The following is a 141722-nucleotide window of genomic DNA, read 5'->3' on the forward strand; positions in this document are numbered from 1 at the left end:
ACAGCACAACGGACTGACTTTTTCAGTGCAACTTCCATGACCCCGTGATCTCTTACAGTTGAATGCAGTCATTTCAAACCCCACTGGAATATATATGTGAAGTTGGAACTGTTCCCACTCCCCAATAGCCAATGTATGTTACTTTGCACTTATTATTTATGTTGAATCTCCTCTGCCATCTGTTGCTCAGTTACCCAGTTTGAAGAGACCCTTTTGGTGCTCTTCACAGTCTGTTTGATGTTATCATCCATAATAATTTGATGCCATCTGCAAACTTGGTTATCTTACTATCCAACCCCTGGTATGAGATCATTAAAAAATGAGTTTAAATAGCACCATTCATCTCTATGCAGATTCTGAAAGGACCTGGCTGGAATGGACTTGTCAACTAACAGGAAACGATGGGAATGTCTGTTCCGTTCTGATTCTTCAATGCTTGCACAAAACATGCTTCTAAACCACACTATCTCATCTGGAAGCCCTGCCCCTCACCAGAGATGGGAGCATAGGAAGCTGCATTGTACTGAATCAGACCGCTGATCCATCTAGCTCAGCAATGGCGACACTGACTTTTAATGGGTCTTCTGGGGTTCAGATGGGAGATACCCCAAAATCCTACCTGAAGATGCCTCGGATGGAACCTGGGACGTACTGCATTTGAAGCAGATGCTCTAGCACTCGGCTATGGCCCTTCTACTGCTAATCAATGATGCAGAGAGCCAGTGTGGTGTAGTGGTTAAGAGCGGTGGACTCATAATCTGGTGAACCGGGTTCGCTTCCCCACTCCTCCACATGTAGCTGCTGGGTGACCTTGGTCTAGTCACACTTCTTTGAAGTCTCTCAGCCCCACTCACCTCACAGAGTGTTTGTTGTGGGGGAGGAAGGGAAAGGAGAATGTTAGCCGCTTTGAGACTCCTTCGGGTAGTGATAAAGTGGGATATCAAATCCAAACTCTTCCTCCTCCTCCTCCTCTTCTTCTTCTTCTGAAAATGTACTCTTTATATGTTTCCAGGCTTTCTCTTCTCATACTACACATTTGATCATTAAAACCTGACTGTGAAGACATCGGGGGTCCATCTGAAACTACATCTTTCCTCTGTCCACAGAATCCAACATAGTCCTTCAATATGCCTCTGAATTGCTGCACTTTCCCATTTTTTAAAATTCTGATTCGTGTGCAACAAGTGCAATACAATAACTCTAAGCATGTTTACTCAAAGAAAGGCCAACTCATTTCAATGGGACTTCTGTCCATGTAATGGATTATCTGCATATTCTATTTAAATAATTTTATTAATTGTCCACCATCTGAAAACAACTGTGGTGGTGTACAATATTACAACACAGCATAAAAAGAAATAAAAGCTACAGACAAATGAATAACAAGTAGGCTTTCTGATACTGCGGGTATTTCTTTTTACATACAGCACATAGAGTATTTTGCACCAAACAGGTGGTTCTTTTTTTGGGCACCCACTATGCATCCAATGAGCCATCAATCCATCCCCAGCATTTTTTCCACCATCATTGTTGGATCTGCAAGGAGTTCCTCTGCTGCGCACCAGATCTCAGCTGAAGAACTATGATGTAAATCTTGCTAGTAACACCTCTCAAACTTACCTGTTTTAGACCTTTCAAGCCTCAAATACATGCTTGCACCCTTCTGCACTTTGCCTGATTATGCATAAGGCAGAAGACAGACTAGGTAAAGGGCATGTCAAATTGCAGTGATACATATACATGGGCCTAAAGCCCCCTCTGCTGGCTGCTGGTAAAATTTCAAAACTTGGCAACAACCTCCAGGGGGGTTAGCCAAGTCTATTGGAGAAAAGTCAACATAGTATCTTGTTTCATGTTAAAGGCAAACAGATTTATGATGATATAACATTTATTTGGTCCCTAAATACTTTTTCCATAATAAATCTTTCAGTCTTTAAGGTATCATAAGACTCTTCTTGTTTTCAATACTTGGTGTTCATTCTGGGGCTGCTTCATGCATAACTTCTTTTTCAATATGAAAAAACACCCACGCATCATGGAAAATATGTGCACATACACATACCCTCTTGAATGAGCTCAGTAGCAGTTTTGCTTCAGTTACAGGATTTTGCAAGCTGTAAGGATGCTTCACACATTGAATCAATGATTTTCATGTAGGAAATAGGATGTGCCAGCAGTACTTCTCTACTATCATGTAGGGAGGAACACATGTATGCCTTTTCATTGCAACCACAGTTCTGCTATGTGCTCATGAAGTGAAATAAACATGCATGAACTCTTCACACTTAATAGTGGATATATATCTCCTATATGAAAGGGAGATGTGTGAATCAGCTACAGTTACTTCCAAATATATAAATTCCTTCCCGTAGCACCTTAGAGACCAACTAAGTTTGTTATTGGTATGAGTTTTGGTGTGCATGCACGCTTCTTCAGATAACAAATATATGTCCCAAAGATATGTTATAATTGCAAAGCAGGCACATGTGCAATTTTCACCCATGATGGTGCAGGGGACTGCAGAGCATATGCTATTGTTGTATGTCTGGCTCACAGTAGCAAGACCAATGCACTTTGCTACCTTAAGGTGAAGCACAGGGCTGCCCCCACATCAACCCATGGCATGTACAGAAGCCTATTGGTTCAGGACTGGTAGCTGAATCTTATTTCTGCACTAGCAACAGGACAGTGTCCTCTACCACCCATGAGAGAATCAGGCTACCTAAGGGGGTGCAGAGTATTCTTGGCGACAAAGTTCTGCCCTCCAAGACTTCACTGCCACTTGCTCACTGCTCCAGCACATGCCCCAATGCAACCATAGAGGCCAGCATGCATCATAGGAGCATAGCAATGTAGGCACATGCAGAGTGGCTGCCAGAGTGCATGGGCTGGCCCGGCTCCCTGTCTGCCTGCTTCTGGGTTCAGTGGCTTTTCTGCAGTGATGTATTGGGAGAATGCGGCTTGGTGAGACAGATAGCCCAGCTCAGCAGTGGAAGCAGCTGTGGCTTTCAGTCAGAATCTGTCAGGTTTTCAGCACCAGAGCCAGTAAGGAGAGGTTTTTTGCCCATCCATGTTGCTACTGATAACTTAGTGAGTTCTTCTGAGAACCAAAGTGGATATGATGAGGGCATCTGTTTATAGATGTGTCTTTTCTGACCACACACACATATAAAGGGAGAGTGAATTCTGATTTTAACTTCAAGAAGCATGTGGGTGAGGGAAATTGGATCCTCCCAGGCAGTGCCTCTCCTATTGCTACAGACACTTTTCTCTTAGGCTGTGTTGTACACATTATGGTGTACTCTGACTGCACTGCACTCCCACTGCTGGTGCTTGAAGTTGAGCACACATGATGTTAGCCACAATGCATCTGAATCCTGCAGCTTCTTAAGGAATACTCCTCTTTGATGCACTTCCCTTTAAACCAGCTTCCATTTGATGAGAAAAAAAGAAAGCTGAGGTTAAGCAGAGGGGTGTGCATTGCATATATGCAGCAATGCAGTGTGGGGAATGAAACCAGTCATTGTTATCTGGGATGAAGAAACCTCTCCAGTGTACACAGCAATGTAAGAAAGTCAGTTGCAGTGAGGAGGGAAGCTACCTCACTGCTTTTCAAGGCACCAATGTGTACATAGCCATGAGTTGGGCTTCCTTCTGGTATTGGAGCTGGAGAGGGGGAGTGCTTAAGGATGGATCACAGCTCTCAACTATATAAAAAAATTAAAATAAGAAAAAATGAAGACTGCAGCAGTGATCACTTGTCCAGGTGAGCCCCAGCATGCTGGCTTAGCTGCTAACATGGGGCAGGTTTGCCACTGCCACCATAACCTGCCATGCCCTGAGTGGCAATTCCCCCTGCCCCCGGGTCCCTGGATTATGGCCCTGAAATCTAACCCTCACTGCAACACTAGGTCACATCGCATTCAGTCCTCAAAGTGGAGTAGTAAAATCCAAACCATACTGACATCAGTATACATTCTAGATCAGCTGGATTAATCCCTTTTATAAGCCTTGCCACATAACACCAACTGTTCTTTGTGTTAAAGGGAGTAGGACAACCCTACTTCTGGATCAGCTGAGAATTTATCCTTTTGTTACCTGTCCCCTCCGCCAGTATTCAAATAGTTCTGGAGGTTATTTACTTATTTATTGATTGCAGGTTTTTGCTTTTGTTTTAAAACCCACTGGATTAATTTATGCATTATGCACACTACTACTTCAACAGATGTAAAATTGTATATTTCTTTCAGGTTTCCTAACTATAAAAAACCTTGCAGCCTCCACAATTGACTAGTCAAATGGTTTGGCCTTCTCTCCCATAAGTGTGGTCCTCTTTTTGGTGAATTATTTAAAGGACACAGGTCTCATATTATATACAATAGCAAGGTCATTAGCTGCACTGAGGTAGGTAGAAATACAGATGTAACCCACTCTCCAACACACTATCACAGTTTAGTGTGAAACTGAACACAGGATGGGATTACACAGGTTAAGAATCAGGAATGTGAATATGAAAGGTGGAGATGTGAATATAAGAGCAGGCATAAGGTTTAGCCCCTACTTGATGGTATCCCCTTTTATACACACAGAGCCAGACCTACCATTAGGCAGAATGAGACAGCTGCCTCAGGTGGAAGATGTCAGGAGGTAGGTGCACTCCCACCTCCATTCCTGAGTTTCCTAAGCAAGTTAGTCCTGTACCTCCTAAGCTGTGTATGGTGGAAGATGTTGTCCCACCACCAATGTTGAAAGAAGATTCAGCTGGCAGTCCTGTCAGGTTTTTGTATGTGGAATGGGTGCATTACCATTTTGTTCTTTGCCTTAGGCAGCAAAATATTTTTGCCTAGCCCCACTTATATAAGTGAATGCTTGCTAGGCAAAGTGCTGTATTTGATACTATTGTGGTGAGAGCAAAACATACCCTTCACCTTGACATTGGGTGACCTGGCTCTCACTGAAAAGGGTTCCATTAAGGGTTGCGGTGCACTTTCCCAGAGGTCTCCAAATTATACTATCTACAATAGGGATAATGCTTTTGTGTTCATGTTTGGATGTGGTTTTCCAATAGGCTTCAGCTTGTTCAATATGGGAACAGGATATTGGACTTGACAGCCTTTGGTCTGATGCTGCTTGTCTCATCCTATCATCTATCATCTATCATCTATCATCTATCATCTATCATCTATCATCTATCATCTATCATCTATCATCTATCATCTATCTGTCTATCTATCTATCTATCTATCTATCTATCTATCTATCTATCTATCTTTCATTCATTCATTCATTCATTCATTCATTCACATATATTTATAGCCACCAATAACAATAGTTCTCTGGCTGGTTAACTCTTAGATTACCTGCCACACACTCTGCCCATCATAACCACTAGCATTTTCTTAGCAATTCAAAACATACTCAGCTTTGCTGCTCAACAAAAACTGCAAGCTCAAGAGGCTGGCTACACATTACACACACCATGCCAACAAACAGACATGTTGTCAGGGCTGCCGCCCAGTCCCAGCTCACATAGGACCAAGTCAGCCAGCGTTCAGTTTCAAAGAGTCTTTATTGGATTACAGGTTCCATTTCCAAACTGCAACGTGCAGCCCTACTTCTTCTAGGTCAGAACGACGAAGACCCGTCTGAGTCTCCGCCTCTAGCGCACCAGCTTAATACCCTAGCCTTGCTCCACCTCCTGCGCCTTTCCTTCTGTCTCTGGGTCCTCCTGCCCCCCTGGGTCTCTCCCTTCCTACTCTCTTCTGACGCGGACCCCCCTGACCCTTCCGCCTCCTTGCGGCGGGCTTTGGGACCCGGTTCACTCTCTGGGCTGCTGACTGCGCCAGCTTCCGTTACATTTGAACTTGGCGCGCGCGCCCAACTCTCCACTTTCCTCTTGATCGTTTCCTCGCTCCCCGAGGTGGGCATGACTACTCCTGACTCATGCCCTCCCTCCTTCTGAAAGTCTCCGGAGCCCGATATCTGGTCCCCTTTCTCCCCGCTGCTCCCGGCTGGGAACGTGGGTCCCGATCTCCAACTGCTGCTTTCTGATCCCTCTCTGGACCCTTCTTCCTGGGGTGTCCCCCTGCTCTCCCCCCTTGCTCTGGCTGCTGGCGCTCCCTTCTGGGAATCCTCGGACTCGCTAGACAGGCTCGGTGATCTCGGGTCGTCATCCCCACTCATCCTTCCTTCGTATTCCTCCCCCTCGCTCTCTGTCTCCTCCCTTCTCTGCGTCTCTGCTCCTGAACCCCTGACACATGTGTATACTGGGCTCTGATCATTGCACATTCTGGAGCCTCCCCAAAGAAAGACAGAGAAAATGTGGGCACGTTACAGGCAAACCTACAACAAATCAGGGGCCACTGGTCACTTTTATCTGGCTCTCTTTGGTTTGTCTCTCCTTATCTGCTTTCCTGTGTATTTTCCTGTACAATTACTTCCAACCTGGGAGAACTTCACAGAGTTCTCAGCAGTAGCCAGTTTATGTAAAAGCAGATGAATCACAAGGATAGCTCAGTCGGAAGAGCATGAGGCTCTTAATCTCAGCGTCATGGGTTCAAGCCCCACACTGGGCAAAAGAATCCTATATTGCAGGGGGTTGGACTAGATGACCCTCATGATCCCTTCTAATTGTACAATTCCATGAGTCTATGAATGGCGGTCCAAGTTTTTTCAGACTGTTCATGAAAAAGATTCAATTAACATGAAAAATGCAGAGTGCCAGGTTAGCAAGTTGTAACAGTATTTCAATACCATATTGACAATCCTGATTTGAGAGCACCCCTGAGGATAAACTGGATCTGAAATATGTTGGGCTCACTAAGAATTGTGCTCCTATCTCCCTTTACACAGCTGGATGCTCTTTCCCCTCCTTTCCCAGCAGTTGGTGGCCTGCCAGATTGCCTTTCAAGTGAATTAAAGGGAGGCTTTTTTGTAACAGTTATATGTACTGCAGTTATTGTATCATTGTTTTTTGTGTTGTGAGTCACTTTGGCACATGCGTGTAGGAAACTGGCACACAGTGTTATCAAAACAGCAAATCCTCACTTGCTTTTCCTGGGTGGGGTGATAGAAGTATGATCTCTAGATAGTACTGGGTCTTCAGCACACGCAGCAGAACTACATGGTAGGACATCAAACGCGGAGGTGGTAAAATACTCTGTACTACTTCTGGCAACAGGTATGGGACTCCACTTTTGAATAGTTCTCCCTGACCTCCAGTTTGAGCAAAATCCCTGAAAACAAGAAACTAGCACACAGGAAAAGCAGGACTGCAGGCAGAGTGAGGCAGCTGCCTCAGGTGGCGGATTTGGCAGGGAAGCAAAGTGTTATTTATTATTGTATTTTTACTAAGGAGGGGGAAATGGCCTCCTTTCTTTTTTTGTCTGATGTGCCCAAAATTACTTAGGGGAGAATTAAAGGGTTTGCCTTATGAGCTGAAGGCTTCAGGCTCAATCTCCACCATCTCCTGGTAGGGCTGAGAGAGATCCTGGTCTGAAATCCTGGAAAGCAGCTACCAGTCAGTGTAGACAATACTGAGCTAGATGGACCCGATGGTATGGCGCAGTAAAAAGCAGCTTCTTATGTCTGCCTCAGAGAGCAAAATGTACTGGATCAGGGTTTCCCAAATTTGGGTCTCCAGCTGGTTGGGGTTTTTTTTTGGGGGGGGCTACAATTTCCATCATTCCTGACCACTGGTTCTGCTAGCTAGGGATGATGTAGTCCAAAAACAGCTGGAGACCCAAGTTTGAGAAACCCTGTATTGGATCGAGGGCGTCACGAACAGTGGTTCAAAACCAGCACGGTTGTGTTGCTGCTCCGGTCTGTTGTTGTTGTTGTTGGCGATCATCTGAAGTGGCCCAGTTCATGTTGTCACTCCGGCACGCCGCCACTCCATTTCTGACACGTGTCTCCCCCCTGAGCTAAATCCCCGATAGGGCTGCGGCAGCCTATATATAGGGTTCCAGGAGGGCTAAGGGCGAAAAGCGCGGCCGTTTTGGCGCGCCGAAGGTGTCGAGGAGAACAATCCCTTTCATCTGGCGCGGCCCAGGGGGGCGGGGGCTGGTCCAATACGCGGCTCCTGAAGAGACGGCGAGCGGGAGAGGCGTGTCTCCGCGCTGACGTCAGAGCACCCCGCGCTGCCTATGGAGGACACCCGTGGCGTGCGGCCAGGGCTGCACGACCCACCGCTATGACAACAGTCGGCCGGCCGGATTGACGCGGGCAGGGTGAGTCCGCGGGAGCAAATGCGCGCGGCTTCCTTTCATGTGGGGCTGGGGCGGGCCTGTCTCCGGGAGCCTCCTGCGAGCAGGGGAGGGAGTAGGCAGGGAGAGGCGGCCACCCAATCGGCGAGGGGCCCCAGGGGGGGCAGGGCGGGGGCGGGGCCGGTGACTGACACCTCCGCGCGCGTGGGGAGGGAAGGGGAAAGTACCTGCAGCTGAGGGAGGTTGCCAGCGCGCATATTTGCAGGTGGGAGGAATAGTGGTCTCTTCCAAGCGGGGGGGGACGGGGACGGGACGGATAGTGGTCTCTTCCAGAGCAGCCTGTCCTTTGGCCACACGGGGCTAGTCGACGTCCCCCTCTTCGCACTGGACTGAGTGGAAGAGGGGCCCTGAGCCTTAGGAAGGAGGTATGTCTGGAGCGCCAGGTGCCCCCTAAAAGCGCCTATTTGTTAGAGGGATCTTGGAAGTTGGTTGCTCTCGAGCTTGCCTACCTTGAATGCATCGCCGGCGACTTCTGAATAAATGAGCCACGTGTCCGGCCGCTACTGCTGCCGTGAAAATGTGGGGAGGGAAGCAGCCTCGGCGCCTAACTTCATAGGAAGACATCAGAAAGTTTGACTTGTACAGGTGTGTGTGAGCAGGTTGCTCTCAAAGGTGGTCAAAGAATAGAAGGGAGGTGTTTCTTGCTTTTTGTATCAGAATCGTAGACTTGGGTCATCTAGTCCAAACCCCCTACAGTGCAGGAATCTTTTGCCCAAAGTGGGGCTCGAACTCATGGCCCCGAGGTTGCCTGAGGTTATATGGATACAGGTAGTGACTATTCAGAGATGAGAGGTGGGCTACCCAAATAAATTCTGAGCAGACGTGTCGTTGTGAGGAAGTGTTTGTATCCCACGTGCTGTGCATTTATTTAGGTTTCTTAATTGTCCTGTCTCCAGGGTAGGTGTCATTACTGAAAACAGATGAATAGGCCAAGATCTCGACCCAATATAAAATTCTACAGAAAATTAAAATAGCCCCCATATCTGTCTCTGCTCTGAAAGGAAAGCCAAACATGCACTACTTACAGCACACCTGGAAATTGTTCCGTGTTGTGGTTTTGGGATGCTGAAAGTCAACAGCCTTGACTAGCATAAGTAGATGTGGAATTCATGGCAGGCCTGGCTCTCTAGAGAAAAGCTGGCAGTACTAGCATGTATCCTTTGGAGCAGGTGAGTACCTGGTGGTGTTCTAGACCCCTGGGACAAGGAGGAAGAGTTTTTGTTGCGAAATATTGAGGTAGGAGGATTCTGGGTAAAGACAGGCCTTGCTCAGAAGTGGTCTCTGGAATCCCAAGAGAAGCTCTTTAGTGATTTGTTTTGCTTGCTTTTCAGAGTTGAAGCTAGAGTATGCCATTGAGTAGGGCATATGGACTCATCCCATTGTTATGTCTGACAAACAGGTTTTGCAGCATTTCGTATTGTTTCAACAACTGTTTGACCAGAGGCAACAGTGGGACAAAAGCAATATGTGAGTACAGTGGGACTTACTCCCTTGTAAGTGTGTGCAGCATTGCAGCCTTATTCCTCTTTTCAAAACCAAAAAAACACTGCCTCCAGCATTTATCCGAGGTCCTGTCCACTGTTTGTGGTCCTGAAATGGCAGGCAAGGAGATAATGAGAAGAATCAGTCTTTGTCTGATATCTGCAGACTTCTCTCTTGCCTCTTTTTCTTGCTCATAAGCAAGAACACATGATTTTGTGCCCTACTGAGGTCTGGTGAATCATATATTTCGCAAAGTCCTCATTTTATCTTCCACTTGCTCAATTATTACCTAAAAGTTTATACAGGCCCTGCAGTTTGTGCTGCTCAGGAAATGGACAGTGTCGTCTGTGTCTATGCCTCAGGTGGTCAGAAACTGCACAGAACCTTGTCTTTTTATCAGTTTAACCAAATATCCAAGCATCTCCCTTTTGTATCGGCAGGAGAACAATTTGCATCAATTACTACTTTCTCATCTGTTTGCTGGGAAGAAAATGGAATTAAATGGGAGTATGGTCTAGGAGTATTAGAGCAGTTGTCAATTCCCCTAGACTTGTGTTTCCTTTCGGTCCTGTCCACTGCTTGTGGACATTTCTGAATGGACCTTATGCTTCTGAGCATGAGCTAACTTCCCTCTTTGAAAAGGAGAAAGCTCTCTCATGGGATGACCAAGACCTTGAGGAAACCGCATGTATAATTAGGCGGTGTTTGTTTTTCCTTAGATCATATTTTTAAAAACATGTTTCACAGCTACTTGTACATTTATTTGCTTTAGGAAGCCAAAATGCTGTGAAATGTGCCTGGGCCTTCCCTTCACTCCCTCTTTGCAGAAACAAGGTGCGCTTGGATGTGCAGGCATGCATACACAAGAGTGTAGTGCATATTATTTAGGTGTGTGGCAGGCTGTGTAAATGTGTTTGACTGCTGGTGTAGAGAAAGATAGTTTTGCATGGAAAAACTCTTCTCCCAAATGAGTGGTCAGCAAGTGGAACCTGCAACAAAATGTTGCAATGTGGTGTGCTGGATGCCAGCAGCTAACCTTTGCTAGGATACTCTGTTCTATTCTCTCTCTCTTTAACAGTAAGTCAGCATCTTGTTTATGCTCAGTCCTCACTGAACATTCCCCCCCCCCCGTCCCCTGTGTGTGTGTGTGTTTACTCCTCATCCCTGTAGGGCTTTCCCTCTAAATATTTTTCTTGTACTGCTATAAACCTCAGGTTTTCCCCAAACCTGTTTGTGTGTGAATGTTGCCATTTTGACTATAAAATCAGTTTGCTATTAGTTTATAGGTTACACTGTAAAGACCCGGGAGTACAAAACAGTCACATTGACACTACTGAATTGCAACATATTTTTCCCCATTCTATAAACAGAATGCAAGTGTGGTGAGGCAGGGTTGCCATATTTCAAAAAGTAAAAACCAGGATACCCCAAAAGCATTTTTAAAGGAAATCTGCAAAATTGTTCTCCCCCGCCCACCCCCACCCCCTCAATTCCACCTTTGAAAGCCCTAGGTGAGATGTAAAAGAGGAGAGGGTTTCTGTTGAAAAAGGGGATTTCAGCAAGGGGTTAGAAAAGCTCTGCTGTGAGATAATTAAAGCTGTAGGCCTTCTTCTCTTTTCGATCTGATAGCCATGACAATATGTTGTGAAATCAGAGTTCCTGTGGAAAGTTTTATTCTTGTTGACCCAGGAGATGGGGGAGTCTGAAGCTTGGAAAATGTCCTTATCCCCACTCCACTGTTTGGAAAGTCAACATAGCAGCTGAAATTAGCAACAAGGATAAAATAAATGAGGCCTGGAGCTAGTCAAGAAGCAAATCCCTAGTGGATTTGACCTTGGCTATCACTGAAGATAAGAGCCATAATAAACTTTTAAGGAGGGTTAGTTTGTTTGTTTTGCTGTGTAGGTCTGACCCCACATTTCAGAATCTCTGAAGGGCAGCAGTAAGGCTATTGCCACCTCTTATTAATTTTGGGTGGATAAGATATCTAAATATTGTCACAGAAAAGGGACTTCCAAGAGTATCACACAACTACTAAAATGTAATTGGAATGAACAGTGCAATCCTATATATGTCTCCCTGGAAGCAAGTGCCACTGAGTTCAGTGCAGTTTGCTTCCATGTAAGTGGGTGTAGAATTGCTGTCTTTGTTAGATACTTTATACTTTGAATTGACCTTAAGTCAATATAGCCCTGTCTTTAGACTCCAATCCTAAGTGCATTTACTAGGAATTTAGGTTGTAATATACTCACATACCTGGAAGTAGGGCTCATTAAAATCAAGGGTTTACTTCTAGAGGTAGACATGCATAGGATTTTACTGCAAGTCTCCCTGAGCTCAACAGAATACACTTCCAAGTAGGCCTGCATAGGATCCCTCTCTGCAGATAATTTTGATTGTATTGCTGCCTCTATGAGGAGAATTGATATTCTTCAGAGGAAAAGGGTAAGGCTACTTGCTCAGCTGGTTTAAGACAAGATTCTCCCTAACCATAATTATGTCTCCTTAAGGAATTGCTATGTAAATAGAGGTTAGAGAATTCTAACTTTATTTGCAGCACTCTTGCCAAGCTGCAATTCCCAGGGCTATTTTTCAGCAGCCAGACTCGCCTCCCCTGGCCAGTTAAAAGGGTATCAAACATACAAGGAGCTGCCATCCCTGTTTGCTCTGTTTGCCGATATTGTCTACAACCATTCCCCAACACCTCTCTTTACACCTCAGCCAGCTGTCTCCCCACAGCCCACTTCAAGCCCCTCACCTCCTGCTCCACACCTGCTTTTTAAAGGAGAGGTGCTTCACAGTGTGGCTTGCTAAGTTTGCTGGATTTGAGTTAAATGCTTTGCTGAATCAGAGCCTTTGGTAGTTGCTTAGCAGCATACCTACTGACCAGCAAGGGCATTTTGTTCAATGCATTTCTGCTCATGACCTTCGTGTCTCTCTATTCTGTTTTATGTAGTTAATTATTCACAAATTGAAAGTGAATTCTTCCCAAACTCAAATCAATTAATGATCTCTTTTTATGTTACTCTGCATACATATTAATGGTTCTGTTCCTTATATTAGAATGCTTCAAGGCACCAATTTTTAAATTTTATTTTAGTCTTAACATGATCAGCAACTATTTTTGACAATCATGTTCTTCTGCCTCAAACACCTGGCAAGCAGACAGTCTGCCGGTGATTTTTTAAAAACAAACAAATAAGGAGATACAAGTGATGAGAAAAAACTTTACTTATTTGCAACATACCTTTTTACTGTACTGTACTGTACAAATATAGGGTCAGTAAAAAAAGAAAATGGAGACCTGGAAAGCCAGTGATATGGGCAGATGCATAAGAGGGATTGTACTTCATGAGGAGGAGGAGCAAGACTGATTTTGGACAGAGAGTCCGTCTCTGTAGCACAGAAGGGAGCTCTGTATGGAATGAGAAGACTATGAAGTGTTTCTGAGAGGGGGAGGTGTGCATTGTAGCACCATGAATAGGCTGTTTATAATCCAAGGAAACCAGTCCCTGGGGGTCATATGCTGGACAGTTTTGGTCTGTTCCAGCAGTGTCATGCTTGGCATTTAATGAGCTAGTCTTTTATATCCAAAAGAGATGTGAATTTGGACTGGCGAAGAGGCTGATGGTAGAGAGTTTGCCTTCAGCCCTGGTATCCACAAGCTGTACCTCATTTTCCCTAAAGAGACCATAAACTGTACTCTCCCAGGGTTGGTTTGTTCTGCTTACAGGTCCAAGATTCTTTTTGGGGGTAAATCTGGGTTGTCTTTTCTCTCTAAATGCAACTTACTATTGTTCTTGTATAAATGATTATCCCCTCATAAACAAACAAGCAAGAGCTTTGTTATGCATAGTATAGGAACATCTGAAGGGTTGCCAACATTCATACCAGCCCTGTTCCTGACCATTTAACTGCAGTCTAATGAGCAGAAATTTAACAACTTTTCCTAGCAAGGAGGCAAAAGTAATGAGGAAAGCTCCACTTAGTAACATAGCCTCCCCCCACACACACACCAGGCTGCCCCTGCCAAGAAGGGAACAGGGCCCTTAAAAAGTTGGCAACCCAGCATTTCAACATGTCTTACTTGCAATGTAGGTTATGAAATGAAATGAAATGAAATGAAATGAAATGTATGTCCCTACTACTATTTGATTTACACAATACAGTACTAACAAAACAGAGAAGTGGAAGAAAATGCTGAAATTATGGTTTGTGGGACACAGCCCAAAAGAAGCATCCCCTCCCCCAAAGGTGACTGAGGAACTGATTCTGCTTCCGTTGGGATTGCTGAAATGCAGTGCACCTGAGTCGGCATTCCTGAATGACTGTCTCAGGTGCATAAGTAGTGGCCTTAGGGCTTTGTGTGTGTGCGTGCCTGCGAACGTTTAAAATAGAAACAATCAATCTGTATAATGAGGAGCCTCTACTGTAGCTTTCCCAGATAATTCCAGATAATTTACCGCAAAAGTATTCTTGTTTTACAGCCCCACTGACTGTTCATGGTTTAAATGACAGAGTACTGTCATCAGCATGTTGCTCTTTATGTCAGACTTATTTGCTGCTGCTCCTATACCTTGCACACAGATTCTGTTTTACTTTGTGATTAGATTCCTTTCAGTCTTCCTTCCCAGCCGGGCAGCCTTATTACCTCTTCTCTCTTTGGCTTTTTCTGCAAGCAAAACAATCTGGGTGATTATGATGAAGGCATTTCAAACACCTTCCTTGTCTCCCTTCTTCCTCCGCCACCTCTCAAAACTAATGGGTGGATCTGGTTAGTTTTTCTTCACTGCTTTATAGCTACAGCCTTTTTGCAACTCAAGACAAAACAGACACCTGCCACATGTATTGGTTAAAATGGTTTGTACACTAGGATGTTTTCCTGTTCCTTTAGCCCAATTAAAATGGATGTGAGCAGTGATAAAACATAGTTGTGCTGCTATACAACTCCCATGCATTTTAAAGGGCCTTGCACAACAGAACCTCTCTATCTGTTGTGACATAATATGTTGGGAGACGGGGGAATCTGTGTATCTCCAGATTTTGTTGGACTCCAGTTTCCACCAGCTCCAGCTGACATGTTCAGGGATGATGCATGCTGTAGTCTAGGAACATCTGGATGGTCTCAGGTTTCCCACCCCTGCTCTAGAGATAGTCTCATGAGAAATTAGTGCTAGAAATTACTTGGTTAACAGCAGGCAGATCCATCAGGTTCCAAACAACTTAGGAAAAGTCATCATTAATGATTCTGTGATATGACATATGTAATTGCATTGGACCTCTCCAAGAGACCATTTTCTTAAGAATTTCTTTTCTGTGCACATTACCTGTTGATAATCCACACATATTGTTTAGCTATCTGTTAACCTGAAAATATATGCACCACAACTGAGATGTTACCCATTCTACAATTTGAACACAGTATACACACTACGTGAAAGTTTAGTTAGGGTTGTCATATGTCCAGATTTTCCTAGACATACCCAGAATACTGAAGTTGAAAGCAGTGTCTGGGCAGAAATTGGTGAAATGTCCTGGAAAATCCATATGGCAACCCATGGCGGCAGTGTCATTTTGCTGATTTTTCTTAAAAATAGTTTAAAAATGCAAAAAACACACAACAACTTTTGTGTTTGGATTTTCACCTTTTGAAATGTCGCAACCCTGGTTTAGTCATCTGGACAGTACAGGAAGGGTTTGCGGTGGAATAAAGAGCTCTCCTCTGAAAAATTAGTAAAAGAGACAGTACATTTCTAAAATACTGGGGCTCCATTATGCTTGAAAGTTATGTTTTCCACCTGGAGACATTGCCCTCTAAACGGGGAAATGTGGTGGTTAGGGTTGCCAACTTCTCTTTGGACCTCGGCTCCTCTGGACAGATTTCTAAAGGGCATATGTGCTGCTGCCCAAAAGGACCTGTTTCTTGTAGCTACCAGCTCTGCCTCTGAGAGTTGTGGCCAGGTTTCACCCGCCCATGAGTCCAGATGAGGTGACAGTATCCCTGGGGGCAGCAGATCCCGATGTCAATCTTTCTTGCCCCCTTGTTCCTCATGTATATCTTCACTCACTCCATCAGGTTAGCCTCAGGCTGGCCCTGGTTGTGGAGGCCAGGAAAGGGGTTTGAGAGACAAATCAAGCACACAAGGCAGTTTAGGTAGGGAAAAGTGCTACCAGAGGTATCCTTGTCCAGGACATTGAGGACTGTAAAAGAGCTACCACCTTGGATTGTGCCTGGAAACTAACCTGTAGTCCAGACCAGTGCAGTTCTTCTAGCACTGCACAAACTCTGCAGTCCATTCCTGACCACTAACCAAGAAGCTGTGATTCTGGACCAGCTGCTGTTTCCCATTTTCAAGGGAGGAACCAAACAGTCTGGCTGTAAGGCTGACCATGGATTTCATACACCCAACTGTTACAGACTTGTACAGTTACTTGTGACCCAGTGAGTTAAATGTAGCATTGTTGTTGTTTAGTCGTTTAATCATGTCCGACTCTTCGTGACCCCATGGACCAGAGCACTCCAGGCACTTATATGCCTGTTGTCTTTCTCCATGTCCATGGAGTTTTCTTGGCAGGGATACTGGAGTGGCTTGCTGGTTCCTGCTCCAGGTGGATCACGTTTGGTCAAAACTCTCCACTATGACCTGTCCATCTTGGGTGGCCCTGAACGGCATAGCTCATAGCTTCTCTGAGTTATTCAAGCCCCTTCGCCATGGCAAGGCAGTGATCCATGAAGGGGAAATGTACATACCACCTATTTTTTGTGACTACTAGGTGTTTGACAAGTTCTCTGTATTGTATTTCTGCCCCCCCCCCACTCCCAGTGAGTTTCTTACTCCCCCCAGTACCTAGATAACACTAAGTTATCAGCTAACATGGCAATATAAGGTCACCTATGAAGGAAGTGCACCTTTTTTGTCCTTCTCAGTGGGTTCTGGCAGGATTTACACTACCAAATTATAGAAAGACAATATACTTGAGGAAAAGGTATTTAATAAAAAAAAACACCTAATTTACTTCAAAACTTCAAATAATATATGCATATGGCCAGTGCTATTTTTCTAGAAAAAGAGGTGCCGGAACTAACCATGAACACATCCCTTGTTCTCTTAGAATGGCAATGGTGCCCACCTGAGAGGTGCTGGGACTGAGTTCCAGTTGAAAAAAGCCCTGCATATGGTATAAGTGCATAGAATAAAGACCAAAAACACAAAATTGTTATCATTGTAATTAACAAACACATTTTAAAAACTTTTTAAAGAGTCATAATTGAGCATTCCCCCCCTAAAAAGAGTCTTGCTCAAAATGATTTTATATAATTATGAAATCTACATAAATGTGTATGTAAAGAAATTGTATCACATCTTTTAGGACACGCTGTCCTTCCGAGGTGATAAACACTTGAAAATAACAGTGATTGCAGTTTAATCATTAATATTAACATAGTAACTGAAAACTATCAACAACTAAAAACCTTCAGGCATATCCCATTACGGTAATTAATCAAGTGCAGACTGGAATAAAAACATCTTCAGAGATTTCTTTTAAAACATAAATAATGAAGCAATAGTACGTGTTTTCAGGGAGAGGAAGTTCCAAAGGTGTGGGGACAAAAGGTCTTATATCTGTTACCCAGCAATCTAACAGCTCCAAGTGACAGGCTGGAGATCAGGGTGGTCCTTGGATAACCTGATCCCAAACTGTTTAGGGTTTAAAAAGCCAAAGCCAGCACTCTGAAACGACTTGGAAGCAGTGCAGAATAGGCAGGGCTGGTCCACCCATGAGGCAAGGGGAGGCAACTGCCTCAGGCAGCAGGATCCCACAGGGGCAGCAGATCTGACTTTCTATGCATAGTCTGCTGCTGCCACCGCCATCTCCGTGACAGCAAAAACTGTGGTGCACTCCTTGGAGGCTGAATCTGTCACCTCCTCAATAGCTCCTCCTATGCTGGCTCTAGAGTGGCCTCTTGGCGAATAGAAGGGGCTGCTGGTCTCCTTCCCCCATTGTTCCCAATGTAAATCCCCCCCCCGGATGTAGAGCTTCACTCACCCCTTCTTTCCTAGCAGAGCCCCCCACCATTTTGTGGTTTGCCTTGTGTACCTAAATGTCTTGGCCTGGTCCTCAGAATAGGTTGAATATGATCTGAATGCCTAGATTAATTTGATGCGTAGCAATAGAAAAGATTGAGTACAATGTTAAAATTGACTGAAAAATGTACTTGCACTATAGCAGTAGACATTATTCCATCCATGCCATCACATTTTTATGCTTCACCTTGATCACTGAGGTCTTCTGAGGGGGCATAGGAGGCCAATCCCAGTTCAGCTGGCCTTCACCACAAACTGAGACTATAGTGTGGCAGACCCTGACCTGCAGAACTCCTTGCCAGTAGAGGTTCAGCAGGAGTCATCTGCTCGCTTTTAGACATCTTCTGAAAAACAGGCTTTTTGAACCTGAGATATTTTTTTTTGCCAATCAGCTGGTATGCCCAGTGTTTTTCTTGTTTTTATTATAGTATTGTATTTTTAGTTTGTATGCTGCCTTGCAGTATTTTATATGAAAGTGTGCTTATACATATTTAAACAAAATAAATAAAAAGTGTATTCTTTTGTCTGTGTATTTTAATATTGTGCAAGGAGGCACTGTGTTCAGTGGACGAAGTGACTCAGGCTAGTCCTTATCTCTCAGTTTAACCTACCTCAAAGGATTAAATTAGAGTGAGGGATGGGGAAGATCTTGTATGCTGCTTTGAATTCTCTGGAGGAAAAGTGGGATATTATTTAATAAATAATATGCCTGCTCTATTTTCTCGGGTCAAACAGGTCTTGCCAGGTTTTGAAGCACTATACTAACCATTAAATAAGCATTGTGTTTGTCTGGAGATGCTAACAAGATGTGTGTGGGGGGGGATAGGGGGTAGGATTGTGTATCCCATGCATAGACAGTTTATTATGCCACAGGGGGAGTGTGTTTCCCATTGACACTTTAATCTCAGATATATGTGTTGTCTGTCCCTAAACTGTGGTAAATTAAACCAACCTGGACCAAAGTGCAGGCATCACTCTGCCATGCCAGCTGCATAGTTGTAAAAAATCCTGATGTGACGGAAAGGTTAACAGAAAAATTACTGAGGGAATCGTAATGATTTTAGAAAGTGTGACCTACAAATGCTGGCATAGTCGGTGTCAATAATGACACACAATCAATGCAGTGGGAAAGGGAAATCCAGGCATATGGAAAGAGTGATAGTTCTGGGCCAAAGTTAATCTTTAGTGCTGGAAAGCAACTCCTTTGGCATAATTAAGTGGACTTTTCACAAGCCCTTGCAATAATGTACCTCCATTAAGGGTCCATTAAGGAAGTTAAATAAACAAGTGTAAGGTGCAAAGTCTCGTTAGGAATTAAAAGGTCTTTCTAACTGTAAGCGGTAGCAGAAGGTGCTTGTCCCTGCTTCTTGCAGCTTGGAGTGGGAGCAGCACTAATGGCTTGGAAGACACACACATGCCCCCCCCCCATGAGATCTGCTTAATGGCACACATGCGGGAGTTCAGCTAAGACAGGGGGGGGGGCAAACATTTTTCAAAGAGGGCCAGATTTGATGAAGTGAACATATGTGAGGGCCGACCAAAGTAGTTGAGCTTTTTTAAGGATTTTACCCCAGGAAATAAATTGCCACAGGGTCTGGGGCTGGATTAAACTGACCGGCGGGCCAGATTAAGCCCCCAAACGGACTTTGGACATGCCTGAGCTAAGACATCCAGATGGTGGAACGTGCAGCGCAATGGAAGACACAAAGCAACGTAGGTACATCTCCAGCTTTGAAGAGAGGCTAGTCGTCTTTTGAGGTGCATGTAAGTTTTCCCCAGGTCAATTGGCATGTTACAACTGTAATTCTTACTGTGTGCTAGGACAGTGATGTGGTTTTGTACAGAAAAGCTCCAAGTGCAACCAAATTTGGGCTGTCTTCTGTCCCTCATTTCCATGACAAAACTGTTAAGCCTAAACATATTGTTGCTTGGTGAACTGATGCACGTGTACCGTTTTCTGTAGGGCTCTTAAGGCAGAAGGGATTGCACTGCCTGTGTAGTAATCAGGAAAATGCAAATATCCTGGAATTGTTGGTGTGGAGATATGGGTGGAGAAGTAGAGTGGGCATCTTGCTGCATATTTATTTAGTGGAAGATATACGCATTAAGTTCTAAGTTGCAGATATGAAGCAGCCTAACCCCTTGACTTTTTGTTATCTAGTTTGTGATGCTTGCAGTCTGGGTTATGTTGCGAGCCCACATGCTAAACCCTGTCCTTGGAGCCTACCTGCCAGGAATGAGACATGGCAACAATGTATGGGCTTAAATGAGGCCACAACTTTATCGAATTTCAGGTGTAGGAACCTTGGCTTAGGCCTTGGAAGGTATCCCTCTCATAGGCTGAGGATGTGCAGGGCAGTCATGTGTTGTGGGAGGGGCCTGTAAAGCGTGAACTTACACAGTGTGCCCTCCCACTTCGCCAAAGCTGGGAGTTTGACTGTATGCTGCCGCTCCAGCACCAGTGACTCCTGCAAGCAACCCTTTCACGAATCCTGCTGACGAATCCCGCATGGGGGTGCATGCAGATGCTACCCCCATCTCAAAGACTATAGAATACCGACCAAGGCCTAAAACCGCCAAAGTTGTGACAAATTGCTATGGAGAAGGCAAAACCTGCCAATGCAGGGAAATTCCTTCCCGGTTCTGAACACAGCAACCATCTTACAACTATAGCAGCACCCACTGACCTAGGAAGCAAGAGGTTAGCTTGCAAAAGAAGACCGTGCTATATTTTAGGGGGGGGTTGGGTGGGTGAACCTGGAAAGAAAACAAAGTGAGCTTGGGCCTAAGAGCATCGGTCTTTTTCCGACCCTCGCCCTGCCCCCAGCCTGCAGCCCATTGACCCGCTGAGATGGGGATGGGGAGATGGCAACCCTGTAGCCAAGGTGGGTGGCACCCTGGTCCCGGGAACCGCTGTCCGGTGTCGCAAACCCTGCCCCCCTCTTGGAGGGGGTGAGCAGTAATTGTTTTCTGTGAGGGCAAAAGAGAATATCTGGAGAATTTTCATGACTGGGTTGCAACATAGTGGCCTTGATGGTAGCTGTCACTCCTTTTAAGTAGGTCTGTGTGACAACGAAGAGCAGATCATGGAAAATAAATGGTGAGCTGGATCCACACTCACAGGCACAAAAGATTATTAACTGGCCCTTCACTATATAGCGTAGACGTGGTGAACCTTTAGTTGGCCAGCCGACGCAGTACAACTCCCATTATCCCTGTCCATTGGCCATGCTTGGGAGTTGTAGCTTAGCAATGTCTAGAGGGCCAAAGGTTACTCACACTTGCCTTACAGAGTGAAGGATTGCATTGTTCCCCTCCTCCACACATCCACACTATGTAGTCTCTGTTACGATAGTTCACAGTAAAGCACTAATGATTGTGTACACAAATTCAGTGTTTTTTAATTCATTACCTTGGTAGATTAACTTAAAACTTTATTTGGTCATCATTATGTCTCCTTTGGAAACTCCTCTGTAAGAGAGTTAGGATGCCCATCACACACCATGTTAATACAGTCCTACTTCTTGAAGTCCCAGTTCTGTGAACAGTCGAGATAGTATGTAGTTTCTGTGGAAAAGGCAGAGTTTGCAGATCTTCATCTCTGAGATACCTGGACCACTTTGGAATCCAAAATAGCTTGGATCCAAGGCAGTCTAGGGTGTAGCTGCCTAGCTCCAAAGCTCTGGAACAGTGTTAGAATCTTGGGAAGTCTCCTAAGGTGTTCTTAATATATATATATATTGTAACCTTGTCCTACTTCTTTATTAACTGAAAACACCAGACACAAAAGAGGCAGGAAGTAGGGGAGGGATTCTGTGACTTGCAGTTCTAGCTGCCAGTCAAGGTATGACTTTTACCAGGTCTCTCCTTTCACTTTCAATTGCACTGCTTTTGGGAGGAAATCATCCACCTAAATCCTAACCAATTTTTTGCTTTGTGACTTTAGGGCAAATTGAGCAGTAAAGAGTCTGGGACTTTGTAAAGCCTCAAAGACTTGTTTTGTTCATTCCTTCTGTTTTGATTTTACATTATATTTGAAAATCAATTAAAAATGCAAAAAATATACTGATTTTATTCAAAATTCCCTAACCTCTGTATCTATCCTTCTGCAAATGTTTCCTACAAAGTACCCACAAAACCATAGGGCAGGGCATCAAACCTTTTAAAATTATTTCAAACTTGTCATCTAATGGAGGTGAATTCATGTAGTATTGACTAGCAGATGTACAAGGGCACAGCTATAATTCTTTTGTCTATGGTAAAATATATGTATCTGTGCCCTTGTGCATCTGCTGTGTGGAGAGCTGAGCCCTCCAACCCATTTGAGCTTGACATCTCATTTTAATTTAAACAATCCCAAGAGAAATAGCAGGAAGCTAAAGGGGCGCATCCAGCAGTAATTCATTGGTGACCTCTAAGGCAAATGCTATTAAGATCATAGCCTTGTAAATGAAACTGGAGGAATTTCTGCAAGAGGTTCTCTTCTGCCTGTGGGATCTTTTGTGTCAGGCCAAGGCATTTTGCTGCCTGAGGCAGAGTGGCAAAACAGCACCCCTCTCCCAAGTCAAGGTGCCTAGTATTCAAGGTTGGTTGAGTTATTTTGGCACCTGCAGCAGAAAATCCCACAAGTACAATGGTACCTCAGGTTAAATACTGAATTCATTCCAGAGGTCCGTTCTTTAACCTGAAACTGTTCTTAACCTGAGGTACCACTTTAGCTAATGGGGCCTCCCACCGTCGCCGCACCGCCACCACGCGATTTCTGTTCTCATCCTGAAGCAATGTTCTTAACCGGTGGCATTATTTCTGGGTTAGCGGAGTCTGTAACCTGAAGCGTCTGTAACCTGAGGTACCACTGTACTTCTCCCTGCCCCACTCCCCGGCACTAAAAAAAATACCATAATAAATTAAGTATCTAATTTGTTGCCCATTTATGATTCTCTGTCAAGTGCTGGGGCTGGCCCAGCCCATCATTACATAACGGGTTGCTAGCCTAGTCAAGTGGCTGAGATAAGGAGCCAGAGGGATTGCAGACTTCTGGGTCTGGGTAGATAGGAACGGAGAATTTGTCTACTCCACATATTGTAGACCTAAGGGAAGGGTGTGGAGAAGCAGCAAAGCCAGGGGAAAGTTTTGGCAGTTGTTAGATTTGCGGGGCGTTAGCTCTGTTGAGCAGAAGGCATTCTGAGCCTGCTCAGAGCACCTCTGCACACATGCCGACTGCCCCTCCTTCTGTTCTAGCCCCTGGTAAGTGCCTATTTTTGTTTTGTTGGGGAAATGCCTTATTTGAACTTTGTTTGGGGGAGTTCCTAGATATGCCATCCTTTGGAGTTTCAGCTGCCTACTCCAGGCCTGCAGAAATGGGGGAGGAGGGGGGACGCATCTTGCCTCTAGCAGGCATCCATGTGAATTAGGGTGGTGAATCCTTTTAAAAAAAAAATCTGTTGAGGGTCCACATTCAGTGGGGGAGGCTCTGCAAACCAATGGTGGGTGGGTTAGTATTCAAATCTGTGTGAAGCTGGAGCTGCCCCTTTTCTTTCTTTCTGCCACTCCTTTCTCTCTTCCCCCTTTCCCCTCATTTTCCTTCTCCTTGCCACCTGCATGGTGCTTATGCCAAGAGCCACAAGTTGCCCTCCGTTGATGTCAAAGCATGCATGTGTGCACCAAGGTCCTGTGCTATTTTACATACACACACTGCAGCTGCTTAAGGTGCATTTTTGCACTGTTGATACCATATTGCAGGACATTTTTAACCAAACAATCCAACACCCTGCTGGTTTTTGGTAGAGTTGGTTGTATGTTGCTTTGGGTTGCCCTGGCCCAGTGGCGTAGTGTGGGTTGTCAGCACCCGGGGCAAGGCAAGTAATTTGCGCCCCCTAACCTGTGGATTTGCGCCCCCTAACCCCCAGATGTTGCGCCCGGTGCGGCCGGCCCCCCCTGCACCCCCCACGCTACGCCACTGCCCTGGCCAAGATAAAACAACTAAGAAATATAACAACAACAACAACAACAACAACAACAACAACAACAACCACCAAAAGCAGTAGATCTGGAGTAGAGCTTTCAGCAATGTGTAATTTCATCTGTAAAATGTTGCCCCTAGCAACTCTAGAGTTCCACAGTTGTGCCATATAATCGCCAACCATTGCAGAATCAAGCTTCTGTTCAAACTAAGCCTAGAGTTCAGGGTTTTTCAATTTTCTGAGAAAAAGGTCAGCATTTGGGGGAACAAGATATTGAGCCATAAGCTTTAAGGAAGGTGTTAACGTTTGTAAGCTAGAGGTTTTGGCACCCCTTTCACACAGTTTGAGCACCGAATGCTGGGTCACACTTAAGAAGACCTGCACTACAGGAAGGTCTTCTGGGGCCATTTTATGTGGTGAAATATTCTTCTTTTGCAGAGATAAATTCCAGCATAGATCAAAATGTGCATTTCATCACTTGTGAAGTGCTTCACATGTATTTAATTTATTTTATGGGTGAGGAAGTTGCCGTGTACCTCAGCTTCCCATGAAGTGCCCTGGTGAAAAAGCCAATGCTGTGTGAAATATCTGGGTAGAAACTGAGTAAAGGAGAGATCTGGGGCAGCAGTTTATGCATGAACGTGACAGTACTGGTGAATATGTGTCAGTGTACCCATCACAAGTGCCATTGTTTGTCTGACTGAGACTTCTTCCACCAGAGGATCTCCTCTTTCAACATTTGTTTCCTTCCTCTAGGGAAGGAGGGAGGAGACATAAGGGAGGAGAGAGACTCTGGGCATTCTCTTAAGTTGCATGTGGTCCCAGTCCAGTGTCTGCTTCCTGTTGTTCATTATTCTGCTGAGTGGACCTGCCTTCATTGGCAAAGGTCTCACTCTCTGGAGGCAGCGGTGTGTCTTTCGGGTCTTGTCTGAGAGTAGCTTGTGGAAAAGCATGTCACTTCTGAGACATGAGGCGCATATGCAGGTCAGCAGCATCTCTTGCCCCTCTTCACTCTCTGGCAGGTGTCCAGCCCATGAGAGCTTAGCCAAGGGTAAGATGTTTATGGGGAAAATATGAGGAAGTTTTGAAAATAGCTGAATGATTCTAAGGGGAACCAGATGCTGTGAGGCATGAAGGAACAGAGATACGTATTTGGGAGATTGAGAATGACTCAGGAAAGTGAGGGGAGGTGATCAAAGAGTAAAAAGACAAATTGAGTGGATAACAAATGTAACTGAGGGATACAGAGAGATATCGAGGTGTGTGGTGGCATGGTAGTGGAAGAAATGAGATTAAGCAAGAATCTGGAGGAAGCAATTTAGCAGGAGTGGGAGAAAGGCAGCAAGTCCAAATAAAAACATTACTTCCCACCCCCATCCTCAAAGAGTCTGTAGTGTGTCCACTCTTTAAAAAGCCAACCTTGGACCCAATGGAATGCAACAGCCATTGGCCAGTTGCTAACCCTGCATTTTTCTAGATGGTGGCGAGGGCAGTGGTGGAGCCGCTACAGCTGCTTCTGGAGGAGGCAAATGGTCTAGATTCATTTCAGTCTGGTTTCACATCTGAGTTTGGGACTGAACCAGCCTTTGTTGCCTTGATGGATGACCTTTATCAAGAAAAAGGTAGGGGACTGCAACCCCGCTTCTTTTGCTGCATCTCTCAGCAAGTGATTCTCCTGGCCTGGTTCTGCAGGCTGGTTATTGGGGGCACTGTTCTACAGTGGTTCTGTTCTTACTTGCAGGGTCATGTCCAGAAAGTAGCATGATGGGGAGACTGCTTCTCAGCCCCATGGCAGTATAGAGTCCTGGAGGGCACTCTGTTCTCCCCAGTGCTGTCCAACATCTATATGAAGCCATTGGGAATGGCGGTTTTGGGGCAAGGTCTCATCAGTATGCTGGGGATGCCAAGCTCTGTTTCTCCATTGCATCTGACTCAGGAGAGGCTGTGAAAGAGTGGTGGACTGAATGAGGCCAATAAGATGAGTCTGAACCTTGTGAAGACAGAGGCCTTGTGGGAGAACAGTTCTCACATCCAGGCAAAAGACTAGCTTCCTGTCATGGGTGGGGTTGCACCCCCTCTAAACAAACAGGTCCATACTTTGGGGGTACTCTTTGAGTCAGTATTGTCACTTGAGGCTCAGATTATGGTCATGCCTGAAGGAGCGTCTCCACCCCCACCGTTCAGCCCGGACACTGAGATCCAGCGCCGAGGGCCTTCTGGCGGTTCCCTCATTGCGAGAAGTGAGGCTACAGGGAACGAGACAGAGGGCCTTCTCGGTAGTGGCGCCCGCCCTGTGGAACGGCCTCCCATCAGGTGTCAAAGAGATAAATAATTACCTGACATTCAGAAGACATCTTAAGGCAGCCCTGTTCAGGGAAGTTTTTAATATGTAACGCTGTTCTGTTTTTAACACTGATTGGGAGCCGCCCAGAGTGGCTGGGGAAACTCAGCCAGATGGGTGGGGTATAAATAATAAATTATTATTATTATTATTATTATTATTATTATTATTATTATTATTATTATTTATTATTATTGGGATAACCTGATCTCTCTGGTTTATGCACTGGTAGCCTCAATACTTGATTATTGTAACATGCTGTATGCGGGGCTGCCTTAGTGTCTGGTCTGGAAGCTTCAGCTTGTGGAGAATGCTGCAGTCAACAGTAGTTTGGTGGCAGGAACAGACTACAGTGGTACTTCGGGTTACATACGCTTCAGGTTACAGACTCTGCTAACCCATAAATAGTACCTTGGGTTAAGAACTTTGCTTCAGGATGAGAACAGAAATTGTGCAGTGGCAGCGCAGCCACAGCAGGAGGCCCCATTAGCTAAAGTGGTGCTTCAGGTTAAGAACAGTTTCAGGTTAAGAACGAACCTCCGGAACAAATTAAGTACTTAACCCGAGGTACCACTGTACTGCCAACACATGGCGCTGCTGTTAAAAAGACCCGCCCAGTCTGCAACTGGGTCAAATTAAACAGGGTTTTTGTACTAGTGTACAAATAGCTGAATAACTTATGCCCAAGGTATATTAAGGCCCACCTTACCCTGCATACCCAAGTTGGTCACGAAGGTCATTGTGTGGGGGGAGCACTATTAGTGGTTCCCTATGGGCCAGAAGCATGACATGCCAATGAAGAGCCATGCCTTCAGTGTTGTGGGCCCAACTCTATGGCACTCCTTCCCATATCTGGGGCACTGCCCCTGCTGAGTTTGGACTCCTGGTCAAAAATCTTTAATTTTTGTTTATTGGAGGTTTAATTATGTTTTTAATGTTGTACATTGTATATTTTATTATAAGCCACTTTGAGACCCATGTGGTGAAAAGTGGCACATAGTTTTAACAATAAATGAATGAATAAATATTGCCCTACTTTGGCTTTTCGAGTCCAACTGCTGAGTGGTATGAGAAGAAAACAAGACAAATAAAGGGCAGGCATGTGTAAGATGTTTTGATTTGGGTTGATGAGCTGATAAGTGAAAGGAAGTGATGCTTACAAGCTCTCTACTAGTCTGTTTACTATATGTTTCCAGTAGAATAATTCATCCTTGGGTTTTTATTTAGCTTTTGACAATATCCTCCCGACTTGAGACACCCTATAGTGAGATCAGTATCCCAAAGGGAGTCTGTTGCTCTGGTACTCCTCCCTCACATCCTACTCAGCATGGTCCCAATGTTTATAGTAGAAGAAGCCTGAGTCTCTATTTGAGCAGAGAGTACCTGGATCAAACTAGGTCTAGCCCTGTGGAGCTGGGTCCCAGTTCTCTTCTAAGTGATTGAGATGTGATGTAGTTTATTTACCAGCCATTAAAGCTCAGCTTGGGTAGTTAATTTAGGTGGAACATGTTGATAGGGCTTGGATTGAACGGGCCCCAGAAATGTGGAACATTATTTTTAACATTTACCACCACCCACAGCTGAGAGGGAACAGGCTTTTATTAAAAGAATGTGTGATTAATGATTCACAGACAAAGCTGCAGCTATGAAGGTTATACAATGCAACATGCCCCACATCCACACACACACACACACACACACACACACACACACACACACACTTACTTTCTCTCTCCATATGCAACCCACCACAATAACCAAAGACCAAACCTATCTCTCTGCTTATTATACAGCACTGAAGAAATACCATGGTGATGAGCTTGCCAGCAAAAGATAGGAGGATGGTAGAAATATAGATAAGTGAGGGGATAACTGGTGGCATAGGCACATGTCAAGCAGGAGGATAGGTGATTGACAGAAAGTTGGGTGTCTTAAGTTAAACAGATGGCAGGATGTGAATCTGTGAATGTTGGAGGGAGTTTGAGAGGGTGCATTCCTGTTTAGCAATGATCATATGTGCAATCAATTATCACGTGTAACTGCACAAGCTCATCTTTCATGCCTTCTTACCCTTGTCACACTTTTCCATCTCTCTGTAATCTCTCCTGCTGCCAATAGTCTAAATGTAAACTGTAAGCTTCTCAGGGCAGGGGTCTCTCTCTGTGAAGTGAAGAATACCCTGATGGCACCATAAAAATGCATTATTATTATTTTGTTACAATGACTTGTCTTTGCTTGCTTGAACTGTACAGGGTGTGGATTCAAAACTCAAAAGCATATTCCATATCAGATACCATTAGAAAAGTGTGGCTGTGTTGTCCAATGTTGAATTCATTCTTTCGTATTAAGGACTTGTCTGTGTAGGGAAAAGTGTGAAGCTTGGGTGTACATCACTGCAGACAGTGATTGTATACATGTTTATTTTGCTTCATGTATAAGTACTGTGAAGCTGTGTGTGGACAGGCAGTGAAATGTGTTTGTGCAATAGCCGCATGTGATGTCAACACATGCTTTTTCTGACATGCAGGTTCTTACAGTGTAAGGGTAATGCACAAAGTGGCTTTTAGGGTGTGTGCCTGCTGCTGTTCTATCATGGAATTTAGCAAGGATATAATGCAACGTTTATTTATAATTGGAACCATGGTGTGGAGGGAGACTTGAAGCTTACCCCCCACACTGTGATCCTGATCTGATCAGTGCAGTGCCAGATTTAGGGTGCTGCAGGTGGTTTTCTCTACATGGGGTGCCAAGCTGGGGTGTGTGCAAACATTATGGGTACAGTCACCAAAAGAAATTATTGTGAAAATAAGGCATATTTGGGCAGGGTGGGGTGGGATCTTGTCCTTGCCCAGGGTGCCATATTACCAATGTCTGCCCTTGATCAGAAGCCCTTGGTGCTAACTTCTTTCCACTGTAAATATGTAAGGGGGAAGATTGTGATTACGATGAGGCAAAGGATCAAAACCCTGCCCCCTTGATACCTTGGTGCCAATTTCACTCAGCCCCCATGTGCTGGCCATTTTTCTTTTTTTTAAAAAAAATAATAATTCCATGGCAGGGCCCATCTTGTTTGACTCTGAAAAACAACGGGGTTGCCTAGGGCAAAGAAGTACCGTATTTTTCGCTCTATAAGACGCACCAGACCATAAGACGCACCTAGTTCTTGGAGGAGGAAAACAAGAAAAAAAATATTCTGAATCTCAGAACAGCAAGAGGGATCGCTGCGCAGTGAAAGCAGCAATCCCTCTTGCTGTTCTGGCTTCTGGGATAGCTGCGCAGCCTGCATTCACTCCATAAGACGCACACACATTTCCCCTTACTTTTCAGGAGGGAAAAAGTGAGTCTTATAGAGCAAAAAATACGGTACTTTCTTGGCCAGGGAGAGATTTGATCAAGGACTTCCCACCTCACCCTGTTAATCACTCACCAGCTTTCCTTTCTGTAGAAAAGTGTGTGAGAGACACATTTTGGTGGAATCTGTAGTAAAAGGAAAAAAAAAACACCAAGCAGATTCCACCCCACCCCTCCCAGATACAGCTTTGTTGACCTTTTCTATGAAAGCCAAGCTATCATATATATATATTTGTTTAAATGAAATGTAACATTTATTAAAACATTGTTGTTAACTAGTATACTTCAAGCCAATGTAGCAGCAGCAGCTCAGTCCTGTTGCAATAGCACAGAGGGCTTTCCCTACCACCACAAACCAGAGACCTGGAGAAATCCTGCAGCAAAGTCATTGCCGCAAGAGGGCTTGTATGGCATGGTGTGGTGTAGGGTTGCTTGAGTGTTTGATGTGGGAAGTAGGGTATAAACCCTACCCCCTTGAAGGTCAGTGGGTAGGCCACTGTCGGAGTGAATTGTCCCACTGCAAGGTAAAGGAGAACAAAGTTACGTAAAGGAGAACCCTATAATGTCATGGAGTACTCTCCAGAGATTTTACCCAACTCCATTGCAATATAGTTACACTGAAGAGAGGCAATGAGTTCAAAGGAACTGGGTGCACTCAACAACATGCACCAGTCCCAAGTCACCAGATTCTTCCAATATCAGTGCATGAAATCCTGTAAGTTTAGCTATCTTTCTCCTCTGACTTGCTAGGCGAGTTTGGTCTTGTTTCTGTGCTCCTGAGGTGCAGCTAGGGCTTTCTCACAACAGATCAATAGAGAATGGCAGTGCCAAGTTGTTCTGCATCTGCCCATAAGTTGGTTGCCCTTGAAAGCTTCATAACTGAACTTCCCAACTGTTTTTTGTAAGCAGCCTGAGCTTTAAATTCTCTTTATTATTGCAAGCACTCTATTTAAAAATAGGGTGCTTTGCCAAAACCCAAGTATCACTGTAGCTATTCACAAACCTATTCTGTGTCCATTTTACACATTCTTATGTTGTCTTTCTTTCTCTTCTTATGATTGTTTCCTTGTGTTGTAGATGTAGAGAGCTTGCTTGGTCCTTGCTCATGGTCTTATGATATTACCACTAATCTGCTTCCTCATTTCCCCCTTTGCCTCTCTATTAGGTCCAGCATCTTCAGCCAGCCTCCCCTTATAAACTCATGCATGCTGTTATACATTTCACTGCAGAAGCAGCTGCTTGCTACTGAGCAACTTGGATACTCCCTGCTTAGTTTTCCACATATTTCACTGACTACATTTTCTCTTTGGTTGCAGGATCAGAAAAGGAATTTCCTCAGGATCAACAGGGAAGTGCCATGGAGCTTCGGGGCTCAAGCACGGCCAAACGTCTGGCCACGCTACTCTCAGGTCTGGTGGAATGCATGTGCTTTGCGGGTGTCATTTTTGGATGGGCATCCCTGGTGTACGTCCTCAAGGATATGCACTACTTTGAGGATCTGTGTATGCCTGCAGCTGCCAATCAAACAAGCAATGTCACAGGTAAGATCAGATGGTGGGGGTCTGCTTCTAAAGGGAAGTTCTGAGTTTATACACATACTGGGCTAGTTGGGAGTCACAAACAGCTGTATGGGCAGGACTGCACAACTTGTAATCCCACCAAGCCAAATGCAGACGGTTGTTCATGTATTGTGAACTTCCAGATGCTTGATAACCCTGCTTTTGCAGGCAGCAGAAACCAAGGAGTTTTACCAAGCCTGCGGCAGATAACCATGCATAGCTGGTGGGCTACATTCAGCTTGGTGGGTCACATGTTGAGCAGGTCTGACAATAGGGAGTTAGTTTGGAACTGCACAGAGAGTGGGTGTGAGAGTGTATGAATTATGGCAGAGGTGAGGTGCTCCAGAAGTTGTTGGACTCCTCACTCCCATCAGTCCCAGACATCATGGCCAATGGAGAGGGATGATGGGAGCTGGAGTCCACAAAAGGTCACAGGTTCCCTGCCCCTGAACTCAGGAATGTGTTGAGACATTCATGATGGTTCAGAAGTACCATTGGAGACTGGCTGGTGTGGTCCATACATCATCCCGAGTTATGCCCCTGTTGAGTACAGCACTCATTTTATAGGTTTTCTCACTGTGATGTGAGCACCTCATTGCAGGGATACAAACTTTCCTACCATGCTCCTCTCATGTAGGCTTTGTGGCTTGGAATGGCAGGTTTGGTTCATCTGAAAAAAGGATTTCAGTCTAACATACTGAGTGGCAGCTGGAGCCCATTCTGCCTTAACAGATGTGCTCCTTAGCAAGCACTCCACACTGCAGGCTGGTACACTTGCTTGTAAATAATTCTTGCGTTACATTTTGTGAATGGGTAGACTGCAAAAAGTTCAAGGAACAGAACAGGGAACATTTCGGGATGTGGAGGGAAAGTTGCTGTTTCCATGTCCTGAACTGAAGGCTGGAAGGGGAGCACTGATGTAGGTTCAGTCTAATGCAACACCAAATACTCCCCAGGACATGCCAGGCTTTCAGTGCCAGGGCTCAACCATAGTAATAAAGTGAGTATTTTTAAATACCCACAGGGTGCCCTTTCAAAACATTTAAGTAACTGCAACCATTTCCAGCACTTAAGGAATCTGAGGTTAAGGGCTGTCAAATGAGAAGCTGTGAAACTTTCATCAGGAGGGTTTGATCCTGGCACCTCTCCTTTTGGAAACTGGGTACTGGCTATGAACAATATGGTGCTAGGGGTTTGCTTTGCATGTGGGACAGGGTGTGTTAGGCTGGGAGACATACAGTAGATAAAAATATAAAGTATGTTGAGTCTGAGCTCTGTACACAGTAAATATGTGCTTGGGGGGTTTATACATAGGACTGAATTGCATTAGGGACCATATCTGAATTGTCTGTCCCTTTGCAGACTGCAGGGCTCAGGATGAGCAGTTTTCCCTCATCTTCACCATTGGCTCCTTCATGAACAACTTCATGACCTTCCCAACAGGCTACATCTTTGACCGCTTTGGTACCACAGCAGCACGTCTGCTTGCCATGTAAGTGTTGGGGCACAACCTCTCCTCGTTTTCCCTGCTTGGAGCTCTCTGCCTTTTCTGTGGAACTGAAGCAGGATTGCTAGCGCCTGCCATTAAAGAGCTCCCCTGCCTTTGATAGTCATGTAGTGGGGAGAAACTGGGCAGCAGTGAACTCTTCCACCACCACAGCCCTAAGAAGATGTGAGAAGTAGAACCTGCTGAATTCCACCCTGCAATGCAACACTTAAAATCCTTTATAGATTAAGAGTGAGTAATCCTAGACTGAAGTAAGTTCACTCTCTGAAACTTGATTCAGGGACTGAAGTGTTCTGGAGGGTGGGTCCTAGGGTGACTACTCACATTGCATCACCAAAAGAGGAGCAAAGCAGACACAAATCTGCACAAAAATTCCCCAACATTTATTTATCATTTAAAATGTGATGCCTACCTGTAGTCTGAAGTGGTTCAGGCCACTCTTACTGTCTGTTCTTCCAGTCCCTTTTTTAGGTGGGATGGGTGGAGTCCCAAACACTTGACATATGCTGGGCAGAAAGGAACTGTGATGGTCAGAAATTCACTTCTATGCACATTTCTATCCATCCCTCCTGCCTGATTCTTTCCTTATCTTCCACCCATGCTCTTGTACATGCTGTCAGACAGCTAGAATGATAAAATGCCTGTTATCTTTAACAGCCCAGACTGCCTCCATATGAGTACTGAGAAGTTCCTCTTGACTTAATACTAATCTTCACATAACTCTAATAAACAGCTTGCTGCTCCTGTCAAGGGGGAGGTTATACCCAAGGGAGGAAGGTCAGAAACTTTTGCTAGTTTTTGCATGAGGCCTCTGCATACAAAACATCAGCCTCCCTCTTATGTAATAAATGAACAGGATATGTAACCGAGTACACATGCATGCACATTTTTAGTTTGCATTGACGTTTTCAGTTTCTGAAAGACAGTGTCTTCGTCTCCTCAAATTTAAAAAAGTTTGACTGAAGCAGTGAAGGGGAGAGCAGGCTGACTGGGGATAGATAGGGACTCACAGGATGAGCTGGAAGTATTAGAAAAGTAACTAGCAGCTGTCCATGGCTTGGAGGGCCTATTCGTAAGACTCCTTGAGACTGTGGCAGCTGCAGTTTTTCATCTGGCAGCTCTGACTTCTATTTGGGCTGTGTACAGAACTAGCTGCATAGCAAGTGTGCAGGCATGTGCTGGACACAGATTGGCTAGGCTGTGGGCAACAGGTATAACTGCTCCTGGTCTTTTTTTTAAGATGGAAATTGGAAACTTTTGACATTTTTTTACCTAGCTGCATTTGAATTTGTAGCAGTTTTCACACTGAAACCACTGAGCCTTCCACCACTCAGGGCTTCAAAACCCATCTAATTTCTCCACCTTGAGGGTGGGGAATAGAAGTGCTGTGCTTCTTGAGTCAATATTACCTGAAATAAAATCTGAAATGCCCGTATACTTCACTTGTGTGGGGAACTTGGTGCATCCATGAAATGCACACAGTTCACCCTTCACAAACAAGGGCCTGAGCCGATGTTTCAGGGAAGATGACAGGTTGTTCTAAACTCCCTGTCAGTTGACAGTGACAGGAGAACAGGGAGACAATGATGCTTCCCCCTCTCTTGCACCATAAAATAACTGGGTGTGGTGTAGTTATCAATGGAAATGACTGGCAAGTGATTTAGGGCAGACAAAATAAAATGATTCTTCGCACGGCACATAATTCATATATGAAACTCACTGCAGAACATGCTGATTATACACAGCACTTCTGCCCAAGTACATTTTAGCTTTGAATCGAACCAATCAAACCCCTGGTGATCATGCCAAATTGTGGGGAGGGCAGTTTCTGGGATGGGAGGTTAGTGAGCCTACAGCAGTGAGGTGTCAATATTCAATCTAGCCCTAGTTACAGATAGGTAGCCGTGTTGGTCTGCCATAGTCAAAACAAAAAAATTCCTTCCAGTAGCACCTTAAAGACCAACTAAGTTAGTTCTTGGTATGAGCTTTCGTGTGCAAGCACACTTCTTCAGATACACAGTGTATCAGTGTATCTGAAGAAGTGTGCTTGCACACGAAAGCTCATACCAAGAACTAACTTAGTTGGTCTTTAAGGTGCTACTGGAAGGAATTTTTTTGTTTCAATCTAGCCCTGTTATCTGATACAGATTTTATGTATGATCAGCTGCAAACAGGGAGCCCTTTGCAGTGCCTGTTCTTTGAGCTAGATACCCAAGTGAAGCAATGTTTATGCCAGCCTATGAGGCAGGAAGTCCAAGGGTTCCTATGACCACACGCAGGAAGCTAGTATTTGCTGTGGCTGCAGTTTGTGAGGTTCCTTAACTGGCTGGGCGTATTAATGGAGTGGGCAAAGTCATGCAGCTCATGTGAGTGAACTGATCAGCCATGTGGGCAGGAGAGTAGTGCTGAGGTGGCTCTTTTGGGTCCTTGCCCTCTTTCCTCGCAGGGCACGAGGCCAACTAAGCAGAGCTGTGGAAATGTTTTCCTAACCTGGTGTTATCTGCTTGGTGTTATCTAGTACAAAAAAAAATGTTAATGGGTGCAGCATTCCAAAAACATCAGAAGACTCCCCAAGGAATCAGCAGGGGAGGATATGGTTAAAATTGTTTCTCCACAGCTGCTCAAGTTCCAATAGTTATCACCCACCCAGTGCCATTTGCCTTTTTAAAAAGAAGAACCTGTATATTAGAGACAGAAGACAAACATAAACTTTCATGTAGATTGTCTATCAGTATCTGAACTAAAGCTAAACTAGAGTTAATGCTCATTCACATTCTCATGTGGGTGGGTATAAGTAATAAATCATCATCATCATCATCATCATTCTTTCTCTCATAACCCTAAACAAAAATGGAGGACAATTTTTAATGATCCAACCAGAGGCGGATCTTGGGGTCTCAAATTTCAGTGGCACCCTGTGTGACACCAAAATTCGGTGCCTCTTGCACTCCATTGTAAATCCTAGTTGTGGTGTCCTCGGCAGCGCCCCTAAAACTCCACACCCAGTACAACAGAACTAGTCACACTCCCCTAAATCTGCCCCTGGTCCAACTGCCTCCAGGCTGCGCCTTTGCCTGAGTCTCTCCTCTTTTCTAATTTCAGTTTCTATTCTGTTCCTCAGCATGGTTTCCTTCATCTTTTCCCCACCAATCTATTTCTATTTTCAAATGATCTCTCAATTCCAACCTCCATCTTACTGATTCATCTTTCTTCCTCCGATGCCCATGGCTCCCACAGCTGCCTGCCTGTCTACCAAAAGGATGGGAAGCTGATGGATGCTCACTGTGTCTGATGGGGGATGAAGGGAGGAAGTAGTTCACCTTGCTGCCCACGTGTCCGCAGCCCAGTGCCCATTTGGTAGCTTAGGGCATCTCTTTGTCTTCCAGATCTGCCTACACCACTGGTACTCTCCTCATTGCATTTTCCTCAGCAGGTGAGTGTTCCTGGATGAAGAGCTGGGCTTATTTAGGTAGATTTGTAGGGGTACAAATTATGGACACAATAGTTCCAGTGTTAGGCTTGAAACTGTTGGGAACTGTTGCTGTTGTCCTTCAGAACAATCAAAGACATGATACTATGTTATGTTGAAAGCTGGGTCAGCTTGATGCAGAGTTGTATATGTGAAAACACCCATCCAGTGCATCTGGTGGGGTAGAAATGGTTTTAACATATACCTAATTAAATACATTTTGTATGGCTTTGTGTGGAGGAGCAAAAGATGACTGGGTGGGTCTTCATATGGGGAAGGGGTGGGTGGGTGGGTGTCTGTCTGTAGTGCGGACATGAGTTTTAGAAGTGTGCCTTAGCAACACCTATAATCAAGGGATGGCTGTAAATGTGGAAGAGAAAGGGTGTGTGTGTGTTAAGTACACATGTATGATGTGATGTACAAGAGTTTCAATGTCTATATCAATGGCTGCAGGGAGAGATAAATCATGCTACTATAGCTCTCCATCTTGAGAGACGTTCAGTCTTTGTGTGTTGCTAGATAGCTGTCAGTCCAATATTATTATTATTATTGCTAGTGTAGGTCTCCCAAAATTATGCTGGATCCTCCAAATATTTCTAAAGATTGGAAAGGGGAATCATATGAGGTGGGATCTTAACTACAATCTATATTTGTAGTAAGTTCCTATTTTGCCTCTTTCCACACACTCCTGGCATGTTGTGCTAGTCTTTCTCAAATGCTGAACACGAAAAAGCAAGTGAACTGGATTCATCCTTCCCATTGCTGCATTCTGAGCCCCCTGAGCTGGCATAGAAATTTAGAATAGCACAGTGTGCTGCCCTGTATTAATATGTTGACTGGAGAATTGTAGGAAGAGATGGCTTGAGGAGTACGAGTTCCTTTTGTTGCACTGGAATGTCTTATTTTTCAGTACTGAGCTGCTTCTGTGTGCACACACCAGCAAGATTGTAAGGAGAAAAAAGAAATTTAGGATCAAAAGTAGAGGAGAATGCAGCACTAGGACTTCTGTTTCATTTGTCAGGATGACTAATATTCTCTCCTTACTCTGGCAAATTAACAAGGTGATAACAAGGCTTTCAGACATTTTGGGGCCAGATAAACAAAGAAGGAAAAAGAGGGAACCAGTAAAGCAGAGGCTGGGTACTTCTTTCCTTTCCTTGGATGGGGTTCCTACTTCATGCTAGATAATACTTAATTGCAAGTTTCTTTGTATTTCTAATTTAATCGCTAAAGGCTGATTGGGGATGTGAACCTAGGTCTTCACAGCCAAAGTTCAACATGCTAATTATTACAACTTTTCTGACTCACTTTTCTATTATTGCCAACTGGTCCTAATAATTTGGGCATTGTGCTATGTACTGCTGCACTGTGTGTGTGTGTGTGTGTGTGTGTGTGTGTGTGTGTGTGTGTAATATATCTAGGGGGATGTTGCTATAGGGCAGGGGTGGCCAACTCCCAAGGGACTGCAATCTACTCAGAGTTAAAAACTGGCAGTGATCTACCCCCTTTTTGGGGGTTCAGGTTGAAGTTGCTGAGCTTTTTTTAGGGAGGAGGAAGGTCCGTTTTCAGGGGTTGTTGATCTTCTTTGGGGGGAGCCAGTTATCTACCGGTGATCTACCACAGACATCCAGTGATCACCATCTACCTGTTGGACATGCCTGCTATAGGGATTGTTATGAGTTCCTGCAGTTCAAAGTTTGCAGTGGCACCACTGCTTAGAGTGATGTGATGCCCAGCTGTGTCTTGTTTTATGAGCATGGTAGGCCTCTGTTGCTGATATGCCCTTCCATCAATTTTTCTTCCGGTACAGCCACTGCGCTGATGCTGTTCCCAGCAGTGACGTTTCTCTCTGTCGGTGGGATCCTCTTTATCCTCACCAACATGCAGGTTTGATGCTCTTCCCTCACACATCCTAATGGGGAGGGAGCTGGGAGAGGAAATTCTTTACAGGAGAACCTTTGGGGCACCCTGTCCCTGCCTCCATACTCTAACATATTAAAGTTCACCGGCAACTAGGCCCTTTGGCTGTGATCTGCTGATCCCCTCCAGGAAAGTAGTCAATTTGCTTTGAGATCTTATTTGTCTCTCCAGGTTGGGAATCTGTTTGGAAAACACCGCTCAACCATCATTACCCTCTACAATGGGGCCTTTGACTCTTCCTCTGCAGTTTTTCTTGTCATCAAGGTTAGTGACTGTTTCCTAAAGAATTAAAAATTGCCACACTTAGGAAAAACAAGCACCAGAATCCTGTGTTGTGGGCTTTCCTCCTAAGAAATGATGTGTGTTATGACAGTGCTTCTTCTTCCTCTAAGATGTTGAGTCAGCAGCCTAGTCATAGAACCCTCAGAAATTTCACAGGAAAGGGAAGTTTGGACTCAAGCATCGCCACCTTTTTGTCCCACCTAACTTAATAGCATTGATTGAGCCACTGGCTAGCTCTTGAATAGCCTGAACTGGCAACTGGTTTGGACACTGAAAGAAAGAAAGAAACAGTCCAGGATGGGAGATGATGGGGGGAAGGGAGGAGGAAAGATAGTGATTTAAGTGGGTGGGGGGAGAAGAATGAGGAAAAATAGGAAGACAGGAAAACAGGTGGATGGAGAAAGATTTTGAGATTCCAAAAGGTCCCAACTCCAGTAGATACATTTTCAACCTCTCTGGTCAGAAAAATTCTACAACTCTCTGACATCATGTGATATGTCTTTCTTATTGAACATCTGGGTGTCTGCATGGATAGAATTGGCAAGTGCTAGGTATCTTATTCCTCTAATCTTTGGGGGCTTCTAAATTGGATTAACTCTCAACATTTAACAGCAAGAACATATGCAACACATTTGTCTCCTCATCCCCACCTGATTAATTTTCCACTTACATAATGATAAAAAACACTTCCTTTAGAAGCTGTTGTATTATGCTTGTACCGTAGATAAGCTAACCCATGCCTTTTCAAGAGCATTAGAGTAGCAAACTGCTGGTCACTTTGCTGCAGGACATTGAAGAATTAAGTAGGCTGCTTGTAGTGACCCTGAGACAATTCGAGACTATTAATCCGATAAGTAGCTAAATTGTATGTGAAGGGTCATCCTTGTGCTTTCAGCTAATTCCTGGTTAGGTCATAGCTGAAGGTCAAGGCCAAATAATAAGATATGGCACAGTCACCTGTCTTGTTATTCCAACACTCTTTGTCTTCCCTGTGAAAACCAGCACGGGGCAGCTGTGAGCTAGACTCAGTACACAACATACATTGAAAGCACAATCAAAGCAGATTTCCCCCCTCCTAAAGAACACTGGAGGCTGTAGTTTAACCCTCAAAGAGCTATAATTCGCAGCATCTTTAACAAACTACAGTTCTCAGGATTCTTGGGGAATCCACTTGGAGTGTTCTTGAACTGCAAGAAGATCAAACCTATCCATTCTGAAGGAAATCAGCCCTGAGTGCTCACTGGAAAGACAGATCCTGAAGCTGAGGATCCAATATTTTGGCCACCTCATGAGAAGAGAAGACTCCCTGGAAAAGACCCTGATGTTGGGAAAGATGGAGGGCACAAGGAGAAGGGGACCACAGAGGACAAGATGGTTGGATAGTGTTCTCAAAGCTACCAACATGAGTTTGACCAAACTCTGCAGGAGGCAGTGGAAGGCAGGAGGGCCTGGCGTGCTCTGGTCCATGGGGTCGGACACGACTAAACAACTAAACAACAACAACAACAACAACAACAACAACAATGCCGCCTTGATCATAATGGGAGAGAAGCTGTTCAACCTTTTTTTTTTCTTACTGGCATTTGTCTACTCCAAATATCCTCCAGCCGCTATTCTCCTGCAGAGGAACACTCTTTCCTTCATAGGTGGGAGGACTGCTGGATGGGGCAGCAATTTTGAGTGGGCAAGCAGGAAGAAGGGAAAAGGTTAAACACCCTCTTCCATTCATCCTCTTAAACTCATAATGCTCTGGACTATTTTTCAGTAAAGATAACAAATACACCATGGGGGGGGGGAATGCATCTGCTTGATGCATCTTGTTTGGCTCTGAGTCCTGTGTCTTCAGCTAGTCAGGGACTCAGCAACTCAATTTCAATGTGTGATCACAACATTTCACCCAGGGATAGCCAGTAGGCTTTTCAGAGGTCATTAGACTGCGGCTCCCATCAGCATCAAGCACCATGGCCCAATGCACAGGGATAGGGGGAGTTGTAGGGTAAATAAGGATATCCTAGATGTTTTTGCACCACGTGGATATCCTCATTTACCATTTGCCTTCGACTTATTGGCCAACTTTGATTTTCTCAATTGGGTCTTTCTGTAGAATCTCATATAGCCCAAAGCTTCCTGACTGGATTCCTGGAGATACTGTATGTGCAATACTTAACATCAACATCATAGGCCCCCTACACCGGTGGAAGACAGTCTCTGTGCTGTTAGTAATAACAGTTGCCTCTTTTCACCAGTTTCATTAAGACTGTTCAGATATGCATTGAGCTAAGGGATCACCATTTTCTGTAGAGAGAGCACATGAGCCACCACACAGAAAGCAGCAGGCAGCACTCCTGATGACACAAACCAAAATCCAGCCACATGAGGACAGAGAATATGGGGATGTAGTGAAAGCAGAGGAAGGGTGCAGTATCCTAAGCGTGATTTCAGCTAAGAGGAAGCAGGGCTATAGTTAGCGTGGAAGACGTCAGCTCACAAGGGTTCTATTTCCAGCTGTGGTTCAGCATTGTATATGCATGTGACCATGTTGCTTCTCAGGACACAGGTGGCGCTGTGGTCTAAACCACAGAGCCTAGGGCTTGCCGATCAGAAGGTTGGCGGTTCGAATCCCTGCGACGGGGTGAGCTCCCATTGCTCAGTCCCTGCTCTTGCCCACCTAGCAGTTCGAAAGCACGTCAAAGTGCAAGTAGATAAATAGGTACCACTCCAGCGGGAAGGTAAAGGGCATTTCCGTGCGCTGCTCTGGTTCACCAGAAGCGGCTTAGTCATGCTTGCCACATGACCTGGAAGCTGTATGCCGGCTCCCTTGGCCAATAAAGCGAGATGAGCGCTGCAACCCCAGAGTCGTCCACGACTGGACCTAATGGACAGGGGTCCCTTTACCTTTATGTTGCTACTCAAATCCATGTTTCTGAGAGCATGGTCATGGCAAAACTGTGCTCTAGGAAGGGAATGTGAGGCATGATTTGCTGATGGTGGTTTATTGTACTTAGGCACGGTGTCTGGAAGCACTGTGCTATCTATTGTTATGAGGAAGTAAGGTTTTTCAAGAAGTACATTTTTATTGTGTTTTCCCCCTATTAAACACTACACATTAAATGCAGACACATTTTGATATCGCATATAATTTGGCTCTATTGTGATGACATGCAGAAGCTGCTTAGAAACAGTAGCTGGGCCTGGGGAATTCTATAAAAAAGATCAAATCAAATTGAGTGACCAGATAAATCTGTTATGCAAATGAAAGAATGAGCCTGAGAGCTAGTGACTGGTCCAAGGCATTTTGGTGTCTCAGGTGGAGATTCATCATAATTAAAAATAGAGCACAGTCCACCAATACGTTTACCTGTTCAAATGAATGGGAATTGCAGAAGAGATGCAGTAGTGCTGCTTATGTTGAATTGTACCCTGTGGGTTGGATCTGTCTCCCACTCTTAAAAGACAGGCAGATAATCTGCTACATGAGCCCAAAGCCAAGCAAGCAAGCAATCTGTGCACTACACAGATTACAGTCAATGCAGAGCTTGGCTAACTCAAGTTTGTGCTATTTGTCTACAGCTGCTGTATGAACAAGGCCTCTCGCTGAGAACCATGTTCCTCTTCATGTCTGCTTGCAGTGCCTGGCACTTGATCCGTACGTTTTTTCTGATGCCCCGCAGCCATATTCCATATCCACTGCCCCCAGGATATACATATGGGTAAGCAGCACTTGCCTGTACTTCAGTCTGATACACAGCTCTCTCCCCTGTGTGCCCTCGCTAAGATCCTGAGCCCCTTTCTATCTCCTTCCCTTCCTTCCTTCCTTCCTTCCTTCCTTCCTTCCTTCCTTCCTTCCTTCCTTCCTTCTTCAAGCTCGCAAAGTGCTGCCTAAAACCCTGGTGGTGGTAGAAGAAAGAAGCTATCCCCAGTGGGTTCCATCCACTGTTATTTTTAAAAGACAGTTCCGCTTTCTGAATGCTTCTTCAGGCAGGCACAGTGCTCTGGGATTCGTATAGGGTTGCCAACTCTTCAGGGACCACTGTAACCATACTGCTTGATTGGCAGGTGATGTTTATATCCATGATGAGAAAAGCTTCATCTGTAGGCTTTCTTCACGTGCTGCTATTAAAGATAAAAGAGCTGTTTAACAGCTTCTTCTGCCCAATCGATAAAGATAGGATTCACACCCTGCACAGTTTTTACTGTGGCTGTCTCCCAACATCACCATCCCAAGCTCCATTGGGGGAAAAACACCAGTTTGGAGAACAGCTCAGGTGCCATTTTGTAGCATCTTCAGAAAAGCCTTAATTAAACAGCATCTGCATGGCCTTCATTGAAAGGATGCAGGAAATATAGTCCAAAGTGAACCCATTGTTTCAGGATGCCTGCAGTTGAGGCAGGTATCCCTAAGACCCCAGACCTCTGCATGCTTAGTTGGAAATTTACATTGACATAAGGGCCAAACTACACAGCAAGCAAATACATGTTGACTACAGCCCTTTTTGAAGCAGTAAAGCCTGGGGGGGGGGGGGTGATCCAGAGTAGAGAAGCCTCTGATGGGAAGATGCTCAGCCTTTTTCCCACCTGCCCTTTTTCTGCCCCAAATTACCCCCTGGAGCAAATTCCCTCCCCTGTAGGGTTTTAAACACATATTCCCTCCCTCCTACCATTTCTATGCTCCTGATTGTTCTCCCTGAAAGCAGCATTGCCTCTTCGAAAAGGTTCACTGGGCTATAGTTAAACCTGTTTGCGTGCAATATGTCATTTAGCCTTAAATCTCTATGGAACTCACTCCCAAGTAAGTTTGTAGAGGACTCCCATCCTAAACTGGTGAGCAGTGAACTGGTTTGGGATGAAACTTCCCATTTCTCACCACTATCAAATAAGAAAACTGAAGGAATGAAGAGAGAGAGGAATGTTGTTGGCTCAAACACATGGTGAAAGCATTTGCTGCAATAGAGAGAAACTAATCTGAGGCTGAGTTCTCAGTTTCCTGTACTCCTTTTCTCTTATATGTTGAATCATCCATTTATAGTTTATGCATTTAATGGCAATTTCTATTTACTTGTCGTTATGATCAATGCCATTGTGATTTTGTGCCTTTCTGTCATGGTGCATCATCTGAAAGAACAAATAAATTGTATTTGTACCGCCCTGTCTTTCTCACTTTGCACATGTGGAACTTGGGTTTTCATTCTTTGTATGGGAAATAAGTCCCCAGGATACCAGTCATATTAATTGTGTCTGCAGAGTGAGCTGTCACAAGAGGTCCCGTTCGTATCGCACCTATGAGGAGCAACGTAGCCCCAAAGTCCTGGATGAGAATGATGCAGAGGACTCGGATAATCTGCATGCTGACCCAGCACTCGAAGAAAATTCCACCAACAAAGGGCTTGTTGGCATAGGTAGGGGCTGAGACCGGTTCCAAGGTTGGTGGTTAGAGATTCTAGCTGGGCCTTAATATTGGATGGGAATGTTGCATTTGGGAAAATATGTTTAAAAATAGAGTAAATCTGCTGCAAAGTAAGTGCAGTTTATGGGGGCTTGAGGGTGTCAGATATACCTTTCACTTGGCATTTGTTCCAAGAAGAGGTTCTGTGTGCATTTATGTGTTTCTGTAGTCAGGCTCATATACCTCATTTCTGACCCTCAAATGTCTGAAAGTGCTGTGTTTAGCAGAGCCAGTGAGCAAGCGGGGATTCAATACCAGGGACCTCAAGAGTCAAGTCAGTTCCTTTAACCCTTCTTAATCCTACCCAGTGCCGGATTTACTAAACAAGCTATAGTTTAGGGCCCCACCCTCTTGGGGCCCCCCAAAAAATTAAAGAAAAAAAACCTGGATGTACATTTCCAAAATATAATATAAAAAACAAATAAAATAAAACCTACATATAGCAACAGTGTTTTGTGTTGTGTAGGCTCCTATGATGTAAATAATGGGCCCCGCCTGCTATATAAAGGGCCCCATTACCTTCAGTAGCTTAGGGCCTTATCAAACCTATATCCGGCCCTGATCCTACGCACCCACCCCTGCACTACTAGTAATTCACAGGCAGTCATCTATGCTCATCATTCCTGCTAGAGAATAAGACCTCAAGTCTTCTGAAGCATCACAGTCAGCTATTCCTTTTTGGGTGGGCAGGCAAGCAAGCAAGCAGGAAGAGTTAACTAATTTGTTTGCTCTTAGTGGTTTTCCCCAGGGCATGTGAATTAATGACTGGAAGATTTCAGCCATACTTAATCATGTTTATCCATAGCATCACTACTGACAAAATGTAAGTCCTATACCAGAACCAGCTTCGCATGCCCATTTTTTACCCCTGGGTGAGAGATTCTCTAGGCCTCTGCATGGGGAGATAATTGCTTAGAAGCCCTCATGAAAACCAATGGATGTGCATTTGATTTGTGCCTCGAAAGGGCTCTCACTTTGGTATGACTGTCAGCAGTGAAATAGTAGCAAGGTAATGTGTGACATAAAGATCATTTCGGATTTTACACATGCCTCCTGTCCCCTCTTTTTGATTTATTTAGGAGATGCTGAGACTGCAGCAAACCTCAAGGCTCCAGCTGTTGTTTCCTTCTGGAGCTGTGTCTTCTCCAGACTGTTTTTTTGGCATCTGGTGTGGCTGTCGGTGATGCAGCTGCGCCACTATCTCTTCATTGGCACCCTCAACCCCATGCTGACACAGCTGGCTAAGGGAGACGCCACCCTTGGTAAGGAGAGTATTGGGAAAGGGGCAGGGAACCATCGGGTGGGGATTAAGAGGTTCTCTTGTTTGCAGAATAATCTCCCTCCCTTTGCTGTCACCCGCAGTATAAACATTCAGGAGGAATTTTAAAACATTTCTGTCCACCCACACATTTGATAGCTGAAAAATACTCTTCTTGGGAAACTTTATTTTAATTTTTGACATTTTATTATGTTTTTATATGTGTTGGAAGCTGTCCAGAGTGGCTGGGGCAACCCAGCCAGATGGACGGGGTATAAATAATAAAATTATTGTTGTTGTTATTGAAATTATTATCTATGAGGCTATGTGTCTGTTTTTAAGTGTTTTTATTACTTTATTTTAAACTATGTTGTATTGATGCTGTTTCTTGCCCCCCTGGGCTCTTTTGGGATAATTTAGCCCCAAATTTATGATATGTAAGAAACAAACAAAAATATGTGTGTGGAGATGGATAAGAGTTATTGGGTGAGATCCAACTAAGCCATAGCCATAGTAGACCCAGGGAAATCAGTGGACCTAAATCTATTGTTTGCAATGGGTTTATTCTAATTATGGCTAACATTGGGTCTTGCCCTTTGTCTTGGGGCAGGTAGACTAGAAGAGTGTAGAAGGGGAAAAACACACTATGAGAGATGTTTTGTAATTGGGATTAATAAATTGAATTATTGTGCACCTAAGGAAGGTTTCCATCGAAACCTGTTGGGCTTTTCTCTGTTCCATCAAAGTTCCATATACAGTATAGCCAACTTAAGTTCTGTCAGACCCTCCAAATATCCATATTTTCCAGGGACGTCACTGATTTAGAGAAGACGTCCCAGTTCCTGATTTGATCCCAGAATGCCCCACTTTTCCTTGGGATGTTCCTCTATTCATTGGAGAAATGTTGGAGAGTATGGAGTTACCTGACCCCCACAAGTTATCTGAAGGCAATCCTGTACGGAGAAGTTTTTTTAATGTTTATTTTTTATATGTTGGAAGCTGCCCAGAGTGGCTGGGGCAACCCAGTAAGAAGTGTGGGGTATAAATATTAAAATTACCAGTATGGAATGGGATGTCCCTATTTTCATCGGAGAAATGTTGGAGGGTATGTTATGTTTAAAGTAGAGCTCTTGAAATGAATGGACCTAAATTAGTTGTACTCATTCATTGCAATGAGTCTACGCTAAATATGACTTAATGGTGGATACAGCCCACAGAATTTCAGTACAATTTTGAGGCATGCCTCCATTTTCAGTCTCTTGTGTTTGGTGCTGCTGACTCCCTTTTCTCTCACCATGAGAGGAAGGCCATCTTGTCTCAGCAGGTCTCTTGACTTCAGGAAAAAGCTGCTGAAATAGAATTAAAATGGTGTTGTAATGACTTAGCTAAATAGCTGTGCCAGGAGACTGCCCTGGCTAGGAGTTGAGGGGAAGCCCCTCCTGATGGTGATAGTCTTCCTATTGAGAAAGAAGAGGTAGTTCTTGAAATTTTTTTGCTTGGAACTACTGGAGAACTAGGGACATGGGTGGTGCTGTGGGTTAAACAACAGAGCCTAGGACTTGCTGATCAGAAGGTCAGCGGTTTGAATCCCCGCGACAGGGTGAGTTCCCGTTGATCGGTCCCTGCTCCTGCCAACCTAGCAGTTCGAAAGCACGTCAAAGTGCAAGTAGATAAATAGGTACTGCTCTGGCGGGAAGGTAAACGGCGTTTCCGTGCGCTGCTCTGGTTTGCCAGAAGCGGCTTAGTCATGCTGGCACATGACCCGGAAGCTGTATGTCTGCTCCCTCGGCCAATAAAGCGAGATGAGCGCCGCAACCCCAGAGTCGTCCACGACTGGACCTAATGGTCAGGGGTCCCTTTACCTTTACCTTTACTGGAGAACTAAGGGCTCCTGGCCTTTGATTCCTCCTACTCTCTTGCCGTCATCTAATAATGGGTTACGTGTATGAAAATCTTGGCACATATTTGTGCTGACGGGAAGAGGGTTTTGTCATCCTTTTGTCTTAATTCTTTCTGTCAACAGTGAGCAGCTACACCAATGCTTTTGCCTTCACCCAGTTCTGTGGAGTCATCTGTGCTCCCTGGAATGGGCTTATCCTGGACCGTCACAAACGTGGACATAAAAAGGAAGGGAGTTCGCAAGGTACGTCCCATTGTGTGTGTTTTGCTTTCCTCATGAGATTGCCCATCAATGATATTTGATGCCCCGATGTCTCCTTTGGTCCTGCTCACCTCTGTCTGTATTCTCTGTTTCTAGGGGTGCCAGATTCCCTTGCGGACCTGCGCTCCTGTGTGCTGTCACTGGTCATCACAGTGCTGCAGTGCGTGGCCTTCTCAATTTGTGCCTCTATTCCGGTGCTGCCTGTGCAATACGCCACGTTTATCCTGCAGGTTCTGAGCCGCTCCTTCCTCTACGGGGGCAATGCTGCCTTCTTAGCCATTGCGTAAGTAACTGGCCTCTCCGTGAAAAGGGGAAAGTGTGGTTTGGGAGGGATGGATTAGGGGCGGGGGAAAGAGAAAGGGAAGGATGAAAGCAGAAGGAAGTTTTGATACTCAGTGAATGGTACTTGGAGCCTCTGAGAGGAACTGGTAGTAGTGCAGAATAACAATCAATTACAGAAAATTGTTCACTGAAATCCTTTTCCCCTCTCTACCGACTCCTCTGGTTTTGAATTTTTTAGCAGAAACAGAGGCTGTTCAAGATTCTCCCCACACGCAAGAGGGCTAAAAATATCAATTTATACTAATAATAAATGGCTGCAGTTCTCAGAATCTTGCTTTAGGAGCAGCTTCCACAGTTCATAGCACAATTTATGTCTTCTGGGTTTGTAGAACCCTGCTGAGATACCTTTCTAGAGCTTGTTTCTGTCAGACGCAAGAGACTGGACAAGATGAACTATTTATCTGGCATTTTAATGTTTTGCAGTTATGCTATGATGGCAGTGTATGAGAAGTGACTGTTGCACTTGGCTTAAAATACTAAAGAAAGCAGATATGAGGAAAGGGCTTAGTATGAGTGCTAAATCTGCTGGTTGTTTTCATTTTAAGCTAGTCATTGAGGAGGCAAGCCACATGTTAGCATGGAATTTTCCTTCAATGGATTTAATGAAAAGCCCTTTGTTGCAGTGTGGGTGCAGACGCTCCAAGTGTCCCTATTTTCCTGGGATGTCCCTGATTTAGAGAAGCCATCCCAGTTTCTGATTTGAAACTGGAATGTCCCACTTTTCCTTACGATTTCCCTTTTTTAATTGGAGAAATGTTGGAGGGTATGGTGTTATCTGCCCCCTGAGACATCTGAAGCCAATCCTGTATAGGGACACTTTTTAAATGTTTAATGTTTTATTATGTCTTTACATATGTTGGAAGCAGGGGCATAGGAAGGGGGTGGGTGGGAGCGGACCACCCAGGGTGCCCTCACTGGGGGGGGGTGGCATTCGGTGCGCTGCCCGCAACTCCCAAGCCTACCTTGAGCCATCGGGGTAAGCAGGGGGAGCTGCGCCGCTTTGCCAGCGGCATTCCCCCCTTCCCCCTTTGTTTTGACAGCTTGGGGGAGGCTTGGGAGTCGCAGACGGGTGGCGCGCCAAATGTCCGTCATGAGTGGCTCACTCCACCCCCTTTGAGGGCACCATCCGCACCATGCGCCCCTCGGGAGCATGCTCTGCCGCTGGTTGGAAGCTGCCTAGAGTGGCTGGGGCAACCCAGTTAGATGTGTGGGGTATAAAATTATCATTATGGAATGGGACATCCCTATTTTCATTGGAGAAATGTTGGAGGGTATGTGGGTGCCATGAAATAGTGATGCAGATGCTGTAAACAAATGTCCTGCCCTGTTCCTTGACCATATGAGGGATGCAGGTCTGCTGTCCTTCCTCCTGATGAGGAAGGAAAGGAACACGGAAGTAAAAAAGGAAAGAAATTAAAATATAGAAGGATGGGAGGTGGAGAAGCAGCACATAGTGACAAGTCACTGTGAGGAGGATAGTCCGCTTAGACATGCCGTGTCACAATTTCCATGTCCTTCTTCCTCCCACTCCCCCACTCTGTGTCTTGGCAGCTTTCCCTCGGAACACTTTGGGAAACTCTACGGCCTGGTGATGGGGCTCTCAGCCGTGGTGTCTCTCCTGCAATACCCCTGCTTCTCGCTCATCAGGGGCCCACTCGACAACAATCCCTTTTATGTGAGTGTTTTGTGCCCTAATGAGTCTGTTTCACCACGTGACAGTCAGTACTCCAAATGTGGATCTCTACCTCTTTGAGAAACAGACGGTAGTGAACATGGAGCTAGGAGACCTGACATACTACTCTGTTGACCAGCCAAAAGGCCAGGCCCCATGTATTGTAATATATCGGTATATCTGGGCCTGAGTGTGTCCTTCAGGGCAAAGTCTATTAGTCCAAGTCGAGTTTAAATGGGCAGGGGACCTGGACAGCAAATTCAGCATACAGGGCACCTGGTCTGTTGTCCCAAGTAGGACTAGATATATTGCGTTTTTTATTTGAAATAGTCATTTTTTGAACTTGCACATATAGTTATAAATTAGCATATGGAAATATGCAAGTCTCTGTCCTCATTTGTCCTTTGGGCGGGGAGTGGTGCTGATGCATTTCCTCTCTTTTTTGGTGCTGCCTAAGTGGCTGCCATAGGCCTGGCTGATTCAAAGCCTTCATTCTGCCTGCCAGGTGCATACACCTATTCCCTTCTGCCTCTATGCAGAGCAGGCATAGAGACCCAGATAGCTCTCTGGGCTAGGTGCCAGCCCCAGACACTTCACATTTCCCAGAGCCCCCCAGAAAGGAACATTTTTAGAAGCAGCCGCCTGCGTATTAATAGTGCATCTCTTTTTTCCAGGTGAATATTGGTCTTGTAGTCCTAATGTTTCTGGCTTTGGTCAACCCAGTGATGGTGTGGTTGGAGTGCAAGCGGCGACAGAATGAACATAACATCGCAGGCTCCCCAGCCTTAACTGCAGGCAAGAAGGAAGGCCTGGAGTCTTCTATCTGAGCCCTTCGCTGTGTAGACTTTGCGAACCTCTCCTTTCAAAAGGGAACCTTAAGAAGATTTGAAAAGGGAACTGAGGAAGAAGCCTCTTCTCTCTCTGAGCTTCATTCCCAGCAAAATCTGGTCACTGTCCAACACAGTCAGGTGTGCTTAAGTCCCTTGAAACGAATGGACTTAAACATATCTGTGTTGCCAAACCACAGTTTATTGCTCCCTCTCTCTAGAGTGTTATTTTTCTAGGAATCAAACCTATATTGTATCCTCCTAGTGTGGGAATTTAGGTTGTATTTCACTTACATTTATTTTGTTTAATAACAGAGCTATATTTTTGTGAATCATACAAACAAGCCAGTATTAGAGCAGGTACCAAGTTAGGATGTTTAATATGTCAGAAAATGCAACTCTTTAAAGTGGAAGTCTTAGCATTGTTGTCTCCCATTAAGTTTTTGAATTAGTTGAAAAACAGTCTACCCTCATTGTTTTGAATTATTAAATAGATATATTTGATATTGGTTTTTAAGAACCAAAGTCCATTACACAGCTTGGGAGATATTCCTTTAAAAAAAGTCATGGAATGAAAAAAAAACCCACCACCCTATGCCATTTGAATACTTCAATAAAGCTTGTCTTTTTTATATATATATAAAAATCAATTGTGGAAAGATGCACTAGTTTCAGGCATTGTGTGGCAGTCAAGAAGTCCAATATTAAATTAAATTCAGAAGGGAACCCAACTGTAATGAAAGTTCATAAATACTGTAGAATAGCAGAAGAATAAGAAACCTGATGCTCAGCATCAATTTCTCTCTCTCTCTCTCTCTCTCTCTCTCTCTCTCTCTCTCTCTCTCATATTCACACACACACACACACACACACACACACACACACACACACACACAAACAACTGGTGCACAGCTCTTCCCATCACAGAGAAACTCTCCTTTCAAGGTACAGCAAGAAAGTGTAGTAACTTGTTGGATACTATAATGGTATCAATTATAGCATTGACTACAACAGCAGGTTTTGTTGTGTTGCCAGACCATCCCTTGGGGGTGGGGTCATTTCACCAGCCAACCTTAGAAGGGGCTCTAGTCTCCTCCTTTCCTTGTGGTTCCGCATGTTCCTTGCTTTGGGTTCCATGGCAGGAAAAAAGATGAGATGCAAATTTAAAGAACTAAACAGATCACCAGTGCTGTCTAAAAATAAGTAAGACACCTGTTTAGGGAGGCTTGTGGCAGGAGGGGGAATCTGAATCCAAGACAGGGCAGGAGATGGATGGGGCTGATGGACCTGTAGGATTATGGATCTGGAAGCTTATTCACACTGTGTTCTTCTGACTTGAATAGCTTCAATAAGACATAAAGCCAATGGTTTGTTGTTGTTTTTTAAAAAGTTAAGCTTGTTGAGACGGCTTATATGCTGCTGGTTCTTTCTGTCAAACACATACTGACGTCTATGTTTATATTCAAAGTTTACTTAAGTTGAAGGCTGCATGAAATAGTGATGCTCTTACTCCCTGCTGAAGAGAGATTTCCAAAGTAGTCTTTCATGCAGCAGTTTTAACACTTCTAGAAGCTTTTGCAAAACAAGAACATTTCCTCAAAAGCCCAGGACTTATCAATTCTGCCAGTCATAGATGCTGGATGGGGGGGGGGGGCTGGGTGCTCAAGCCCCCACAACATTCCCCATGAAGGGGCCGGGCACCCACAAATTTCTGCACTGGAGCCACGCACCACAGGGGAGCACGTGTCTGATGTTAGCATGCCCACTGCAGCGCAGGCCCCCTTGGGCCTACCCGCAGCCGTGCCGGGTCCCGTCAGGCCCTCCAGAGGCTGCAACGGGCCCTGTCAGGCCTCCTCCTGCTGCATGGCATCTTCCACATGTGCCAGACACCCACAAATTGGGGCAGAATCCGGGGCACCTGTTGCCAATAGCAGTTTCTTATGACTGCCCGGAAAGAGATTTCTGTTAACTGTAGAACTGTGGCTTTGCTGCTACAGGCAGGTTTGTGTTTCTGGCTCAAGCACCAGCTAACTATTCACGAATATTCTTAGTCATTATTCTTTGAGCTGATGCTTCTCTTCTGCAAGCTCATCTACGTATAAGCTTGCACCAGCAGCATGGGAAAGTATGCATCATCTCCTGTGTCATCGTGTTGTGCCCTAAGTTAAGGGGACCATTTTTGCCATCTGAAGTCTCTGCCTGTGTTCCTGCCTCTCATAAAGACAGAAGCTAGTGCCTGTGAGTCAGGCAGCCTGAAGGATTCTAGAATACAAAAGAAAGTGCTGATTCCAGCAGGGCCTACCCCTCTCAAATAGGTGATTAGCAGAGTCAAAGGAGACAGCACCCCACCGACCATTTTTCCATCGCTCTATGTGACAGTCCAATCTGGTACTGAGAGTTGCATGCACAGCCTTGATTATGACATTCAGTGATCAAATGCGAACGACTGTGCATGCATGACAGTTTCCAATCCAGCAGAAGGACACGCATATTGCTCTCACTTGATCAAGCTATGAACCTTCCAAAAGAATTTACATCATAAATCCATGTTACACCTGCCGGATGACCATCCTTTCCTGGGCGGAGTGTTTGCTACCAGTATGAGAAGATGAGCGGATGTTTCCTGGGGGAGGCAAACAGTTGGGGGATGTTCTTCCTGAAAGGGTAGATCACCTGTGATTGGGGTCAGTGCTTGGCAACAGCGATGCTGGAGTGGTGGGGAAGCACTTGCCAGTTTTGAATGTGGGGTAGATCGAGCTACAAGTTTAGTGGGCTGAAAGCAGCAGGAGAGGCTCCAGTGGTCCAAGCTGCTGCTTTGGGGAAGTGTCTTAGCTCTATCATAGAGCATCTGATTTGCACGTCGAAGGTTCAAGTTCCAGGTAGGGCGGGGAGAGATTCACATCTGAAAAAATTCAGAAAGCTACTGCAAAACAATGAAGACAGTAGTGGACTAGATGGACCAGTGATCTAGCTTTTAATGTTCCTTTGGGGAACCTGATGTAGGTTTAGGAGCTGTGGTGTCTGCTGCAGGGGCCGACTTTCTTCCACTGGACCCTGCTTCTACATTTGAAAATGGAACCAATATTAGACATCGTCAGTCTCTGGTTCTCTCTCATCCAAAGGCTGTATTGTCTCCACTGTTCTTAGGTACTCCCTACTCCATCAGTGTTGTCACAGAATGAAAAACAAACAAACCCACCACTATTTACAGCACATCCATTTTTCTTGCCTCATAGATTACGCATGCATTTTTATTTTTATTCAGAAACTTCCATCACTTTGCCCAAAAGGCCTGGCCATTTGGTAGGCGAAGGAGTGGTCAAAGCTCCCTAACCACCACCCTCTCACGGGACCTTTGTGTTGATCCATGTGACAGTTTTTGAAACTTCTCCATCTCTGCATAAAATACTGTCACATGGATCAACACAAAGGTCACGTGAGAAAACTTCTCCATCTCTCATAATACTAGAACTCGGCCATCCAGTAAGTTAAATATTGGGAGAAACAAAAGGAAGAACTTCTCCATTCTGCACAGTTAAAGTATAACATTTGGTCTCATTAGATGTAATGATGGTACCAAGTTGAATGGCTTTAAAAGAGGGTGAGTGTTATCAATGGCTGCTAGCCATCATGGCTCTGTCCAAACTTCACTGGCTGCCCCTGTATTCCTGTTGGCGGAATTCTCAAGTGGGGAGAGGACTGCTGCACACAAGTCCTGCATGTGTGCTTCCCACAGGCATTTGTGTGGCCACTGTGAGGCAAGGATGCTGGTCTAGTTGTGACTTTTAGGTGTTCTTATGTAATGTCACCACATGGTACAGCTCAGCTCACGAGGTGGAGATTTGATGCTGCTGTCATGCCATCCCATAGTGAATCTGAGATTCATGGGTTCAGTGTGAAAAGCAGTTTTCCACTGATACATTTTCCCGTTCTACTGGAATTCTTAAGAGTTTTTTTGGGTGATCATCCCACACCCACTTTTAATGCACTGGTGTTGGTGACCCAGGAATCTCCTTTTCTTTAACACTTTTTGTTGTGGCTATTTTCTCAAGGAAGAGGTGAGAGGGGATATGAGTCTTTGACAAGTTAAGACTCACACGCTTCCCTGGGAGAGGTGGGCGATGATGTGAAACTGAGAAAAAAACAGAGAGGGGGAGAGAGAGAAATGGGAAGCACACAGTAAACTGGAACCAACCAACCAGTTCCCTCAACCCCAGTGGTGTGATGTGACAGAAGGCTCCAAATTGAAGGGCTGTTATGTGGGGCAGCACCCATGATAGCAGAGCAATGTAGGAAATTTGTTAATGTCCTCTTCACATGTCTGTCTGTTAGAGTCCAATTGAGAAGGTGCCTGAATCAGTTGACTGTTTCTCCTCACAACGACGTCCCAGGGTCTGGTTGTTCTGGTAAATGGGGCTTCCAGAAGTGTCTGGATGCAACACTTTCTCTGACACCTGGGTGCGGAGAGAGACAGAAAGCTGTTACCTTTGTAGAGGAATCATTATTATTCCTATTTATTACCTCTATGTCATACTTTTCCTCTAAGGAGCTCAAGGTGGCATACATGGTTCTCCCCACAACAACACAGAGAGGTTAAGTTAGGCCAAGACACAGTAACTTGCCCAAAGTTACCTAATGAGCTTCATTGCCAAGTGGGGATTTGATCCTGCGTCTTCTAAGGCCTAGCCCAACACTCTAACCCCTGCCCCACACTAGCTTGCACAATTCTGAACATTTCTTCTCAAGCTCTACTCTGCAGACTGTGACTTAGCTCCTTGTGACAGGGCAAGAGCAGGGAAGAAGTGAAGAGGCTGCAGTGTTCTAACTGTGCACCAGCACACTTGCTCATTTACACTGAGTCATGGTTTGGTTCAGTGTTACGTGTGAACAAGGCTGGGGGGCGGAGGTAAAAAGGGGAGTAGAGGGGAGTTTTCCCCATAGCGAGCAGAGTCTACTATAATTGATCTTTAGCTGGTGGGCCAAGATGCACTGCTAGGTCATCATTTGACATAAGATGGGTTACAACAGCAGCACTACAACCATAATATGGTCCTTGTCTGAAAAGGTTGAGGTCTACTGGCTGAGGTCTACTTTTGCTGTCAATGAACTTAACTGTGTACTGTAGAGACCCACCTCTTCAAATTTCTTGGCCTTGTACTGATCTGCTCCCTTCAGGAAGTTGAGGAGAATAATGTCACACAAGACTGTCCCCTGAAGTGAGAAGAGAACAGGTGAGATGGCCTCTCACAGGAGAAGTGGCCAGGCAAAAGGGTACAGCAGAAGAAGCAACTCTGGGCATAACTGACTGACTAGTGCATTAATCAACATTTTCAGATTAGAAAGAGCTTCCTGTCCAAAAGGAAGCTCAAATCCTTGATCCTCCGGAGCTTCCTAAAACCCAGCACTTTCCACTCTCCTCCCCAGTCGGAGAATCCATACGGACATAAAGAGAGGCTGGTGGATCAGGCCAATGGCCCATCTAGTCCAACATCCTGCTCTCCCAGTGGCCAGCCAAATGCCTGTGGGAAGTTTGCAAGCAGGGAGGAAGGACAAGAGCACTCTGGCTGTCCAGAAGGAAATGTAGCTCTTGGGCTGAAAAAGTGTCCACACTGCTCTAGAGAACCTTGTCCTAACCAGGTGTGTGAAGTTCTGAGAACTGAAACCCATGAACAGTGAAATCCAATCAGTTCTTAGGACTAAGCAATGAAAGGAGAGAAGACATGACAAAACCTTGGGCAATCCAAAATGCTTACCACCCCAACAGATGTGAAGGCTGCCACTGTGTTGATGAGGGTTGGGATGATGTTGAATTTCCCAGCCTGAGGGAACACAAGGCAAAGTTAGCATACCAAAAGCGGTTCTCCTTGAAGAATCAGAGGATTGGAATAAATGTCAGCGAACTATGATACCACCAAAATGGCTCCGCCTCCAGTTGTGAAAGGCGTTCTTGGGCTATTCATGAAAGCAGCTCTACCTTAGCTTGCAGCTCTCTGTAGAAGGGCCGCAGTCATGGATGCCACTGTCATCTTAATCATTCCAGGTTACCATCTTGGCCATGGCCACTGGTGTCACTTTGATGGTCAAGAATCCACAGTTCCACAATAATAATTCAATATGGAATTATTGATTAATTAACATACTACAGATGAATGGGTAACCAGCAGCATCTGAACACATTTGTGAAAAGGTGGGTTTTATTTGTGATGTTTTGAAGGAATAATTTTTGAATGTATGCATATCCTTCGAGATCCTAACATTATCACTTCTTATTTACTTTAGAGATTCTTTTCTGTTAGCACTGTTTTAGTTTAGTTTATGTTTTGTTGATATAGAATTCATTAAAAAAGCCCCCCCGCCCCAAAGCTGCTCTTCTGATTTCAACTAACTTGGGCTGTGATCCTAACTCCACTTAAGGTAAAGGGACCCCTTACCATTAGGTCCAGGACGACTCTGGGGTTGCGGAGCTCATCTCGCTTTATTGGCCGAGAGAGCCAGCATACAGCTTCTGGGTCATGTGGCCAGCATGCCTAAGCCACTTCTGGTGAAACCAGAGCAGCACACGGAAACACCGTTTACCTTTCTGCAGGAGCAGTACCTATTTATCTGCTTGCACTTCGACTTGCTTTCGAACTGCTAGTAAATCCCACTGAATTCAATAGTGTTTACTTCTGAATAGACATGGTCAGGACTGCAGCTTCAGTCTGGATCAACCTGATTCCTTTCATTAAAATACTGTAGCTGAAATCTTACAATTGGACACCTGGAAGTACGTTCCCTTGAATTTTATGAGGCTCATCAGGATAGACATGTATAGGATTGTGCTAAAAGTACCCCTTGCAAGACATATTGCCTTTGTAAATGCATAAGGACCTGGGCTTTTAACTCCCTGGGCATTAGTTAAGATTTAACTCTCTCCCACCATATCCCATCAGGCCTCTGCCTAGCCATTGCTTTCTGTTCGCGCAGTTGCCCTGTTCCACTCACATTCCCGTATACCAGAACATCAAAGCGAATGCCAAAGGCTTTCATGAGGGTGCGGAACTCTGTGCCGTTCTCTTGCTTGTAGTATTTGGCATATCTGTGGGCGAGGGAAAGGGACACACACAGGTCCATGGGTCTGTTTAGGCTGACAGCAAACACATAATTGCATGTACATACACATCCATGCAAGGTAAACATAACAGTGAGGTGCCATTGGATGGTTGTAACAGTAGAAGAGGAGAGTCGGAAGACTGTGAACCTGCAATAGAATGCTTGTCAGCTAGCAGCTAGAAGGCAGTAAGGCTGTTACTTGCATACTGTGGGTTGTGTCCAACAGAGCCATCCTGTTCACACAAGGACTTCCCTTCCCTCTCCACTTCCCATGTGCTCTAGAAGGTTAAGGGGACAGAATGGGTGGGTGTACAGGGAGAGGGAGGAGAAGTTCTGTTGCACAAGCAAAAGTCCTTGGGGAAATGGGCAACTTCGTTGGATAGAACCCTGAGTGCCTCAACACACCAGTACATAGTTACAAAACTTCCTATCACACCATAAGAAATAAATGAAACAGTTAAAGGTGCTGGGACCCCAAAATACACAGGAAGCTGTTTCAAAATGAGCTACACTAATAATTCGCTAGCTCAGTACCTTCTACTCCATTGGTCTGCTGTGGGTGTGTCAGGAAACACTGCTATCTCACAGCCTGATCTGAGATGGGCTGCAACAGTGGCACAACTATCATACAAAATATGGGGTAAAAAGGATAAGAAATGGGTGTCAAATGCAAGACTGGGTTAAAGGTGGGTCCCAGGTCTCAAAATATTGATGACTGTTGGTCTATTCTGACTGACAGAAGCACTTCAATTTCTCAAACAGATTTTTCTTTCTTTCACCTATCTGATAATTCACCTAGAAATAGCAAGCATTGAACCAGGCATCTTCTGCATGCAAATTGTGCCCTCTGCTACTAAACTGCCATTCTTCCCCTTTGTTCTCTGTGTGTGGCTGGCAGAGTAAGGACACCTGCATTTATGTACAGAGCAGATGTGTCTTATGTGCGAGACGAGTTCTGCAGCTGAAAAGTCATATATAATGAGGGCTGCCTCTGGTGTATCTGCACAGGGGGGGAAGCAGGTGGAAGATGTGTGGGTGGGCGCGAAAGTGCACAGGACAGCATGTACACAAGCCACAGCAAGGGTGAGAATGTGGGGAGGAATCTTAAGTTACAAAGTCATTGCAACAGGGGAAGGGATTCCGAGTATTGGTTTTGATTGAGGACTGAAAAGCTCCGCACTTACCTGAAATTGTATCCATTAGAGACTTTGTTCTTTTCAGAGACACCATCAAGCCGGTTGAATGAATAGCTGGGGACGCAGCGATCCCAAGAATGGTCCAGGTCACACACCCATCCGATCTTGATCCCTATTATCCCACCCTGTGCGGAAAAACACACCCTCAGGCAAAATCTCCCTACAAGCGAGCAGGGAGTTTCTGGCCACTAAGCAGGAACAAGGAACTTCACAGACACAGAGCCAGTTCTAAAGGCATGCAGCCCAAGATCACGTCATACTAATTAAATTATGCTTTTGTGGTCTTTAATTATTTTATTGTGCAAATTAGGGTCACTAAAATACAGTGGTACATCGGTTTCTGAATGTCTTTGTTGACAAACATTTCGGTTTTTGAATGCCCCTTGGAAGTCGAACATGCCACGCGGCTTCCGTACTGAGTTTTCCATATTGTGTTTACTGTATTAAGGCTTCCATATTGAGTTTTGGGTTTTCGAACGTTTCAGAATTCGAATGGTCTTCCGGAACGTATTAAGTTCGAAAACCAAGGTACCACTGTATAGTACAAGGATGGGTTCCCCCCCCCACCATCTTTTTAATTCATGCTTACACATGGTGTGAGGGGTTCTAATCCTGGCTACCAATGGATTGTGAATAATAATAATAATAATAATAATAATAATAATAATAATAATAATTTATTATTTGTACCCCGCCCATCTGGCTGGGTTTCCCCAGCCACTCTGGGCGGCTTCCACAGAAACCAAGAAACACTAAAATATCATACATTAAAAGCTTCCCTGAATAGGGCCGCCTTAAGATGTTTTCTGAATGTCAGGTAGTTGTCCATCACCTTGACATCCGATGGGAGGGCATTCCACAGGGCGGGCGCCACCACCGAAAAGGCCCTCTGTCTGGTTCCCTGTAGCTTCGCTTCTCGCAATGAGGGAACCGCCAGAAGGCCCTCGGCGCTGGACCTCAGTGTCCGGGCAGAACGATGGGGGTGGAGACGCTCCTTCAGGTATACTGGGCCGAAGCAGTTTAGGGCTTTAAAGGTTAACACCAACACTTTGAATTGTGCTCGGAAACGTACTGGGAGCCAATGTAGGTCTTTCAAGACCGGTGTTATGTGGTCTCGGCGGCCGCCCCCAGTCACCAGTCTAGCTGCCGCATTCTGGATTAGTTGTAGTTTCCGAGTCACCTTCAAAGGTAGCCCCACGTAGAGCGCATTGCAGTAGTCCAAGCGGGAGATAACTAGAGCATGCACCACTCTGGCCAGACAGTCAGCGGGCAGGTAGGGTCTCAGCCTGCGTACCAGGTGGAGTTGGTAGACAGCTGCCCTGGATACAGAATTGACCTGTGCCTCCATGGACAGCTGTGAGTCCAAAATGACTCCCAGGCTACGCACCTGGTCCTTCAGGGGCACAGTTACCCCATTCAGGACCAGGGAGTCCTCCACACCAGCCCGCCCCCTGTCCCCCAAAAACAGTACTTCTGTCTTGTCAGGATTCAACTTCAATCCATTAGCCGCCATCCATCCTCCAACCGCCTCCAGGCACTCACACAGGACCTTCACCGCCTTCACTGGTTCTGATTTGAAAGAAAGGTAGAGCTGGGTATCATCTGCATATTGATGGACACCCAGTCCAAACCCCCTGATGATCTCTCCCAGCGGCTTCATATAGATGTTAAAAAGCATGGGGGAGAGGACGGAACCCTGAGGCACCCCACAAGTGAGGGCCCAAGGGTCTGAACACTCATCCCCCACCACCACTTTCTGAACACGGCCCAGGAGAAAGGAGCGAAACCACTGTATAACAGTGCCCCCAGCTCCCAACCCCTCTAGACGGTCCAGAAGGATGTTATGGTCGATTGTATCAAAGGCCGCTGAGAGATCCAGCAGAACTAGGAAACAACTCTCACCTTTGTCCCTAGCTCGCCGGAGATCATCAACCAGTGCGACCAAGGCAGTTTCAGTCCCATGATGAGGCCTGAACCCTGATTGGAAGGGATCCAAATGGTCCGCATCCTCCAGGCGTGCCTGGAGTTGTTCAGCAACCACACGCTCAATCACCTTGCCCAAGAATGGAAGATTTGAGACTGGGCGATAGTTGGCCATACTGGCCGGGTCTAAAGATGGTTTTTTAAGAAGCGGTTTAATGACCGCCTCTTTCAGCGGATCTGGGAATGTTCCCTCACAGAGGGAAGCATTCACCACCCCGCAGAGCCCATCGCCCAGCCCTTCCCGGCTAGCTTTTATAAGCCAGGATGGGCAAGGATCAAGGAGACAGGTGGTTGGTTTCACTCGTCCAAGCAGCCTGTCCACATCCTCGGGGGTAACGGATTGAAATTGATTCCATGCAACTTGACCAGACAGGGCTCTAGCACTCTCCCGCCCCAGCCCTGCTCCCACGGTGGTGTCTAGCTCCTTCCGAATATGAGTGATTTTATCTGCAAAAAACTTTGCAAAATCGTTGCAGGAGATCTTGGGGTCTTTACAAGGCCCCGATGGTAAAGGTGGTTCCGTTAAATTGCGGACCACCTGAAAGAGTCTCCTGCTACTATTTTCTGCAGATGCAATAGAGGCGGTGAAGAAATGAGTGATAGCTATTCTGGATCCATTAGGATGATAGGAATCTGCTTTACACAGAGACAGAGACCATCAGTAATGGAATTGAGACAGCTTGTAACTGTCTCAATCAAAGGTACAGAGCTAGAGTAAGCAACCTCCAGATTCCTACACTATCTGTTCTAACTCCCTCTTTCTGTAAGCTGAGTTGCACCCAAGCTTCCAGAAAGTGGTCCATCAAGTTCAATATTGTCCACACTGAGTGGCAGCAGCTCTCCAGGATTTCAGAGCTGTATTTGGAGGGGCTGAGGAGTGGCATCTCCAAAGTACAGGGGTGTAATCTTACAAGCTTGTAACTATAAGTGTGAAGGTTTGCCTGTTATGGTCACACACAGACCCTTGTTGAGGAAAAGTAGCAAATGATTTTATTATGGGAAGCACATAACTTGGGTAGGGTAGAGGTTCTAGTTTTAAGCTAACTAGGCTGGAGAAATAATATGCTTGCTTCTTTTGTTGACCTCTCATCTCAAGGTCCAAAAGAGGAGAGGGAGAGGGAGGCGAAAGTTAGAGAGGATGCAGCTTAAGGATATCAGTCTTAATACCAAAAGATACAGAAGTCAGCGTAGAGATCAAAGGTACAGAGCTAGAGTAAGCAACCTCCAGATTCCTACACTATCTGTTCTAACTCCCTCTTTCTGTAAGCTGAGTTGCACCCAAGCTTCCAGAAAGTGGTCCATCAAGTTCAATATTGTCCACACTGAGTGGCAGCAGCTCTCCAGGATTTCAGAGCTGTATTTGGAGGGGCTGAGGAGTGGCATCTCCAAAGTACAGGGGTGTAATCTTATGAACATCACCATAAAGTTATCCACCCTAACCCCATGCCTGTGGTCCCTGCTATCTCTGTTTGCAAATGCTTTCATCCTGGTACCCCTGTTGCACCATTTATTTCAATGGTTGTGATGTACATTTATATCCCTGCTCTGATCTCTAAGGAGATCAGAGCTGTACTTTAGAATTTCAGCAACCTTGCAAGGTAGGACAGACTGTGTATCAGTGAGTTTGCAAGGCCACTGAGAAAGCATCGTAGCTGAGGGGGAGATTCAGGTCAGAATCTAGGCTTCCAATGCTCAAAACTGCAATCCTGGCCATTACCCCACAGCAGCCACAGAGCACCCATCTTAGTGTTTCGTATTGGCAGCAGTAATACTCACTGTGTCAGCCAATTGGGCAAAGTCTTGCCCAGCAAATTTCACTATATCCCCAAGGCGCAGGATGGGGCAGAATGGTTGCTCCACTGGGTTGAAGCGGCATCTCTTGATATCTTCAGCTGTGAGGTTGGGTAGGAGGTTTCCCCTGGGAAAGAGGCAAAGCAAGTCAGACTGAGACGAGAACTGCTGAGCCCCAAATGAAGAGAGTGAGGAAAGTCAGAGGCAAGAAAAGTCTGGGTTTGGTGGTGCAATGCAACTCGGTCTGAGGAGCCTGCCCTACTGCTCCCTTCACCTAGAAGTAATTGGAGGTGACACTAGAGCCACAGCCATCACAGGGTGAAGGAGACTGGCCAGAAGAACTGCAACGTTTGCTAGCTGGATGTGTGAGCTGCTCTCTGAACCTTCCCAGTCTACTTCTGCGGCACAACTTGCTTGACAATGAAACAGCGAGCCCTGACTCTCCCCAGTGGCCAAGGGGAATGCAGAGTCAATATGGACTGCTTTGAGGTTTCACCTTACAATCAATAAATGCTAAATATATACATTTTATGAAATAAAATAAATAAAAATAACTTGCTTGGAGACATTATGAGGGAGAGAGGTCATTATAGGGGTCTCTCTCTCTCTCTCTCTCTCTCTCTCTCTCTCTCTCTCTTTCTCCACAGATGCTTGCTGGCACAATTCACATTCTTACTGTTCGCAAAAAACCCCCCCCAAACCTGAATCTCTAGAGAGGAAAGAATAATATTGGTGTGGAAGAGCCTGCTTTGCTGACATGCAACCTGCACCCACTACACTGCACATTAGCCATGCCCTCCAGGTGTTCCAGACTACAATTCCCATCACCTGGTGGCCACCAGATTTGGGAATCTGCATCAGACTGTGCTTGACAGAGATGACATACTCCATCAAATGCCATCCAGTGGCTATGCCTATGCTGCAGATGGGGAACTGGTGTTGTTGGGATACAGTTCCCATCATTTCTGACTACTGGGCATGCTGACTGGGGCTGATGGGAGCTGGAGTCCAAGAGTATTGGTGGGGGTGGGGGGAGAGCCGCACAGTTCCCTGTCCCTGCCCTATGCTGCAGACTGGTTTGATGGCCCAGGAGGCCTGTTGCAGCCCAGCCACTGTCAGTCTGTGCCACCACTTCCCACCCTTTGCACAGAGCCCTCCTGCAACTGCCAGAGAACACAATTCCAGCGGGATGAGGAAAACCTCTGGCCAAGGGAAATTTCCAGAGGGCAGCTTTCAGACCAAGTGTATCGGGAGCCACATTCCTGAATGCCATCCCCACTCCGGTTTATAGGCTGGAGCCCATTTACTCACTTTTCAAAATTGAACAGGGGGAAACGGATGCTGTTCTTAATGAAGAGGGTGAAGTTTTCTGCTTCTAGCATGACAGGTCTGCAGGGAGAAAAGTAAAGGAAATTGATTATTTGGAACAGTGCGGAGTACTGCAGGGCTGGCCCAGCCATTAGGCAAAGTGAGGGGACTGCCTCAAGTGGCAAATGTCTCCTGGCTATTCCTCCTAAGCCCTGCTAGCCATTTCCCTCTGTTGGAGGACAAGGGCTGTCTGTGCTTTCGGTGGGGCATGTCCTGACCTCCTGAAGAAGATTGCTGACTCAGATGTGGTGAAGGATATGACCACATCACCACCTTTTAATCAAATGAAATAACCAGGTGAAATAAGATGAAATAGCTCCTTCCTTGGAGGTTTTTAAAGAGAGATTGGGTGGCCATCTGTAACGGATGCTTGAGCTGAGTTTCCCCGCATTGCAGGGGGTTGGACTAGATGACCCTTGGGACTCCTTCCAAATCTACAATTCTATGATTCCATGATCTCTGATAGTGGCAATATAGTTCATGTTGAGGTTTCAGGTTTCTGTGCAATTTTTTTTTTTTAAATTGCCGTATATGGGGGATTTCCTCATTTTAAATCAGGAACAAGCCTATACTTGTCTGTGAGGCACTAAGACATTTCATGCATCCACCAGTTGGGGCCTGGTTATGATGCTCACGTCACCTGAAGCTGGAAGTCTTAAGAAGGCACTGGATCAGTACTGGGATAACTGTCAAAGAACCACCCTGTCCTTCCATGTCAGATTAAAACGAATGGAAAAGCTAAGCCACCACCTACGCAAGGACATTTTTGGCCTCAAGAAATATTTGACTACAGGCAAGAGTTGGCGGGTCTGCTGGGCATTATTTGACTAGTCAGTTGACTAGGGTGCCAGCTCTGATTGAAGGTTCACAGTGGGGTCAATGTTCCTTCTCTTTGAAATAATCATGGTCCAAGCACTTACACGTTTACATTGTCCACCTCTGCTGGGCACCAACCCTGGATCTGACAGGTCTGGAAAGTGGAATTGTAATTAACACATCGGCCCGTCAGGATCCCTGCAGAAGGAAACACTCCATCAGGGAAATGTCATGGTAAAAAAAAGCAAAGCTCAGCATGTCAGGAAGCCATGCCTTCATTCAAAGATTACTTGAGAATTTGTAGTTCACCTCAAATAGCAAAACTGGATGGAACTCTCCAGCTCATTATAAGGGGCCCATTGCAGTCTCCACACTCTCCTCAGCCGCCACCCAACCACCTGCCTTTTAATCAAGCACATCCAATCCACTGTGGGGCAATCCATGACTGCCTCAACCTGGCTGAACCCCAGGTCAACCTGAATTGGCCTGATTTGGTTTGGGAGCTGATTCAGCTGGAGCCTGTGGACAGTCTTAATCAAAATAATCTCTAAAGCCACATTATTCTTTTTAAACCACAGTTTTTCCTGTGCTGGATGCCTGTCCACCAGCCTTGTTTCAACACAACTCAAGAACGTATGGTGGGGAAAATAAGTTCCACACATTCCAACTATTTATCCTTCCCGTCATCCCAGAAATTGTTCTAAAAATAAAATTCTGTACAGAGCAATCCAAGTACCAACCAGCCCCTGCTTGGCTCCCCCCCCCTACTGTCACAGCATCATTCATGTGCCCTCAGACCATTCAGTATGAAAAAAGTAGGTCAATGGTGTATAGATCATTCTGCCAACGATGAGCCAAAGTCATTACATTTCACAGTGACAATGAAAGGTAAAAACAAGCCTTTCATTTGTACATCGCTCCTTCCTTGTCTGTTGTCTGTTGCTTACCTGCTCCTGTGGCGGTGGGGACGGGCTTCTTGCAGTCTTTGTCCCCCTTGCACTTGTACCCCGGCTATTTATGAAACAGGAAAGAGAAGAGATGGGCAGAGAGAAGAAACCTCTAATGTTTCCAATATTAGTTCCCAGTTACCTTGTCCTCCTGTTCTGAGATGCTCAGACTCCAGAGGGAGCTAAGAATATCTTAGCTCCCGATCCCTGTCTCATTCACCATCAGTCCTTAAATTTCTTTTTTGGAGGGAAGGAGCCCATTAATAAAATCCATGAACTCCACCCCGCCCCTTTCTCTGCCACCAATGTAGCCAATTAGTGTGAGCAGTTCTGAGCTAGACGGTGAAGGCAGCTTTTTATACTCCAAAATGAACAGGCCAGTGCGGAACGTCAGAGCTGCCACCAGCAAGAACACCGGATTGGCTGTGCCCACGTTGCTGCCACTGTGCCCCAGCACATCCGCTTCAAGCAAGCTACATGGCGTCATGCAGCTCTGCCCCAGCACACTGACAGCTTCTGCTGCAAAGCTTCCTCTGCCACCAGGATAGTCTTCTCAAAGGAATAGCTAAGGAGGGAAGCACCAAAGGCTAAGCCCCTTTTTGTCTAGAGCCCGGAAGACATGGCAGGAGAAACCACAGCCCCAGGCCACCTCCCTTCACCCTCTCTTGCCTGACCTGCTTACATCAGGGCAGACGCCTTGGAACTGGTTCTTCGTCACAATGAGTTTGGTGATGATCACAAAGACCGATGTTCCCTAGGAGCAGGTGGGAGCAGGGAGGGAAAGGAGGGAAAAGTTCACGTTGTCGCAAGGAAGGGCACAAAGACAGAAGAATGGTGAACAAATGAGTTACCGCGGTCACAGACCAAGAAAATAAAATGCAAAATTAAACCCAAATGACAAGTTGAAGAGTATGCCAAGTGAAGCAATGGGTGGGAAAGAATCAGAGAACACCCAGGCAAGGATCAAAGCACAGACTAAGAGACTGGGACAAGCAAACATTTTTTTATGAGCCTGCCTGTCCACATCGACCAATGTTAGTCAGCTGCAACCAACTCTCAATAAGTTTGCAAAAATTCACCATACCAGACCTGTGACTATTTTTGCAATGGATTAGAATTTTAAAAATAAGACCCTGAGGCAACGAATTGGAAAGGAGATGCAATTGTGCATATATTTTTTAAAAACAACAACACTTTTCTTTTTCTTTGTAAAACCCCCTCCCTCTCCCTCCCTTGAGCACTCACTCAAGCTTTTCCACCACTGGGGAGGAAAAGGTTTGGGGGGTACCCTTCCTTCCCAGGGAGAAAAGTTGCTGGGGAGGATTTTTTTCATCAGAAAGGGTTAAGCTTTAATGCTGTATTGTTTTTAACACTTGATTGGAAGCCACCCAGTGTGGCTGGGGAAGCTCAGCCAGATGGGCGGGATATAAATAAATTATTATTATTAATTATTATTATTATTATTATTATTATATAGCTACTCAGCCATATGCACAGTCACTTTTGCATTTAACATTTGAAAGGGAACTTGTGCAGAGAACCTGCATCCTGTACACCAGTGGTTTTCAACCAGTGTGCCGTGGCACTGTTCTGACTTTTCTTCCCTCCCTCCTCTGATGCCTTCTGAAGTCTCTGCTTCTCAAAGGCTTGCACAGCTGTTTATTGCACCAGCCCTGGCCACAAGTTCCCCAGGCGAATGGTGCCTCTGGGGCTGGCCAGGGGGTACTGGTTGCCAGGAGCTGAAGTGGCCTTGGAGTAAGCAAGTGGGCGAGGGAGTCCAGCCAGCCAGTCCACCAGCCCTTGTTACTGGGAATAGACAAACAAGTACAAATCTAGACTTGCCAAGGACAAAATTAACAATATTTAGAAATCATCTGTACAAACACAGTATTAGGTTAAGTTTAGGATAAGTACAATCTTTTTTTCACAGGTATATTTTAAAAATTGTTAAAATAAAAAAATTCCTTCCAGTAGCACCTTAAAGACCAACTAAGTTAGTTCTTGGTATGAGCTTTCGTGTGCATGCACACTTCTTCAGATACACTAGCAGTGTATCTGAAGAAGTGTGCATGCACACGAAAGCTCATACCAAGAACTAACTTAGTTGGTCTTTAAGGTGCTACTGGAAGGAATTTTTTTATTTTGACTATGGCAGACCAACACGGCTACCTATCTACTACTTTAAAAATTGTTATTCTTTTCACTTGTAACTTTATACTGGGTACAAAAATCCTTTTAATTTTTCAATAAAGAATAACTTTTTTAAAGCTGTGTAATTTCAATATAATCTAAGGATTTGTATGGCACACTTGTAAAATGTTCCACACCTAGGGGCGCCTAAATACCTAAAGGTGTTCACACGATTAAAAAAACTAAATGCTTGCAGATGCATTTTTCACACAGGCAATAGGAATTGAGCTTGATCCTGGCTCCTCACAATGCATACATAGATGGACAAACAAAAGTAAGAGAGGCAATGTGGTGTAGTGGTTAGAGTATTGGCATGAAACTGGGGAGACGCAAGTTCGAATCTCCCCCTCTCCCACACAGCTTACCTGGAATCCCTGGTTCATAAAATGGAGTAACTAAATTTCCACGTAAAGTGATCCTGAAACAAGGTCCCACCTTGAAACAAACAGCACAGAGCAGCCCTTATGTTCTGGAATGTCAAGTCTGGAAATAAGAAGCCGCAACTCTTAGGAGAAAATGAGTTTCCCTTTTTCAAGCATCTGCCTCGGGACTGGGCAGGAAAACAAAAACAGAGCTGGTTTCTGTGCTTGGAATTACTCTGAATTTTCCAATAAGTTAAGAAGGAAAGTTCTCTTCTGCACCACAACTTTCCCACGTCTGCCAATGAAAAAAGGTTACTCAGAGTTTCCAAAACATTTTATGGCAGTTCGTCTCCCCTGTTGCAGTTTTCGGCAAGCAAAATTGAAACATGTGGCTTAGAACTTGAGCTCCTATGAGCACAGTTCCACTGTTGGGGTGTTTCTGCTGAAGGAAGGGGGAAAGCATTTTTTGCCGATTCTTCCTCCCCCTTGCAGCTCTCTGAAAAGATGCTCGGCACTGGCTGATGCTGGAGTTTGGAGGTGTCCCCTCCATGTCTAAGCCTTCACTGACCCGCACATTCCCTTTACTCCGTTTAGAGTGCACTCCCACTGCTGGTTTGAAAAGCAGGATACACACATTAGCCACAATCCATATTTATCTTGTATCAGTCCTGCCGTTCCTTACAAAATCTTGAGTTTTGATGTATTTTACCCAAACCAGCTTCGATCCAAAATGAGAAAAGAACCGTGTACATGTTACCAGCTTAAAAAGCAGCAAGGTTGTCCTTTTTGTTGAATCGATATTGGATCGAATTTGGTTTGGGAGGAAACACATTAAAACACACTATTTAGGGGGGGGGAGAGATAGGGTGCAGGAAAGATATGGATTGCGGCTAATGTTGTGTGCACACTGTGTTCTGAACACCAGTGGGAGTGCAGTGGATGTTTCCACAGCCAAAAAGTGATGTTGTGTACACCATCTCCGTCCTTTATTTTAATACAGTGGTACCTTTATGAATACAGTGCTACCTTGGTTCTCAAATGGTTTAGTTGTCGAGCAAATTGGCTCCTGAACTCTGAAAACCCATAAGTAAGTGTTCCGATTCACAAATGCTTTTCGGAAGCCAAACGTCCAGTGCGGCTTCCGCTCGAGTGCAGGAAGCTCCTGCAGCCAATTGGAAGCTGCGCCTTGGTTTTCAAACAGTTTTGGGAGTCAAATGGACTCCTGGAACAGATTAAGTTCGAGAACCAAGGTACCACTGTAGCTGTAAAGACATTAGCAGATTATTATGCTTATCTCCAGGACATAAAAGGTTTCATTTGCTGATCTCTGCTGATTAAGATGCTGTTAAAAGGCACAGCAGCAAGCCAGAATGATTTTCTACCCTGTTCAGGTGCCGTCTTTTTTTATTATTTAAAAACAAAAACAAAATTAACTTAATGTATCAAATATATGTGTTACCCATTTTTGTGGGGGGCGGGGTGCAGGAAAACTGAACCATAAGACAAACAGCAAAGCATACTATAATCCATTAATGATGTTCAAATACAACAACTTGCATGCTGCTGTATTTCACCTTAACCCCCCCATCTTTACCTTGGTGACAGATGCTGGGGGTGTAACATGACACAGTGCTCTAGCTGGCAAGCACTGCCTGTGGCTGGGAGCCGCCATTTAAATCCCCCCCCTAATTCCCCAATAGAAACTGGGCAGGGAGTTGAAATGTTGGCTGCAGCTCCTTCAGCATCAGGAGCACTGGGCCCAGGAGATGGGCGGCCCCGTCACAGCCACCCAACATTCCTGACCCATGACCTGCCATGCAGAACAGGAAATGCCTTCAGATAATTTTCTAAAAATGCTTAAGGATGAAGGAATGCAAACTGCTCAGTCTAGCACATGGGCAAGCAAACTAAGGCCCAGGGGCTGGATCCACCTCAATCGCCTTCTAAGTCCAGCCCGTGTATGGTCCGGGAATCAGCGTGTTTTCACATGAGTAGAATGTGTGCTTTTATTTAAAATGCATCTCTGGGTTATTTGTGGGGCATAGGAATTTGTTCATTTCCCTCCAAAAATATAGTCTGGCCCCCCCAAGGTCTGAGGGACAGTGGACCGGCCCCCTGCTGAAAAAGTTTGCTGACCCCTGGTCTAGAACCAAGCAAAGGGGGGAGGGAGACAGTTGATCCTCACCCCTCATGGAGGAAGGTGTGTGCTAGGAGATTACACATTTGCTGTTTCCCTGAGTGGTAAAGAGCTTCAGGTGCTGTGCTGCCGGGATGAGTTCTCCCTGTGTACAAAAGCAACTGAGTTCTGGTTTTCTTTGCAATATTTGTCCCCCTCCCCCTTCAAATAGGCAAGCAGACTGGAGGCAAACAGACATCCCACACGTAGGTAGCAGCTGCTGAACACCCCAGTTCCAGTTCCAGCTAACTCCAGCCAACCACAAGAGCCTGACTTTCTCCCCATCCTGCCAGTCTGTTTTTGTTGCCTATTTAAATTGCCAGTGCTGTTTCTCATGTACACAACTGCAGAGAACCGTCCCATATTCCAGCCCTGCTGACAAACTGCCCATTCAGGAGACCATAAAAAGTCATTAAGAAATACGGATGGGTCCTGGTGCATACTTTTAAGGCCATAAACAGCACAGGACCCATTTGACATGGCAATCCCCCCCTCCCCCCAAAAAAGGTTGACTTCACAATTTATTTGATGCCAGTTTAAGACTGTGGTATTTACATATATTTGTTGAAATTGGATTGTATTTATGTCAAAATACTATTGGGGAAAAATTGGAAAATAAAATTTATTTTTTAAAAAAGAGTATGTGGTATTTGCAGGGAGTTGAGTGGGGTGTAACAGGGAATGGGTGTGTGTATCTTTATTATGATGAATTCTGTTTTGATTCTACTGTATTGTTATGAGTTGGCTGGTGGTGGGAGGGCGGGGAGTAGGCTGTATGCTGAAACTCTTCTATCCCCTGTCCAGCAAGTGTAATATAAGCAGGGATTAAAATTCCTAGAAGAGTCAGGCTAGCTTCCTGGTGAGGTGATAGCCTAGGTGATGGAGACATTAAGAGAACAAAGGAAGTGGATCTGTGCCAGATGCCAAACTTGCTGGTAGTTAGAAAGACAAAGGTGAGAGTGAAGAATTGCAGGGTCTGAGCTAGAAGCTGGAAAAATGCTGCATGCTGGGAAGCCAGAAAGTCAGAGTGATGCTTGATTTGTGTGTGAATGCAAGGCTGTGGCTATGGGATAAACAAGGCCCTCTTGGAGTGTTAATGCTGTGAAAACCTCCATCGTAGGCTCAGGTTGTATATATGTGTAAATAAGCCATATATCATAACAACACCACAATCTCCGCTGTCCCTCTTTCCAAAGGAAGCACAAACCTTGGGTAAGCGCCTGGAACCCCCGAAATCTCACACCGATTGGATATTGGGGTGGCACACAACAGTGTATTATTCTTATTCTACACTACCCAGGGATTTGTCTGGACAAAGGGCAGTTTAAAGATTTTAAAATCAAATAAATGAACATGAATGCTCTTTTATTACGTCCCATGAAAACTCAGTTTGTGTTGACTAAGTCAAACGAATTGACAATCCTATCCTGTTGCCCCCAACTCCCCGGCAGAGGTCCACATTCAGCTGCCCGGGTTCAGTCCACTTGCAAAAGCTGGCAGGGACCTCAGGACGCCATATCCTTGACTAAGCCTTACTCTTGGATTCCACCCCATCCAACAGTTTCACTGCAACATGCAGCAAAAATCAGAAACAACTGGGACAAAGTTGGTGGCTCCAGAATTCGGAGCAGTTGCTCCTATCATCTTTGGGGGGTGGGGAGTGGGAACAGCTCATGTTCTTACCCGCAATGTTTTCTGTTCATGGAACTCTTCTTCTGCATTCTTTGTATTCCTAATAGGCCTGAGCATGTTTTGGGAATTTCCTGCTCAGTTGGGGAACATGAGAGCAACGTTAGAACTCTGTTACAGTTCCAATGGGGTTGGGGGGGAACAGCATAGAAGGGTTATCTGCGGTCCTGAGAAGTACAGGGTGTATATATTTAGAACACAAATTGCTTGTGCTCACTGACCTGTCTCAGATTTGATGCTGAAGGTACAATGAAATCTGAACGCATATCCATAGAATATTCCGACTCAAGACTCCAATAAACTTTTATCTACAGTTCTGCTGATGCCAGTTACTTGCTGCCTTAGAGCCACAAGAAAGGCTCTTCATACCTTCATCTGTACTGTATTGCTACCAACAATCATAGAATCATAGAATCATAGAATCATAGAGTTGGAAGAGACCACAAGGGCCATCGAGTCCAACCCCCTGCCAAGCAGGAAACACCATCAGAGCACTCCTGACATATGGTTGTCAAGCCTCTGCTTAAAGACCTCCAAAGTAGGAGACTCCACCACACTCCTTGGCAGCAAATTCCACTGTCGAACAGCTCTTACTGTCAGGAAGTTCTTCCTAATGTTTAGGTGGAATCTTCTTTCTTGTAGTTTGGATCCATTGCTCCGTGTACGCTTGTCTGGAGCAGCAGAAAACAACCTTTCTCCCTCCTCTATGTGACATCCTTTTATATATTTGAACATGGCTATCATATCACCCCTTAACCTCCTCTTCTCCAGGCTAAACATGCCCAGCTCCCTTAGCCGTTCCTCATAAGGCATTGTTTCCAGGCCTTTGACCATTTTGGTTGCCCTCCTCTGGACACGTTCCAGTTTGTCAGTGTCCTTCTTGAATTGTGGTGCCCAGAACTGGACACAGTACTCCAGGTGAGGTCTGACCAGAGCAGAATACAGTGGCACTATTACTTCCCTTGATCTAGATGCTATGCTCCTATTGATGCAGCCCAGAATTGCATTGGCTTTTTTAGCTGCCGCGTCACACTGTTGGCTCATGTCAAGTTTGTGGTCAACCAAGACTCCTAGATCCTTTTCACATGTACTGCTCTCAAGCCAGGTGTCACCCATCTTGTATTTGTGCCTCTCATTTTTTTTGCCCCATTCTTCTTTTGCCTCTCATTTTTTTTGCCCCACAATCTTCCTTTATGGCACCGTTTGCCGTGGCAAGTGAGCAAGCATGAAATCATTAAGACACTTATTTTCCAAGAAGGCATTTAGAAGTGCTTTAAACAAGGTTTGCACTCAGGTGTGAATCCCCAGGGCAAGAAATACTCACAACTGAAAATGTGAAATTGTGCAGCCATGTTTGTTCTTTTAAAATACAGACACCGTAGGCCCTGATCCTTTTCCATTTACTATTTATGTGCAAACACAAATGGCTCATTTGCACCATTAAAATATTAAGTATGTATATCTGGTTCATGCCTGCACATTTAGCACTTGATGGCTGCAACCTCAAGGGGTGATTCGTATGACTGAATGGCAGGGGCAGTGCGTCCTGTTTTGCCTCCTGAGATGAAATGGGAACGTGTCACCCATACCTGGGAAGCTGAAGGACAGCCACTGGTAGAGAAGCGATGCTGCTGCTATTGCTACTTCTCCACTGGTGGCACGGCCGGGGGCACCCATGGGGTACTGTCTTTTCAACTTCCACCACCTGAGGCAGCTACTTCAACCAGCCTCATGGGCAGGCCGACCATGCTGAATGGGTCATTCTAGAACAGTGGTTCCCAACCTGTTTTTGGCCATGCCCCACCTAAGCATCTCTAAAATCCTGACCCCCCCCCGTTACATATAATTATTATTATTCAAAAAGTGAACTCATATTCACGTGGAGGAAGCCTAAAAGGCCATTCACTGTTAATAACTCATTCTCGAATTGCCCCCCTTAAAAATCAAATTGCCCCCCTGTGGGGCGTGTGCCCCATTTTGGGAACCACGGTTCTAGGACATTCTAGGACTTCACAAACAATGTTATTACATGGAATCAGTCAGCATATGCATTCCCTTGCTAGTAATCAGGTATATAGTAATCTCTCTTACAGAAAGTGATGCACAGTCATGCACAAACTATACCAGGGAATATTTTTCTGAGAGGGGAGCCACATTACCCCCCCCACCCCAAGTTATTGTTGAAGCCATACTCTGCTGCTGAAGGGTTTTGCTGCTGCTTTATTGGGTCTGTGCTATGGGTTATTGTATAGCTTGTATTGCTTTTTTCTGATTTTATATTATACTTTATGCTCTCAAGTAACTTAGAGACTCCTTACATAGCAAGCGACTATTAAATTGAAATCATGATGACAAAAATAAAAATGATCAATTTATCCAGACATCAACAAACCAAATGGCCTACCCATCTTTCAGCCTCAGGAGAGCTCCATACCCTTTCAACCCAACTCCCTCCCCGAGAACTTTGTGAAGGCTTACCTGTGGAGGCGTAACATAATCAGCCGTGTCCATGACCTGGTTACTGTACTTGCCAAAGCCTTTCACCTTGGTCACCACAGAGGACTCAATGGAGGTGTCTCTTATTTGGTAGGCCTTCTCGTGCAAGAACACCCACCTGTGGAACGGGGGCGGGGGGGGAGGGAGGGGATAAACCAGTTAGCAAGCCCTCTAGGGCTAGGAATGCCTTGTATGAAATGACAAGACACAGAAAATAATGGTGGACTAATTTACATGAGCAAAAACCACCCTGATCTTTTACTGCAAGGTTAGCTAACTTAGTGTGCTCCCACTGCTGTTGGGCTCCAGCTGCATTCAGCATGGCCAATGGTCAGAGATAATGGGAGCTGGAGTCCAGCACATGGCTTACCCCTGTTTTGGTGTCCTAAGCATTAGCATTGTTGATGGAATAGCTTCCTATGACTACTAGATCTTGGGGCCAAGTAGTTTCTCCTCATGCTTCTGCATAGCCCTGTGGTAGCGAGGTCACATCTTCCACATTCTCCCAGCTGTTGCCAGCCGGTTATCTCATTTTGGGGTCTCCAGCTCCCTCCCTGTGGGCGTAATCCATTTCTATTGCAGTCAGTACAGATGTTATGAATTTGTTTGGCATTTCAAAAGCCTCTTCTGGTTGCCTTGTTATGAGAATTGGGGGGTTGGGGGCTTTCTTCAGAGAAGGAGTGATGAGGTGATCTGCTGGAGCGCAGGGGTAATTGACAGCTTCTGCTTGCTCTGGCAAGCAAAGGAAGTGATGATGTGAGGCTTTCAGGTCCTTTTAAAATGAAGTTTGAACCATAAACATACTATTTTCCAGTTCAGACGTTGTCCTATCTATACCATTAGCCCCCTGCCCCATAATAGTAGATCCCTCCCAGTTTTTGCTTCCAAAAAAAATGCTGTTTCCCACAACAGGCCTCCCTGCTAGGCAATAAATGACGATAAGCCCTGTAGGAGGGCGTTTAAAAGAATGTTTTTGTCCAAACCAAATTGTAAGGCAATTTTTACTTCGCATCTCATTTTTTGTTGGGTGCTGCCCTCTAGCGCTCAGACTTATATTGATTTATCACAGCGATATATAGAAATGCCATCCATGTATGCAGCTGATGGCTCTGACAACGGTGACTTTACCAAGAAGGAAGCCAGGGAGCATATCAGCACTGGCCAAATGGAAAAATGTCACCTGAACACATTTACTCAACAGCACATCCCACTGATTTCAATTAAGCCTGCTCCCCAATAAGAGCATGTGCTTAAGAATGCAATCTGTAATGCAATTTGTCTAATTTGGGTTTCAGTGAATCACAGATTGTAAAGGGCCTTTCTATCATCAGTCTGATTCCCGGCATACAGCAGGGTGCATATATTATTCCTCCAGTAATTCTTAGATAGTGTCTGTACCTTTTATGGGATATCAGACATCTAGCGCTGAATCAAGCACATCCATTGGCAAACTGTTCCAACTGCCAATTATCTTCCCGGCTAAATGTTTGCAGCTAATTTCCAGCCTGAGGGATTCAGTCTCCCTGCTGGATCCCTCTTTGGTTGCCTAGAGATTAAAAAATGGCCTCCGCTATGAGACATCACTTCCTTGTTCATCCTTTCCCTTGCTCAAGAAGACCATGTGAGCCAAGCACAGCTGATGCCATCCCATCCATGCCAGAATGACAGCCTTTGAACATCACAAAGGAGAGGGGAAAAAAACCCTCATGAAGTATCAGATGCCAACATTCAAGGTTGGAAGCCACTAATGGATCAAATTAAATTAGATATCTCCCCCCTTCCATACCCACTTAGAACTTGGTAAAATGCTAACAACATTAAGCACACGGTCATTTTGAAATGAAGCTGGCAGTTCAGTTAAATGGTCCATTTATTTCCCTCTGTTTGATCAACTCAGAAGAAGTAGAAGGGTTTATCCTATCTTACATCACTCCTTTCCTACTGCCTTGGTCAAAGACTGGAGTTTTGCTGTTGTAGGCAACATACGCACAGGATCCAGTCCCCTCCTTTTGAGGAAGAGCTTTTATTGAAGGGATGTCACACATTTCCCCAGCACTCAGGCCACCCCAGTTTTGTCACTGGGGAAAATGCCCTGTCCGTCTAGCAAAGATGCTGATATTTGCAACTGTTGTGTGGAATAGACTTTGCCAGCAAGAGGCTCAGAAATGGTGACAACAACTTCTTTGCTGGGTCAACACCGTTTTATATTGACTACTTGGTAGTTACAAACTAGGGAGGCTAAAAACAACCCCAGCACATTACTCCAGTGCGGCAGCAGGCAAGAGAAAGTCAGACACTAGATGGGTTATACCAGCCTGGCCCCCATTCAAAGTTCTGGGCTACAACTACCATCAGCCTATGCTTGCTAGAGCTCATGGGAGTTGTAGTCCAAAACATTTGGGGGCCAGATTGGTAAAAGCTGGGTATATACTATCACCCTGCAATAATAATCTTGCCATTTTATGAACCTTTCATTTTAGGAAGGCCATGTACTTTCCCTCACCCTGGCATCTGAACCATACCATACCCATCCAGCGAATGTAGCCAATTCTATCCCTTCTATGGCAATGCATCCTGTCTCCATTAGGGGGGTGATGGGATATCCTCCTACTGCTGTAAGATGATGGCTAACATGAGCATAGTGCTTTCAAGTGCGTGCGTACCTAAACTCTCTGTTTGGGGGGGTGTCTCCTGATTTATGCCACGGTGCATCTGCAGCAGCACAACCAACCAGACGCCTTCATCTGCCTCAGCTGCAACAAAACATGTCTCTCCCACATCATTCTCCACAGCCACAGCAGGCATTGCAACCTTCTATCAGTTTGACTTCACCCCCAAAGGCACACTCCTCCATTGTCTCCCGAGACAGACGGACACCAACAAGGTGTGAGATGAGGGCTAACAAGAGCATAGCGCTTTCAAGTGTCTACCTACTTAAACTCTCCATTTGGCGGGGGTCTCCTGATTTAAATATTTAGTGGGGGGAATGATTTGATCCCCTTTCCTTGGGATGGGATTGATCTGTTTGCGTAGGGAAAAGTTCAGTAGCTGGATCTCAGAAGTCCCCTTCCCCAAATACTTACCCAGCCCCCCTTTTCTTTTTCTTGCCCTAATTTAGAACATAAGCATGGAGTTTCCCCCACAATCACGAGTTACAAACCTGCCTTTTAGTAAAATGGAAGTTCCTGAAGGTTCCTCAGAAGCTAATGGAATCCATGACCACGAACATATTTCATGCTTTGTGGTACAATCAATGTCATGCCAATTCCTAGACTCCATGCACCAGCTTTGAGCAGCATGTCCATTACACAGACTACAAATGCTTTGCTAGGCTGTGAGCCAAATGAAACCCTGCGAAGGGGGGGTTAGCAGTACCTGCAACGTGTGACTCAAGAGCCTTTTCAATCCATGTTTACTATGTAAGAACATAAGACGGTAAGAAGAGACACCTTTCTGGGTCAGGTCAAAGGTACGTCTTGTCCTGCATCCTGCTTTCTCAGTGACCAACCAGATGCCCATGGGAAGCCCCCCAAAGCAGGACCAGAATGAAAATAGCACTCTCCCCACTTGTAATTCTCCCCACTTGGTATTCAGAGAAATGCTGTCTCCGATGGTGGAGGAAGTGCACAGCCAACAACACAGCTGCTGCTCACGGACAGCCTTATCCTCCATGAATATGTCCAATTCTCTTTGAAAGGCCTTCCATGCTAAGTGAGTAAAGAATTGCTGTGACATGCAGCATCCCCAATCTACATGTGTTAACTTGAGAGCCTGCATAGAGCCGGCAACTAATTGTGGTTTGTACAGGAGTATCATGTATCCTTTTGAGCTGTGCAGAATCTAATAAGGCATCACAGGCACCTAAAGGCTGGAGTGTGGGAGCTTGTCATGATGGCTCACGCAGCAATACCTGCAGGAAGTTCACAACCAAACCCTTAAGTGGAGCCCAAAAATGTAGGCACAAACTCAGCAGAGGAACGTTTAATCCAATAGGTCCAGTGCTATTTTTCTAGGAAAAGAGGTGCTAGAACTCACAATGAACTCCTCCCTTGTTCTCTTAGAATGGCAATGGCACTCACCTGACAGGTGCCGGAACTGAGTTCTGGCCACTGTTTTTTTCCTAAAAAAATGTTTAGGGCTACTCTCATTTTCCTACTCATATTGAAATACTGCCCCTCAATGAGGCCAAACTTAGATTCACAAAATGTTTAGGGGTATGCGTCCCCCCAGGAAAAAAATCACTGGTTCCAGCTGGAAAAAAACACCCTGAATAGGTCATCATCCAGCTGTCAGATGCCTGGCAGAAGAGATATGATTTAACCAGGGGGAAAAGAAAAGAAATGCAAACATTATTGCAAAGAAGTTCAAACCACTAGCATGAAGTTGGCATCCTTTAGAGAAAAGGAAAGGAGTATCTGTTCTTTGCTTATTTCCCTAATTCTCTGACTTCTGTTATTCTGCCACACGCAAACTGGAAAACCTCACTGTCATCTCAGTCACTTGCCAAAACAAGGAAAGTCTGTCAATTACTCTGGCACCTGATAGCCCTCATCCTACTTGGAATAAATATCATGGAACTGTGCTCCCCTGAGTTGCGCTTCTACTGTGCTGCTGATCCTGGGGCCTGATGGAGAACTACACATAGCCAGACGTGCACATTCTCCTTCCACAGAGGTAAGATATATTACCTACTGGTTAGAGTGTTGGAATAGGACCTGGAAGACCAGGGTTCAAATCCCTTCACAGTCAGGAAGTTCACTGAGTGACCTTGGGCCAGTTGTGATCTTTCGGCCTAACCTACCCCACAAGATTGTTGTGAGGAGAAAATGTGACTGTAGAGAACCATGTATACCACTCTTAAGTTCCTTGGAGGATAGATGAGATTTAAATGCAATCAATCAATTGATCAATCAATCAATCAATCAATCAATCATAAACACACATTCTATTTATTATTTTTGGATAGCAAGGCAGCAATTACCTATTGCCAAACATCCCAAGTAGGCTAGTGAGATGGCTAACCTTTGATTTTGCATGGGATGCAACAGAATTCTGAGACAGCGCTAAGTGAGACTGCTACCAAACGGCACTTTATTCTTGTGGCCAAGGGTATATCCGTTCTGTACATTCATTAGGCAAAAGATTAGCCAAAGGCAGTATCACTTTTGAGTTTGTGTTGCTGATGCGTTCTTCTTCCAGTAAGGAAGCAATCCTCTTGAGCTTTCTGGCTCAGAAGGCAGCACAAAGTGGATAAGCTGAACACCCGTTTAAAAGGGCAGGCCAGCTACAGGTGTAGTGAGAAGCCTCAAAGAAGGGGGTGTCAGGAAGCAGATCAGGCAAATCAAAGTGTCAAGATCAAGGAACTTTGCAGTACTATACAAAACCCTCCCAAACCCATTTCTAGCTGTGAAAGTGTGATGAGAATCTCATCACAAGCAGCAACTTATCTTTCAGGCTACCCACAACTCTCTGGGAAACACCACTGCAAATCGTCCCTGCTCATAGCATCACACAGAAATGAATCAGGATGGTTATTTTGCTTGCCGGTTGAGAGATTTCAAGTGCTATCTAACAAGTCCCACAATTGTGCTGTGTGTGCACAGGTGTGGGGAATTTTTACCAGTGACAACACACTGCAGTTTAAGTATCTGAAATATGGACTACCTTAAGGACCCCACACATCAGATGGGTAAAACACTGTAGTCCTGATCTAGCTACAGTGTGTGGTGACTAATAGCCCATTCCTATGCATGTTTATTGGAAGTAAATCCTAGTAAGTTCAAGGGGGCTTACTCCCAAGGAAGTCTCCATAGCATTGTAGCATGGGTCCCATTGAAACTACTATAAGAAACAACTTGTGACTGAGGTCACATTGCATTCAATAAGATGGATGGCTCAATCTTATGCATATTTATGCAGAAGTACCATGCTTTTCCATTTATAAGATGAGGATTTTTTACGGATGGCTGCGTTGAAGTTAAATCCTTTGAAGACAGAGGTCCTCTGGCTGGGTTGGGACAACATGGGGTTGGGGGGCCAACTCCCATCTTTTGCGGAAGCTCAATTAGTGCCATGCCTTCCGTCAAACGCTTGGGTGTAACCTTCGGCGCCTCCCTTTCCAGGGAGGCGCAGGTTTCAGCCACAGCAAAGGTGGCATTTTTCCATCTCCACCGTATCAAGCAGTTGGTCCCTTACCTTTCTCGCCTTGATCTGGCCACAGTGATCCATGTGACAGTCATATCCAGGCTTGATTATTGTAACTCGCTCTACGCGGGGCTGCCCTTGAAGCTGACCCAGAAACTCCAGGTGGAATACAGGGTCAGGTTTAAGGTGCTGGTTTTGACCTTTAAAGCCCTATGTGGCCTAGGACCCTCATACCTATGGGACCACCTCTCCTGGTATGCCCCGCGGAGGACCTTAAGGTCCACAAATAACAATACTTTGGAGGTCCCGAGCCGCAAGGTGGTTGGATTGGTCTCAACTAGGGCTAGGGACTTTTCAGTACTGGCCCCGACTTGGTGGAATGCTCTGTCACAAGAGACCAGGGCCCTGCAGGATTTGACATCTTTCCGCAGGGCCTGCAAGATGGAGCTGTTCCACCTGGCCTTTGGTTTGGACTCAGTCTGACCCTTATGTTTCCCTCCCCTTATGGTTTTGATTTATGGGCTACTACTAAGATGAGGCTGCATTTTAAATTGTATTTTAACCCGTATTTTACTTAACTGTTTTTTCTTTAACATTTTATTGTAATTTTATTGGTGTTAGCTGCCCTGAGCCCGGTTCTGGCTGGGGAGGACAGGGTATAAATAAAAAATTATTATTATTATTTATTATTATGTTAATGTTGAAAAATTGGGTTCTTCTTATACATGGGTAGTACAGAGGGGTGATCGGGGATTGGTTGCTGCTGGGAGCTGAAGATTGTCTGCGGTGGTATTGCGGGTGATTGTTGGCTGCGGCAAGGGCTTTTTAAAATTGGCTGCTGCAGCGACAATTCAATTGGGCAGGCGATAGGCAGCTGCTGGCGGCTTGCGGTCAGATGTTTGGTGGCTTTTGTGTCATGTGCAATAGGAAGCGTTGCTCAGGTGGCAAGTGATTTTCAGCAATCCCCCCACAAAAGCTGAACGACCCTGGGCAATCCCCCCTCGAAAAAGCTCAAGAACTCCAGGCAATCTCCGCCTATTTTCTTTATTTTGGGTCCCCCAAAATAGGGGGTGTCTTATTCACGGGTGCGTGTTATACACGGAAAAATACGGTAAGTTGCACTATGCTTTGTCGAAACAAAATAAAAAAATTCCTTCCAGTAGCACCTTAGAGACCAACTAAGTTTGTTATTGGTATGAGCTTTCGTGTGCATGCACACTTCTTCAGATACTTCAGATTCTTCAGGTATCTGAAGACGTGAGCATGCACACAAAAGCTCATACCAATAACAAACTTAGTTGGTCTCTAAGGTGCTACTGGAAGGAATTTTTTTATTTTGTTTTGACTACAGCAGACCAACACAGCTCCCTGCCTGTAACTATATTTTGACGGTTTTCACTCCCTAGTAAATGTGCTTAGGACTGCAGCCTTAGTCATAGGGAACTAAGGCTGGATTAGAGCCTGTGCATTTATTGCACTGCTAAATAATTGTCTCAAGAAGAACAATGTTCTTTAGTCTGTTAGACCCCTGGGAGTGGAGAGGGAAGACAGGATTTACAGCCGAGTTTCCCCCAGCAATGCAGTAGCGGATAAGAAATTGTGTTGCCCCCGGAAGAGGGGAGTATGCATAGGGGAGAGAGAAAGTAATGGGCAAGGCCCAAGTGGCTATCCATGCTAATGGAACTCTGGTTAACAACATCAGGGTTGGGGTGGGGAACAATTCAGTCCAAGCACTCAAGCTGATATGGCAGAGGGTGGGGTGGGGGGGCTTGGCCTCCACCTATTTCCTGCCATCAGCCCCTCCGTTCATATTCCTCTGGAAGGATGCCCAGGAAACAAGTCTGTGCCTCATCAAGCAAATGAACTCCCACCATTCTTCTGGCACTGAGCGCTTGCAGGCTATCTATTTTCAGGTGGGATTCCATCACACACCAGCAAATTCAGGTTGTGCAATTAAAGTGGATTTGGTGTCCTGCATGACAAATCCACTCCCAACCCCCAAAGTTTGGACTTTTTGAGATAAGGAAAGTGATCGGGAAAATGCACGTGATGCAATGGTCGTCTTAAGGTCCTGATAAACAAATCAAAGTGAATACCCAATGAACAGACATCACCTAATCGTCCTACAAACAATTCAGGTTCAATGCTCATCTGGAAGAGTCCACTGTTGCAACGCCCATATATTACTACCACCTCTGCATATAACTTGCTAATATAGCTGCCCTCTCTCACCATCCCTTTCACAACCCAGAATAAAGCTCATAATTATTATTTCATATTGTACTTTTATAGCCTCTTCCCAACACTGTTTATACAGGGATAGTCCCACTTACCGTATCTCCATGGGACTTCCTGGAAATTAGACAACACTAATCTGCTTTGCAGACTTTGTAGAGTTTACCCTCACAAGCAACCCATCATTCCATTTAACAGATCAGGGACTGAGGCCTGCAGTCAGGGACCTATGTGGGGCCAGACTAGAAGTCTTGAACCCCAAAGCTCCAAATTCAAGGCCCTCCATTTCATTGCTTGACTCATAGCAGTGGTGTTTTGTTTTTGTTGTTAGCTTAATCCTGCCCCTCTTACCTGCAAATATTTATTTTACAAAAATATTATGTACTGCTTGATTGTAACGAAACTAAGGGGTTGACAATATATGTTCATTCTCAGTAAAAAATAAACAAGTAGTTAAAAACGTTAAAAAAATTAGAATCAGGAGTAAGCTAAAAAGAGATTAAAACATATTGACATCTACCTGTTTGGGTCAGCTTGCTTACAGAAAAAATACAGTGAAGGTGCCTGCCTGATGTGAATTGGCGGGAAGCTCCAGAGCATAGGTGCTGCCTATTCACAACAATATCAGTTTCAAAAGTGCTTATTCTGTTATACACAGGCACACATCTCACACCAGTCCCCACCCCTTGCCTGGGGAAACTGAGGATTTATGGTCTTCCCCTCATTCCGCTGGCTTTCCCGTTCTACTCATTCCAGAAAGCTCTCTGTTAACTAGAAGAAACCATCTCCTAACAATTATCTCCCATAAAGAGACCTTCACGGGCCATTAGGAGACATTAACATTCTTTCGCATGTAAGGCAAAACCATATCATGAACCTATTTAACTGTAATCAATAAGAGTAAGCCCAGGGCACTAGGATACCCAGCAGTGATTCCCCCCCCCCGCCCCCGCCGCCCCCACATCTCTCTGTGTGCAGCAAAAGCTGTTTCCATATTACTTCTTTTTTTTGCCACCAGATGGCCTTCACAGTCACTGTTCCCCAGGTAGCTGCTGGCTTCCATAATTTCCAACTACTCATAACCTCTGCCCCTATATAGTAGTTGTCTCCTGTAGCTATGATCTCCATGTGCACAATCTCTCTCTCTCTCTCTCTCTCTCTCTCTCTCTCTCTCTCTCTCTCACACACACACACACACACACACACACACCTTTCCTGCTGAAGTAGTAGTTTAAAGTTGGTCAGCCTGCTCACAATCTACTAATGTACCTTCTTATAGAGTTACCATACCATGCAGTCATCCCCCAAAAGGCTTCCCTCCTTTACCCCACCCCCCAATATATATTTTTCTCCCAGAAACAACTTTAAGATGTCAGTGAGACTACTCCGGTATAAACAGTCTCAGGAAAAACAGAACACAGAACCACCCATCCCAAAGCAGCTAAGTGAACTGTTAATCGCCTCCTTCCCAAACCGTCCTAGCTCCCCTGAGAACTGTGGGAAGATGTCTTCTACCAGGTCAGACCTTCTCGCTATCAAGCCCAGCACTGCCCACTCTGACTAACAGTGGCTCTCCAGCGTCTCAAGCTGAACTCTTTCACATCACCTGCTCCCTAATCTTTTTCCCTGAAGATGTGGAGAGAAGGAGCAGGGGGCTTTCTGCAGTCAAATCATGTGCTGTCTGCCACTAACCTATGAATCACGTCCTTGATTCAGTTATTCATACAGATCTCCCACATTCAGCACACTGATAGATTTACTTTTCCAGGAACGACACGCAGCTACCCCATCTCTTGTCTGTTCAAACGTGCACGTGTCCCTCTTCTTTGCTCACATTCAAATGAACACCCAACCCATAAAAGCCACAAGTAGAATGAATTAAAACAACTACCAGGAGCCTCTTGCCATCTGGTAAAGCAAATTTTAGCCTCTCTGTGGGGCTGGATGCTCTGGCTCGGGGAGCAAGTTTGCAATGGCACAACATAGTGCAAAGGGTTAGCAAAATCCTCCTTTTGCTGGAAGAAACGACTATACAGTATGTGTGGACAAGCTTGCCTACATAATCACACGTCCAAACAAAGTCTCTGAAGGGACAACATGAATTCAGCTACTTGGTCTCAGGTAAACACATGGCACAATAGGCAAATAATTGTGAAGCACTTCTTCAGTTAAAAAGCAGCAGCAACAGCAGCTCCTTTTTGTCTATGATTTCCTTGGGGCTATCAAAGGGCAGAAGCCCATGAATTTGTACAACAACCCCTTAGGATGATGAAACAGGGTTTTCACAAATAAAATTTGCTGTGGCCCTGAATCCAAGTCTCCTGGCTCTCCAAACAGCTCCTCAACTCCAGACTTGTGAGAGATGGTAATCATTTTCTATCCGCTACCCAAACCCCACAAGCCAGAGACAACACTGTCTGCAGCCTCGTGGAACCACATAAGCCTTCCTGCCACCTGCAACTGCACATTCCTTTTCCAGAGCTGACAGGCATGCCTATGTGAGTTATTATTTCCTTAGAGATCTTTGCAAGTTTGGAGAATCCAAGTGAAAATCTCTGTGTATTTCAAGTCTCCCTTACAGGAACAAGTTACATTTAGAACCATTCACTTGGCACAGTGCTATTTTTCTAGAAAAAGAAATACCAGAATTCACCATGAACACCTTTCTTGTTTTCTCTTACAGTGGCAATGGTACCCACCTGAGAGGTGCTGGAACTGAGTTTTGGTGTTTCTGACTGAAAAAAAGCCCTGACTTAGCAGCCTTGTCTACCTGGTTTCTCACACCCATCAAAAATAAGGCAAGATTTTTAAGGTAGCCAAGCTGTTCTCGGTTACTTCCCCAACACTTTCCTTGTTCTACTGTCCTCTACCAATACCTTTGTGTAAAAAGTTGTCACCTCTTGAGCGATGATGATTTGTGGGGTGTAAGCCCTTACCTTGCTTCTCCCACAGCCACCCCCCAAGTGAGAATATATCTTCCCCATTCACATGCCATCCCTCACCCAATGAAGTAGGAAATGATCAGCAGCTGGACGGCCCGGTTGATCACGCCGATGGTCCAACTTTTTACCACCACCGATTTGGTGGTTTCATAGGTGAAGAAGTTTGCCACACAGTTCATGCCGAAGGAAAGCCTGGGCGCAGAGGAGCAAATCCAAGATGTTCTGCAGACAGGACTGGAATGTCAAGGATGTTGTGATGGGTCTATGAGTGGTAGACACGGAGGTGTAATCTGCGCAGGGAGAACATTCAGAAGCTTTTTGAAAGGAAGAAGTTCTGCTGGCTCCCTCCTGCTGTTGTCTCCTGCTACTCTGGGCATGCTTGAGACGCTGGGACCCCTTTTTATAAGATCTCTTTCCCCACCCCCACCCCTACCCAACACCCGGTGATGCAGTCAGAGAAAGGTGGGGCTTTCCAGCTCATCAATTACAAATTGGATTCTAGCGAGTGCCTAGATGGAAGAGATCTGAGCATTAAATAATGAATCTGCAATTGCTGCATTTCCTCTGAGTGGTGTTCCAGCTCTACAGATAGTGCCCCTGCTGTGTCAGACCTTCGCAACATCAGTCAAAGGGGAAGGAAGGAGAGGGGGAGGGGAAAGCTGAATAATATTCCCCTCCGGAGACGACATTGGAAAATGGGAAATCATTCTGACAAGATGCTGCCTGCATTGAAAACAGTGGGATCCTAGTCCCAAATCCATGACAGTGTGAGCAACAGCAAAAGAAAGTTCCTGGTTATTCCTTTGGGCTATCTGTCTCAAGACGCACAATTCAAGTTCACTTACCAAAGCTCAGTAGCCGAATAAAAGAAGCATATCAGGCTGGGTCGAGGGGTCCAGTTTACGGCATTTGTTTTGTGGGACAGTAGGGACAGTAGGAGAATTTGCCTGAGATAGTGTGAAGCAGTTTGAAGAAGAAAAATTGGAACTGGTCTCAGCTAGGACCAGGGACTTTTCAGTACTGGCCCCGACTTGGTGGAACACTCTGTCACAAGAGACTAGGGCCCTGCGGGATTTGACATCTTTCCACAGGGCCTGCAAGATAGAGCTGTTCCGTCTGGCCTTTGGTTTGGACTCAGTCTGACCTTTATGTTTCCCTCCCCTTATGGTTTTGATCTATGGGCTACTTTTAAAATGAGGCGACATTTTAAATTGTATTTTAACCTGTATTTTAAATTGTCCCCCCCTTATGTTTTTATTGTAATTTTACTGGTGTTAGCAGCCCTGAGCCCGGCTCTGGCCGGGGAGGGTGGGGTATAAATACATTTATTATTATTATTACTATTAACAGTTTTTGAAAGACTGTAGAACTTTGAAAGCAACTGGACTAAGGACTTGGCTGTGGACTTTAACACAGCAAGGACTTTGAAGCAAAGACCCCTCTCTGGGCTCAGAGAGACAGAGCGAAGACTACTTGTAACGTCTGTAAATTGTGTGTGTGTGTGTTGGCGTTGGACCGGTAAAGACAAGTCTGCTAAAGAGCTGTTTTCTGTGGTGAGCTTAACTGCTTGACTGAGCTTCCATGGCATATATGCCCAACACTCCCATCATCCCTTACCATTGGCCAAACTGGCTGCGGCAGATGGGAGTTGGCCTCCAACAACATCACTTGACTATTGTGCCTGAGAAGATTTGTTCTTAAGAGTGAACAAAATAACCATGGCACCCCCTGCCCCCCGGGTTTCTACACAAGTTAGTGTTCTGGGTGTTACCTCCCCAGTAGGAAGATAGCAAGTCCAGAGCACTGACTTGTACAGCCTTCAATTGTCTGTTTCTCACAGCACACTCCCATTTCTCTTGTGGCACACAGTATGGGAATTTTGCCTGAGAGGAAAGAGGAAAGGTGATATATACAGTTTTTAAAAACTAAAACCAGAACTCAAGTTGCAGGCTGAGATTAAAAGGTAGGTTCAGGGTCAGAAAAGATTAAAAGCAACTATTACTGAGCTACAGAAAGATTTTGAATGGAGCCTTATATGCAAAAAGCCTTGTAGTGTCAGCTCTTCAAATTATTTATTGTCCGTTACATTGCTTAAGTGATATTCTGCAATTCTATGATTCTATGAATCTAGAGTTGGAAGGGTTCCCAAGGGTCATCTATTCTAGTCCACCCCCCTGCAATGCAGGATTCTTAACTAAACCATCCATGACAAATGGCCATCCAACCTCATCTTAAAAATCTCCAAGGAAGAAGACTCCATCACCTTCACAGGGGGTCCATTCCACTGTCAAACAGCTCTTACTGTCACAAAATTCTTCCTGGTGTTTAATAGGAATTTCCTTTCTTGTAACTTGAAACCAGTGCTTTTTTTCTGGGATGAAGGTGTATGCATACCCCTAAACATTTTGTGAATCTAAATTTGGCCCCATGGAGGGGCAGTATTTCAAATATGAGTAGGAAAATGAGAGTACCCCTCAACATTTTTTAAGAAAAAAAGCACTGCTTGAAACCATTGGTTCGCCTTCGGAGGAGAAAACAAGCTTGCACCATTGTCCATTTTTCTCATCCCCAGAGTTACACTTTGTGAGTTCCAGGTGTGTGCGATATAAGACCAGAGACAGGACAGGCCCTCCAGTGAGGCAAGGTGAGACAGTTGTCCCTCTCTGGCCTCCTTTTACCCCCCCCACCCCACCCCTGGACAGTGGCATGTGTGAGTGGTGTGTGGCAGGTGCGCAGCAGAGGGTGGGCTGTGGATGAGGGATGGGATTTTGCTTTGTCTCTAGCAGCAAAATGTCCTTGGCCCACTGTGGCCAAAGGGGTATAGCCCCATGTGGCACACCCTTTCATCTGAGTGATGGGACTCAGCTAGACAGGTAAAGAAAAAGTGATTTATATGTTAAAGAAAGTGTTCAATGGGTTAATTGCACATGAGTTGGAAATGCTGAGTCATTCCCCACAATACAAGTGTTTGGTGACCGTCTTATCTTTGTTGCTGGGAGGAATTTGTAGGTAGCTCCTGTGTGGATAAAGAGCAAAAGCTATAGCGTTCAGTGCTGGCCAGAAAAGTGTGGGAGATCTAAGCAGCAGAGACTGATTAGAATTGTGTAGAATTGTGTAAGGAAGTGGAACACTTTGTGAAGAGCTGCAAGGACTTTAGAAGCTGCTGGACTCAGGACTTGCTGTGAACTTTGGAACAGCAATAATTTTTGAAGCAAATAACTCTTACTGGGATCAGAGAGAGATGCCTACTTTGCCTCTGTCTTCACCCAAAAAGGAAAGCAGTGCCCAACCTGGTGCTAACAGAATAAATAATGCAAGGAAGGAGCTGCAGCCCAAGACAGGAAAACAGGTGGTAAGGGAACACCTAGCTACTTTAAATGAATTCAAATCTCCAGGGCCCGATGAGCTGCACCCAAGGGTACTAAAGCAGCTTGTGGATGTAATCTCAGAGCCTGAGTCTATGTTTGGGAATTCTTGGAGAACAGGTGAGGTTCCTGCAGACTGGAGGCAGGGAAATGTTGCCCCCCTCTTCAGAAAATGGAAAAAAAGAAGACCCAGGTCAGCTTGAAGTCAATACTGTACAGTGGTACCCCTGGTTGCGAACGGGATCCGTTCCGGAGCCCCGTTTGCAAAATGAGCAGAACGCAACCCGCAGCTGCACATCTGAGCATGTGTGGGTTGCGATTCGCAGCTTATGCACATGTGCGTGACATCATTTTGTGCATCTGCGGGACGCAACCTGAAAAAAGTATCATGAAGCAAACATAACACGAGGTATGACTGTACCAGGAAAACTCCTAGAACAGATAATTTAACAGTCTGTGAGCACTTGGAAAATGATGCTGTGAATACTAACACCCAGCATGGGTTTCTCAAAAACAAATCATGCAATCTCATTTCTTTTTGGATAGAGTTACAAGCATGGTGGATCAGGGAAGGCTATGGATGTAGTGTACCTTGATTTCAGCGAGGCTTTTGACAAAGTCGCGCCCCCCCCCCCCCATTTTTGTGGAGACTCTGGTAAAATGTGGGCTGGACGAGGTAACTGTTAGGTGGGTATGTAGCTGGTTGCCTGACTGAACCCAGAGTGGCCACTAATGGTTCCTCATCACCCTGGAAAAAAAGCGAGGTGCCACAGGGTTCTGTCCTAGCCCTGCTGTTCAATGCCTTTATAAACGACTTGGATTTAGGAATCAAGAGGAGGCAAAAGCAATACTGAACAGGCAGCCCCACACACCCGATCTAGAGTCCCATCCTAGTCCCGCGTTAACCAATCAAGAGAGTCACACTGCCGCTCCTCACAGGAGCCGCGCCTCGCTCCCAGGATGGGAAGCCCATAGAGACGGGGTTGTCTCCATGCCGACAAAAAACCCCCCACTACTCCAGGCTGAAAGGCAAACGTCTCCTCAAACAAGACTCCCCCGTGAGCACTTCCGGTCTACAACGGAGCGCGCTTCCGGCACTCTCTTCCGAGCAGTCCCACCATAGAGGCGCTGCGCGATAGAGCGGCGTCCCACGGCCTCCGTAGAGAGTCGTGCCGCCTTCTTCCATTTTCTTTCCTTTTTCAAACCGGAGAGGCAAGAGAACACTAAGCGACTGTGGGACCGAAAGCCAACGGCCCCGGAAGGAGGAAGTGAGGTGAGCTTTCTAGAGAGGAGGGGAGAGGATGTGACTCGTGTTGCGCAGGCGGGAAAGTGCGTCTGGTGAGGTGGGGGGGATTCAAAGCCGGGCGAGGGCTGGGGGCAATTGTCTTCGGTTTAAACGCGGTTGGTATGGGAAACTGCGGTAGTAGTAGTAGTGGTAGCAGCAGGAGTAGGCGGCTGGTGTGCGCTGTTGCTGCTCCGTAAGGAGGCGAGTTTTGGCTCCCGCAAATAGACAACGTGCGTGTTGCGCTGTGGCGGCGCTGAGCATCTTGTGGGTCGGGGGCTCCTGGGTGCGGGGTTTGGTGTGTGTACTTCCTAGTAGGCATTGTGAGGCAGGGGTGGTTTTTAGCCGAGTTGGCCAAAGGCAGCTTGCTAGAAGTCGTCGTCTTCTTCCCGTCTCCCATGTATAAACAAAACATTTTCTGCTTTCTCCCCAGGTTTCGCCTCCCCACAAGTGTTTTCTATTCCCCTGTGCCTTCGTGTTCCCTTTGCTTCTGTTAGAACTAGATGGAGAAGATCCCACGTTCCAGGAAGGACTAAGGCGTCTTGTCTTCTCCCTGCTTGGTTCCCTTTGCAAAACTTTCCCCCAAGAACATCTCGGCACGTTTTGCTGGTGTGGCCTCAACCCCTGCCATAGTGGGGTGAGGGGGTTGGAGGTGCTGTCAACATGGCGGATACATTGGAATTCAATGAAATATACCAAGAAGTGAAGGGATCGATGGTGAGTTAATGGGGTGGTGGTGGTAGCCTGAAAGGAGGAAAGTAACATATGGTGCTATGTGAGGAACAAGCAGTATGCTTGGAGGAAGGTTGACCTGTTGAATGGGATGCCACCTTGCCACTTTAGAAACCTAGTGCTTTGCCACAAGTTTGTTGTATGATCTGTGGTGTTCTGGTATGCCATCTTTTAAAGGGGAGTAAGAAATAATATTGCTCTGTCCCTTAAGGGTTCGGTGAGGTTAATTCTTTAAACATAATGGCAGGAGGGCCTATGAGAATACATTATTTAGGACAGTGAACAAATGTTTCAAGAGTGATGAAGCCCACATTTTTGCTTTGGGCTCCTGAGGATTGTGGAGAAATAACTTTTTTGGGTGGCAAATTCTTTACTCACTAAAATGCATCTTGAGACTTCAGCTGGGTATGAAACGTGCCTTAAAGCCTTTTTATTATTCAGCATTGTTAATGCCACTGGGGGGATTACTTGGCAGGCTGGTTGTATATCACTTGGGATTATTTCTGGATGCAAAACAACAAAGACTCTTGTGGCAAACTGAAAGACTAACAAATATATTATGGTGTAAGATTTTGTGAGCTAGAGTCTATAGATCTATATAAATGTTATTCCTAGCCACAAATATTTGCTTAATTTAAAACTGAATATGAAGCAAGGTTCTGAGGCTGACTTCTAAGGAAGTAACACCTACTTAAATAAATAGGGCTTTACTTCTTAGCAAATATGGTTAGGTTTGTGCTGTAGACATTGTCTTTTTTAAGAAAACAGATGTCTGGACACTTTACTGTAGAAGCAGAAAACTAGATCTGGCCACTAGGTTGGCTCCATATTCCTCTCGCTGCCAAAGCAAAGTTTGACAGATGGGGGGGGGGATATCCACCTGTCAGTCACTTGACATCACAGCAACATCAAGTCACTGGTGTTTCCCTATATGGTTAGAAATCAACTGTGGGCCAAGGCAAATCACTTAGCAAAGTGCTTAGAAAGCACACTGCAACCCCACTTTTGGACCAGCCACATTTTGACCTTCTCTATCCTTGATAGCATATAGCACATCAGGTGTAAGACAGGTGGGTGTGGCTTGCAGACAAAATGGGGAGGTCTGGTAACCTAATTAGGTCTGTGGGTTGGAGGTTCCCCACTGCTGCTTTACTGAGTGGTTTGAGTCCCATTCCAAATGTTTGGGGAGAAAACAATTATAGTGGAAGGAATTATTGTAGTTGTTGGATAGTTGCCATAAACACCACATCATATGTCTTGTCCAACTTGTTCTAAATAGTATTTTAAAGGGGGATTTGGTGGCAGTTTGAGGAATAAATGGAGTTGTTTTAGGAGAAGAGCCTATCAAGTTTTCGAGAGGCCACGGAGCTAAAGCACCTGCTAACCTTCTGTCTCTTGTGGGTCAGAATGATGGCCGCCTGCGACTGAACCGTCAAGGTGTGATTTTCAAGAACAGTAAAACAGGAAAAGTGGACAATATTCAGGCATCAGAGTTGGCAGAGGGCATCTGGCGACGAGTGGCACTGGGACATGGTCTCAAACTCCTGACAAAGAACGGTCACGTCTACAAATATGATGGGTTCAGAGAGACGGTAAGGTTCTTTTTGGAATGAGTTTGCTTCTGAGCATGATACAGTACAGCCCTCAGCAGGTCTTCAGGACTTGGTGGGGTGAGCGGTTTTTTGTATTATGGATCAAGACAGGTTGATATTGTGCAGCATCTGCCATTGGGTGTTTATTTTTGCCTGAAATTCCACCAGTTTGCATATCCAGTTTGGTCTTGCAAAAGTGCCTTTTCCCTCTAGCCTTATGGTTGTGTGTTGCCTTAGTTGCAGGCTGTTATAAAGATGTCGGTTCTACAATGGGATTTCTAGTTTCATGCATCTCTTGTAGCATGCAATTCTTAACTCTTAGCTTATATAAAAAATACTTGTTAGCATTGACATAATTTTGCTCTGGCCTCTGATATGTAGCTTATTTTAATTTCCAAGGTGCAGAAAGCTATTCACAGCAAATGGCTACTCTATACCGCTGCCTTACTAGTGCATTAACTGACTGTTCCCTGATTATGCATTTTCCTTCCATAGGAATTTGACAAACTCTCAGATTTCTTCAAGACACACTTTCACTTAGACCTTGCTGAAAAAGACTTGTGTGTGAAGGGGTGGAACTGGGGGACAGTGAAGTTTGGAGGTATGTTTGGGTGTGGTGGGTGGTACCCCGACCCCAAGGGAAATTGGCACACTGTGTCTCGAAGACAGAGCTAAGAGAAAAGAATGGAGAAGGTTGTTTTTGTTTTACTTTGGGTTGGAGAGTGACTGAAAATGTATTATTATTTTCTCTTGGAAGATACCTTGTTGGTCTTTTGCAGGGCAGCTTCTCTCTTTTGACATTGGTGAGCAGCCAGTTTTTGAGATCCCACTCAGTAATGTCTCCCAGTGTACAACTGGCAAGAATGAAGTGACGTTGGAATTCCACCAGAATGACGACACTGAAGTGTCGCTTATGGAGGTGCGCTTCTACGTGCCACCCACTCAGGAGGATGGCGTGGATCCCGTGGAGGTGAGTGAGAACTGAGTAGAGATGATTTTGGGGTGGGAGAGAGAGCATTAGTTGATAAAAACTTCATTCCACTCTTTACTGCAGGCATTTGCCCAGAATGTATTATCCAAGGCAGACGTCATCCAGGCCACCGGAGATGCCATCTGCATCTTCCGAGAGCTGCAGTGCTTGACACCTCGTGGTCGATATGACATCCGCATCTACCCTACCTTCCTGCACCTCCATGGCAAGACATTTGACTACAAGATCCCCTACACCACGGTTCTGCGGCTTTTTCTGCTGCCCCATAAAGACCAACGCCAGATGTTCTTCGTGGTGAGCAGCAGTGGAATTGGGGGGAAGGGGTTGCCTGTCAGGAGTAAGAATGATGGTTACTTCATGCAGTAGGCTCCAATCATAGGTTCTCTTCCTTCTCCCCTTTGTGCTTTACGAGAGAGGCCAGGGCCTTTCATCCCTTGAAAACTTGGGACCAGTTAACGTAAGAGATTTCTTTACTCCCACATGCACCCACTCAACTGCTTTGATCGGTGGAATTGGCACTACTGCGGGGGCCACATAATACCTGTTCCAGATTTGTAAGAACTTGATTGTTTAGTGTGGCAGCACCTGCGCTTCTGAACTTCATGCCTATTGAGATCAAACAGGCACCTTCTTTTTTGGGCGCCTGCTAAAAACATTCTTGCTTACACAAACCTATCCTGGTGCTTTGAAAGTTAGTATTTTAAGTTTTAAAAAAATATGGTTGTGATTTTTTTTCTTGATTTTCTTGTTTTATCTTTTTGTAAATCACTTGGAGGTATTTTGCAATCAAATGATGTATACCTTTTATGAAATAAAAATGAATAAGTTCTTGTTACTAATTAAAAAACCAGAAACAAAGCAAATTATCAGTCTTATGTTGCACTCTGGGAAGAAGAATCCAGGTGTCTTTCTACTCAGTACACAGTCAGTGTCTCAGATAAAATTTCAGGGATTGTTATGTATCCTTCCTATTCTTCTGCTCTGCCTTGGTTCCCTCCCTGCAAGCGTTCCGGGCATAAGGGGAGCTTGCCTGTTGTTTCAGCACTGTGTTAAGGTGTCGGGCCTTAGGGCTCTCTCGTTCCTTCTAACTGCAGCAGGTGTGGATAGAGATGCAAGAGCTAATCCCTCAGCGTTGCATAGCTAACTTGCACATAATAATCTCTTCCTATCAGATGGAGATAAAGCACATAATTTTTTCTTAGAAAGCAGCAAGGTGGTCTTGTGCCACCTGCTATGCCAGACTGCACATCCGGCCAAGTTATTTGTTGCTTAGAAGGCCATTGGCCTTAATGTCTCAACAAATGAAACTGATTTGTAAAAATGTTACATGGGGAAAAAATACGATAGAGAGGCAGTGCACACACTTTTGTAAATCAACAAAATATTTAATAAACAAATAAAAGTACAAAAAAGAGAAGGCCATTGGCCTTTAAGGCAGAAGGAAGTCAGAGCTTGCATGTCCAGTCTGGCATGGCATTGCCAATGTCTGACATGTTATTGCAAGCAGAGCAACTGCATATACAGCCTGGGGAGGTTCGGCCCTTGTCTGCTTACCTGTGAGCATCTGCAGTTCTAAGGGAGTGGTCATATCTAAAGCTAGACCATGCTATTTTGGAGAAGGCTACATAGTGACATTCTGCATGGTTGTGTTTTTTTTTTTAATAAAAAAGACTATAATGTCTCTTAACATTTCTGAAAGGGTGTGTGAGAGAAATATACTCAGTTTGATGCAGCAGTCTGAACCTGAAGATTCCTGAAAAGAAGTGCAAATTTTTATTCTCCTAGTTGAGTCTGTAGAGACTGCTGCTGTCTAGGATTAAATTTGGATTTCTGTTGCTGTCTTAAATCAAGGGGAAAGGGCTTTGTAATGGGTAGGTTGTCTCTATGAAAGGGAGATGCATGTGATATCAGCGTGGTGTGTGGGGGTTAGGCTGCATGGGAATGGTGCTTTTGGATCAGGGCTCCTGCTGAAGGTGAAGATTATCTCTGCTTCCTTCCAGATCAGCTTAGATCCTCCTATAAAGCAAGGCCAAACACGTTACCACTTTCTTATCCTACTCTTCTCAAAGGATGAGGACATCTCCTTGACCCTCAACATGAATGAGTGCGTACCATTCACAATATTGTATTCCTTACAGTCTATCTGTGTTTGCTTCCCCTAGATGCTTTCTAAGCTTGGCTCTACCTGTCATGCCCAAGTGTTTTTTTGTCCCAGTTGCACAGACTGCTGCAATTAATTGGTGTTGTAGTAATCTTTGGAGTCTCTTGCATTTCCATTTCTGTCAAACTTGTTCTGTGTGTTTGTATGGAGAGGGAGAGAACGAGAACGAGACTGGCTTGCACAAGGAGACCTTGGAGTTTCCAGTGCAACATTCTAACTTTAAGACTGCTAGTTCTAGTCTCCACCTGCTCCCTATTATTACCTTTCTCAACCCCGACCCCCATGTGTACATATATGCCTGTGCACACCCACACACAGGCGACTCTCTGCTTATGTGGGAGCTATGTCCAGGGAAGGTAGAAACTATAAAAGGCACAGTGCAGCATTTACTGCAGACTGTCCCTGGACGTCAGAATGCTCTCCCAGAGTGAATGCAATGGCAGGTGGAATTGCTGACTGTGCTTTTTCAGCATAAAGCTGTGATCCCTCAAGTTAAATGTGCATAGTTTGTGAGTCAACTGTACATACATAAGCATGCACACTTAGTATTTAAAACATCTTTCAACAGCTCCTTGAGTCTGGCACTTTCTTAACTTCTATTCTGTCTCTCTCTCTAACAGGGATGAGGTAGAGAAGCGCTTTGAGGGTCGGCTCACCAAGAATATGTCTGGCTCCCTGTATGAGATGGTCAGTCGTGTCATGAAAGCTCTTGTCAACCGGAAGATCACCGTGCCTGGCAACTTCCAGGGGTGAGAAATGCCTCCATGCTGGGTTAGAGGAATTGTGAACCATTCATTGGCTGTCATTGATTTGACCGGGGTATGAATGAGAAAGGTATGGCCAAAATTGAGCATGGCTCTTATTTCCCTATTACAGGCATTCCGGGGCACAGTGCATCACTTGTTCCTATAAGGCTAGTTCGGGCCTCCTGTACCCTTTAGAGCGTGGCTTCATCTACGTGCACAAGCCACCCGTTCATGTTCGCTTTGACGAGATTTCTTTTGTGAACTTTGCCCGTGGGACCACAACCACACGCTCCTTCGACTTCGAAATAGAAACCAAGCAGGGAATGCAATACACTTTCAGCAGCATAGAGAGGTGAGTGAATGGATTGTAGCAGAACCATAGAGACACAAGTGTGCTCACCAGCTTTTGATCTCAGCCACCTCTATAGCTGTATAATATTTTCTATTGTGGTGCAAAGGTGCAGAATTGCCACTGCCCTTGAGCTCTTCCAATTCTGAAAGACAGTTCTTTATGCTGCTTGCATATGTGTGACCTATAAATTCCAGATGTTTTCATTTTAATAGCTGCATCATGCATATATTCTTATTTATTAATTTGTTACCTGCCTTTCACTCTTAAGGTCCCAGGGCAGGTTACAGCGTTAAAAACAATATTCAAAACAATTTAAAACCATAAAACTAGGTCCTAAAAACACAATATTCCGTTCTCCAGTTCCCCTCTGTGCCCTCACAATATAGGATCTATTTTCCCTGGCAGCAACTGATTCACTGCTGTTCTGTGAAGTTTTGTCACAGGCAAGTGAGTATTAGTCTTGTGCGAGATGATTGTATCTATGGCTTCTCTTCCTTGCAGAGAAGAATATGGCAAACTATTTGACTTTGTGAATACCAAGAAGCTGAATATCAAGAACCGAGGACTGAAGGAGGTACCTGTTACAAGAGGGTGGGCAAGAGAGAGGACAGGGAAAGGCAACTACTGTCTGGTCCTGATCCTGATCTACTGGGGAAGGGTGGGGGTTCTCTGTCTCTCCGGAGCTTTCTCCCTTCTCAATTTCTGTTCTCTCCTTGTAGAAGAAAAAGGTCTGTGCGATTGTCCCCTCCTCTTCCTCCTCCTCTTGGTTCAGGTCTCCTCTGCATGGCTGTGGTGAACATTCCTAATCACCATAGTATAAGCTTGCATGAACCACAGGCAAGGGGCAGCAGCCTGCTCAAGAAGTGGCTTCCACCTAATCCACCTTACTAGCATGGTTCTTCCCTTCCTCTGAGGAGAGAAGGTGTGTTCTAGCAGACCCAGGAGACAGCATGCATTCAGTTCTTGAGGAATCTGCTGTGTGTGTGTGTGTGTGTGTGTGTGTGTGTGTGTGTGTGTGTTTAAAACAGAAGCCTTTTCCATACAGTATGTGTGCTCAAAAGCATGCTGGGAGTTGTGGTTTTAGAATCTCTGCATGTTTTGGGTGTGGAAAGTGTTGAGAGAGAGCGTCTGCTCAAATACTGGAGTTGGGAAGCTTCCATGGAATGCTTTGTTTATGTTTCTAGGGCATGAAGAGTGTGCCCTATGATGATTATGCTGGTTCAGATGAGGACTCACATGATGCTTACTTGGAGCGTATGAAGGAGGAGGGCAAAATTCGTGAGGAGCATGCAAATGACAGCAGTGAAGACTCTGGGGAGGAGACGGGTAAGCCATTTTTTGAAAATTTCTTTTGGGTTTGTTTTTTTTAAATAATTGAACAGTATATAACTTTTTAAAAATATGTTTATTTTTCATGGCACAGAAGATACATTTTGAGAAAACTGTTGTTACAACAGTAAACAACAAATAACTTGTACTGATCGTATTTCAAACTTTTGTCATGTTATATAATAAAGTTGTGTTTGATTACGCTAAAAGATCATGCCACATTTCCCCATGAATGTTTGATAGATTTCTGCCATGGTCTCAACAATTTATGTTTTCAAGAAGCATTTGCCATACATTATAAAAGGAATGTGGATAGTGTCTGCCCTTTGCCGCTTCGACTTGACATGCCAATATCTAAGCCAATGCTATGGACTATACTTGTTAAGCCCAACACCAATTTTCCAGGATCTGACTATCTCCATACAGGCAGCTGTCAATAGAAAGGCTAAGAGATCAACATTAGGGTAATTTTGAGCGGGTGGGATCATAAGCCAAATACTGCTAGTGCAGGAGACATTTCACTTGTTTTGTTGTATGTCAAGGTTATTTCTATATCTGCCCATGGTTTGCTCTTTTGACTGTTCATCAGTGACATCAAATGTTTTAGTTGAAAGGCTTCGTTAGAAGTTTAGAGGTGTGGGATTCCAAATCTGCTGCCTTGAACATTTCCATACATAGTTCTGGAGCCTAGTTGCACTTTTCCCCTTCGTGTATGAACTTGTTCATTGAGCACTGCCAAATTTTAAATTGTTTGGGTGTAATCATAATTATCAGCACTTGAAAGAGAAACAAAAATGTCAGAAGGATAGCTGCTGTAAAGATGGTTATGCGTCCTGACCATGCTAAATGTAAGTTTCCCCAAGATCTAAAATCCCATCGTACTTGTAAAAGTAATGGTGTAAAGTTTGCTTTCTTTAGAGCTGACAGGTTTTTTTGTTACCTGGGCTCCCAAATATTTTACTTCCTTATAGCAGATTTAAAAACCTATCTGTTTTTGAATGATTGATTGGTCAGATGGAGAAATGTCCATTTATGTTATTTCTGATTTGGATTTGCTAATTTTGAATCCAGACACTTTAGCATAATTGCTTAGTTTTTTCATTTCAGTAATATGAGCATTGCAACTTTTGGATTCAATAGCATAATTGATACAATGTCTGCAAAAAGGCTTATTTTATGCATTTCTTTTGTTAGCTATTTAAATATGAAATAAGTAAATGAATAAATAGCTTTTCTGCAGCCTGGAGATACAGAGATTGGCCTATTCTGTCTTTGCTTTGTGGCCAAATCCATTCCTGTTTGCTTTTTCATGCCTTACATTTCGTTCTCATCAGTGTGGTTTAAAAACAGAGATTTTCTTTTTCCAGATGAATCATTCAATCCTATGGAGGAGGAAGAGGATGTGGCAGAAGAGTAAGTAAAATGCTTCAGCTTGCTGGAGATAGTGTTGTTGAATGCTGCATTGAGGGCTCTGTTAGGAATCAAAAGGCATATTAATATTTTAATAAATACTGGGGGAAGCTGTGTGCTTGGAAGGGGCCAGTGTAACACTGAAGGATGCAATAACATCGAACTGCGGGTCTTCAATATGACCGTATGGAAGCAGGCAAAACACATGATTAGGAGACTTCCAACAGAAGAAAGTTGGATCATCTGTATTGGAGTGATGACAATAGTAGGGTGAAATGGGAAGAAGAACATCGTGTTATAATGTTGTGAGGATCCATTTGGGGAGTAGGAAATGGGGGTTGTAGTTCATGCCGCATGAGCAGGTTTCCACTTTTGCAGGGGTGGCGTGCTTTCTTTTCTCTGTCTCCTGTCAGCCCACCCAGATCTCCTCAGGATGGTCTCCAAAGCCTCTTGAGCGATTGTGATGGTGTACAGTCAGAGCTGCAAGGAGGAGGGGAAGTCCCACTGCATTAGTGGAGGCCTGTTCCTCTCGTATAGCAGCATTACTGGGTGCAACCACTGGTTATCAAAATGAGTGGGGAAATCTGAGTCCTAAATTTAAGGCAACACTTTGCGACTCACTTTGACAGTCTTGTGCTTTTTATCTTCGTCTGTGAAATATACTGTCCTTTCATCAGTCTAAAATTGTACACAGGGTTGAATATTCAAGAAAACGTTGGGAGCTAGTAATCTGGGCATGCTTTCACTTAAGCTGTTGGAGAGCATCTTGCAGGGTGGGCAGTCATGACAATGGACCCATTCTATTTCAAATGCTTTAAGAACGTCAGCTTACTTAAAAGGCTTGTCTGGTTGGTCTTTGAAGTATGAACATTGGGGCAGGTTAGACAGATGAAGGGTATAAAAGGCAATTGCTTTTGATGTTTGAATGCAGTGGTTAACAGTCAATTGATACCTGCTGCTTTGTGCGCTCTTGTTAGAATAGTTTCTGACAAGTGTATGCAGCGGCTTATTGAAATCCTATATATCTAACAATTTTAAGCAGTCGTGGTAGGGCTTCCAGTGTTTCTAAATTTTATAAGTTGTTTATTCTAATCGGGCTATATAGACCTATCTGTTTATGATATTTGTTACTGATTTTAATGATTCTGCAGCATCCAAGTCATTCTTGGAACTCATTAATTTATTTGCTGCATTTATTTCCCAGTTTTTCTGTAAGGAGCTGGAGATGCTGTTTAATATGGTTCTCCCCCTCCTTATTTAATCCCCACAGCAACCCTGTTAGGTAGGCTAGGCTGAGTGGGGATTTGAATCCTAGTTACCCTATTTCTAGTCCTGCACTCTAACCACTATACTGCACTGATGTAGTGTAACTGACACATGAGAGTTAAGCACAAAAAAACTTAGGATGAGGATATTGTTGCTCAAGCTTGAGTGTGTGCTCTCATTTTAAAAGTGACTGGGATTTGTTTGTGGGTTTAGGAAGCTGTGAACCCACCTCTTTCTTTGGGTGTCTTTTCCTTGTGACAGGTTTGACAGTAATGCCTCAGCCAGCTCGTCTAGCAACGAAGGAGACAGCGACGAGAAGAAGAAACCTGCCAAAAAAGCCAAAATTGTCAAAGAACGCAAGCCTCGCAAGAAGCCATCTGAGGTGAGAGCAACCAGGATGTGGAGATTGTTGAATTCAAGGCCGCTCTCTTCCTGGCATTCTTTGAGTGCTTCCTGTCAGAGCTGGAAGTGCCTGTGAGAAAGCAAACAAGTGCACAGTTACAAATCAGCAGCCTTGCACTGGGCATTGCTTGGGAGTTCCTAAGAAACCAAACAAATCAGTGCAGTTTTGAAAGGTGCACTCTGTCATGTTGATTCAAAAGGGCATCCAAACAGAGGGGAACCTGCTCCTCGATCTCAGTGGTGCCCAAACACCTAGCAAGCAGACAAATCAGCAGTTGATATATTGACAAGGGACCATATTTTGAACTGAATCGGGACCAGCAGTGTTAACTTGCGCCTATGTTAGCTGAGACCAGAACAAGAACTGTTTTAAAACTCTTGAACACATTCAAACATTAATCGACTTAAGTAAAGCTATTGAGGGTACCTAAGGAGAGTTCACTGCCGAAATCTCTCCTTACATAGAGAGGTTAACAGGCATTTCCCCTGTGAATCTGCTCACATAGGGGAGAGCTGTGGCAGGATGGGCTTTGAAATTGAGGGATGGCACTGGGGGCCAAGTTGGTCCATGCTTATTAGTGGTGCAGTGAATATGAAAACCAGTCTTGGGAATATAAGGGGGAAAGGGGGCAGTAGAAGAGGATTTGGAGCAAAAACTGTGTGTCGCAATTTGCAAAGCTGCAGATTGCTGGAAGGGCAATTGGCTACAGTCAAAAGTCAAGTTAGAGGTCTTTATGCAGGTGGCTTTGGTAGACTGGAAGGGATTTTTCCAGAATCTGTGGAATAGGCAGGGCTTCCCTTTACCTGGAGGTGAAGTGTTGTGATTTTTCTCTCTTCTCACCCTCCCTTTTCCCACAGGGTAAGAAAGGGAAAGACCCCAATGCCCCAAAGAGACCTTTGTCTGCTTACATGCTCTGGCTCAATGCTAACCGTGACAAGATCAGGGCAGATAGTCCTGGCATGAGTGTCACTGATGTGTCCAAGAAGGCTGGAGAACTCTGGAAAGGAATGTCCAAAGAGAAGAAAGAGGTGGGTGATGAGTTGATAATGATAACATTTTATGGATGTGGAAATGTGCCAGTAACTTTTGGGAGTTGTTTATGATTTGTTCATCTGAATGCCAGTTGCTGGGGGGGGGGGCAGACAGTGGGAGAGGGCTGTTGCTTTCTGGAGGTTTCTCTGAAGTGTCTTGGAAGGGTGGTAGTTCAGTGGTGGACCACATGTTTTCCACGTAGAAGGTCAGAGGTTCAATCCCTGTTGTGTCAGGTTAGGATTGGAAAGGATTCCTGCCTCAAACCCTGGGATATTAGGGAATTCCTGCTGTGAGAAATGGTTGCTAAACCAAATTGACTCTTGGTCTGATCCAGCAGGAATTCCATAATGTCCCGAGACAGTTAAATCCTGTTTTATCCTGATGATTATGCATTTCCACTTGGTCACTAAATCCAGCTCTGGGTTTTTGAACCTCAGTTGAATCCATTTCAGCCTTGACCCACAGGCATAAGGAAAAGAACGATGGGCTTAAAATAAAACCTCAGGACTCTGCATTCCTTGAGTTTTTGGATTTCAGTTTCTATTGCATGGGATACACATGCTCCTGGTGTTAGCAGAAATGGTGCATGAGTTGTTCTTTTTGTGGGTTGCGTGAGTAAAACGTTCTCTTTTTGGATGAAGGAATGGGATCGCAAAGCTGAAGATGCCAAGAGGGACTACGAGAAGGCAATGAAGGACTACAATGAAGGAGGGAAGTCGGACAGCTCCAAGAAGTGAGTAGCTGCGTCCCTCCCCCAGAAAGAAGAAAACAGACTCCCTTCCTCATTTCTCCATAGTGCTTCTGTTGCCCCAAAGGGATTCTGCCAATTCTGCCATTACAGCACCCTATCTCTTTCTTCACACGAACAGGGAAAAATCCAAGAAGAAGAAAAAGCCAGAGAAGCCAGGGAAAGGCAAGCCAGAGAAGAAGGCACCTGCATCTGCAAAATTGTCTGTGAGCAAGAGCCCTTCCAAACAACTTGGAGAGAGTTTCAAGAGCAAGGAGTTTGTCTCCAGTGATGATAGCTCCTCAGGCGAGGACAAGAAGGAGGTGAGTGGCAATGCGCTCTGTGGTGGCAATGCAGTGCCACTGCCAGTGAGCTAGGAAGGATGGGAAGGAAAACATGCTCCATTCAGGTCAGAATCCTGTTGCCAGTTCTTGCTACAGAAGAGCAACCAATTCCCCCCCCCCCCCATGATGTTTTCACCACAACTTACAGGACGGTCCTTTTGTGGCCACAAGAAATGGTAGAGTGCCTCTAACCGTGAACATGGCAATCCATAATCTCCCTACTTTCATTAGTCTCCACACTTGAGACATTGCATTGCCTCATGTGTTTTAATTTGCCGAATAAGTATTTATGGAATTTGTATTTCAGAGCTAAGAACATTTTTCACGGTGTGTAGTCTTATAGGACAGTGTCAGGAGGAAAGGACAACAGGAAAGATATTGAGGCAGGGAAGATAGGTGGAGAGCCATGGGAAGAACACGGACGTCTGGTGTTGGTAAAAGGCACACCACTGCAAAGACCTGCTTAAAGCCCCCTTGGTTTCTAAGCGTTTGCTTTACTATGCTCTGCAACCATGAAGACTAGAAATTTGCTATTTTTAAGAATACCAAGCCAGTTATGTATAAGTGCTCAAGCTGGAGAACAATATTGGCTTTAATAATATATCATATGATTTCTATTTTCCCCTGGTTTCTCCATGTTTTCCTGTCCTTTTACTGCCATTTGCTGAACCATATTCATTCCTGTTACATTGTACACACTCCTGTGTTTCTAGCGTAGTAAATAAAAGCACATTGCAGGCTTTTCTAGATTTCCCCATCTTCATGCAGCTTAAACATCCTGTTTGCTCCATTTATTGTATGCTTTTACTGCAGTTGGCTGTTCAGCTGAAGCTTAATTGATCTGGTCCCAGTGGTACCCAGCAGCTCCCCTTTCCGGCGCTGATTCTGTTGGCTTAGACTCTAAGGCATGCAGCTAATCTTGAATCTTTCATTTGCTCTTAACAATACCTGTGCCTCTTTCTTTTCTAGGATTCTGATGAGGAGGAGATCGCCAGCACCCCACCCAGCTCAGCAGAATCTGCATCTGGTTCAGATTAGCAAGAAACACCCACACAAACACCCCGATTCCCCACCCTTTTTGCAGGTGTTGTGGTGGTTCTATTTGTGGAGGTGAGGCCAAGAGGACATTGTTCCAGACAGGATGGATGGAGAGCTGGCACCACTACAATGCTTCAGTTGTTCCCCCTCCCAGTATTGCAGGTTGTAGTCAGGGCCAGTTGTCCCGTCCAGAGAGAATGGATTGTGCTAAAAGAGGACAGAGAAAGCCCATCACCCCTGCCCCTTTTCTACCTTCATGTTGCTATAGATGCATTGTGTCCTGTTAGATGGCGGGCTCAGTGGTATGTGGCATACAGCTGGAAGATGGGGGCACTGTGTTGCTTCCCTGGTCAGATTCAGTTGATGTCTTTTGGTTTTTCTTTTTTAAGGTTCTCTTTGCATTTTTGTTTATCGTGGCTAACTGATTTAATAAAAATCAAGTGAATTTGGACGAGACTTGTTCTTGTGTGACACCCCACCCTGCAACAGCCCGGACAAATGAAAAGCATCTTCCAGCATGGAGGTGTATGTCAAAGCAAATCAAACCATTTCTTCTGCAGCAGCAGGGAAAGACCTATGTATTTTTGCGCAACCTGCGCCAGTGATCTTTATGTAGAGTTTTGTACAGGAGCTGCATCTTATGCTTTGGGCCAAGGGGCTTAACTGTAGTACCTTCCATTAGCAGCTGCTGCACTAATTGTATTTAAAGGGCCATTGCGTCCTGATGGGATGTGGCTAATGTAGGCAAGCAGTCAATAGAGATGAAACCTGGCAGTGCCTGAGATTCCATCAGCAATAACAGCATCCTTGAACCTCGCCAACATTAACACTTGGGACAGCGTCTGGTCCCGATGGATAACTGCTGGCACTCTTTAAAGAAATGTGAGAGCTTCTGTGCTTTGCTTTTCCTTAAAGGCAAAGGAAGCTTACAGGCAGCTTCCTTTCCCCCCTTTCCTCTATTGGATCATCTTATATCAACCAGTATGGAGACGTGTATCCATGTGAGTGTGTGTACAGAAGGAATAGAGGTGGACTTGAGCTGGCCTTGGATGGATTGCCAATGGCTGTTTCCTTGGCAGGGATGTTGCTCGACAAGTGGCTCTCTGGGAATTCAGGAGCAGTATTAAAATGATAAGGGGCTAATTAAAATCAAATTGGACCTAATGGCTCAACCCATGGAAGTCATCAGCCTCTTTTGAGTATAACGCATCCTGGGCAAAACAAAGGGGTATTGTGCCCCCTAGACAGAGTGGGAGCCCTTTGGGAAACATAAAAGCAGGGCATGGTGATCAAATCCATCATGTTTAATCTTTTGCATCCTGTATTGTTATTAGTCATAAGAGTTGCTGCTTTGGCTAACATTTGTATTTCTCTTTAGAAAGCCATCACGGTATCCCCTGGCAGTAGGTTTCATATTTTAATTATGCATTCTTTTGATTACTTTTATTTATCTTAAAACCAGCTATATATCCTTTCCAATGAAGAGCTGTGAACTCTTGTTTTTTTAGAGTGGGCAACCTTTCCAAATTCCTTACCCAGTACTTCTCATAACCTTACGAGCCAATCTTATCCCACCTCAGCACTTCCCACCCACACAAAGCTAAAATCCTCAAATGATTTACACTTTCTTTGTAAGGTAGGTGGGCTCCCCGTGATCATTTTATTCATGTTTTTTCTTTCGACAGCTGTAGGGCTTTGTATTGAGGTTCCCAGAACTGCACACACATTACTAAATGTGTGCACATACCATAGGTTTTTATATGATGGTGCTATGATGGAAGCTGTGTTTTTCAACTTTCCTTATAACATGTAACATTTAGTAAATATTATATTCATGTGCTCATCCTGAGATTCTGACCAATTCAGACTGATGTCTGAATTCTGTAGTTATGTATACTAAAAATCATCATAACCCACAGTGAAAAAACAGGCCTTACCAGGGGTCAGACTAGATGTGATGGTAGCAGTTCAATGTATTTAACCAAAGAACCCCCCCCAGTTTTGCCTAAAGAATGTGTCTGATTTTAACCCCGAAAGGCATACGTGGGTAAGGACTGCAGAATGCTCCTACACCAATCACACAGCCTATTGTGGCTTCTCTATGTGACTGCTTTTCTCTGACATTGGAAGTGATCTTGGCTGCATGAAAGCACTTTTTGAGAGGGGTAGCGGTGGAGAAGAAAGATTGGCTACAGACAGGGTAAGCCACGGTCTAGTGGGGAAAGAGGATTTCCAGCTCCTCTCATGCACATGCTTCTTTTGCTTTTCAAATAGTCCCATGTTCTGTACATGATTAAGGAGAATGCCATATCAAGCATAACACACCTGCCACAGTCATATCTAGTTGAGCTTTCAACCTATCATTTTCACTGGTTTGATCATTCGGAGCACTATGTGATTTCAATCCTTCCCAAACTGTGTAGATATGGAATAGCTCTTGCCCCCTTCTCACTAAAAAGTCAAGCTTTTGCTTATGATTTCCTGTCCCTTTCCCACTTCACTACTCTAGTTCTCTCTACCCCATCAGCTTTTGCAAATTTAACTGCTAGGTGGCAATTAGTAGCAAGGTGGATTTTCTATCTAGCTCCATTACTGTTAAAGCAGCCTGAAGTTCTTTTTCCTGAAAGGACAGTTAATTTGAGCTAGGGGACTGAACCATGATCCAATTAGTGGATTACCGGTCCTCTGCCATCCATTAAAATGGCTGTGGGAACCTTTTTGAGAACTGTCTTGCAATCACCTGTGAGTCAGACAGCATTTTCTGCTTTGGGATAATTGAATAAGCACTGAATTGTTTTACTGAGACTTGGTACGGAAGAATCCATCTCCTGCTTGTGCTAGGAGTTGAGCGCAGGAGTGTTCCAAAGGGTCTGTAAGTAAGTTTGCAATTAAAGCCAGCAGCAAATTCCTATTTGCACACTTGGAAGCAACACAAAATGTAAAATTCCTGAGGTCCTTGTGTTTGCTTTGGCCAAGCTTACATAAGTCATTTACTGGAAATGTGCATAGGCTGCCAAGAATAAATGGGGGGCTGGTTTCATCTACCTGTAGGCTACCCTGCAACTGTGGTATCTTGCCTCATGCTGCCTCATGCTGCTCTTTTGACTGAACAGCTGAGGGTGGCAAGCAAATGGCCAACCTCCTATTCTGTGGTCCTAGCAGCCCTTTTATCCGATGGTCTTCCTGTTTTCTGTGTTTTTGCTGGACAGCAGCTTCCATGGAAGGAGTTAACTAGTTTACCTCGCCTTTGTGAGTGTTGGCTAATTAGGCATTGACCAGATGAAATAAAGGATAGGGCTCTGGTATTTCTAATACTTCCCAGGCAAATAGGAATTAGAGATTTTAGGGAGGTGGTATATATGTGGGAGAAGGGTCGCGGGTGGCGCTGTGGGTTAAACCACAGAGCCTAGGACTTGCCGGTCAGAAACTCGGCAGTTCGAATCCCCGCAACGGGGTGAGCTCCCGTTGCTCGGTCCCTGCTCCTGCCAATCTAGCAGTTCGAAAGCACGTCAAAGTACAAGTAGATAAATAGGTACCGCTCCAGCGGGAAGGTAAACGGCATTTCCGTGCGCTGCTCTGGTTCGCCAGAAGCGGCTTAGTCATGCTGGCCACATGACCCAGAAGCTGTATGCCGGCTCCCTCGGCCAATAAAGCGAGATGAGCGCCGCAACCCCAGAGTCAGTCACAACTGGACCTAATGGTCAGGGGTCCCTTTACCTTTACCTATATATGTGGGAAGGGTGGTTGAATGATCTAGCTAGAGACAGTTGTAGACATAAATTCCTGAGCTGAGGTTATAGTGGACAATATACCATGGCAATATTTGCAAGGCAATAATGCAGTCCTGTAGTCTTGTACTTGCAAATAAGTTGTGGTTTTCAATGGAATTACTGTCTTAGCTAAGTTGTATAGGATTTGTAGCCCAAGAATAAAAGATAGTGGGGCGGGGGGGAATGGATGGATTATGGATGAAGTAGATTGTTGTGTATAGAAGCTCATGACACAATTTTTTGGGTGCTGCTTTGGCCACTGCACAGCTGTTCCTCTGGGGATTTGTCTGTTTTCTTGTGAGAGTCTCAGTCTATTCATCCCCAAGAAGCATTGTAAGGTTGTATCTCATTTATAAACCCAAAATCCTGGGGGAAAGAGGATGCACAGGATAGATAATGCTTCACATCTAGGTCTACTAGGTATTATCATTAAACAACGGGATACCCATTTCAGCCTTAATAATGTGGGCCTGTTTCTGAAGGGGCATGAAAATTGATTAGTCCCACCCTAACCTTGTTCTGAATTCAAATGAGGTGATTGATGGTTATCTAGAGGTGAGGTAGCTTTTATGCACTCTGAGCATGAGAAAATTGACTGCTGATTTAGAATATAGCTGTGCCTGCTTTCAAAAGAATTCAAATACTCTGTTTAAGATAAAAACTTGGGTGTCAGAAGATCTTCTACCTTTCTTCCTGATACCTCAGCGTCTTTCCACATTTGCAGCAATGACTGTGAATGGTCTAGAATCTCTATTTTAAGGGAAAGACAGTCTTTCAGACCTATATATGGCTCAAAAATATGTCCTTTCTGTTGCTCATTAACTTTCCATGCTGTGGGAGTGTGAGAGAATAAATAACTAAAAGACCCAGCCATCAAGAGTGCTGAGGATTCCTAATTGCGAATACCTTAATATTCTAGATGAGTGTGACTATTACCTGTCTTGAGTCCCCATCTAGTGGCCAAAATAATAATTTTAAAGCTTACCCAATAAAATAACCTATGCAGGAGATTAAGTATATACACTCTGGAGTGGGAAATATAATTTTCCACTGATAATTCCCTGTTACCTTTGTATTCAAACTGATTTAAAGCATGTTTATGGTTAATGTTGCTGCTAAGGATTGTGAAATATCGGTGGCAATGCAACTTTCAGCCATGAAGGAGTCACTTAAGGAAGTCTGCATGTTCAAAAAAATATAATCCCAAATAGATTTCCATATAGATATCACGTGCTCATTTTAGATTTACCTAGTCTGGCCAATTGGGAAACTTGGAAGATGTGATGCAGTCCCAAGTGAGGTTTCCAGTGTCCCGCCAAGTAGCATTTTGTGTGATTGGTTCCAGTTTTTGCAGCCTGATGTTGTTGGGAAGGTACTTGCGAGTTTGCATCCAGTTGTGTCCTCTTGGCCCTTGCCCCTCATGGCTGACTAAAGCTAGTCCAGGCCAAGATGAATGTGTTTCTGGGCGAGGTGCTGGCTGCCTTGAAGGAGGTGATAGTGTGACCCAGGGGTCGGCAACCTAAGACCCATGGGCCACAAGCGGCCTACGGGGGTCGTTTAACCGGACCACAAGCCACCCCCAAACTGAGCCGCCCACTTGGCGAGTCCACCAGCGCAGCATGGCATGGGGACTCGCTTCCGCGGTGCCAGAAATTGTGGTCACACGTGCTCACGATCCGGCCCACGGAGGGATCTCTGCTGGAGTGAACCGGCCCAGGCGGGGTAAACCTTGCTGACCCCTGGCACTGTGACCATTTCTGGGGGGAGGGGGGATCCCAAAGGAAGTAGCTGAAAGCAGGATTCTTTCAATTCCTGGACCCAGCAAGGATTCAAGTGCTGGAATAGCCAGGCCTGCCTGGCAATGGCCTGATAAGTATAGGTCCTTAAGGGAACAAAGGAGTGGCTCTGTGCCAGAGGAAAATGGGTGGACTGCCTGGTTAGTGACAAAGACAAAAAGCCAGCGTTAAGAGCTGAGTGAAATGAGCTAGATGCTGGATGCCAAAGTGTGAGGCTGGAAAGGCAGAGAGAGGTAGAGGGAAGAGAGAGAGCTCCAGGTTTGATGTTGGAATCTGCTGGAATCCAAGGCTGCGGCTATGGAAGAAGCAGGAGGATGCTTTGGAGTGTTAATGCTGTGTGCTCCTCCAACGCACTCAGGTTGTATGCATGTGTAAATAAATCACATATCATAAGGACACCACAGTCTCTGCTGTGCCTCCTTCCAGAACGGAATGCCAACTTTTAACAAGTGCCTGGAACCCCTGGAATCTTGCACTGCTCAGAGATTAGGGTAGCATGCAACAGTAATTACTCCCCTGTTACATTTACCCGCTTTGGGAGAAGGTACCTAAGAAGGGACACAGCTGCAGACATTCCTGGAGGAAACTGATTGTTTAGACCAGTGGTTCCCAATTAGCTAAGTGCTGCAGACTCCCTGTTTCTTTTGGACTCATTTCTTTTGAAAAATTTGATATCTCTATGGTAGTTTTTATTATGAGAATGGTGCCACGGACCTCTTGAGTGGGTTACGTGGACCCCCCCATTGTCTACTAACCACCAAATGGCAACCACTGATACAGACCCATTCCAATCTGGGTTCAGACCAGGGTTTGGGACTGAATCTGCCTTGGTCACCCGGATGGATGACCTCCAAGGGGAGAGTTGTAGATCACCAATGATTGGAGAACATCATGTTGGCCACCTAGGTTCATGGTTTTGACTGAGCCCAATGATACTTTTCTGTCTTTTGAGACTGACAATAAAGGATTTGGTCCTTTTCCCTCATCAGGGGTCATACTGTGGCACTGTCAACACGTCAGTAAGTTGGGGGTGTTTGGGCAGCATGTACTGGTATGTGATCTACTAAAAAGGAAATGCTCACCCCACCATCCTGCTTGAACTGGGGCTGACCCATGAAATACAGTAATAAAGACATGTCTCTGTAGTGTGTTTGATTTCCTAAGAGCTCTGCTGTATCAGAGCCAAGGGTATGCAAGTTCTAGCAGGCTGTTTGATGCACTGGCCAGCCACATGCTTCTGAGAAGCCCGCAAGCAGGCCCTGGAAGTAATAGCCAATCCCGGCTGTCTGTCCCATACCACTTAACCTTCAAAAGTATACTGCATATGAGCATAGAGGTTCCATTTAACTGTTATGCCTACTAATTAACCAATCTACCCACAGATTTACCAGATCCCCTTTTAAAGCCATCTAAGGTTTTGGCTATTACCCCATCCTGCGGCAGCAACTGCCATAAAATTAATTATGCATTCTGGGACGAAGTATTCTTTTGCTTTCCTGACTCTGTGGTTGTGCTTTTGAGTGGCCCCAAGTTCCAGAGAGGAATATTGTGATATTAATTTATTATGTTTGACTTTGGTATGGAAATTTGTTCCTATATGTTTGGATGTAGATCTCTTTTTACTTTATGTCGTTATACAGCGGTACCTCAGGTTAAGAACTTAATTCGTTCTGGTGGTCCGTTCTTAAACTGAAACTGTTCTTAACCTGAGGTACCACTTTAGCTAATGGGACATCCCGCTGCTGCCGTGCCGCCACTGCACGATTTCTGTTCTCATCTTGAAGCAAAGTTCTTAACCCAAGGTACTATTTCCGGGTTAGCGGAGTCTGTAACCTGAAGCGTATGTAACCTGAGGTACGACTGTACTTTGTTATGTTATAAATAAATGTATGTAAAGAAATAAACAAAAATCACACAATTATAGAGTTGGAAGGGACCATGAGGGTCATTTAGTCCAGCCCCCCGCAATGCAGGAATCTTCTGCCCAATGTAGGACTTGAATCCACAACCCAGAGATTAAGAATTTCATGTCCTACTAACTGAGCTACCCCAGAAAAAAGGGAACTGAATATTTCTACCCACTTTCTACAAGCCAAGCTTAATTGTTTCAGATAGATCTCAGTCCTGTCCCTTTTCTTACTTCTAAAGCAAAAATACCCATTTACCCTTTCCACCTAGGGAAGGCACCACAGCAGCCATTTGCCCCCTGTTATCATCTGTATTAGCCTTTTCTTTTTCCAGCTACAGGCTCTAATTTTGCAGATGGGATAATCACAACTGTAAACAGTATCCTAAATGCACCCTTGCCATGAATTTGTTGATTTATTTTAGAAAATTTCTGCACAGAGAGTCTGTAAAGTGGCTTCTAGTTTTAATACAAAACTACCATAAAATGATGACATAAATAATATTTTTTATTATACTTGTTAACGTGCTTGTTACATAAACGTATTTGGGTGACTTACGACACAGTTAAGAACAAACATAAATACATTACTGTGCCATTAACAAATCGGTACACTGATAAATCCAGAAAAAACCTCCAATTCACAGGTAAGTCTTTAGTTGGTGCCAAAATGATGTCTGAGAAGATGCCAGGTGGACCTTGCTAGGGAGAGCATTTTACAGGTGGAGAGCCACAACTGCAAAGGCCCTTTACATTGCCACCACCCTCTCAGGCTCCTTCAGAGTGGGAATCTGGAAAATATTAAAGCAGCAGCATTAGAGGAGCAAAACGGAGGTAGGGTGGCAGTGGCTCAGGGCCCTGGATCTTCTGCTCCTCTTAAAAAAAAACTTTTAAACCTTGCTTTCAGGGTAATTGGACCCATTGCACAGTGCAGTGCTGGGGAGATCACAGCAACTTTCCATCTTAATTTTGCAGAGTACTATACAGTGTACTGTGGCGGACGCGGGTGGGACGCGGGTGGCGCTGTGGGTAAAACCTCAGCGCCTAGGGCTTGCCGATCGCATGGTCGGCGGTTCGAATCCCCGCGGCGGGGTGAGCTCCCGTCTTTCAGTCCCAGCTCCTGCCCACCTAGCAGTTTGAAAGCACCCTTAAGTGCAAGTAGATAAATAGGTACCGCTTTCTAGCGGGAAGGTAAACGGCGTTTCCATGTGCTGTGCTGGTGCTGGCTCGCCAGAGCAGCTTTGTCACGCTGGCCACGTGACCCGGAAGTGTCTCCGGACAGCGCTGGCCCCCGGCCTCTTAAGTGAGATGGGCGCACAACCCTAGAGTCGGACACGACTGGCCCATATGGGCAGGGGTACCTATACAGTGTACCTGGCCCATAAAATATTGTTGGTACCTCATTAACTCACAGTAAACCTGGGGACCAAGAGCCAGAGGTCTTCCACCATCACCTCTGAAAATCACCCCAAATTTGCATGCATAAACATACAAATGCGTGCCACCATTCTGTGCCCCAGTCATTTAAGTACTGTACCTAACAAATCCCTGGGCCACAAACAACAAGCTAAACATAAAGAAAGACCTCAAGCTTAACATGAGTGAATGGTGTGATGCAGCAGCAAAAAAACCCTAGGCTGTTTCAACAGAAGTATAGTGTCCAGTTCAAAGGAAGTAATAGACAGGAGGCGGGCGAGTGTGGAGGACTCCCTGGTCCTGAATGGGGTAACTGTGCCCTTGAAGGACCAGGTGCGCAGCCTGGGAGTCATTTTGGACTCACAGCTGTCCATGGAGGCACAAGCCAATTCTGTGTCCAGGGCAGCTGTTTACCAGCTCCATCTGATACGCAGGCTGAGACCCTATCTGCCCGCAGACTGCCTTGCCAGAGTAGTGCATGCTCTGGTTATCTCCCGCTTGGACTATTGCAATGCGCTCTACGTGGGGCTACCTTTGAAGGTGACCCGGAAACTACAACTAATCCAGAATGTGGCAGCTAGACTGGTGACTGGGAGCGGCCGCCGAGACCACATAACACCGGTCTTGAAAGACCTACATTGGCTCCCAGTACGTTTCCGAGCACAATTCAAAGTGTTGGTGCTTTAAAGCTTTAAACCCCCAAATGGCCTCGGTCCAGTATATCTGAAGGAGCATCTCCACCTCCATCGTTCTACCCGGACACTGAGGTCCAGCGCTGAGGGCCTTCTGGCGGTTCCCTCACTGCGAGAAGCCAAGTTACAGGGAACCAGGCAGAGGGCCTTCTCGGTAGTGGCGCCCACCCTGTGGAACGCCCTCCCACCAGATGTCAAAGAGAAAAATAACTACCAAACTTTTAGAAGACATCTGAAGGCAGCCCTGTTTAGGGAAGCTTTTAATGTTTGATGTATTACTGTATTTTAATATTTGGTTGGAAGCCGCCCAGAGTGGCTGGGGAAACCCAGCCAGATGGGCAGGGTATAAATCATCATCATCATCATCATCTATCTTGGTCAGACCAGACCAGGAGTACTGTGTCCAGTTCTGGGCACTACAGTTTAGGAAGGATGTTGACAAGCTGGAATGTGTGCAGAGGAGGCCACCAAGAGGATCAAGGATCTGTAAACCAAGCTTCATGAGAAATGGTTGAAGGAGTTGGGTATGTTTAGCCTGGAGAAGAGAAGACTGAGAGGTGATATGATAGCCACCTTCAAAGATCTGACTGGCTGTCACATGGAAAGATGCAGCCAGCTTGTTTCTGCTGCTCCAGAGGGTAGGATGTGAGTCAATGGATCCAGATTAAAAGGAAGGAGATTCCACCTAAATAAGATATTTCTGGTGGTAAGGGGAACACACTATCTTGGGAAGAGATAGACTATCCTTCATTGAAGTTTATTAAACAGAGGTTGGATGGCCATCTGTCAGGACTGCTTTAGCTGTGACCCCTGCATTGCAGGGGGTTGAACTAGACGAAATTGCGTACAACTCTGTAGTTCCAGGATTCTAAGTGGGTCAGTTTAAAAATACATCGCTCGCAGCTCAGTCCTATCTATGTCTAGTCAGAAGAAAGCTCCCACTTCCATGGGGGTTAAGTGTAGGATTGCAGCCTCAAGACGAGGTGGAATAAAAAAGAAAGGAAGAAAAAGTGCCACAAGAGAGGGGCCGGCCTTCACCTTTTGCTGGAGGGAGTTCCGTAATCTGGTTGCCATAATCTGATCTAGCAGTATCTCCCTAGTAAGAAGGCGTGATGATACTGTTGATCGTTTTATGTGTAACACAGCAGCCGCGCTGCTCAGCCCTTCCCTGCAAAGCTTCCCTCGGGGTGGGGCTTCAGTTTCGGAGTACATTACAGGCACAGGGGTCGAGAGGCTCGCCTCGACTCCGAAGTTGTTTGTTGTTTAGTCCTTTACTCGTGTCCGACTCTTCGTGACCAGAGTAGTGCTGTTAATTAGCCCATCACTTGCAAAACGTGGGAAAAGTGGGAGAAAAGTTAAGGGAGGTGCGGATCCCGCGCCTGCAGGGACTCCTTTAAAGTTTTGATCCTCAGCCAAACCCAAAACAAAGGAAACCAACAACAAGAATGAAAAGCAATTGTTTATTGTGTGTACATAAAAACCACATGACTCCAAGCTCCTTGTGGGTCCGGGATGGGTTGCCGAAAAAAAATAAAAATTAACAATGGAGAAATATTTCACATGCCGGAGGGGGGGGCTGTGGGCTGGAGAGTGGGGTGGGGTTTCTCCAAAGCCCCGCCCTTTGGCCGTGCTCGTAAACCTCCTTTTTTCCCCTTAAAAAGGCGGAGGCAGCGAGGTTCTCATAAAATGTGTAAGCCGAAGCTTCCTTGCAGGCCCAGCCTCGTTGGAGTCCCTGCAAGTCTCGGGAATGTGACACGTGGGGGTGGGTGGCTCTGTATTTGCATGCCTCATGAATATGCATCGAGTGGGCGGGGCGAGCCTGGCCTTGATTCGAACGTCATGAATATGCACAGTGCGAAGATCTGCTGCGCCTATGTCGGGCCGTAGATCGCCGAGCTTGGTAAGGGAGCCTACGCAGAAGCCCCCGCCAGCGGGGAGGGCTGTGCATTTTCGTCCACATCCCGAGGTGGGGCTGGCAGGAGATCCTCCTGGGGGTCGCTGGTGGGGGGGGGGAGAGATGCGTGCGGGGGGAGGCGTGCGAAGGGAACGGACCGCGAGGATAAGGAGGCTGGCGTCGGAGGGCCCTGGGGAAAAGAGCTTAGGGGGAGGAGGGCCAAGTGCCCCCCTCGCCCCCAAATCGGTAGATCGGGGGAGCTGTGGATCCGTGTGCGGGTGGGTCGTCTTCGGCTCAGCCCCTTGCCTGGGATTGAGTCGAGGCGAGTCATGGTGGCCGGGGCAGCAATTGTTCTTTGTAGCCCCTTCGCTGCTGCAGGGATTGTGGAAGGCCTGGCCTGGAGACCCGACTGCAGGATGGTCTAAGGAGCGGGGATGGCGGATTGGTCGTAGAGGGAAGGCCAATTAGGACCATATGGTATGCCCATATGCTCCTAAAGGTAGCTTGTATGCCTTCTCTGCTGTAAGCGGGGCTGTCCTTTACACTGGCCAGGGGTAACTGCCCTCGGGCCGTCTCCCTGCTTCCTCGCTTCTGCTAACTGGCACCCCTGCTCGCCTTCTTTGTATGCTTTCTGCTTAATGCGTCCTGAAGCTGCTCTCCACCCCCTTTTGGCTGGAGTTTCCCGCAGTTCTGCCTCTCACCACTCCCTCCCTTTCTTGGCTGTGATTCCAAGAACACCCAACTTAGAAATACTTAGCTCCCTTTAAATCTTGCTGAAAACCAGTTACTGCACACAGGCTTTATGAACCTGAAGTACACCCTGTGACCTCTCCTTGTACCCATTTCTGCACCACAAGACACTGCCTCATGCTTGCTGAGCTCCCATCTTCTTTCATGATATTTCCTTGTTGCTTGTGAAAATAGTGGTCTGAACTGGGCTATGAGGACTGTCTAAACTGGCTTTTAAAATTCTGCCATTTGTGAATGTTGGTTGTTGCTTATTGTTTACAGTGAAACTTATTCTCTGTTGGGAGAAATCCACCCCTCTCTTGTACTTTAATCACGTGTCAACATTCTCCCACATGCCTTCTGTTTCCTGTATTTCTGCACAATTCTTCCCCCTAATAGAATTATGAGTTTCTTAGCCCATTAACTACTAATCTAGTGGCCCCCTTTCCAATTGCTGTGATAACCTCTTTCCTATCTGCCCTGGTTTCTATTTAGGATTCTTTCTTTGATCTTCTCTGTTTGGAAATAGGGAGCAATGCATTTTTAGAATAAATTCATAATCTGTGCATTGTAATAAGCCAGTTTTGTTTCACAAAGGGCCAAGTTTACCTAAATATATCTGTTGCTGGTGCCGTTCTTTCCTACCGCTGCTCCTTGAGGAAGATCCTCCTTTTTATTATCCTTCTGTGACTGTTTCTTATCCATTATTTTTTATTAACATGGTATGTGTGCATTCTATGGACATGCTGAGATTAATGTCCCCTTCATATGTGGACTGTGCAGACAAAGTGGCAGACAATGATTGCTTGCAAGGGTCTTACAGGCTGAAAAGGCAGGGTGGCATGGGAAACAATAGCCCAAAGATGGCAAGGGATTTGTCTGGATGCATTTAGTAGATCACTATGGCAGCTGGGATCCCTTGAATTACATTGTAGTAAGTGTGTGCTGTCTTTTTACTTATTCATTCCTTTGACTGCAAACTATCAGAATGCAAGTGCTGATGAAAAGCTGTGCAAGTAGTAGTCTGATTCAGTGCTAATTGCATAATAGGTAGTCCCGGCACAATGCAGCACCTTCAGAAGATAGAGCGGGTGGGGAAAGTTGCACCCATATTACTCTCCACCCCCCCCCCACTAGAGCACCTACCATTGCTTCTTAGATACCTTTACTTGCTTAGCTCTTTTCCCATAAGAGCTCCCTTGACACCATTGTTTCTGATGTTCTATGGCGGAAGAAAGCAGTTTAACTGATTTTTGTTGTTGTTGCCAAGTTTCACCTTCTTGTAAATGCAATTCAAAGGCTTTACCATCTTCACCTCCGCAGTCCTATTGCATCAGTGCTGGGAATCTGGTTATCCATATGAGGAAATAGTGCTACTTCAACTGAAACATGAAACATTTGTGCTTACAGTTGAAGTTGTTGAAGCTTTAAAAATGACTACAAACCAGCATTTTAAGAAAGTAGTATGATCCTGGCATGGGCTGGGAATGGGAATGCAGCCGTTTTGGGAGACTTTCTGTCTGGATTCTAAAGAACAAATAAGTAAGCAACTTGTATTTTTATTGGGTAGAGGGGCTAATGTAGAGAAGAATCTTATTGAGGTTCCAGATCTAAACCCACCTGTGGCATTAGAGACTCTTTTGTTCATGATGCACAGTTCTAGAGGAACAAAGTTATAGCCCAACTTGATTTGAATTCATAGTATGTTGGGAGAGTAGTCATTGATGCGTAGTCCAGCCATGCAGTGTTAGAAACTGAGATATGAAAGTTAGGAGCTAAATGGCACCTTAAACCTAGGTTATGGTGCAACAACGGAATGTCTAGGCACACTTTTTTATAACAAGAATACAAAGCTGAAAATGAATGAACTGCAGCTAAAATATTATGTTCATTTTTCACATGGTCTAGTCTTTCCCCTGCCCACCCCCCTAATATTCTTAAGAGGGTCTCTTCTCCAGTCTTCAGAGAGGAGCTGGAAGTGGGGAGGCAGAAAAAGGTCCTCCTTTCCTTCCACTCTGCAGTTTTAATCTGAAATCTTAGGCACAGTACTGCACCCAGAACTCAGAAACTGCTCTCCCTAATGAAATTCCCTGTCGCAAAATGCACCTAGAACAATGGGAGTTTTGAACATTGCAGCCATGGTGTGAGTTGTATAGTTTCCTCTTCTTCATATACCTTCTGCTGGAGAAGTTTTGTATAATGTCTTGGAGGTATAATTGCTTCACAAGAAGAGCCTCTGTAGATATCAAGCCATCGCCTTTAGGTATTTTCTCAGTTCTACTTTCTTGGCTCAGCTTTTGTACTTTCTTCTTTTCACCTACACCTATTGGTGCATTTTTCTCCCACGTCGTATCTGCTGTTTGTTCATCCCCTGGTTTTACCTTAACCAAATCCTTATTATAGTCTTTCTGAGTGGTTTCCTTCCTGTGGCATTCCAGTTGAAAATCTCTGGGTTCCAGCAGGAGTGGATTCTGTTGCAAGTTGTACTCACTTAGAAGTCTGTGCCTTCTTCATCCTATGTCATAGGGTTGTGGAGGTGCAACTATATACATGACAAAAACAACTATTTTGCTTTAGATATTCCTTTCTATTCTTTACACTGTGAACTTGCCTGTCTTCTCTGCCTTCTATTGCCTCACTCTTGATCTTTAAGAATTGCCTTTCTGCATATCTCTGTTTCATCACGGTAGCCCAAAGCTCAGCTGTAATATTATGTGCTTCCTTCTTCCTAAGCGGTTTCTAATTCTGATCTCTCTGTTCCTTTCTTGAAACAATTATGGATTGTCTTTAATAATGCATCACTATTAAAGTTAAAGTCTGGTTGGCATCCGTGTGTCTCAGGAGACAATGGAGGAGTGTGCCTCTGGGGGTGAGGTCAAGTTGTTGGAAGGTTGCATCGCCTACTGTGGCTGTGGAGACCCATGTGGGAAAGATACGTTTTGTTGCAGCTGGGGCAGAAAGTACCATTTGGGTATATATGCCCCTTTCTGTTAGTAGTAGTAATAATAATAATAATAAATTTATTATTTATACCCTGCCCATCTGGCTGAGTAGAAAGTCCAGGCGCTGAAACTAGATTTTGCAACTATCTGAAAAGATCATAAATTGAATGTCACTTTATCTTATGGGTCTTGCAAGTTAATTTTTTTGATCAAGTGTGAAAGAATTCTCTCCTCAGGAGTCTCTCATAACATGAGATACACTCTTGGGAAAATAGAAATTGTACTGTGATAACTTCCATTTCAAGACTGAGGCTGTAATCTTATACCTGCTTATCTGAGAGTGAGCCCCATTCAACTCTAGGAGTTGCTTCTGAGTAGACATGTATATAGGATGGGTTGTCAGTCAGTGTCTAAATATAAAACAGTTTTTTCTTAATATTCCTCCCCCCCCCCACTTTAGAAGCCAAAAGTAACCACCCTCGCTTATCTTTCTTTTTGGTTTTTGTTTACTAGCTTATTGTGTGTATGCATATGTGTTTTACCAAGGCACTTCCTCTTTGAAGGCTGCTTTACTCTTGATGATTTTCCTGCATTGACATTGTTGTTTCTTTAGTACAGGAACAAGCATATACCATCTAATCTGACACATGTTTCTTTATATGTACCCATGGCAAAATGACCATGCATTCATTTTCCCACATAAAAATAATGTTTGTGTAGATAAGAAAACAACATGTTTGGCAGTTTTAACTGCTTGATGAAATATAGTTTGTGTACTTCCTTGTATTTTGTAGAAAGGACTTGTCTGTTTCAGGAGCCTCTTTGCCTGACAGGTTGAAAACCATACATCATCTATGAAGAAAAGTAAGAGAGCTGAGGAAATAGGATTGGACTGTTTCTCTGCCTTTTTTTATTCTACCTTTATTTAGTTATACTAGTTCTGAATTTGGAGAGAGTCTCATCTTGTCTTGCGTATTTTATTGTGTGTCAGGTATTCACTGCCTTAATAGATTTTGGATGGGGTTCTGGGTACCTTAATGTGTTGCTGGTTTTCAATGTCCACTCAGGTTTCATCGGCTCTCCTTCAGCTATCTTCTCCACTAAATGAAACTCTTTCCCCCTTGCAGGGGATTCTGTATTCAGAAGCAATAGTTCACTCAGGAAGTTCTTGCTGAGTAGGATAAACAGAATGGTACCTCAGACACAGGGGTGTGCAAAGTTGCAATAAAGATTTAAGTTAAGGCAAATGAATATGAGGGGAGAGAGGTTATATGAACAAGTAGCTTAGGCAAAAATAAGGTCTGGGGCTTTGCAAATGTTGGGCTTAGGTGCTACCAGGCTAGAAGTAGGGGATGGGACTAAGGCGCTGTATCTTTGTAGAAATGAGACAGGGCCTTTTTGTGGCAGCAGCCTGTCTGTAGAGAGACTAGTCCCATTCTGACGACATTTCGACTGGCAGGGGAAACATTCTTATTCTGCATGGCTTTTAATGGTTTACAGTATATGATTGAAGCTTTTAGCTCTGTTCCTTTTACGTTTTCAGGTTTTGTTTGGCATGTTCTTTTATGTAAACTGCCTCAGGGGACCTTGTTAGGGCTGAAAAATGATGTTAAAAACATCTTTTATAAATCAAGATTAAACTAGTCAAAGGAGGGGCCTAAGCAGAAAGAGCAGAGGCGGCTGATCTGCCTTCCCTCATCTGAGGCACTGTGCCTTTAAATCACCCTCGCTTTGGAAGGAGAGGCATGATGGTCCTATTTTGGCATAATGTATAGATGGAGGCTGAGGAGGGGGCTGTTTACAATCTTGTGGCTATGCCTTAAATTCAGCTGTATGCCTGTTGTTCCAGCTCTTTCTGTCATACTGAGGGAGGGGGGAGTTACTGGTAGCCCCCTCCTCCTACCTCATTATGGGGATCAGTTCTGTTAGAACAATCTCTTGAGGCACACACTCCTTGTAACCAAGATGCTGGCTTTGCTTTTCTTTTTTAGCTAGGGTTTGGCCCTCTCCTGAAATCTAGCGGGAGGCCGTTGCCGTAGTGACAGGAGCAGGCCCCAGCTTTACCTCATTGAATTCCAGGGGCTGTGCCAAACGATTGAGAAATCTGGAGGGGGGTGGGAGGGGGAAGTACTCCAGATGTTTGCTCCCTGCTCAGTATATCCGGGTTGGGAGTGTATACAGCTGGGATTGGGTTGAGCAGAAACTCGGCTTTGCTGTGAAGGGGTGGGAGCAGAAAGGGACTTGGGAAGAGAAAAGGAGATTCTGACTGGAAAAGCAGCCAAATGTTCTGGCAAAGTGACTGGACCTGGCAAGAGAAAGGCAGGGAAGGAGTGATAGCGAGTTGGCTGGGAAGGACAGGGCGTGGCAGAAAGGTGGAGCAGGGGTGGCCCTGTGGAGAGTGGAGCAAGTCAGCTAGAAAGCCAAAGTTTTATAAGTTTGAGATTCCCATCCTTTAGCATGACTCATGGCCTGGATATTTGTGGGAGACTTGCTTCCTTCACCCTTGTTCCAGCCTGCCCTGGGAGTGGCATAACATGATACATTCTGTGTGTGTGTGTGTGTGTGTGTGTGTGTGTGTGTGAGAGAGAGAGAGAGAGAGAGAGAGAGAGAGAGAGAGAGAGAGAGAAATTCCTCTCAAAGGAACAAAGGAGGATATTGGAAAACTTGCATTCTTGGAGGAAGCATCTATGGTCTGATGTTGCATTGAAGGTCTTTGCTAGCTTTACAAGTTTTGCAGACTGCCTAAACTCCTTTTCCTGTATCCTAGGGGCTGACATTTATGCTGAGTTCAGAGTCCCAGCCCGGTGATGTGATGGACTCTAATCCTCAGTCGCTGTGCTCCCCATTTCCCTGTACTGCTGCTAATGGCCGGAGAGGACCCAAACAACTAGCAAGCAGTCCGGAGATAGGTATGCCTTGCATTGTGAGCCTTCAGCTCAGCAGAACTGAGTTGATTGTTTGAGAGAGCTAAATATGGGAGATAGCGTGCCAAGTTGCTAGGTATTTAAATTTTTCTGTTTATGTTGGGTGGTGGTGCACCAGAGAATGAAGAATGGAGTCAAATAGCAAGCAGAAGAATCACTTAATGCAGCTCTTGAGGGATTGTAGCTCTTCATTCTGAAAGTAGGGGACAACATATTTGAATGTGTGAAAAACAAAACATGGAAGCTATTGTGTCCAGGAGAAGGCTAACCTTGAACCTTTTTTCCTGACATGCTTGTTTTCTGTGTGCATGGGGGATTCCTCTTTGACCCAGGAGGCAGCCCTGCACCTATAATTGAAGTGGTGTCATCCCTAAAAGTTGCACCACATGGTTCTGCTAATCACGTAAAGGCTCTGATCCCACTGCCTGACCTGAGAACAACGGGTGGTATGCAACTAAGTTATATTCAGAGCAGAGCTATTGAAAGTAATAGAGCTAACTTAGTAAAGCTATTGCTTTCAGTGGGTCTACTCTGAATACTACCATTTGCAATTTAAATGCATTCCAAAAACATTTTCATGGCTTCTGTTGGTAATCTTTATTACCACTATTTCTGGTTTAATGGACTAGAAGATCCTCTAGCCTGACCTGTGTCCAAAGCTGCATGCAGTTTTAGTGGCTTCTCGGTTTCCTGCAAAATAGTTTGGAAATTTAGCAAGGATTATTAGTAGAGCTCATTTTATTTTTATTTTTTGTGTACTTAGGCAATGGATTATCATTTTGATCCATATACCGTATTTTTCGCTCTATAACACGCACCCGACCATAACACGCACGTAGTTTTTAGAGGAGGAAAATCCGTAGGCATGCCACCAGTAGGCATTCCCTCCATAACACGCACAGACATTTCCCCTTACTTTTTAGGAGGAAAAAAGTGAGTGTTATGGTGCAAAAAATACGGTAATTTAGTTGCCCCGTGTTCTGGTTGAGCTCTGTATAAAATGCATCTTTCCCCCACATCCTTTTTTCCTCAGGGGATGCCCGTCCAAAGCCACCCGTGAAACCCAAGCCCTGTGTGTTGCCAAAGCCAGCCATGCCAGTGAAGCCTGTTCCTGGACAGCGTCAGGCTCTCTCTGAGGTGCCCTCTGCTGAAAAGATCAACTTGTTGGCTGGGCCCAAGCCATATAGTGGTGGGGCCGGCAATGCTGTTAAGCGTCTTTCTTTTGGTCTAAAGACCTCTCCAAGAGAAGCTACCAATGGAAAGGAGGTTTTGTATCCATTTTCCACCACAGCCAAACCAGCTGGAGATGGAGAAGGAACTGGGCCTGCAAATAAACCAAGTGCTGTGGAGGGAGCATCCGGAGAGGAGTGTGGAGAGTCCTCCAGTGTTCGTAAGGGTGCTGTTCCCTTCAAAGTAATACCGGTGCCAGTAGCAGCCAAACCAGAGCGTTTTCCTGGGACCACAGTGGAAGAGATTTTGGCCAAGATGGAGAAGCCCAACAAAGAAGGGGCAAGCAGCCCTGACAGGCCTCGGCTGGTACGCTCCTTCTTCAGCCAGGATGGTAGCACAGCTGTCCACCTGGGGCCTAAGGGTTATGCTGCATTCCGGAGATGTTCCAGTGGAGAAGGGGGTGAAACAGAGTCGGAGGGTCCTGCTTGCAGAGCCTCTTGTGAAGTTGAGGACAGCATATTGTCAAGGAACAAGGAGGAAATCACAAGCTCAAATGGTCAGCATCTGCCTGAATCTGAGCTACCAGCAAGAGCAACGGAGAGAAACTTAGACTTACTCTCTAAGGACAGGTGAGGTTCAGATTCATTCCACATAATCTTAGATGATCAGCTTTGCAATACATCACAGAGTGCCCTCTGTCAAGGACTGAGATGGGATGCAGGTCAGCAACTATAGAACAGTGCTAGGAAAATGAAAGTAATACAGTAAGTGTGTCTAGAAGGTGACCTGCTGGCAGTTCTTTCTTTGTTCTTTCACATTTGGCTCTAGCAGAGGTAAATTATTCCTGTGATTTAAGAATGAAAACTGAGGGTTGGCACAACTGAAGGCTACATTCCTGGGCATTACATACATGGCAATAAATACCATTGAATTAATCACAACTTGAATTCAATGGCTAGAATTGGGCATGCTTCTCCCAACTATAGTTTCTGTGAAATCTCAGTAATCTTAAATCCTACGATGATGTCATGAGTGGTAGCAACTCTTGGGATTTATTTGTAGGTGAGCAGTTGATCAGGCACAGGTAACTGCTTTTAGAAGAACTCTGATGATGCTTGGAGCATTTCTACATTGTGGGGGTTGGATTAGATGATAATTGGGGTTCCCCATCTCCTGTTCGTTGTGTGATACCTAGTGTTAGGCAGAAAACCCTTTTGTGACAAAAGTAGCACACAATTCTGTTGAGCAGGCTTTGGGGAAACTGGATCTTCAGATGTTGTTGGACTTCCAGCTAGCTAACATGGCTAATGGTTGGATATTATAGGATTTGTAGTCCAGCAACATCTGGAGGGTCACAGGTTTTCCATCCCTGCCTTAGAAATACACTTTTTTCCATCAGTAATCAGGCTTGTTTCCTGATGGTGATGCAATCTTTCTCTCAGCAGCTCCAGTCAACCTAGCATGAGCTGTGATGGAGGCCAACCTGGATATAGCAGTCTACTGTCTCCTCCTGGCGTGAGTTATCTGCAGCACGGCAATTCCTCCGCTGGGCTCTCTCCTTCCTGGCTCTCCTCTGTCTCAGGGGTATCTGCCACCTCTCTCCTTCCGGGCTCCCTCTCTGTAGGGTGCGTGTCTCCTTTCTCTACTAATGCTTCTCTTCAAGAAGAGATTGGTAGCCCAAGCAAACAATGCACTATCTTGCACTGCTATGGGGTTTCCCAGGCCATATTTGTTGCTTTTCAGTAACTGGGTATGTCCTTGTCAAAATCCCATGGGCTGGCTTACGTAGGTGCCTGCAGTTTGAAAGATTCAGCCCCTAACCTCATGTGCAAGACATGGTGGCATCGACTCTGAGGAAGTCTTCATTTTTCTACCTTGCATGGTACAGTTTTGAAAAATCCAGAGCATAATCTTGGCATTTGGTATAGCACATAGTGCTTCCACTAACAGTCCCAATACTGCCTTATGCTTTTGGAAGAGTTAGAAAATAAATGAGAAAAATGGATCTGTGACCCTTCAGCTCTTTAGAGAGCAAACTCTGGCCTAGGCTAGCTAGCTAGCCTGAGCCTAGCCCAGGCAAAGTGTGGAAACCTAATGCAGAATACCAGGCCCTTAGCTGGAGGGAAGGGAGCAGCTGTGACTCAGTGAATACAATTTGGTGACCTACAAGGTATGTATGAAGCAGATCCCAGCAGCTGGGCCTGTGGCCAAATAATCTAGCAGTGAAAGCACTATAACCTCTTGCTGCTTGTTCAGGGATGGGTGATGGTAATGATTAACTCCTTTTGCCTCTCCCAGAGGAGGAGGAGGAGGAGGGAAGGAAGGTCATCAGCCTATTGTGTGATCTACTTAGCTTAGTTCTTCACTTTTCTGAAGGCCTAGTTGGAGAGGAGGCAAGGTCCTGGGGTGGGGCATACAGCCTTGTTACTGCAACACTTTGAACGATTTCTTCAGCCTCTCTTTTCCCCTTCCTCCATTCTTTGAATTTCCTTTCCTTCTGGCTTCCTTCGGGCAGAAATATTGTTGGGGAGGGTCTCGTGGGGTCTTGTAGTGAAACCAGAACTTCCAAGACATGAAGGACAATCTCTAAGGTCTAGAAAAAGAGGGAAGAGGTTAGGATTGGAGGAGACATCCTGCATTCTTTGGGGCTGGAGGGGGACAGATTAGGATGCTCGGGAAGGTTCCAGGGAGGGAGGAATCATATTTTTAAAACCCATTCTTCCCTTGTTTCTCTCCAGGTCTCTCTCCCCAAGACCTATCAACTCCTCACGAAGCTTTCTTCTCGAGTCACTCCTGGGTCCCCTGATGCCCCTGCTGAATCAGCCCAGTCCCCAGAGAGCCCACATTATCCAGCAGATGTCCCAAGTGCTAAAGCTCAGCTTCCCCCAGGCTCTCCTGATGCACCTACTGAACCCCTCAGATCTCCTGTTAAGGTCTCCCTTGGTCATGCCCAGGCTCCAGGTTCCCCTCTTGCCCTATCTGATCCCTGCCCCCCAGGATCCCCCAGTGGTTTCCTAGGACACTCCTTGTCTTCAGGTCTTGGAGACCTTTCTGCAAGATGTGCTGGGCCATCTGCCAGTTTGACTCATCCTGCTGCTGAGCACAGCCTGGCACCCCCCTGTGGTCTCCGAGGAGTGTCGGAGTCCCCTGGCTCCCCCAGCACTCCTTCTGAGTACCTTGCTAGTTCTGATAAACCTCCTGGCTCTCCCTCTCATGCACAAGCCTCCCCCTTACTCTCCAGGGTTAAGGATTCCCTCGACAATCAAGCACCAACATTACCATTGGAGGGTAAAGACCCCCAATTATCTCAACTGGTTCAACGGCGTGCCTCAGAAGGGGTGTTGCAACCACGGGGTAAAAAAATGGACAAGGAGGAGCTGGGAGGGTCTTTGGCTGTCTTGCCAAGAGGAGGGGACCCAGCTTTAGAGCAGGCTGCAGGGGGAGAGTCCAACTGGAGCTTGTCACAGTCCTTTGAGTGGTCGTTCCCTAACCGGGCTCTTGAGTTTGGTGGAAGGAGACTAGGGTCTCCTCCAAGGTCTCCCATTGCGGAGGCTGATGATACTGGTCTCTTGGAGGCAGAATTGGATAGAGAGAGCCTCAGCCCCAAAGGGTCTTATAAGGAAAGAGGTTCAGAGGGCCAGAGAGGAGAGGAGACTGAGGCTTATGGGAGCTTGTTCTGCCACAGCAATTCCAGGAGTTCCCCAGGGATCAGGAGAAAGGCTGAGGACCAGCTGGAGTCCCCTTCAGCCCTTGAGATATCAGCACCTGGAGGTCCCTCAACTCTGAGGGAGCCTATTAGCCCCAAGCTCAAGGGCCCTATAGCAGCAGCAGAGGTTGGTTGTCAAGAGGAGCATGATGGTTTATTACCCTTTGTCCCAACCCCTGAGGAAGGGGCTTTAAGGGCAATGGAGCCGTTGCCAAGTGTAGAGCAGGCTGCCCCTCCTGCAGAGCCTTGCATCTTATTCTCTGAAGATGTCCAGGTGCGGACAGCTGCTTCCTGCCAAGAAGATGATGGTGCTGTAGGTCTGGCACGTGAAGGCAAGTTGGGGGTTGCTGACCCCGAAAGGAGGGCTGACCCTGATCCAGGCTCACACTGGCTTGATGAACTGCTGGCATCTCCTCCGCCTAGTGCTGATGACATAAAGAAGAGAAGTACGCCCAAGTCAGAAGACCCTACAGGACCGGAGGTAAAGGAACTGTATTTAGTGTGGGGATGGGTGGTTGGCTGAAGACCACAAAACGGGTTGCAAGGAGACAGTTCTACTAGCTTCCTATTTCTAGTGCTTTTAGAACCTTGTAAGAAGGCATTAAATGGGCACAAGCATGGCTAGGTGAATGTGCATTCCTGCCCAGTTAAATAACAGAGACTGAACTTGTCTTTGGGAAGGGCGGGTCTTGGTTTTTAAGTAAGCCGCAAAAGTGGCTGAACAGGTTAGATGGCTGCAGAGCGTGCAAATGAGGAGGCTGAGCCAAAAGGTGCTGCTGCGTGGGTAATCCTCCAGTCATCCTGGGTGGAGCAGCTTCCCTCACCTCCCTGAATCCAGCCTGCCCGTACACATCAAAGTTACTTTTGTCTGTTTGGTTGGCCCTCTTTGCCACCAAGAAATTGTGCCTTGAGCTCCAGCAGACTCAGCCTAAGAATGAATTGGTGCTTCTTAGTTTGGTAGGGCTCCATAGCTATGTAGCTACAAGGCACATCACTTAATGTACTGGGTTGTATACCAAAACTAATGTGCATACCTTGGTAGGCTCACGTGCTCTAGCGAACAAGAATAAACTGTTCATTAGGTGGTTATAATAGGGGGTGCTTCTGAAAGCCCAAAAGTCTCACAGTCTGATCAGGCTTGCAAGGGGGTTCTTTGCCAGTGAACAATTCAGTACCAGTGGCTACTAGTTTATTTTCCTGGCCATATAAGTACCTCTTTAATCTTCCTTGCATTCTACCAATATGGAACTTGCCAAAATTCCAAATTATTTTTGAAAATTAATTTTTAACAGGCACGTTTCAAGCTATAATTTCCTTACATAGAAAACACTTCTATGTAGGAAACTGAGCAAGCATGAAAGACCAAAGAAAGAATTGCCACCAGGTCCCCCTCCATACACATTTACGTAAATAATTGTTTCTATACTAAATGCATGTAACTTGCTTCATCTACACATGAGTGGATGATTACCAAGTGCAGGCTTATCACTCTATGTATGGTCAATTTTTTTTTAATTGTATATAGCCAAAGGCCTTTACAATGGATGACAGAGAATAAAAGGAAAACTTTCCTCTAAAATCATACATGTGGGTTTGATATATTTTTCCATTTGGAGGAACTTTCTAAATGGAAGATTGCAGTGTTAGGAACATAGGAATCTGCCTTAGACTGAACCAAGACCATAGATCCCTCTAGTTCATGTCTAGTTTAGACCTGGGACCCATTTTTAGTTCAAACATGCTTTTGGGCATAAGCATCTTAATTTTTTACTACATATTTATAAGGTTGTGATGTAGTTGTTGTGCCCACCTTAAGTCATGTTGATCTGGTAGTAGATCTGGCACATTTTTGAAGATATAATGGTCTACACTGACCAGCTGCTCTCCAATGTTTTGGACAGGGATCTTTACCAGCCCAGTCTGTGGATGGCAGGGATTGAACCTGGCACTTTTACATGCAAAACGTGCTGCTACCCAGCAATGGCCCTTTCCTAAATTGTGCATGTTAAGTGAAATATATTCAAACTGGTTAAAAAATAATAATACAGGAAGGGCTTAGTGAATTTACATTTTCAGTTTCTGTCTCTTTAATGTATTTCTCATATTGGACTGTTGGGAGAAGGGACATCTTTACTAGATCAGATCCCCACTAAATTTGGCTCACTGTCCCATGCCTTTCTAATGTTGCTTTATTTTCCTCCCCTTTCTTTATTAGGATCTTCTGGGATGGTCAAGGAAGGATCTTCACAGCGAGTTTGGCTTTGTAGAAGTTGACCGGTCTGCTACCTTTGGCATGGGTTGGGCTGCTGGTGTTGGCAAGGTAGTTTGGCCTGGTGAGACAGAGCAGGATCGAGAATTTGGCACTGGCCCACAGGAGTGGCTGAGCTCATACAGTGATGCCAAAAGGCAGGATATGGAATTTGGTTCCAGCCAGAAAGTCTGGACCAGAGGAACACCATTGCAGGACAGTTCTAATCCAGGGCAAGAAGATTGGATCACTGCCTATGGCAGCAGCTGTGGTGACCAGAAGATTGAGGAGCCAGATTGGAGCAGCACATATAGCATCAGCACTGCTGAGTGTCAGGACCGAGAGCCATATGTGAGAAAACCAGGCTGGCCCAGACTCTGCAGTAATGAAGATGATCAGGAGAGCAGCAGGTCTGCTTCTGAGAAAATGGGTTGGAGCAGCCCCTATCATGATGCTACTGAAAGAACTGACTGGCCCAATAAATACAGTGAAGAAAAGGATAGCTGTCCAGAATTGGAGGTTAACACAAAATCATCAGATGCGTTTAGCAAATACGGTACTCACAGCCACCAGGATGCAGAGCTCAGGGCCAGGCATTTAGAGGGGCCCAGTGATCACAGTGCTGTCAATGTTGGCTCTCAGGATGCCACATCCAGTGCCAGCCAGTCAGGCTGGCCTAGTGATTCCAATGTTGACAGCAGGGCTAGCCCAGTGCAGTCAGAGTCCCATGCCAACCAGGTGGAGCAACCTAGTGAATATAGTGCCAATCATCCAGAATCCCAGGTTAGCATCCAACAGCGACTACGACCCAATACATATGGCTTTGATGACGGCAGCTGTCAGGAGTCTGAACTGAGTGTCAAACAGTCTGATTGGCCCAGCAGATATGTCATGGGTATTCCCCAAAGCCATGATGGTGTGTTCAGTGCTGAAAAACCAGATGGAGCCAGTGAATATGATGATAATCAAACACGCTGGGAAAGAGAACTCAGTATTGCAAGCAGAAGCAGCACCACTGAATTTGAGGCTGGTGATCTGGAGTACTGTGCCCGGAAGCCAGTCTGGGCTGATGATTACAACCTTAGGGAATCTGATCTACAAGATAGTGATTTCCCCATTGCCACAAGAGAATGGGTCAGAGACACTGATGTCTCGGCAACTAAACAAAATAACCAGTTAGGTGCTATAGGGAAGGACCGAGCTGGTAGTTTTGGTCCAATAGAGTTACCAAGTCTAAGTGTGACCGTGGATTTGGAGGAGACAGCTGGCAGCCTGGTAGGTCAGTCTAGAGACTTAATAGTAGCAGTTGCTATGGATGAACCTAGAGGAGTTGGAGAGGGGCAGCCTGAGTGGACTCAAGATCTTGGCCTCAGAGGCATGGATCTCTCAAAAGACTTGAAAGTTGGGAGCCCAGATGCATCTGAAAAACCTACAGAGAAGCAGCTTCATTGGTTTCCTTCCTTGGGTCTGGAAACCTTGTCTGCTTCATCAGATGTAAGGACTGTGAATCCAGAGGAGACCAGAGAACCTGGTGTGGGACAAGCAGATTTGGCCTACAGATCTGGCACTGAAATCATGGAAGTGTCTGATTTGAGGCCCAAGGCTTTGGATGGGGCTGAGGAAGTAGATCTAATACAGATGAACTGGACTGGCGCAACTGGGATAAAGCATAAGGACAGCAGCTATCAGTTTGGAGCGACACCTTTGGATGGTGATGAGATGGAGCATCCAAGAGCAGCTGGAGTCTCTGGAGAAAGGTAAAGGCTGTATCCTAATGTATTATAAAAAGCTTCAGATGTTTTCATGCTTCAGTTCACTTGGTCTCCAACAGGTGCACTTCAGTGTGACAACAGACCTATGAGAGCTTTCACAGTGGTATTAGAGGAGGATGAGAAGATGAAGGCAGGTGGGTAGGTTGCCCAGGCGATCTGCAGAGGAATTGCCAGGACATTTTCTGAGCAGCTGTGCTGCTGCTTCCGCCATATCTATTGCTATTCACCTCACACCAGTGGTGCCATTTCAGCCTCAGCAGTGTCAGACAACAAGGAAAGTGAAGCAGGTGACCTGCCCAAGTGAGTCATAGAGGAACAGTTGGGACCCCTTGAGCAGCTTAATGTGGGTCAGACGGTTGTGTGTGTGTGTGTGTGTTGGTGAGTGAAGCAAGTGATGGCACAGCCCCATGTCTCTTAAGAAAGTTAGAATGGAAGTGGAAGGCTAAATGAATACAAGTGGACAATGGAATTGAAGTACTGATTTTGTTTTTGCATTGATTTCCTTTTGTAAATTCCTTTTGTGAAGTCAAAAGCACAGTTGCACACTTTTAATCGGTTTGCAACCATTCCCTTTCATCCCTCCATGTTACCCATTGTTAGTACAGCCAGTACCACATATTACTTTGTGTCTATGGTGCACAGCTGCTGAGGTAGGCCTTACAGCTACCTCTTGAAGCCAGAAATCTTTGTGGGAACCAGGATAGGCAACTTCTACGGCGCTGCAGTGTAGAAACACTGCCCAGGCAATGGAACTTCTTTCCCTCACTCCGTGTGTGGCCCCTAAATCTACCATGGGTTTCCCCCCAGTTCTCCATAGCAGATTTGGGGATGGCATGGGTCACATTTGGTGGTGTGGGAGAGGGAAGAAGAGAGGGAGAAGGTTCCATCCAACAAATAAAATACTTGTGGTGATGGAACTTTAGCTCAACATATTAGTTGAATATGGCCCTGAGGTTTAGAAGCAACCATCATAGTGTGTAACTCTTGTTTCTTTTGTGAGAAAATCCAGTGATGCTCCACTGCTACCCTCCATCTGGTCATGACAGCAACTGCACACCCAGTAGCCATGATGTGCACTGTTTTGTTTTTCTAACTGTGGAAACACAGTAGAGTACTGTGGCTGTTGTAGAATGAAATCAGGCAGGCGGGGGGGGGGGGGCTGCAGCAGGTTACCTGGAGGTATATTTTTACTCTCCTTAGCTGACCAGGCAAATGCCTAATGATACAGCTGCTGTTCTGCAAGAGCTGTCACCTTTGCTGTCGTATGATCAGTTCCACTGTCTTGTCTTGGGTTGGTGCCATGTTCAGCAGGAATGAGAAGAGGACTGATTCTTTTATGAATTGCTTCTAGTGTTTGGCTTTCAATTAGCTGTCTTGCTTCAGCAACATCCTGTACCAGCAGGTCCCATGTCTTATGCACATAATTAGCACTCTCATTCAGTATGCTCTGAAGTCACAACCTCTTTGTTATGGGTGAAAATGAGTGACAGTATCTATAATTCTCTTTCCTATATTGTATTCTGTAAACATCTCCCTTCGTCATCACTTGTTTCTCTTCAGCCTTGGATTTGCTGACTAGTATTTTTTAAAAAATGATTCACTTCCCTCTGTGCCCCCCATGCCTCTTGCTGTGGTCCCTCATTTATGCAATTTTCTCCTGTGGCCCCCTTGGAATATCCTGGGCCCCAGCATATGGCCCCTGGTTGTGAAACACTGCTCTAGACTGGAGTAGGAGTGCTTTGTCAGGATGTGAGGTGGCATTGCTCCCTCCTTTGAACATGTGCTTTTGAGCACCTCTTTTTTGGCAATACATTCTCCACAACTAGGTACTTGAGAGACCAGCAGCAAGTATGGCTTAAGGATTGTGCTGATGTGGAAGTGGCACACTATTTCAGAGGTAGGAACAGGTTCCATAACAGAAGTAGGTCAGAAGGGGTTGGACCAGGCCCTTGTGGTCTCTTCCTGGAATGAAGTGGTAGCTAATTCCCCCCCCCCCCAGCACTCAAATCTGGATCCATACCTGTATTGCTTTCACTGGGGAAATAACAATTTTGATGACTGTCCAGCTTCTTTGAAATGCAAAACAGAGTAGGAGTAGCAGACTGCACAAACCCCTGTCGCCTTTCTCCCACTTTCCTAAACTTGAAACGATTTTCTTTTTATACAGCTAATGCTGTTGCCATGTTTCTATCACTTTCTGTGGGTTATAACCAGCATCTTTCTGTTCTAGCATTTGAGGAACTCATGTCACTGCTTGGAATAAGACTTCCAGATTGTGAGCTCTTTTAAATGCGAAGTCATCAAATTGGATTGTGATTATGGAAAGCAAAAGGGACAAGAAAGATAGTTTGCAGTGCTGCACTTTTTAAGCTAACCATGAAACAGGGGCAAACTATTATTTATTAGTCACCATTATGCTGGAGCCCCAAGTGGCCAACAGTGAAAATTAAATATATTAAATTTAATCAAGTACAGCAGCAAAAATGAACCATAGCAAACAAACAGACTAAATACTAAACTCCTCTTGAGCATAAGCCTCATTGTCATCAAGTTTATCAAAACAAAACAAAATAATGTTAAAAGCACTGATTTGTAACATGTTGAAAATGTTGAAAGGCCTGGGGAAAGAACTGAAGTCTTCTCATCGTGCCCTCCATATATCTGTAGAAATTAGGAATAATTGGGTCAGTTTTAATCTCAAATAACTGATTGCCATCATCTCGTCCTTGTAACCTAATGAAAATGGATAGTTATAGAGATGGCCTTGGCAACTGTAGAGAGAATTCAAGGAGAACAACAAGGTGTGACTTTCAATGCCATGCACACAGCCATTTTAAAAGGTGCAGGTTTCACTCAAGGACTCTTCTTAGCTAAATGATGTGCCTTCTGATTTGGCTAAAATGGGGGATGGAGAGAATTGAGGGTACAGCCAAGGTCACCCAGTGAACAACATGGCTGAGCATGGATATTAACTTGTGGCTCCCTAGTCCAAGCCTAGCATGCTGCCTTTCTCTGATGTGGAATCCTTCTCATGTGCATGCCTAGTCATACTCTTGTTTTGAAGCTGCCTCTGCCTGTTTTGGTTGCTGCGTAACTTCCAGACAAAGGCTTTCTTGTATATTGGGTAATTTTGTACACTTGACACCCTTAAGCCATGCATGGAGTGATTGAATCTCTCTGCTAATCCCTGCAACTCAAAATGAGAAACCAGGAAGTATCACCATCCAAACCAGTGTAAATTGAATGAAAATTAATTAATGTGTCGTGTCTTGGGTACTCCCCCTCTTCATACTTACATTCTTCAGGCCACAGAGGGAACAGAATGCAGCAGTGCCTAGCAGCTCACTGAAGTTGATTAAGGCTATAATCCTATGGTCCAGTTTGCATGTAACAGCCATGCTCTGAAATGAACTATAGCTTATCTTAAACAAGCAGTATACTTGTACATGGTGGTCGGATTGTGACCTCTGTGTTTGTCCTTTTTCAGAAGCAAATCATTGCTGGCTTAGCATTGCATGCAAACCGACACTCATGGTTTGTTTCCCACTAAACAAACCACAAGTGGCAAACCAAAGACAAACCTCGATTTCTTACTCATGGTTTGTTTGAAAATGCTCCAAAAACATGGGGTCATGGTAAACCGTAACTTTAGGCTATGGTTTACCATTACATGCTAACCAGGACTATGTGTGTTATGTGAGAGTAAGCCTCATTGAACAGAATGGGACTTAATTCTCAGTAAGCATGCATAGGATTGTTCTTTTAGAGTTGCCCTTAAGGGAATGTAAAACCAAGGAGGTTGTCAAGCCAGGGTTTTTGCAGGCTGTGGGTTGTAAATTGGGCAGACATGTCATAACGGCAGGCTTTGGCCTGAGGAATCTGTAGTCTGTGGGGTAGCTACAGTTACATATTCCACACTCCTCATTACAGTCCAGCCTTTTGAAATGGCCATATAGTATAGCCTGTATTTATTTTGGCAGTCGGGAAATGTGCAGGTTTATCTTTCCTCCTGTCTTCTCTAATGCAAACTGTTGCTGCCTTGGATCGCATGAGCTTCCACCTGCATTGTGAAGTGGATATCCCTACGATGATTGTACCATGTGGCTTAAGTGTAGGGGCATGATTTGAGTTCTCTTTGAGGTATTTGTACTCTTTGACCATTGGCAATTGTAGGTTTGAATCCTCTGCTGTGGGTTTGTCCATCTCTGATGCCTCCTTAGGCCTGCATCATGTTTGTAAGGTATTCATTCTCGCTTTGGCTGTCGAGTCCTGACCTTCACATACCGTCATTTCTTTTGTACAGTGAGGAGAAAAATGGCTTTGGGATGATTAGGAGATATGGAGATGCTTGGAGTTGGGGAGGGGGAATTTTGCTAGGATAGTGAGAGACCTGTTGATAAGAATTAAGAAGAACCTTACCCTAATGTTCATTATCTGACATCCAAGCAGAAAATTCCGTAGTGAGCGACTCTCCAGCCCCAGCTGCCTGCAGGAAGACATGGTTTCCAATAGTGCTGTCAAAGAGGTGGCCCAGCAGAAGAGACCTGCCTCCTTCCACAGCTGCCATTCAGAAGAAGAGAGGATACTGCGCAGCTTGCGTAATAACCAGGGGGCTCTTGCTGAAAGGGCTGAAGGACTGCCTTTCTCAGCAAAGGAGGATGGAAAAGCTTTGTCTGCTGCAGATGGTGGGGACAGCCAGTTAGACAGTGGAAATGGGAGTCAGCTACCCGTGGACCTGAGAGTGTTGAATCATCCAGAGCAAAATGGAAGTCAAGCTGCACAGCCCATATCACAGAAGGCTCCTGCTTCAGAGGGAGCTATTGCTCCTGAAGGGGAGAACTTCATCTTCTTAGAGGTAAGTAGTACTTAAGATGTTTCTGAGGTACCTGCTTGACCCCTGAGCCTTCTCTGCAGGATATGGGCTTATACGTGCACAGCAATTCTAAGGTTTGAGGGGCTTTTACATTACATTTAAATGCGTAGCTGATAAAGAAACATGGGTTCCTAATGCTTTCTTTCAGGCAAATGCTCCATTTCAGACCTGCTTTACAAAGGGTTTTGTCATCTTCTATAATTGCTTCTGGATTGAGAGGGATTGCTAAGTCAGTAGAGCGTGAGGCTGTTTATCTCAGGGTCATGGGTTTGAGCCCCATGTTGGGCAAAAGATGTTGCATTGCAGGGGGTTGGACTAGATGACCCTCATGGTCCTTTCTAACTACAATTCTGTGATTCTATGTATAAAGAATAGCTCATAACCTTGCCTTTTTTGGCTGTATTTTGGTAGCTGACTCCAGATAATATTTCAGGCTTCACAAGTTGACTCATGAGTCATGAGTCCTCCAACAAACAGCTTATGTCTTGCTGCTGAAGTAGAAATAAGCTGGAAGGCTAGAGAGTGAGAAGAGAAATCTAAATCCTTTTTCTAATATTGCCATTTCAGTTGGGCAACCTTGAACCAAAGTTATTTTTGTCCCTTGGTTTTCATGCAAGCTGTAAATCATTTGTAGGAAAGGTTTCAGCCAACCACCCATGCCAGTCTGCCCAGAAGCCTTCCCACCCAGCCTGGTGATGCCCTTGTGTTGTGCTACATGGGCAGAGCTAGTGTGTCCAGGCTTTTGGTAACCAGCCTCATCCCACACTTTAGACTTGAGTGACATCCCAGGACAATGTAAGGAGCCTGATGCAGTGCAATCTGGTTGGAAAAATTCATAAGCAGTTCTCCCTGCCTTCCTCTACTCATAGCTGTCAGTCGTTCACCTAAAATTTAGAAGGTGAGCCAACCATAGAAGAGTATTTGGGGCAGGAAATAGAAGAAACACATATTAACAGTTTTTAATGAAAGGACAAGTTGTTAATGGTTGAGCTCAGGCTTTGTGGGAATATGTGGATGTTTTGCTAGCTGTGGTCCTGCAAGCTGTGCATGTCTCTGGAAAGTATGAAGTACTCTTCAGTTTCTGCTCCTTGGAGGAACTGAAGCTGAGAAGGATCTATGGGGACACTCTGGGTGTTGCTGTGCATTCATTGAGGGAGAAATGTGTTTCTCTGATCTCCTTGTTCTCCTCTTCTGTATGCTTTCAGGATACAGAGGTTCTTGACAACACTGTGTATCGTGACCGTGTTAATTTGGGCCGTAAGCGAGGTCATCGTGCACCAGCCACCCGGTCTGGAGGGGCTCTTTCCGAGAATGACGGAGACAATTGGATGTTCAGAGATTCCACAGGTAGCATGGAGCGTTGCATCCTGGGCCTGGCATGTAGCCTTCATTGGTGTATTCCCAACATCTGTTACTGAAGCGGTTTTGGATGTGTTATCTCTTTGTGTCTTACTTGGTTATGTCATTTTGTGTGTGGCTTATTTTGTTAACTTACATTCTTGCCTTTCTTCACAAAAAGCTCTAGGCAGCTTGTATATGATTCCCAGGCAGTGTTCACTACAGAGGCACTGCTTAGGGTCAGGCCATCTTAAGGTAGTTTATATCATGCTACACGTACAAGAATGCAAGTTTCTATCTAGAACTTGCAGTCTAGAATTTGACAGAGTGAAGAGGAGATAACCAAGGCAGCAGTATGTGGTTGCTTCAGTTACATGTGCTTAGGCTTTGTTATAGGCTTCAGCAGATGTGCCACGTATAGCATGACTTGGTGTGACAAAGGTTTCCAACAGGAGTGTCCTATGTTGCCTGTCATTGCTGCTTTCTAGGCACTGCACTTTAGATTATGTCATTCTTTTCCTCCTGCATGGATTAAAATGCGTCACATGGTGTCAGCATGGGTTCTTCTGCATTATGGCATTGCCATTTTCTTCCCTGTTTAGAGCCTCGAATAGTTTCTGCGGTCTCTGATGAAGAAGCCCCAGAGGAACCAAGGAGCAGGAAGTCACGGACATCTCCACTGTCAAAGGGGGTAAAGGTCCCTCTCTTCCCAGGGCTGAACCCATCGGCATTGAAGGTAGTACCTGGAAAGGGGTTGGGGACAGGATAAAGAATGACACAATGTTAACAAATATGGGTTGGCTCTTAGAAACTGAGTGGCCTTTGCTATCAGATAGTGGGATGTTAAATGTTAGAATTCCAAGCTGAAATCAAAGTACTGAATGAAAGGAGGGGGGAGAAAAACTCATGGAGAATGAGACAGTCAATGCTTCCAAGTCATGGTGGATAAGCATTACTTCCATCATGCCACTGAACATCATTTGCTGAGGATCACCAATGGTAGAATGCTATTGCACTCATATTTGATAGGCATCTGGTTAGCTACTATGAGGAACCAGGATGCTGGACTAATTAGCTAATAAACCTCTGGCCTATAGGCGGCCGGGGGTTTCAGGGGTTCAGGAAGGGGTTTGCATTGAAATCCTACTAAAATGGTGGAAAAAACATTTGTTTTAGCAGGAGTTTCAATGTGAACCCATTGTGATAAGGAAGGGAAGTGCATGCATTAAAACCCCTGCTAAAATGAAAGGACGAAAAACCTTTGCTTTAGCAGTAGGTTCAATGCAAATCTCCTGTTATAAAAAGGTGTTGGCATTGAAAGCCCTGCTAAAACAATTTTTTCCCACTGTTTTAGTGAGGTGATTGACAAATGGGTGGCCTTGCAAGGCTTGTTTTGGCCCACAGGGCTAGTTGTGTCCAATTTGGCTTGCAAGGCAATCCTGGCCCATGGAGCCAAAAGCTTGCACACACTTGAGATAGGTCTTTGCTTTGTCAGAGGAGATTACTATCTAACCTGCAGCCCCTGATGGTAAAGAAAGTGCAGGGGGCAGTTATGAGAAAAAACAGAAAATTGCCAATGATAGATCAGGGAGTAGGACAACTCTAAGCAAATGTTAGGTGTTTTGCTAAATGCCTGCTTTTGTAAATCTGTTGTACTCAATCCTAGGCCAAGTTGCGTGGCCGAAACCGTTCTGCTGAGGAAGGGGATCCACAAAGTGAGGCCAAGGAAACCCATGTTCAGCGCTCTAAATCGTGCAAGATTGCCAACATCACTGGGAAGCCTCTGGTGCTGCCACCCAAACCAGAGAAATCCTCAGGGTAGGTGTGTGGTGGTGGAAAATAACATATGTCGGTGGTGGTTATCCTGCTTGCTGCAGAACATGAGTGTGCTGCAACTCTTTCTGGCAACTATAGCAGAAGAAAGGCAGCAGCCAACAATACACAGGAAATTAGGATAAAGATCATATATACTATCAGTGTTCTCAATTCTCCAAGTACCATTGCTTATGTAGTCAGAACATCACCACCCATGCACAAGAGGCACCACCCCAGGTTTGCAGAAGTACAAAAAATTTTGAAGGAAGAAACCTTTTTGAGGGGAATGCCTCCTTCCCCAAAAAACATTCCATTGAGAACTAAGTGTGCTTAATGAGTACAGAATGTTCCTTGACTAGGGAAAACCAGGGATGGGGAAGAATGGAATGGAACAGCTGGAATCCCGAATGGAGGGCATTTGTTCAATCATATGGACTTTGCTGGCCTATTGTTGGTCAGTTACAGGTGTCTGTATACCATTTGTCCCTCTTAAGTCATGGTCCTCTGTATGTTATCAGACTGAAACTCCCATTGTCCCTGACTGCTGGTCATGCTGGCTGGGGCTGAGGAGAGTTGCAGTCCATCCACATCTGGAAGACCACAAGTTCTACCCCCCCCCCTTCTCTGCTCTGAACAATGCATAGTCATTCTTAGTTGGTGGAATGTTTTGTCTTTTTAGTGCTGGCATCGAATGAGACTCTGGCATGCCAACTAGTCAAGACCTCTTAGTGGTTGGCGTTCAGCTAGAGGGAAAGGGACAAAGGCATTTTGCGTTAAGACTCTTACCTGATGCAGACTCATGGCCTTTCCCTCCTCCTCTCTCTCCCCACTGTTGCTTTTTGAACATCCAGCCTGATAAAGAGTTCTGGGCAACTTGAAAGCTTGTCTGCTGTTTTGTGACATTTTTGGTTGGCCTAATAAAAGTATTGTCCTAAAACAGATTTTGGAGTTCAGTGATGTGTTCCCAGCAAATGACCTTGTGGGATATTCTCATTTTTAAAGTAAACTTTGCAGTTTTCTGCTCCCTCTTTGAGCATTCAAAAACTAATGTTACAAAAAGTTTGAAACTGGATGTACTCTTACTTTTGGAATTGCCTTCTCCCATGAGAACCTGCGCAGGAATGCTGTTCCGCTACAGAGGCCCCCTACTATATTCACTTGCTGTTAGAGATACAACTAACGGGCTGGTGTGTGTGTGTGTGTGTGTGTGTGTGTGTGTGTGTGTGTGAGAGAGAGAGAGAGAGAGAGAGAGAGAGAGAGAGAGAGAGAGAGCCTTCTCTGTTGTGGTGTCCACATTAAGGAACAGCCTGCCTAGGGAGATGCACTTGACTTCCTCATTGCTTGCCCTTCAGCAAGCAGTGAAGAACATCTTATTCCAGCAGGTGCTCACTTAACCTGGCCTCTCTCCATGATGTTTTAATTGTTGTTTTCAGCTGTTGTCTTACTGGTTTGTATTTATGATTTGTATTTTATGACTGTAGTCGTGGTCTTGTTGTAAGCTGCCTTAGTCCACTTCTGTGAGCAAAGGCAGGTAGAAGTAACTGAAATACATAAGAAACATAATAAATATATAATTTTGGGGCAAACTTTGTTACTTAGTGTTGTGATTTTGAGTTCTGCCATGGGTCACAGCGCTACCTGCTCCTTCAGGCTTCCTGCCCACAACTCATGAGACATATTAGATGGGGGGGGTGAAATTAGTGGTGCAGGGCTCTTAGATCCTGTTCTCTGCACTCTGCCTCCTTGCCTGTGTAGTGTTGGAGGGGTTGGAAAATTGTATACAGTGGCATGTCTGTGTGGCTGCATGCTGAGCGTTGGTATTCAAACTATTTCTTAGCATCCAGGTCCATCATTTTGCCTCTGGAATGTGGGTAACCCATTATTTTTTTTCTATCGTAGTTCCACCTTTTGCTTTTAACCATTTCCTGACTCCCCTAGGTCAGAAACATCCTCACCCAATTGGCTGCAAGTCCTGAAGTTGAAAAAGAAGAAGTCTTGAAATAAAAACATTCAGGCAAGTTTCTCTTCTCAGATGCAGGGCTTAAGTCTAGCTTTCCAAATGGGCATCTGATCCCTAATATTTGTGCAAGTGGGATCATCACTGCTTTCCAAGTGCACTACATTCAGCACAGCTGGCCATTTTGGTTCTGCAGCTGCAAGAAAAGCTTGTTGGAATCTTGGCAGTTTGTCAAGCATGCTTACAGAAAAATGTCTGTGGCTGTTGTACATCAAGCATTAAGGCCTATGAATTGTCATCTGAGAGAACAGGATGAGGCATTTAGGCCTCCTGGAAGTTGAAGCACTCTTCATAGTGGATGTCAGTTGGACAGAGTTATAAGAGTGGCCATTAAATCTCTTCCCTGCTAGTATCCTTATACCCCAAATTCTCTTCCGTGAGCTCTCACTGAAGTCTTGTCCCGATTGCACTCAGCAGCTTCAGGCTGCTTGTGTTAGCTTTTGCACAAAAGTGTGATTTCAAATACAATGCTTTTCAGTACACATTTATTTTTGTTGTGATTGTGTGGGGTGGGGATAGGGAGCTTGGGGAATCCTCCTGTCCTTTTTGACCTTTCCATTTACCACTCTGGTAATGTATACTGGGTTAG

The 141722-nt window shown here is 45.2% G+C and overlaps 4 protein-coding genes and 1 long non-coding RNA gene across 37 annotated transcripts in view; 3 read left to right on the forward strand and 2 right to left on the reverse strand.

Moving 5' to 3' along the window:
- Positions 1 to 7070: 7070 nt before the first annotated feature.
- Positions 7071 to 50721, forward strand: SLC43A3 (solute carrier family 43 member 3). 12 transcript variants are annotated; one of them, XM_083514051.1, is made up of 14 exons: positions 8148 to 8228; positions 9664 to 9731; positions 30805 to 31029; positions 32410 to 32539; positions 35941 to 35987; positions 37834 to 37910; positions 38115 to 38207; positions 41796 to 41935; positions 43467 to 43621; positions 44748 to 44930; positions 46950 to 47069; positions 47184 to 47370; positions 48981 to 49104; positions 49776 to 50721. In XM_083514051.1, the coding sequence occupies exons 3-14, from the start codon at positions 30846 to 30848 to the stop codon at positions 49926 to 49928; spliced, it is 1593 nt and encodes a 530-aa protein (XP_083370177.1). In that variant the 5' UTR covers positions 8148 to 8228; positions 9664 to 9731; positions 30805 to 30845; the 3' UTR covers positions 49929 to 50721. The 12 variants fall into 12 exon arrangements, with proteins under 12 accessions (XP_083370169.1, XP_083370176.1, XP_083370177.1 ...); XM_083514052.1 differs by lacking the exon at positions 8148 to 8228 and adding an exon at positions 8525 to 8629; XM_083514046.1 differs by lacking the exons at positions 8148 to 8228; positions 9664 to 9731 and adding exons at positions 22878 to 23080; positions 25274 to 25418.
- On the reverse strand, positions 29720 to 34445 carry LOC310687769. The gene is made up of 2 exons (XR_014516585.1): positions 32967 to 34445; positions 29720 to 30005 (listed from the first exon to the last, which is right to left on the reverse strand). It is a non-coding gene; the product is annotated as an uncharacterized lncRNA (long non-coding RNA).
- Positions 50722 to 53162: 2441 nt separating the features above from the next.
- On the reverse strand, positions 53163 to 85725 carry P2RX3 (purinergic receptor P2X 3). 8 transcript variants are annotated; one of them, XM_083516054.1, is made up of 12 exons: positions 85416 to 85725; positions 74017 to 74152; positions 65804 to 65875; positions 65122 to 65185; positions 64279 to 64372; positions 63302 to 63379; positions 61976 to 62117; positions 58205 to 58341; positions 56913 to 57006; positions 55682 to 55747; positions 55062 to 55139; positions 53163 to 54382 (listed from the first exon to the last, which is right to left on the reverse strand). In XM_083516054.1, exons 1-12 carry the CDS (start codon positions 85532 to 85534, stop codon positions 54257 to 54259), a joined length of 1206 nt encoding a protein of 401 aa, XP_083372180.1. In that variant the 5' UTR covers positions 85535 to 85725; the 3' UTR covers positions 53163 to 54256. The 8 variants fall into 8 exon arrangements, with proteins under 8 accessions (XP_083372180.1, XP_083372184.1, XP_083372181.1 ...); XM_083516058.1 differs by lacking the exon at positions 85416 to 85725 and adding an exon at positions 75433 to 75515; XM_083516055.1 differs by lacking the exon at positions 85416 to 85725 and adding an exon at positions 74405 to 75030.
- Positions 85726 to 88354: 2629 nt separating this feature from the next.
- SSRP1 (structure specific recognition protein 1) lies at positions 88355 to 104574 on the forward strand. 5 transcript variants are annotated; one of them, XM_083513378.1, is made up of 17 exons: positions 88355 to 89993; positions 90436 to 90719; positions 92141 to 92326; positions 92822 to 92927; positions 93106 to 93296; positions 93381 to 93611; positions 95318 to 95421; positions 96099 to 96227; positions 96355 to 96576; positions 97078 to 97150; positions 97761 to 97902; positions 99273 to 99318; positions 100843 to 100963; positions 101842 to 102012; positions 102658 to 102749; positions 102886 to 103066; positions 104057 to 104574. In XM_083513378.1, exons 2-17 carry the CDS (start codon positions 90666 to 90668, stop codon positions 104123 to 104125), a joined length of 2118 nt encoding a protein of 705 aa, XP_083369504.1. In that variant the 5' UTR covers positions 88355 to 89993; positions 90436 to 90665; the 3' UTR covers positions 104126 to 104574. The 5 variants fall into 5 exon arrangements, with proteins under 5 accessions (XP_083369504.1, XP_083369506.1, XP_083369505.1 ...); XM_083513380.1 differs by having other exon boundaries at positions 89862 to 90049; XM_083513379.1 differs by having other exon boundaries at positions 89978 to 90058.
- A 10819-nt stretch (positions 104575 to 115393) lies between these two features.
- TNKS1BP1 (tankyrase 1 binding protein 1) overlaps positions 115394 to 141722 on the forward strand; it is a 27941-nt gene continuing 1612 nt past the window's right edge. Inside the window, exons 1-11 of one of the 11 annotated variants that reach the window (XM_083511445.1) lie at positions 115394 to 115605; positions 122038 to 122179; positions 123228 to 123993; positions 124807 to 124879; positions 126103 to 127551; positions 129286 to 131075; positions 135540 to 135945; positions 137169 to 137310; positions 137904 to 138037; positions 138968 to 139119; positions 141055 to 141130. In XM_083511445.1, the coding sequence (XP_083367571.1) occupies positions 115579 to 115605; positions 122038 to 122179; positions 123228 to 123993; positions 124807 to 124879; positions 126103 to 127551; positions 129286 to 131075; positions 135540 to 135945; positions 137169 to 137310; positions 137904 to 138037; positions 138968 to 139119; positions 141055 to 141115 (5142 nt within the window). In that variant the 5' untranslated portion in view covers positions 115394 to 115578 and the 3' untranslated portion in view covers positions 141116 to 141130. Of the gene's footprint in view, positions 115672 to 115965; positions 116077 to 121454; positions 121590 to 122037; positions 122180 to 123227; positions 123994 to 124806; positions 124880 to 126102; positions 127552 to 129285; positions 131076 to 135536; positions 135946 to 137168; positions 137311 to 137903; positions 138038 to 138967; positions 139120 to 141054; positions 141131 to 141722 lie in introns of those variants that run through there. The other 10 variants (XM_083511444.1, XM_083511446.1, XM_083511447.1 and 7 more) reach the window with 10 other exon arrangements.

Source organism: Podarcis liolepis (assembly GCF_965112155.1).
Source record: "Podarcis liolepis genome assembly, chromosome: 1".
NCBI lineage: Eukaryota > Metazoa > Chordata > Lepidosauria > Squamata > Lacertidae > Podarcis > Podarcis liolepis.

Coding starts and splice junctions, on each gene's coding strand:
- SLC43A3 (XM_083514041.1), top strand. Junction 32,540..35,940: donor GCAGCACGTCTGCTTGCCAT/GTAAGTGTTGGG, acceptor TTTGTCTTCCAG/ATCTGCCTACACCACTGGTA. Junction 49,105..49,775: donor TCGACAACAATCCCTTTTAT/GTGAGTGTTTTG, acceptor TCTTTTTTCCAG/GTGAATATTGGTCTTGTAGT.
- P2RX3 (XM_083516054.1), bottom strand. CDS start 85,534: ATGAACTGTGTGGCAAACTTCTTCACCTATGAAACCACCAAATCGGTG. Junction 74,153..85,415: donor ATCATTTCCTACTTCATTGG/GTGAGGGATGGC, acceptor CCCGTTCCACAG/GTGGGTGTTCTTGCACGAGA. Junction 55,140..55,681: donor CCTTCACATCTGTTGGGGTG/GTAAGCATTTTG, acceptor TTCTCACTTCAG/GGGACAGTCTTGTGTGACAT.
- SSRP1 (XM_083513378.1), top strand. CDS start 90,666: ATGGCGGATACATTGGAATTCAATGAAATATACCAAGAAGTGAAGGGA. Junction 92,327..92,821: donor ATGATGGGTTCAGAGAGACG/GTAAGGTTCTTT, acceptor TTCCTTCCATAG/GAATTTGACAAACTCTCAGA. Junction 97,151..97,760: donor AGAACCGAGGACTGAAGGAG/GTACCTGTTACA, acceptor TTATGTTTCTAG/GGCATGAAGAGTGTGCCCTA.